Source organism: Canis lupus, chromosome 3 (assembly GCF_048164855.1).
Source record: "Canis lupus baileyi chromosome 3, mCanLup2.hap1, whole genome shotgun sequence".
Lineage (NCBI taxonomy): Eukaryota > Metazoa > Chordata > Mammalia > Carnivora > Canidae > Canis > Canis lupus.
The window spans coordinates 37,856,881-37,977,830 of NC_132840.1; the positions used below are offsets into that span (position 1 = coordinate 37,856,881).

At 40.7% G+C, this 120,950-nt stretch overlaps 2 protein-coding genes and 3 long non-coding RNA genes across 16 annotated transcripts; 2 read left to right on the forward strand and 3 right to left on the reverse strand.

Moving 5' to 3' along the window:
• Nucleotides 1–11,596: 11,596 nt before the first annotated feature.
• TACSTD2 (tumor associated calcium signal transducer 2) lies at nt 11,597–13,445 on the reverse strand. The gene has a single exon (XM_072811627.1). The coding sequence runs from the start codon at nt 13,442–13,444 to the stop codon at nt 12,452–12,454; it is 993 nt and encodes a 330-aa protein (XP_072667728.1). The 5' UTR covers nt 13,445; the 3' UTR covers nt 11,597–12,451.
• An 81-nt stretch (nt 13,446–13,526) lies between these two features.
• Nucleotides 13,527–43,583, forward strand: LOC140630382 (uncharacterized). The gene is made up of 5 exons (XR_012028149.1): nt 13,527–14,031; nt 15,997–16,073; nt 26,835–27,109; nt 39,533–39,775; nt 41,547–43,583. It is a non-coding gene; the product is annotated as an uncharacterized lncRNA (long non-coding RNA).
• A 5,595-nt stretch (nt 43,584–49,178) lies between these two features.
• Nucleotides 49,179–55,640, reverse strand: LOC140630383 (uncharacterized). Of its 2 annotated transcripts, none has more exons than XR_012028150.1 (2): nt 51,617–55,640; nt 49,179–49,488 (listed from the first exon to the last, which is right to left on the reverse strand). It is a non-coding gene; the product is annotated as an uncharacterized lncRNA (long non-coding RNA). The 2 variants fall into 2 exon arrangements; XR_012028151.1 differs by having other exon boundaries at nt 50,952–55,640.
• A 1,104-nt stretch (nt 55,641–56,744) lies between these two features.
• MYSM1 (Myb like, SWIRM and MPN domains 1) lies at nt 56,745–99,489 on the reverse strand. Of its 7 annotated transcripts, XM_072820432.1 has the most exons (22): nt 99,362–99,442; nt 98,513–98,591; nt 94,336–94,411; nt 92,632–92,702; nt 90,762–90,839; nt 90,647–90,670; nt 89,437–89,515; nt 86,613–86,711; nt 83,436–84,208; nt 78,982–79,112; nt 77,776–77,879; nt 76,291–76,368; nt 74,135–74,220; nt 72,926–72,961; nt 71,445–71,499; nt 71,050–71,100; nt 70,266–70,340; nt 69,451–69,639; nt 68,381–68,513; nt 63,321–63,426; nt 63,085–63,142; nt 56,745–62,063 (listed from the first exon to the last, which is right to left on the reverse strand). In XM_072820432.1, exons 1-22 carry the CDS (start codon nt 99,405–99,407, stop codon nt 61,896–61,898), a joined length of 2,595 nt encoding a protein of 864 aa, XP_072676533.1. In that variant the 5' UTR covers nt 99,408–99,442; the 3' UTR covers nt 56,745–61,895. The 7 variants fall into 7 exon arrangements, with proteins under 7 accessions (XP_072676533.1, XP_072676536.1, XP_072676530.1 ...); XM_072820435.1 differs by lacking the exon at nt 98,513–98,591 and having other exon boundaries at nt 68,381–68,429; nt 99,362–99,489; XM_072820429.1 differs by lacking the exon at nt 98,513–98,591 and having other exon boundaries at nt 63,085–63,139; nt 99,362–99,489.
• LOC140630385 (uncharacterized) lies at nt 98,714–105,475 on the forward strand. 5 transcript variants are annotated; one of them, XR_012028153.1, is made up of 5 exons: nt 98,714–98,970; nt 99,951–100,151; nt 101,877–101,990; nt 102,171–102,364; nt 105,260–105,475. It is a non-coding gene; the product is annotated as an uncharacterized lncRNA (long non-coding RNA). The 5 variants fall into 5 exon arrangements; XR_012028152.1 differs by having other exon boundaries at nt 98,715–98,970; nt 102,174–102,364; XR_012028155.1 differs by lacking the exon at nt 98,714–98,970 and adding an exon at nt 99,038–99,133 and having other exon boundaries at nt 102,174–102,364.
• The last annotated feature ends 15,475 nt before the right edge of the window (nt 105,476–120,950 follow it).

Genomic DNA, 120,950 nt, shown 5'->3' on the forward strand with positions numbered 1-120,950 from the left:
GGTCACTTAACTGTTTCAAAGACTTGTCAATAGGCTGTAGGCAGGAAGGAAATTTAATTTTTTCTGTTGCCTTTGTTTCCCATATCAGTAACACTTGCCTCATGTTATTGGAATTACCTGTTTAATTGATCCTCCTATACTAATACCACTACTACACTGACATGTCAAATCTCTGAGGGGAGAAATTGTTTATTGCTCTATTCCTGTTTCCAGCATAGTGATGCAATGTAGTAAATGGCTAATGTCTACTCATTCCCAACTTTGAATCTTCATTTGTTCTTCAAACATATAGTAAAATAGAGGCAGCCCCGATGGCCCAGCAGTTTGGCGCTGCCTTCAGCCCAGGGTATGATCCTGGAGTCCCGGGATAGAGTCCCACGTCAGGCTCCCTGCATGGAGCCTGCTTCTCCCTCTGCCTGTGTCTCTGCCTCTCTCTCTCTGTATCTGTCATGAATAAATAAGTAAAATCTTAAAAAAAAAAAAAAAGTATAGTAAAATAAACGATGACCAAGTGTAAGTGTTTTTGTATGGCTACTAGACAGTTGTAAATATGTGCTGATTAATTTTTAGTATAAAAGCTAGTAATTGCTTTTGCTTAGGATTTCTTAATTAAATAATTTTTTGAAACTCCCCATGCTGATCAAAGAAAATAATTTGAAGAGGATAATTATACTCATGAAGGATGAAAATTATTGCTTTAATAGTATTTAGTGGTCTAATTAGACTAAATAAAGGAAGAACCCAGTTTGCCAGATCTTTAAGCATTTTCTGAAGATCTGGATTAAAATCTAAATAATACATCACCATGAACTGCTCTTCTTTTAAATAATTTTTGGGACTTTTTTCCTGATTATTAAAACAAATTATAATCATTGTGAAAAATTTAGGAAATCCATAAAAGTGTAGTTGGAGATAACAGAAAGCCCCATTCTTCCCATCAATGAATCTTTGCATTTTATTTCTGTGTGCATTCATAACCAGACACCAGCTAAGATCCTGGCTCTTACCCCCAGGAATGCTCCTGCTCTTACCTTATGCTTGTATGGGGTTCCTGATTTCACTTCTCATGGTTGTTCCGTTTTTATCTCAGTTGGGCTCTGAGCTGGGCATGGAGCCTGCTTAAAATCTCTTCCTTCTGCCTCTCACCCCCTTCTTCTTCTCTTAAAAAGAAAAAAAAAAAAAAAAGGAAAATGAGAATTCCTTTTCTCAGTCCATTTGCACACTAGGGGGTCTGTACTGGGTTGAAGAGTACCACCCCTTCAAAACCCATGTCCACCTGGAACCTGTAAATGTGACCTTATTTGGAAATAAGGTCTTTGCAGATGTAATCAAGTTAAGGTGAGGTTTTCCTATTAATGTGGGTCCTAATTTAATGGACTCTTGTCTTATAAGAAGAGGAAAATGTGGACACAGACACACACTGGGAAAGGACCACCTATGGAAGGAGGCAGAGATTGAAATTACACTGCCACAGGCCAGGGAACTCCAAGGACTGCTTTGCAAACCACCACAAGTTAGAGGATGCAAAAGATGCTTCCCCAGAGCTTTCTGGGAGAACATGGCCCAGCTGCCACCTTGATCCTGAACTTCTAACCTCCAGAACTGTGAGAAATTGTTTTTTGTTTTCTTAAGCCACCAAATTTGTTGTGCTGAATAATGGCGGTTCCAGGAAACTAAGAGGCTCCAACCACCTGCTAAGTGATCTTTCCTTTCCCCATCCCCCAGCTTCCACCCAACGCCAAAAAATCCCCTCTCACTTCCTTATGAAAAGCAATTTGGGTTCTTTCACTCCTCCCCCAAGCAAAGTGCCCTCCCTCTGCAGATGCAAAGGCTATTCTCCGCTTCACCAAGGGCAAGGCAGCCCAGGAGGGCTTTCCTTCCTCCTGCCTCAGCCCACCTGTTGTTCAAAGAAGGCTGAGTGGGGCAAAGATTGATCCCTACTCTGATAAAAATTGTACCATTCTGCTTGAAGATTTTTTTTTAAAAGGAAGAGAAAAAGAGGAAAAGGAAAGCAGTTATGGTCAGCTTGGATGTAAAATAACAAATGGTACATTTAAAGTAACAGATGTGTTCCCATTTTTCTTTTTTAAAATGGAGTGGGATCCTTATATAATCTTGTTACTCTTCCCCCGCCCCATATTAGAAAGTCCTCAAGGATTATACTAAAATTTATACAGATCCACAATCTCTTATTTACAAGTCCAAATTGTTCCAAAAACCAAAAGCTGTTTTGAAAGTTTGGTGCCAGCTCATTTGGCAGCAAAGCTAACCTGAAGTGGCCTAGGGCTATTTATGGTCTATTTATACCAATTAGTGTGACTATAAATAAGTTTCATGGCAGAAACCTGGATGTGTGGATCATGCTGCCACAGACCCTACTGACAGAGCTAAATAACAGGCACCAAATTATCCTTCTAAAATTCTAAAATTCTGCGGACACCTGGGTGGCACAGTCACTTAAGCGTCTGCCTTCGGCTCAGATCATGATCCCCGGGGTCCTGAGATGGAGCCCTGCATGGTACTCCCTGCTAGGCAAGGAGCCTGCTTCTCCTTCTCTCTCTCTGCCTGCCACTCCCACTACTTGTGCTCTCTTTGTCAAATAAATAAATCTAAAAAAAAAAAAAAAAAAAAAAAAAAAAAATATATATATATATATATATATATATATATATATATATATAAAATAAAATTCCAAAATTCTGAATTCTAAAACTCTCTCAAGGAGTTGTGGACCTGTAAAACCATCCCCCTGATGTTGGATATTAAGGTTCCTTTCGGCGTTTTGCTCTTAAAAATTTGCTGCAGGGAACACGTCTTATATATGAACCTTTGTGTGCACCACTGTTTTATTTCCTTAACATAAATTCGTTGACATGGAATTAGGAAATCAAAGAAAATAAACACTTCTAAAGTCCTTGGTGGATATCGTCAACTTGTTTTCCAGAAAGGTTATATCAATGAACCCCTCCCTCACCAGCACTGGATAATACCAGTTGTATTAATTTCACGGAGGAGAATTTTTATTCCCCTTTGCTTTGTACTGCTGTAAGGACTGGTGATGTTAGATATATATTTTTTGAAATGTTTATTATCAGGGCACCTGGCTGACCCAGTTGGAGGAGCATAAGACTCTTCATCACAAGGTCATGAGTTCAAACTCCCTGTTGGGTGTGGAGATTACTTGAATAAATAAAACTTAAAAGAAAAGATATTTATTATCATTTCTAGTTCCTTTTCTGGTATTGTCTATCTGTGACCTTTGTCTATTTTCTACCGATGTCAGGACCATCTCATAAGGCTGTTCTGTATATGAGCTATACCAAGGCCAAGGGCCAAAATCAAATCTGATTCCAGTCATCTACCAAAATCAAGTCTGATTCCAGTCATCTACCTGTGCCCACACAACTGAGGAAGGGCACCCTTTTCTTCTTTCAAAGCAACCTGCATACCTGTGGACTTGGCAAGCCTGCACTGCAAGACTGGGTCCGACTATATGGGGTAACTTTTTCTGATTTATCTGCCCAGAGTTGGGGGGAAGCCCTTTCTAATTTGCCCCAAGGTAGCTAGCTAAGGCCTTGGTTAGATCTTTGTTTTTCTAATCAATTTGTCTCGGTTCTTTATATAGTAAAGCTATTAATTTTCTGTGTATCCTTTCATGCTGTATTTTCCTTGCTTATTGTTTTGCGTTTGTTCCACTCATAAATTATTCAAATGCATTCCACATTACTTTTTTTTTTTTAAAGATTTTATTTATTTATTCATGAGAGACACAGAGAGAGAGAGGCAGAGACACAGGCAAAGGGAGAAGCAGGCTTCATGCAAGGAGCCTGATGCGGGACTCCATCCCTGATCACACCCTGAGCCAAAAGGCAAACGCTCTACAGCTGAGCCACCCACGCATCCCTCCACATTGCTTTTCATTAACAAAACCTTCATGGAGTTCTAAATGGTTTTCTTTCTCTTCCTTTTGCTTCCAAATATTATTTTGAGTGGTGAGCGAGAGGTGGAAGCATATGAAATTTACCTCTTTAAATGGTTAACTACAGTTGTCAAAGGGACACATTTGGTTCTGTTGAAACTCCCAGGACACAGCTAGCCATTTAGGGAGACATCGATATTTACCTCATCTATCCAGCCATTTCATCAGCATTAATTATTGAGCACCTGCTATGGTTTAAGAACTGTGCTAGACTTTGAAAATACAGAGGTGAATAAAAAGAAATAGCCCCTTCCTTCATGAGCTTGCACTGGACAATGTGTATTCAAGTTTAACATAACTATTAACAACAGCTAACATTTATGAGCACTTGTGGTATGCCAGGCCCTGGTCGAAGCACACATGGGTACTAGTTTATTTACTTATCTTACCAACCCTTTGAGGAGGTAGGTATACTATTGTCCCCATTTTATAAGTAAGGAAAAACTGAGGCATGAAAAAGTTAAATAACTGGATCCAAGTTCACACACTGACAAGTAGCTCTGCCAGAAGTTGCACCCAGTCTCAGCCACCTGCCTCCCCCCAGCACTCACAAATTGGTCACTTGAGCTGCACATGCCAACCCTCTCCTTGTTCCCAAACAGTCACCTCCAGATAGCAGGCAGTGGGTGGAGAGTAATCATGAATGGCAGATACTCAAGTCTCTCTTGGTCTGGGGCTTTGTTCCTTCCAAAACTCCCTCTCGATCTGATCAGTAGCCCCCAACTTCTGACTTGGTCTTGTCTCCTGGTACCAATGTAGGCTTGTCCTTCTGTCTTCATCCCCTAGTTCTGACCCTTCCTGGTTTTCTTCTGCAATTCATTCTCCTCTTTCTACCCTTGAATTGCTAGAGCCTTTTTAGGCACAGTGTTAGTTCTCTTCCCTTCTCAGTCTCTTACCTTTCCCTAGACAATCCCATCCCTACTTGTGGTTTTGAAGCACTGCCTATATTCCAGTGCATTTCAAAGCCCATATTCCTATGCCTCCCAAATTCCCAGCTCCAGCCCATAAAACACCAGACATATATATCCAACTCCTAGCTGAATCCTACGTGTCTGAAAACCATACTCATCATTTCACTTTCACCAAAGATGTTCCCACTCCTGTGTTCTCTGCCACAGAGAATGAAGGGTACCACCAACCAGTCATGAAAGCCAGGAACCTGGGATCCATTCTTGACATCTCCTTCCCCCTTACCACCCTCATATTGAATCCATCCCCAAGTCCTATTGATTTTATATCCCAAGTATTCCTCCAATCCACCCACTTTGCTCCATCACCACCACTATCCTATATACCTGCTCCCAGTTCAAACTACCTGTATCCCTCACCTGAGATTCCTCTTCTACTGGTCTTCTACTATTTCCTTTCCTCTACTCTCACTCTTTTTTAGTCTGTTCTCCATATTCCATCCGGCCAGTGATATTTTTAGAACACAATATGATTATGTTATCCCCTAAAAAATATGATACTCTTTCAATGATTTCCCTATGCTCTTGTCTGGTGTGGGGATGAGGCTGTGTCATTGGAGGAGGGTGCCCCTTTTTCATCACACAAAGGTTCTCACCAGTCCAGATGCCAATCCCTGCACATCAGGGTTAAGTCCAACTAAAAGTATGTCTTTTTATCCTTCTGCACAGAAGGCATGCCCTTTACAAATTTACACAAAGCTCAAAATATTTAATAAGCTTGAAAGGTCTTCCATAGTCTGTCCTCAGCCCACTCCTCCGGCCTCATGTAGTACTACCTTCCCCTTGTTATCTATATTCTAGTTATACTGGTCTACTCTCAAGTCCTCACATAAACCATACTCCCTGAGCTTCAGTACCTTTGCACATGCCCTTCTCCCTTACCAAAAATGCTTCTCTTCATCCACAAATAACATCTACTCATACCTTGCATCTCAAATTAAGTGTCAATTCCTTAAGGATGTGACTCCTGCTAAGACTCGGTCAGAATTCTATATATGCTCGTTTTCTTTACAACACTTACCTCATTTTTAAATTGTGCCCTTACTTAAGTGATTATATAATTAATAAGTATCTCTGCCTCTGGGCTTTAAATTCTAGAGAGGCAAGGAGTCTAACAGTCAGATTGTTGGTTGTAAGCAACAGAAACTGAGTTTAGCTAAACTTAAGCATAAAAAAATTTATCGGAGAATATGGGGTAAGTTCACAGAATCAATGGCAAGGCTGGAGAGCCAGATTCAGAAAATGCTAAGCAATTAAGGCTCACTTGGCAGTGGAAATATGGCAAAGGTCAAATAATGGGACAGTCTGATTGAGATGCTCCACTGCTGCTGCTGCCACTGGATACGTGTGGACCTGTGAAACTGACATTGCTGTAATTTATCAAGTGGCCTGATGCATACCTTCATGTCCTCTATCAGTGTCCAAGGCAGGAAAGTTCAGTGGCTGAGCCAGATCACATGCCATTTCCCACCAACCAGGGAACAGGAGCATCTGGCATCCCACCAAGACTCACATAATGGAGGTGTTTCCCCCAGTGAGAAGGTTGTGGGGATGCAGGTAAGCAGGGAAAAAGTGACGAATGAACACCAGAAAAACCATATCTGTACAATTCATGAAATATTCCCCAAATTAGCATAATACCTGACTTAAAATAAGATGAAAAATATTTGAAGGAATGAATGAGTGACCTATCCTTGAGTCCCTTGAAGACACTGGTTTTCCAACTTGAGGATAACTACAACTGTAGTTAACCATTTAAAGAGGTAAATTTCATATGCTTCCACCTCTCGCTCACCACTCAAAATAATATTTGGAAGCAAAAGGAAGAGAAAGAAAACCACTTAGAACTCCATGAAGGTTTTGTTAATGAAAAGCAATGTGGAGGGATGCGTGGGTGGCTCAGCTGTAGAGCGTTTGCCTTTTGGCTCAGGGTGTGATCAGGGATGGAGTCCCGCATCAGGCTCCTCACATGGAGCCTGCTTCTCCCTCTGCCTGTGTCTCTGCTTTCTTACTGGCTGTACACTAAAGGCTGTTCAGGTTTGTAGCAGTTTCCTTAGCTCATAGTTCTGCCCTTCATCTTTGCAGCCAGCGATGGCCAGCCAAGTCCTCACAAGGCACCCTTGTGTGTTTCCACCATCTCATCTCTTTCTGGCTATAGTGGGGCAAGGTTTTACACTGATGAGGACTCATGATTAGGCTGACTCTACCCACAGAATGCCCATTAAGATTATCCCATCTCTAGGTCTCTAACCTTAATCATATTTGCAAAGTCCTTTTAGCCATATAATGTAACCTATTCACAAATTCTAGAGATTAGGAGTGGGTATCTTAGGGATCATTACTCTATCCACTACATGGAGGATGGCCCCCAAATCCATGCTCTTAACCAGCATACTATCCTGCCTCTGTCGAAGAGATTTGTGTTGGACTTCTGACCTAGGGAAATTGTAAGATAATGGATGTGAGTCAACACATAGTAAATTAGTAGAAACTAATATAGTTGAAACTAATATACAATTTGCAAATTTATAAATTATAGGAGACAGTACAGCACATTGGTTGTGAGCATGCATTTGAAGGCCAATTTGCCTGGGTTCTAGTCCCAGATGTGCCACATATTAGATCTGTGGCCATAGGCAAGTAATTTAACCTTTAGGGTCTTAATTTTTTCATCAGTTACAGGAATAATACTATAGACACTCAAACTAGTAAAAGAAAAAGCGTATGCCACAATAAAATAAAAGACTATTACACAGGGATCCCTGGGTGGCGCAGCGGTTTGGCGCCTGCCTTTGGCCCAGGGCGCGATCCTGGAGACCCGGGATCGAATCCCACATCGGGCTCCCTGCATGGAGCCCGCTTCTCCCTCTGCCTGTGTCTCTGCCTCTCTCTCTCTCTCTCTCTCTCTCTGTGACTATCATGAATAAATAAATAAAATCTTAAAAAAAAAAGACTATTACACAAACCTAATAATAATGTATTTTCAAAACAAAGATATTTATTTCTTTCTCATACTATAATGTAGGTATCCTACTGGGTGTGGGCAGCCATCTTATACAAACCAGGTGGGCCATGCCCCTGCCTTTGTAAATAGGTGGCTTCCAAGGTTACCCTAATTCCCTAGGGAAGGGACAGAGATATCCCCTTAAGAATGCTAGTCGCATTGCTGGAGAGAGTTTAACCATTACGTTATTTTTTCCCCAGATTCTTGGGGATTTTGCTTTCATTCTAACAAGAGTGATGATTTATAAAATACTCAGTATTTTCATATCTTCTAGTTAATATTTTTTTTAAGTAAGCCCTACCCCCACCCTGGGGCTTAAATATATGACCTCAAGATCAAGAGTCATGTTCCAGTGACTGAGCCAGGTAGGCACCCCTCTTCTATGTAATCTTTAAAATCAAGCATATTAGATAAGACTCTACCTATTTTACAAATAACAAGAGTCTGAAAGACCAGCTAACTTCAAAGTCCATACATTTTACATGTAATCAAAGTATCTCTCCTATTTAAGCAATATTAAAAAGCTAAAGAACAACACAATTTAAGAATAGAAATGATCAAGGAAAAAATAAAAATAACCAGGAGACTAACTAGGGAGACAAGTGGAACAAACGTTAGACACGATAGAAATCAGGGTATTGGTGCTCTAGGGTAATGCTGCCAATCTGCCTGACTTGGGTAAATCTATTCTCCTCTCTGGGCCTCCATTTCTTCATCAACAAAACGGAGTCACATACTCGATGGTCCTTTTTTCCAGCTCTGACATTCTGTGATTCTATTAGGAAAATACTGAAGCCAAAATTACGTGAGCAGGGAAAAAAGATGTGATTTTTTTTTTTAAATTGCTCCATTTAAGGAAATAGCAAGACTGGAGAAAGCCCCCATGACCGAAACAAGGAAATCAGATGAGCCTCCCATAGGGCCCAGAAGACAAGCTATGACCTGCTTGGTGAGCCACACCTGCTCCTCACATTCCTTCCAAGGGCAGTCCCAGGCCTGTGCACAAAGCAGTGAGTGAACGAGTGTTCTAGGGGAAATCCTGGAGGTAGAGGCTTAACCCCTGGAGAGAGACTAGGTCTGGATAATCCTGCCCTCAGCAGATGCAAGCTGAGTTTCAAAACGCAATTGTATATATGTATATGTATATATGTATATGTGTGTGTATATATATGTGATATATATATGTATATATATCATGGACCACTACTCAGCCATCAAAAAAAAATCTTGCCATTGGCAATGATGGATGGAGCTAAAAGACATTATGCTAAGCGAATAAGTCAATCAGAGAAAGGTAATTATCATAGGATCTCACTCTTACGTAGAATTTAAGAAACAAAACAGAGGAAAAAATAAAACAGGACGAACAGAGGGTGAGATAAACCATAAGAAATTCTTAATCATAGGGAACAAACTGAGAGTTCTGGAGGGGAGAGGGATGGGGGAGAGGGGTAACTGGGTGATGGGCATAAAGGAGGGCACATGATACGATGAGCACTGGGTCTTATATATGACTGCTGAATCACTGACCTCTACCTCTGAAACCAATAATACATTATATGGTAATTAATTGAATTTAAATGAAATTTTAAAAATAAAATAAAAATATACATTAAACAAACAAAACAAAACACAAGTGTGAGGGGTGAAAAGTGATTAAGAAAAGTATTTCAACCTGCTTGGTGCATGGGATAGTGACCTGGGCTAGGAAGCCAAAGACAAAGGTTCTAAACTCTGGCTTTGGCACATGGAGGTCGTGTGATCCTGAGTAACCCAATCTCTTTGGACCTCAGTTTTCTGACTGGGAAAATGGATAAGATCTGTAAGAGAGGAGGAAATTTAAGATACCCTGAACTCTAAGTGCCCAGATCCTTCCAGGCACTTTGATCAGTTACTTCATTTAAGCTTTGCATTGATGAAAGAGATCTGTAAGTTCCGTTCAGCAAATGGGGAAACTGCACAGAGGTAAGGGACTTACTTGCTTTGTGGAGCAGGATTTGAACTCAGATTTGTCATCACTTGGGTTGTTTCCAGTAAGCCAATGTCTCAAAGATGATAGGTGTAAAAAGTGCTTTTGGGAAGTATTAAGCGTAATAAAGTGCCAAGACTTAGTCCTGAATTACTGCTGGAATTTAGAATGATACTCTACGAAGAAACAGGCTTTTTCAGGGCTCTCCCCATTGCTCAGCTGCCCACTCAATCCTTACTCTGTTTATTTTGTAGGCAGTCAAGTGACAGTTTTTTGAAGTGACTCAAAACAATGGCAGCCCGGTGTCGTGAGAAGAATAGCAGACTAGGGGACAGGAGGCTGTCTCCTTCCAGCTGTGCCACAGCAACATTGGTCTCGAGAAATCCCTTACCTGTTCCTTCCGTGAAATGAGAGGCTGGGTTAGAAGTGATGGCCAAGGTCCCTATAGCTAAGGCACTTCAGTGATTCAGGGGAGCTGAGGGAGAGTAGAGTCTCACACTATTACAGCTCCCATTCTAGCCTCAGGCACTTGTATTTTGGAGAAGCCAGCCTACATTCCCCCTCTTCCCTCCTTAAGAGAGGAGAGAACTGACCCAGAGACAACTTTGGGCGTGGGGTGAAGGGAGTGTCACCCTAGCAGGAGTGCTTACAGACTTAGGGATCCGCCCCAAGCTGGGAAGGCTGAAGCCGAAAGTCTCCTCCCCGATTCTTAACTGGTGTTTCAGCCTTTGAGAGGTAGGCATAAACCACAGAGTGGGAGTGGGAGTGGGAGTGGGAGTGGGAGGAGGAACAAGCAATGGATTTCAGGGGAAGAAACTCAAGTCCTGGATTTAGCTACTTACTGTCAGGTGTACCAGCCACTCCCTCCTTTGTGCACACCCACTGTTGCACCAATTTCCTGGTAACTGCTGAAACTTGTTTACCTGTAGGCCACCAAACAGTGACCTTCTAACATACTCCACATTACACAAAGGAGTGACAATGAGGAAAGAAGCATGAAGGAGAGAGGCTGCCAGTTTTACGCTTGATCTTAGCCAAAAGGCTGAGAAGCGATAGGTCGCCAGTTTTGACAGCTAATAGGAAGTAAAAGTTTTTAAAGCATATGACCACTGAAATTTTAGGAAAACAACCTGTGTGTGTGCCATCCACCCCCCCACCCCTGCCAAACCAGAGGTAGGGCCCACTGCAGACTAGCTGTAACTACATGGTTACAGTCCTTTAACCTGTCTGGGAGCCAAGAGATTTTGATAGGAAGTACATCGCCAGGGGCTAAATGGGAATAATACCACTACTTCCAAGTAGGGCTGGGATTCAGAGGAGATACAGCTCCTGACACAAAGGTAGTGTTCTCCACTCTCCACTAGAGACTCTTTAGAGAACCTAAAGCTGGTCCCCTTTCCCTACAACAGGCAGCTAGTTCTAGCCTCCTGCCTCGGACCCACCCTCCTGCACTCTGAGGGAGGTTTCCAAGCCATGTTAATTCAGAAAGACCAGTATTTATGCCAGCCTGTTAATGCATCTCAGGAAACACCAGAGTGGTAAAATGAAATGCCTGTTCTTGAAAGGGAAGGGAAAAAAAAATAAGTGTTATAATTTGAAATAAGATCCCCGAGTGGTGGGAAATGAGAGGATACCCAAGTGATACGAATCCGGAGTGCGTTTTCACAAACTCCATCTTTTGGTCTGTGCCTTTTCCGTATTTTATTAAATTCATGTTGTTGTTTTTAAAAAAAAAAAAATCACAGCAGCATTATCAAAGACAAAATATGTACAAACATTTTACAAAAGAAACATTACTAACATCTGCTTTAATAATAAGGGCAGGCTGAAGAACAGACGCTGAGTTTGTAGGGGAGAGTCCACCCTCAAACAGAGACATCCCAAATGTGTTGAGGCAGCTGAAACAGGCTTCTTTCCCGGTGACCAAGCATGCGTGGTTGGTGACCCAAACGACAGCAAATGGGCATACGCTGCACGGGCTCGGCTGGCGAACTCCTTTCTCACCAGCAAGGCCATGCACGCTAGGAGTGGAGCTAGTCAAAAATAACTTAAGCCAAGACAGTGCAAGCGCTGTTCCCACCCCATCCCCACCCCCACCCCCACCCCGCCCTCCTCCTCCTCCTCCTCCCTGATAGAAGCGCCTGGAAGCTTTCGACATCGACGTCGTCTATGGCAGACGATGCTGGACTGTCACACAGACACGTGATTCTTATACCTAGGCCTGCGCCGAACTTGCCTGAACTCTTCCAGTCGGGTTTCTGGTCGGGGACCGAAAGGCAAGGAATTCTAGAAACGCTTCCCCTGAAGCCCCACGTGGGAAAGACAGGTGACCTGAGCCCAGGATGGATTAAAGTGGGTGGGGGTGGGGCGCGGCGGGAATTTGGGAAGAGCCACGTGTCCTTTGGGCCAAGAGTCCGCGCGCGCGGGCGGGCGGGCGGGGGCGGGTCCCCTCGGGGAGCGGGGGCTGGGCCCCCCCCCCCCGCGGCTGAAACCCTCCACCCCTTGCCTCCACCTGCCCCTCCCCCCGGGCCCTACAAGCTCGGTTCCTTTCTCAGCTCCCCCAGTTCTTTGACCTCCACCTTGCGGTACTTCCCCGCCTTCCTCCGATTGGTGACGACCAGGACCGCCACGCCCGCGACGAGGGCCACGACGACCACCACGATGACGGCGACGAGGCCGGCCGTGAGGCGCTTCATGGAGAACTGGGGGGGCTTCTCGTCCAGGTAGTAGATGAGCGTGCGCTCCACCTGCAGGGGCTCGCCGCGCACGCGCAGGTCCAGGCCGCCGCGGCCCGGGAACAGCGACTCGCCCTTGACGTCCCGCTCGAAGTAGTAGGCGGCGTCCGCGATGTCCACGTCGCCGGGGGCCTTGTCGGACGCGTTCTGGCGCAGCTCGATCTGGATGGTCGGCCGCTCGTAGTGCACGGCCGCCACGAACCTGGGGCGCAGCAGGTAGCGCTCGCGGAAGAGCCGGCGCAGCTCGGCGTCCAGCTCGGAGCGGTTGAAGGCGCGCGCGGCCGGGCGGTGGCGCAGGTCCAGGAGGATGTGGTGGGTGCGCACCAGCTCGTCGCAGCGCAGGCTGCGGTCGCCCTTGTCGGTGCGGCGCACGCCCACCGAGTTCACGCACCAGCACACCGACGTCTGGTTGCACTGGCGCGCCTTGAAGCGGCCGTCGCGGTCGCAGTCGGGGTCGTACAGCCCGTCGTTGTCCAGCAGCGCGTGCTCGCCGGGCCGCACGAGCGCGCGGCCGCTCTTGGCTCTCGCGCGCGCCTTGAGCAGCAGGCACTTGGAGGTGAGCGTGGAGCAGTCCAGCGGGGCGTCCGAGCCCGGCAGGTGGCACCGGCAGCGGCCGCCGGGGCCGTCGGCGCGGCACAGCGTCATCTTGTTGGTGGCGCACGTGCAGTTGCCCTGCGCGGCCGCGGGGCGGGTCGCCGCCGCCAGGAGCAGGAGCAGCGGCGGCAGCAGCAGCAGCAGCGGCGGCGGCGGCGGCGGCGAGGGCAGCGCGAGGCCCCGACCCCGGGCCATGGCGGGGACGCGGGGCGCGGGCGGGACGCGGGGGGGCGCTGCGGCTCGGCGCTGGGACGGGCTCGGGAGTGTGCGGCCCGCCGCTGCCCTGCGCTCTTATACTCCGCCGGACCTGCCCGGCTGGTTGGGCGGACTCGCCCTCTGGTATTTGGGTGACACATCCCCCCTCCCCCCGCCCCGTCACCGTCCCACGGAAGGCGCAGCCCCCGCCCCGCGATACGATCGGGGCAGCGGAGGCAGCTCCCGCCTCCTCCAGACCGAAAGCCCCGGAGAAGAAGACCGATACTCACCTGCGGGGCTGCGGGGGGGCCCGCCGGGCCTCACCTGGGGAGGAGCGGCCGCCAGCCCGCTGACCCTGGCCGCCTGGCTGCTCTCCCCTCCTCCACTGGAATCCTGGAGAATTTCATTGAAATAGAAGGCCCGGGAGATCGTCAGGCTTTTGACCCCTCCCTCCCCTCCCTTTCTTATTCCCTTTCTCAACCTCTCACCCTTACCCTTACCCTGCCCTCCCCCCAGCTCGGCTAGCAGCAAGGAGTCCTAGTTCACAGCTGGCGAGCAGGATCTCATCCCCACCTCAGTCCTGACAGGTATGGACCGCCTTTCAGACCCATTTTATGGCGATGCAGTTGAGGCTGACACTTAAGGTCACCCAGCCCATCAACATCCTCCCCTTCTTCCTCCGAGGGGCCCTCTTTCTTCTTTCTTTCTTTCTTTCTTTCTTTCTTTCTTTCTTTCTTTCTTTCTTTCTTTCTTTCTTTTTTCTTGCTTTCTTTCTTTTTTTAAATTTTTTTTTTATTTATTTATCTATTCACAATAGACAGAGAGAGAGAGGCAGAGACACAGGCAGAGGGAGGAGCAGGCCTCATGGCGGGAGCCCGACGCGGGATTTGATCCCAGGTCTCCAGGATCGCGCCCTGGGCCAAAGGCAGGCGCTAAACCGCTGAACCCAAGGATCCCCTCGATGGGCCTTTCTCTTCGGCCTGGCCATTGTGAAACTTTGAATCAGTGTTTACGGAAAGACGGTGGGGCACAATCCGAAGAAAGGGAGCAGTGTTTGTTACTCACCATGAGTAAAACCCAGGTGCCCCGGTGCCCGGTGTGTCAGATGTTCTGTAAACACCTGTTTTTCCTCTACACACACAAACACACACACACAGAAACACGTAATATTTATACCTGTCTTCAGTGTAGGGAGACCAAAAGGAACTAGTTCTTAAAAAGAACGGCCAGGATTATAAGGTATGACTGGGTTCTAAAAGAGTAAATCATTGCTTTTCTTTTTCCGTGTCCCATAGAAGTAGCTGAACCACTGCAAATAAGGAAAGAATGGAGCCTGTGGGAAATTGCTTGCCTGCCTCTGTGTGGCTACTTTAATGGGATGGAGGGGTTGCAATCTCTTTTTTAAATCATTGAGAAAGTCCAGGGTTTCAAAGCTGTGGTAAAATTAACAATAATTAGCAAGCTATAATTATTCCCAGCTCCTCCGTTCAAAGCACATTTTATATGTTCAGCATTTAATGAACACCAGCCGTAGTACAAGGGTGTTGTTTAAAAGCCAGCGAGGCTTCTACCCCATTAATTTTCAAGCAATTTCTGAGGCGGGTAGGTGGAAATACATCATTCTGCATTTACAGGCAGAGAAAGCAGAGTCATGTGAGGGCAATTTCTAACCCACAAGCACTGGGCATTGTGGGAATGCTCCTCTGCTCTCTATTCCCACTGTCTCTGTTCAGCTTCTTGAACCAAAAGCCTAGTCGGATCCAGTTTCTTTTCTCCGCTCCCACACCCGGTCCATCCTAGGTCAGAGAAGGATTGCTAAATCACAAATCTGTGTCCATCTCTGCTGAGAGCAGAGTGGGAAGTGCTCTTGGCTCTTGGTATAGAATTCACACTTTGTAAGTTAGCAAACAGGATCATATATGGCCTTGAGCGAGGGACTTCTCTGTGCCTTAATTTCCTCATCTGTGAAATGGGGATGAGAAAAGTACCTGCTCACAAGGTTGGTGTGGGAATTGATGTGGTTAAATGGCTTAGAACAGTATCTGTTCTAACAGTATCTGCACTTGGTAGGCATGGATGGGTGTTAGCCACTGTCGTGGTCCCCACCACAACCATCATCATCTTCATCTTGCTCCTGCCAGTGTCTCCAGTCTTTGTCACATTTCCAAGCCTTTGCAAAATCATATACCAGGAGTCTTCCCCTCATTTATTTACTGCATAATTGTGTTTTTCTACTGAGCTCTTGGATGGCCTCCAGGAAGCCTTCCCTGATAGGCCCTGTCTATTGCACTCAGGGGAGTGCTCCTTCTCTGTGCTTTCCTAAATCCTGTTAACATACCAGAACAGCAACACTAACATTTCTGGGCTTCTGGCCGCTCATCTGTAAAATGGAGATGATAACATCTCTCTGTTTTATAAGGCATTCTGACAATCATATCTAAAATAGATGAGACAGTAGATACCAAAGTTTTATGGACTTTAAGACACTGTAAAAATGTTAGGTTGCATTTTTATCTTTTAAATACCTATCCCATCTTTTTTTGCTTTTCCAGCTACTAAGTAGCCACTGTCCTCTATAAATGGCAGAGCTACCTGTTTGACATTTCAATGCATCCCAGGACGGCAGGAGGTAAGCTGATGGGGAAGGGTTTTCAGGGCTGGGGAATGTGTACAGTGGTGTCTGACTGCTTAGCTAATCAGGCTAGTGCCCTGAGGTCTCCAAACCTTGGCCTTTTTCATCCATGGTAAGTGTTTGGAGGATGGAGATAAAGGGAGCCCATTTTCAATGTCCTCTGTGGAAGATGGAGGGACCCCCCCCTCCCCTTTCTTAATTTCTTTGGTCTGCCAGGCTTTCCTCAACAGGCACACAAACACTATGATGAGTTTATTTGTTTTGATTTTTTAATAAATTCTTTTGGGAATTAGTTGGGAGATCCTTAATTGTTTAAGTAAGCTGTATGCCCAATGTGGGGCTTGAACTCACAACCCCAAGATTAGGAGTCACATGCTCTACTGACTGAGCCAGCCAGACGCCCTTATGATGAATTTACAAACTAAACACAGGCTCTATTCTGATTCTCCCTTCTTCTTTCCTCCCTTTCCTGCCTAGGTCTGCAAAACATCACATGTTAGCTCTAGCTCTTTGTACTTTTTTTAATTTTAATTTTCAAGTATTTTTTTAAGATTTTATTTATTTATTGAGAGACACAGAGAGAGAGAGAGAGAGAAAGAGAGAGAGGCAGAGGGAGAAGCAGGCTCCGTGCAGGAAGCCCGATGTGGGACTCGATCCCGGGACTCCAGGATCACGCCCTGGGCCGAAGGCAGGCACTAAACTGCTGAGCCATCCAGGGATCCCCAATTTTCAAGTATTTAACCAAAGTATTCTATGAACTCAGACTTGTCAAATGTCTATGAGAGACAGGAACCATATCTAAGCACTGTTGTCCGAGCACCAACATATATTAGGGGCTCAGTAGAGTTTATTGGGTTAATTAACAGTGAGTTGTCTGGAATGTTCTAGATATCAGTATTACATTCCCAGGAGTATTCATGGTGACCATTTCAATTCTTCTTTGCTAGTCCAATTCTCATCACCGACCCCAGCCATGAACCTCTATCCTTACTTACTCCAACCCAACCTCCAAATATCCAGTTTCAAGGAAGACTGAGTAATGATGAACTGTTACTTTTGCTTTTATGTGTGATCCCAAACTTTTATCACCCTGTGGCAATAGGGAATAGGGATACAATCTGCTTAGTCTGTAAGCAGACAGGATTCTGGAGGCATGCGATCTAGTGCAGCTGAAGGAAGACAGACTTTGGATCTAGTGAAACTTCAGCTCACATCCTGGCTTCACATCACCCACAGGCTGTATGATTTTGAACAAGTTACTTCACTCCTCAATTTCATTAATTATAAAATGGGGGTAATAATGCCTTCATTTCTCCAAAGTCTGTGAAAAGGATGACTTCCCACTTGTTATTATGAACATGCTTTTCCCCAACTGAACCTCATACTTGATCTATTCTTGTGCTCTGTTTTCTAATCTGGTGCTGATGATCTGACTTCCCTAGGTGTAAGACCAATACCAACTCATCAGTTTTATATTGAAGGGTGTGATTTATAAAAACAAAACACAGAAACAAAACTGTATTTGATTAATAAAAAAAATACTTACCATCTATAATTATTTTAATGATTCAAGATAAAGAATAGAAAATACCCAGCATGGTGTTTGGCATACACTAAGGAAAATTCATCTCAGCTGTTATTATCAGCCATCTCAGGATGCTTTGAGTTCATTATAGGTTCCTGCACAAAGCTGGTGGGGATTGCTGAAGACCAGGCCTGAGGAGCTGTGTGTGAGTGCGGGGAGCTGCCCCCAAACCCTTGTCATCCTGACCTATAGGATGCAGGAATATGGAGACTATCTAGATGCAGATAGTGCTTTAGCATTTCTACACTCATCATCTGCTGAAAGCCCTACAGCAGCTCTGGGGCATACGTAGGCAGAGAAGATGTTACCCCTATTTTACAGATGTGGAAACAGAGGCCTTGGGAGGACAAGAGAAGGACTTGCTTATGGTCACATGCTTGTAAGTGGAAAGGCCGGGCCTGGAATCCAGGCCTCCTGACACCACATATACATACAAATTAACAGAGACAGAAGAGGATCAAAGGGGTCAAGAGGTCAGAGTCTCAACTTAGGGTCTTCTGATGTTCTTTTATTTTTCTTTCTTTCTCTTAGTTATAGAAATATTTTTTAGAAAGTTCTGGTTTTCCAAAAAGCAAAAACTAGCTACTTTATGTAGGGCACAACAGTGATCCCATACCTAAAACCCTAGAGCCCATGCCATTAACCACCAGTTCCTCCCACATTGGAGTGGAAGTGTTTCTTGCTGTCTGCTTTGCTGTGATGAAGCAGCCTGACTTTGAATTCTGCATGGCCAGGCCCTGGGCAGCTCCTTCTGGTTGGTTTGTTTTTTTGTAGAAAAGAGGCAATGTTGCCTGTTAGTGACCTGGTGGGGGTTCCATGGTTGTATCGTCTGTGAAGCTGCGTTGGCCAAGTTGGGAAGACCCCTCACTCCTCTTTTTGCCTGACCATGGTCAACTTTGGCCTCTGTCAGGAGCACCACTGAGACATGGACAATGCTGGAAGACCATTTGGGGTTTCCCCTCCTCCTCAGAGACAGCTCAGAGCACTAGAGGAAGCAGGTGATCCTTCAGCCAGAATGCAGAAAATGCAGACAGAGAAGTGGGCTGTGGTGACTGTTAGCTCAGGATGGAGGAAGGAGGCCCCAAGAAACCATAAAAAGAATGGGAAGTCAGCCCAGGGCCTGGGGAGCAGGAGTGCAGACAATAGAATGAGTAAGGGGTATATGATTCTAACTGTAATGTTTTATTTCTCTAAAAATGTAAAAAAAAAAAAAAAGCATTGCAAAGTATTAGAATTCAAAAGAGCCAGGGGATAGGTACACCCTCTATATTTTCTTGTTTATTATTATTAAAATATGTATAATAAAATCTTTTTAAATAAGTTGATCCCTCAAATTAAGTTTTAGAAAAAGTATTTGGAGTAAAATTTCTGTTTTTGCTTTTCTAATTGTCTTTTCTTTTCCATTTCCATAGTTTCTGTTATTAATGTGAACTGCCATTTATTGATCACCAATCTTGTACCAGGCCCTTTATAAATAAATTCCCTATAATCCTCCCAGCATCTCTACCAAATAATTACTCTTGTCCCTGTTTACCTGATGAGGAAGCTGCGTTGTAAGGTCATACTGCTAGGACTCAGTGGAGGAGGGCCTTGAACCCAGGTCTGGTGATAGGGACATCTACACTCCTCCATGACACAGTTTAGTGTCTTACTGAAGAGTCTTGAATGAGCAAGAGTGGAAGGAAACTGTAAGAATGATAAACTGGGTGTAGTTTGGGTGTGGTTTGGGTCTGGGATGCCTAGGGAATGGAATGTATGATCTTTTCACTTTTCTAGAAAGATAATAGTTTCTCTGTTGTGTGCTCCTTTGGGTAGGGCCTTACTCCATTTATTAGGAGAGGTTTGCTATGACATCCATGATGTTGCTTAGCTTTTTGTACTCCATCAGGTTTTGAAAGTAACTGCAACCTCACCGGAAAAGTGTGTGTCATGGTTTCATTTCGGTATCTCCTACCTATGATCTTCCAGTCATGGTCTCCCTGTCAGGAATTGCAACCCACCACTGACTCCCTCCCCTCACATCTGGTCTCTCCCTAGGAGTAGTTGACTTCTTTTCCAGAGGTTTTATACTCAGGGCAAAAGCCAATAAAATACCCAATAACTTTTTTTTTAAAGATTTTATTTATTTATTTGTTTGCTTATTTATTTATTTATTAGAAAGAGGGGGAGAACAAGGCAGAGGGAGGGAGGGAGAGGGAAAGAGAGAGAGAGAGAGAGAGAGAGAGAAGCAGACTCCCTGACAAGGAGGGAGCCCAACATGGGGCTCAATTCCAAGACCTGGAGATCTCAACCTGAGCAGAAGACAGACGCTTAACCCACTGAGCCACCCAGATGCCCCTACCCAATAACTTTGTAGTTACTTTGTAGCTAATCTCATTGGCTCTTGGGTCCATTGTTTCAGGAGAGATTTGGCAGCAAATGAGGAGAGATTGGGAAATCTTGTCACAACATTCCCGAGGCAGCCACGTTTCTCCAACCCCACATTTATGAGTCACGGTGCTTTCTTTCCCAGAGCTAGCCAGCTGAGGTGTGAGGCGCCCGTGGGGCGCTGTGGAGGTGTTGCTGTTTCTGAGCACTTCCAGTCCTTCCAAGGGGAAAGCAGTAGTGACAGGTCTCAAATGTGCTGCTGCCTCTTCCAAACTAGGCTGCCTGTCTGGGCAGTCTTACTCATCCAGTGGATGCTCCTCAGGATTACTGAGAAGGACATCAGAGGTCGTTTATCTCAGTCTCTCACCTGAAGTGTGGAGTCCTGTCTCCAAGTCCTCAACAGGTGCTTACGGGGCACGCTAATGTGGTGTCAAGACAACCGTCCTCCCCACAAGACAGCCTGGCCTAATCCCAACCAGCTCCATGAGAAGGTTCATCATAACATTCAGGGAAACTCTAGGCCTCTGTAATCTTCACAAACTCTCTGAATTTCCATTCTTGGAGCAACACAAAATAAGTGATTTTCATCTTCCACTCAGTGGCTCCTGAGGTATTGATTTGAAGGCAGCTCTCCCGTCCACGAGCTCCCCTTCTCAACCTTTCCTTCCTTCCTCTTTCTTTGCCTTTCTCTAGTGAAACCTCCCTATGTCCTCATCCTTCCTCCTCTGCCAATCTCACCCTCTGCGTTGTGGTGTTGTTTCCACTGGCGGCCCCATTCAACACACCATGTTGTGGAATGAGGCCCTCTCGGGAGATCCCAGCTGAGGATCCTCCGGAAGCTGTGAAGGAGGGTTTGCTTCTATTGTTCCATCCCTGTCCTCTGCCTGGGAGGGTAGGTATAACCCAAAGTGTCCCCTGCCTGTCTACTAATTCCCTCTTTTCTTGGAACAGATGGTGTCTGAGCAGTATTTCTAATACCTACAATTTACTGAGAGCCTGTTATGGGCCAGCTGCTCAACAGGCTGTGTTATCTTTAACCTCACATCATCTAAATGAGGTAGGCTCTGTTATTCTTGCTTTACAAATAAGAAACTCACTCAAGAGGACACTTGCCCAAGAATATACAGATAGTAAATGGCAGAGCTGGAATTCACATTCATTTCTTTCTGGTTCTGAGATTGTGCTTCTTTGTGACACCATACTGCCACAAACTGTGTTTTTGTTCCCAATCCGAACGTTTCAACCTCCACCACACCTTTGTACGAGTTCACTTCTCTCCACGTTCAAACTACATTGCAACTTCTTTTCCTTCTACAGCTGCTGAATTAGAGCATCAAAATCATCTCTCACCTGAATCCAAATAATGATAGAACTTCGATTTTATAGGACAACTTGCAGTTTTGCTCCCTGACAGCATAGTTGAAATCATGCTTTCAGGGAAGTGGATAAAGGATTATGTACACCGTGCAGATGAAGAAAGTCCAGCTCAGTGCAGGTTAGCAGCTTGTCCAGCTTAAGAGAATGTCAGAACTTTTCAGACTTACCAGTGGCAGAAGCTTTCCTTAGCCTTGTGTTCCATGGGCATGAGCACCCCAGCCCTCTCCTGGGCTGTGGTTTGCCCTCCGCTCTTCCCTGCCTCTGCGGCTATTTCTCTCTAGACCCATCAGCCCAAGGAGCTGGCTGTGTGGAGGGTCTTGCCCTCCTACCCTCAGCAGCTAGCTGAGTCACCAGATGGAAGTAGAGGCGAGGAGGAGTGGGAGAGAAGAAAAGTTCGGAAGTCTGGGGAGAATGAGAAGGGGGGAGAGGAGACTTCATTGTTCTCCAACGTCTGGGTCTGAGACAAAGGGTGGGGAAGTCCGCATTGTTCCTCTAGCCTGTGTGGAATGCAAGAGATTGGACTCATTTCTTTGGATTCATGTGGGAAGTCCTGGCTCTGTCAGCTAAACGTCAGCTGTAACCTTTCAAACCATGGCTGATGGGAAAACGGAGACTGCCCTCCCAAACTTCTCCAAGAACTCGGAGAGGCCGCAATTGGAAAGCAATGGGGAGCCAACAGAACTGATCTGCCCAGCACCAAGCACCTCCCTTCCCTGCCCACCCAACTGGTTTCTCTTACACCCGTTCACCATCTACTTATCCAGCCAGCCAGGCATCATTAGTTCATTTCAAATGCTTATGGGGGGGGGGGCTGACACGTGTCAAGCCTGTCCTAGGCTATGGGGCTAAAGGACAAATAACACTGAACCCCGGACTCTGAGCAGCACACAGGCCACACAGTAACAACCGTCTAGTCGGGTTCAGTGCATATTTGTTGAACAGATAACATAGAAACATGAATAATTATAATAAAGGGTCATAAAGTACAGTTCCTGCCCTCCCCACTGACATGGGTTATTCCCCTCGTTACAGAATACATCCGTAGAAAAACCTCACTCGCTCTTAATTGTGCCTGTTTTTTATCATTTTTCCCAGTGAGGAGTATGAAGAGCTTTGAGGGTGAGGGGAGGGGGAAAAACACAACCCAAAGGTAACAGGTCTGGAAAAGACAACTGAAATAAATAACATTTGGGCTGGAAAAGACAGCCTACAAAGTCAACCCTTGAGGGAAAAAAAACTAACAACCCAAATGGATGACGTCAACGTATGTTAAAGCCGGAAACAACTTTCCAAGAAAGCTAGTCCAGTAGTTCTACTCTGTTTGGAGTCATGGGATCCTTTTCTGAGGGGAGTGACATGGATTCTCTCCTCAAGTAAATGCAGCTGTGCACAGACAGTAACCTCTACACGAAACTCTTGAACCTTGTTGAGATTTCCAGCAGAGGGACCTGGGATTCCCTGGAGTTGATTTACTCAAAGTCCCTCCCACCCCCAATTTAAAATATCTGATGGAGTTAGATGCCTTCACCTCATTGAGCAGGGACTACAATGACTTCTTCTTCTTTTTTTTTTTTAAAGATTTATGTATCTATTCATGAGAGACACACAGAAAGATGCAGCGACATAGGCAGAGGGAGAAGCAGGCTCCCTGTGGGGAGCCCAATGTGGGGACCCGATCCCAGGACCCCAGGATCATGACCTGAGCCAAAAGCCTCTACACTCAACCCAGACTACAGTGACTTCTTTGAGGTCACACAGTCAGTAAAAAAAAAATCTATTTAGTCATAAGAAGGAACTCAGACTTGGGTTCAAATCCTGATCTTAATATTTGCCAGCTATAGATTTTCAGTAAACCACTTACCTTTACTAGGCCTCTTGCTTTCTCATCTGTAAAATGGAGGTAATGGTAACCAACTTCATAAGGTTACTGTGTGTAAGCAAGGCAGGAGGTTTAGGAGTCCATCTATGTGAAAAACTTTGAGCAGAGGTCAGCAAACTTTTGGTAAAACACAAAGATATTTTAAGCTTTGTTGGCTAAGGAGCAAAATTCATGACTATTCTGGGTGTCCTTACAGAATTTGTTTAAAAATGTAAAATACATTCTTAGCTTATAGACCGTATACAAAATAGGTGGTCATACAAAAACAGGATATGTAGTTTGCTGACCATTAGTTTAGAGCAGCACATAACCCACCACAAGCTTTTCATAGGTGCTAGTTTCTGCCTTCCCAAACCAGGACTTTTTCAAACACCAGGGTCACCTCCATGTGGCATAAGTCCCAACAGGAAACAAGGTGCTGGCCACCCAACTCAGCCAACCTGTTTGTTACGAATAAGTCGACGTTGCCAAGGTGTACGGAGCCTCCCTGCTCCTCCCTGTTGCAGAGGCCTTCCCGTCCACGTCTGGCTTGAGTGGGTGAAGTGGCACAAGCTCTAATTATTTTCAGGGAAGACTCAAGTCCGATGCCAGCACCATAGGGCAGAGAGCTCTGGGAGGGGCTAGAATGGGGACCGCAGGCCTTGGTTTCTGGGTAGGGGCAGAGGCACAGGAAGAAGACAGGCAGGGCCTACCCCAGAGCTACCCCTGTTCTGGGCTCTGGGCACCCTGCCATCTTCCAGCTCTGAGGGCTTGGGAAAGCCCTGTCTCTTGGACCTATAGTAGGCCAGTTATCCCAGCTCAGGCACCTTCTGCCCATATACCTACTCTACTTGAGAGCATCCCTGTGAGGGAAACATCAGACACAAATGCAACCACATTTGTGAGTTAGAGGGGACCCCATCATCTATTCACCACAGCTTTATTTTACCATTGGGCAAACAAAGGCCCAGGTTGGGGAAGTGACTTGCTGGAGATCAGATAGTAAGTAGAGCTGCATGGAGTTTAGAAACCTGGACTCCTGCCTTCAGGGTCAGTGCTTTTGTCCTGCCTGCATTGCTGCAGGTTTCTATATTTGGCATATAATGGAAACTAGAAGAGGAATTGTTCAGCCTTTTTTTTTTTTTTTTTTTTTTTTTGTGATGCTCATTGAGGTGCGGCTGGATTCAACCTAGAAACAGCTCTTTGCAGAGTGCATTCACTTGTTCAGCTCACTCAGAGTGCCTTCTATGGTCAGGCTCTGTGCTGGGTGTGAAAGATGAAAAAAGCTCCAATTTTTGCTTTTGGGGACCTTAACTTGCAATTTGGTGTGATTATTGTTACTCATTAGTAAATGCAAGGTCAGGGATGCAGGTAGCCAGCCATCAGAGTCTTTATGGCAGCCCATTCCTCTGGGGAGTAAGGGTATCCCCTCCAGAATCCTGATGCCTTGGGGTACCTCTCGTTGGCATCTCCCTCTCTATATTCAAACCTTGTTCCCAACCAGAGGTCCCCTTGGGAATGAGGAAAGTCACATATACTGAGAGCATCATTTGGCTAAGCATTTTTACCTACCTCTAACTCATTCAATCTACACAGCAAACCCAGGAGATAGAAATTGCTGCAACTGATGGAGAGAGAGCTGAGGCCCAGAGAGGGGAAGGGGCTTACCCAGACTCACATGGCAAGTGCATTTTAGAACCTGCATTCCAACTGTTGGCCTACTCTACAATCCGCATGCCTTCCACTGGAAAATGGGACTAATGCTAGACACAGCAACAGGGTTATTGTGTGGTGTGGGGAAGATGACCCTTGCAGACATGTCAGCCCAGTACCCGGTACATTGTAAGTGCTTAATATATGCTACTTCCCCCTCCCCATCTTTCCCTTTACCCCTGCTCCATCCCAGAGAAATTCATGACTTGAGTAGTCCTGAGTAGAAAAATAATAATCAACATTTATGGAGCACTCTGTGTTTTAGGCTTATGGAGAATCTAATTTAATCACTACAAATATACTATGAAATAGGCACTGTTATTAGCTCCATTTTACAGATGTTGAAGCCAAGGCAGCAACTTGCTCAAGACCCCACAGCTAGTAAGTGATGGGTACAGGATACAAAATCTGGTCTATTTGAGGCTGAAGCCCATGCTCTTAAATAGTGAAGACTCCCTTGGTCCCTGAATTGGCACTCTTATGCCAAATGCATGCCTGGCAGGCTGCCTGATGGAGCAGGACTGGGCAGGCTGCTTAATGAGATGACTGACCTGGGGGAGGAATGAGGTCACATTCCAGGAGGCTGAGGCAAGGCAGTCCACGCATCACTTCAAAAGACTCGTTCTCTTGGAAAAAAACTAGCAGGGTTGGATACCTGTGCCAAATAAGAAAACTGGGTGCATAAAGGGATATCAGGACCAAGCAAAGGACTCAAACTTCCAGAGCCATAGGCCTAAAGGGGACCAGTCACTTGGCCTCCCATGAGCTTGGGCCCCCAAGCAGAAGCCATTGGCATCACTCTCCAAGGATTCATTCCTGTCCTGTCTCCTTCCCATTTCCACTCCCAAACTCCAAAGAATCAACTGACATTTTTTTTCAGGCTTTCACCCCTCTGTGTATGTGCCTTAAGCACTTACCACATTATTAAATAATTCACTTATTTTAGGAATGTTTTCGAGCACCTACTTTGTTCCAGGCACTGTGCTAGATGTAGCATGTAAGGTGTGTCTGTTACCCCATGGACCCTACCATTCACGAGGAAGCCAGGCATTAAACTAAAAGTGAGTATTATGGGTCAGGTAGAGGGTGCTACAGAAGCTAACTTCCTGCTTCTCTTCCTTTCTTCCACTGTCCTTCTTGTCCTCCCTTTTTCCCTTCCACCCATAAATATTTATGAAGTGCGTGCTAGATGCCAGGCCTGGTCTTGGTGCCGTGGATAAAGCAATGAGTATGAAAGATATAATGCCCGCCCTCTTGGAGCTTACATTCCACTGCTAATTGGAAGATTTGACCCAGGAGAGGAAATGCTTATGAGTCATGCTGAAGAGTTTGAAATTTACCTGGGTGTTGAATAAAAATCCAGTATTGATGTGAGGCAAGAGAATGGTCGGAGCAGATTTGTGTTTCAGAGAAACCACACTGGGCTGGCCAGTGATGCTGTCACCCTGGGCAGTATGACAAAGCATATTTTTCTTCTTTTTTATTTTAGGATTTTATTTTTATTTATTTATTTTAGGATTTTATTTATTTGTCAGAGAAGGAGAGAGAGAACACAAGCAGGGGAAGCAGAGGGCAGAGGAAAAAGCAGACTTCCCACTAAGCAGGCACTCCGATGCAGGACTTAATCCCAGGACCTCGGGATCATGACCTGAGCTTAAGGCAGATGCTTAACCGACTGAGCCACTCAGGGGGCCCTCCTCAAACTGATTTTTTAAATCTCCATTTCGTGGGTGTGAAGGGAGACAAAGTGTCTACTATTAGAAGTTGCATGCCTTCTTTATGTTTTTTATGTGTACTGAAGACAGTATTTCAAATTATTTGGAATTCTCTTCTACGTCACAATTTCTGTCTCTTACAGCTCGGTAGCAAACTGAGCTGTGAGAAGTCCAGCCTGTCTGCTAGAGAGAGACCATATGGAAAGGTCCTGAGACTACCCAGTAAGGGAGGGGCATCCAGCTGAGCCCAGCCTCTAGCTGTTCCTAGGGTGCCAGTCACTCAAGTGAAGCCATCTTAGGACCCTCAGACCAGCCTGGCTACTAGCTGATACCAATGAGTGACCCCACTCAAAGCCACATGAAGCTGAAGTATCTCCCAGCTGCACCCTGCCTGAATTCAGAATCCATAAATTATGAGGTATAATAAAATGATTATATTTTCAAATCACTAAGTTTGGGGTCATTTTCCATATAGCAACAGATAAACAGAATATCCTCATTTGTTGACATTCAAAAAATATAAAAGGAGGTAAGCCCTGGCACCATCTGAAAGCCTTTTAATGTGATCCTGCCAAGGTCATGGTGACTGAACTCCAATATTCATGCCACCAGTTGAAGGGTCTAGAGAAACCATGATAACACCATCCTTTTCAGATAGATGTGGGGAGGCCCCTGAGTCATGAGGAGAGCCTCCTGGAGACATCAGTCAAGAATCTTTCAGGGGCATCTAGCCTTTTTTTGCTCCCTCACTGGATGGCAAAGAAGACACATGTGTCATAGTTGCCATTGGTAGCCACCATATGAACACAAGGAGAGCCAGACTTAGGATGAGGCCAGTACCACAGAGGACACAGGGGAGAGATGATAAGAACAAGAACTGAGGGCCAAAACGGCATCATCAAATCTCTGAATCAACCAACTCGAAGTCCCCTCTACTGTTGGATATCTCCTATGTGAACTAATGTGTCTGCTTCTAGCTTAAGCCAGTTTGTGCAGGGTCTGTTGCTTGCTGCCCAAGGCAATGTAATTAACGCTATAGTTCCTTTCTCTGAAATTTGCACATTTGGTCAGGAGGTTTAATTTCTTCAGTACCAGCTCATCCTGAGCTCAACCTATACTCACTTGCTGTATTTAAAGCCCCAGAATGGAGAATGGGAAGGAAACAAATTTGATCCAGCTGTCACTTAAACCATAAATTTGACTTACAACATAAAATCTACAAAAGTTATGCCTCCTAAGAGTAAAACAATGCTGCACATAAATATTAATAACAGTAATCATAAGAAGTATAACAAATATCATTGAGGAGTTACGATATGCCAAGCATTCCTTTAAATGCTGTATAGATTACTTCATTGAATTCCCACAACAATTCCATGTGGTTAGAGATATTTTCATCTCCATTTTACAGAGGAGGAGCTGAAGAAGGGAAATATTAGGTCACTTGTCCTAGGTCACATAGCAGCAGGGGGTTGAATTGGAATTTAAACTGAGAAAGTCTGACTCCAGAGCTCTACCTCTCAATGACTATTCTAAACCAAGAAAGAAACAAGAGCACTGAAAGAAAAAAAGATTAAATGTTTCATAGATTTGTAAGCAAGGCAGGAGGATTCATGGGTGGGAGGGATTGGGGATAAGTAGATTAATAATGATACCAAGTGAGAATGAGGCACAAATGGGTCCCCAACATCTTACATGACCCTGACCACTGTCTACTGATGTTTCATAAATAGCTATATTCCACATTTACATACATATGTATACATATGCATATACACATATTATACAGTTCTAATTAATACTTTTTTCTGTGTGACCTTGATCTTGCAAACCTTAGTTTTGTTGAGCATATTAGTGTATCTTGGTGGAAGTGTGACCCTATATAACAGGGGTCAAAACCAAGCCCCAAAGCGGTGGCTCCCCCTTGAGCAGCCCCAGTTTGTCCCCTGGGCTTTGCTGCCTCTGGGCTGTGACTAAACTCACTCTGCTAACAATTTCAGGGTTTTTTGGAGCAAGAGAAAAAGGGACTGGGAATCTAAAAATGGGGCTCTGCATTGATTTGACACGAGACCTTGGTCCATCCAATGTCTATTTAGAGGAAAAGAGCTTCTGATGACCTGATTTTGTGCCAGAGCCTAAGCATTACTGTGCCAAACACAGTAGCTACCATTCAGGCTCTTTCTTCAGAGAAATGAACTTTTCAATATTATGGCAAGGCATCCACACATGAGAACAAGTTGTCAGGCCCAATCCTTCAAGAAATGGGTCTCTATTCAAACATTCCTGTCCCAGAACTATAGAAGAAATATTCCTTCTCTGTGATTGTCTGTTCTGAGGACCAGGCTGTTGGCAACCTCTGAACAAAGACCATTCCTGCATCTTTTAGGCTCCTGAGCATCTCATTCATCTTCAGGTCCCCAACATTGGGGACCAATGTTTCTTATTGGAGACAGATACCCGTGAATGGGAAATAAGTGCCCTTCTCCTAGGCAAATCTGGTTTCATTCAAGGCTGCTGATGAAAATTACGTAGAGTGTGATGGGTATTTCCAGAGGATATCCAGGTCTGCCATACTTTATACTTAGAGGGTATCCACTTCTGCAAAACAAATTGCCGAGATGGAAACCCCTCCCATGTCAAAAGAACTTTCCTCCAACTGATGTCTGTCTATATTTGCCTCACGACACGCCGTTCCACAGTGCTCACCTCCATGCTCTCTTTTGTGCCTCCATGTATTTACTCGTGCAAGACATTGACCTGTTCCATACAGAAAGACTATAATGCACTGTGTCCTGGGCACACTACTTACTGTGAACACAGAGGTGAGCAAGACAGAAACAGTCTCTGCTATCATGGAGCTTAGCAAGGAAGACAAGCTCTTAGAGTCAGAGAATGGTGAATATGTAATTTGTAATAGACAATTGCAGAAGGATATGGGGATTTTCAGCAAGGAGGTGAGATGGGCAGTCTAAATAGGTTGAGGGTCGGGGAATGCCTTCTTAAGCAAGTGAAATCTAATGCAAAACCTGGAAGACAAGCTGTACTTGGTCAGGGGAAGAAGGAGAATGACTCTGTTCCAGGCTATGGCAGATGTCATCTATGGCATTCAATCCCTACTCCAGCCTCCTGGCGTGTGGAGACTGGGAGGCTAAAAAAAAAAAAAAAAAAAATTCACATTTCCCAGGTTCCTTTGTGGCACACATTCTGAATATGAATTAGTCCAATCAGTCAGATGTTCTTATGCAGGGTTTGGAAGATGGAGTGACAAGGTGGCCTCTTCACCTGCTGGCATCTGTGGCTGTGCTGGCAAGTTCACAGGAGGTTGGCTTTCCTGAGACACCACTTGATTGCAGTGGCCTTCTGGTCATTTTAGCTTCTAGACTGTGGCTTTTGGTGATTTGGGTGGTTTCCTGATCCTGGCAGAGAACAGCTGCAGAGGCAACTTCCCCATTTGGCTGTCAGTTCCCTGAAGCAGAGGAGACAGAAGTTCTTCTGCAGGCCAGAGCTGCCCATGGCTCTTGAGGTTGTACTTAGTCTTGTTTTCCAGTCTTGCCATTGCGTTTATAACCACTGACTGTCATATCAGCTAAGACTCATATTAAATGCAGATTACAAAAAAAAAAAATCTCAGGCAACTTTTAGAGTTAGGAATTACACACGCACATGCACATGCACACACACACATACACACACACACACAGAGAAGTCTAGAGTTGCTAAATCAGTGGCTCAAAAATGTCAGGAGCAATGACTCCATAATTTTGAAAGGTTGCAAGATGGCTACTGTTGCTCCAGCCACTACATCTACATTCCACAGGAGAAGTAGAAGAAAGAAAACAAAGAGGAGGTAGCAATACCCACTTTGGGAATGTGAACCTTCCCCAGAAATCACCATTCATCTTTTGCCTACATCTCATCGGCTACAACTGTTATGTGGCCTGAACAAACTGTTATGTGGATCTGAACAAAGGGTTAGGAAATGTATGTATATTTCTTAGTTGTGTGCTTTGCTGCATTAAACAGAACTGCAGTTCTGGGAGGGGAACATTGACTCCGGGGTGGCCACCAGCACAGTTTACCCTGTCTTGCTGTTCCCCCCAGCCTGGGATGCCCTTCCCTCTGCTCCACCCATTGAAATCTCATTCATCTTGTAAGAGTCCAATGAAATGTCACCAAGAGTCCAATGAAATGTCACCTTTCCCAAGTTTTTTTCCAAATATCTTAGAAGAAATTTCCTTTTAATTTTTCAGTTTAGTAAGCAATATCCTACATGCCTAGTAAACTCCAGGTCCTACTGGGAACTGCGGATAGAGATGAGTGAGACATAATTGCTGTCCTAATGAACCTTAGTTTATTTTGGAGTCTAAAAAAGCAGATTTGGGTTATCGTTTAAGGAGCACAAAGCTTCCGTTTGGGATGAGGAACAAGTTTTGGAAACAGCATGGGGATGGTTGCACAGCAGCGTGGACGTAATTAAAGCCATAGAACCGCACACTGCAAAATGGTTAAAACAGCAAATTTTACATTATACATGTATTGGGGCACACACACCCCAGACTCAGACACCAAAAATCTCAATGCAGTGCAGTAAATGCAAAGACAGACAGAGGGACAGGATAGTGGGGGCACACAGAGTCATGCTCTTCCCCGGCATCCAGTCCTGGCTCTGCCTCCATGTCCATTGGGCATACTGGGGAACAGAGGCTGAGCCACAGATAGGACCAAGAGGTTTATGGAGGAGTAGCATTGGGAGGGAAGTGAGCAGACTGAGCAGAGGAAACTGCTAGAACCAGGAAGCCCTCGGGGACGCACGGGTGGCTTAATGGTTGAAAGTCCACCTCTGGCTCAGGGCATGATCATAGGGTCCTGGGATTGAGTCCCGCATTGGACTCCCACAGGGAGTCTGCTTCTCCCTCTGCCTGTGTCTCTGCCTCTCTCTCTCTCTCTGTGTCTCTCATGATTAATTTAAAAAAAAAAAAATCTTTAAAGAACTAGGAAGCCTTCCAATAAAATGTATGCTTGCCAGAGGAGAGTGCTGGAGGGGGAGCCCCTTAGAGGAATTCCACTTTGAGTGGAGAGGCCGAGACCCAGGTACCGTCGCCTTGCTCAGGCATAGGCTAGGGCTACACTGGGAACAGATGAGGGTACCAAGGAAAATGAACTACTGGAGGCTGTCTGCTTATCAGCATTTCTTTTATTTTTCTTTCTTTCTTTGTATTCTTTTTTTTTGGAGAGTGCATGTGAGTGGGGTAAGGGCAGAGGAAGAGGATCTCAAGCAGACTCCCTGCTGAGCTCTGAGCTGGTTGTCACCACCCTGACATCATGACCTGAGCCAAAATCAAGAAGTCCTACACTTTACTTACTGACCCACCCCAGCCCTCCTCATCACATCCTTTCAAGGGGCATAAATACAGCCCATCTCTAGGTCCACCACAGGCACCATTCGCTGTGTGATCTTGCGGTATTTATAACTTCTGTGCCTCCATTTTTCCATCTGCAAAATCAGTTTTATAATAATAATAGGAACCTCATCCACTCATTGGGACGATTATATGAGCTGTTGAATGCATAGTGCTTAGACAAGGGCCCAGTTTCTAGTAGGTCTCATTAAGTGTTGACTATTATTATCAGTATTGTCACACTAAAGTAGAATGCGTATTGTGAAACAAATACAAAAACAACAGTTACAAAGGATATGCTACAATAAACAGAAGTAGAAGTTCTGGTATCTCCTGGAGCCAAATTGATTGTCTTCTGCATTGCCTTTTTGAACTCACAATTTGAGCCACAGATGATAGTGACGGTGGCTAAGGTGGTGGCAGTGGATCTACTAAGTGTGAACAGATTCAAAATGCACTTAGAAATGTTAGGACTTGCAATGGAGTGGTCATGGGGGGTGGGGAGGAGCCAAGGCCCACCCTTATGTGCAGGAGCTGGCTTGAGCAGATTTGTGGATAGTGTTGTCACCAAGGTGAGAAAGCCTGGATGGTGGGGGCGAGAGGGGCCCATCAGGGCTGTCGTTGGAACACACAGGTATCTGTGAGGCAACAGAGAAGCCAAGGAGGCAGCTGGGGATGAGAGCTCAGACGTGAGATTTGAGCTGGGAACATAATTTGGGGAGTCACTCTCTGGAGGATGGTATTTCCATCCATGGGAATGGACAAGACTCCTCAGAGGGAGAAGAAAACCAGTCTCCTCCTTCTCCCTTACCTCTCAAACTCAATCACATGCGGTTCTATCTCAGTCCTCCATTTCACAGCACCTGCCTGGTCATCAACTCTCATCTGGATGACTACACCAGCCTTCTTGGTTGTTTTTTTGGCGCCCTTATTTTGCCTTCTCTCTCCTACATCACTCTCCTGTTCTATTAATCCAACCTCCAAAATGCCTCCTACTTGTTTTTCCAAAACTTGAATTGGATTGTGTCAATTCAGTGTCTCCATTACACATAAGATAAGTCCCAGATCTTCTGGTTGTTTGTGTCTGGTCTCCAGTTTATCCTCTGGTTCATTCTTTTATGATCCCTCATGTGAATGTGACGGTTCAATTCCACTGGAGTATTTGTAGGTTCCCCAGTGCTCCTTACAATCTCACGCCTTGAAACCTCAATGGCTTTTCCTCACATTCAGAACAAAATCCAGATTCCTAATCATAGCCTGCAAGGCTCTGTCTGAAGTGGTGCTGGATACCTTTCCACTTAACTCCCTTCCTCTCTTCCCCTCCTTTTCTGCTCCAGCCTCTCTGACCTCCAGGCTGTTCCTTGAAGTTGTCAAGGAAAATCTAGCCTCAGGGCTTTTGCACTTGCTGTTTCCTCCCTCAAGTGCTATTCCTCCGGGTGGTCACACATGTGTTGGACATGGTGCCAAGCTGAACCCAAGACTTAGAATTTCCTAGAGCTAGACTCTGAGACTCTAGGAGCAAGCTATTCTTCACTATTATTCCCTTACCTCCTTCACAACAGACACAACAGCTCTCACTTCACAGAGTGTAGCTTTCCGGTTGGGTTTTCTCTCTGCCTATTGCTCCAAACCCTGATGCCAGACTAGTTTTTGATTACGCATTGCTATCTGGACAGATATCCCTATATTTCTTATCATCTTTTCTTGTACGGTATAGCTTTCTATTTTCCAGGAGGTTTCCTCTCTCGTGTTACTTGGACAAGAAGCAGCATAGCCTGGCCACATGGTGTAAGGATGTGGGAGATTCAAGAGAAAGGAAATGACACTGGAGGTATTCTATTCAGATGATCGATGGACGCATGGATAGCTAGACCCATGGGTGGATGGATGCATGGATGGATATTAGCTAACTTGGCTCATATCATCAGGCCATTATATAGACTGTCCAAGGACTCCAAGTCTGACCTTGTGAACATCCAGTTCCCCAACCTCCTAACTTTCCCAAATGTCATTCACCCTAGAAAGCTTTCTCAGAGGGTAGGTATGTGCCTCAGGAACCCTGAGCAGTTCAGATGTGAGGGTACACTTTCCACGGTGCAGACACAGAGCAGTTATTTGTCCTATGGGTTCCCCAGTGCCCAGTGGTCTGCAGAGCTAGTTAATTAAAAGCCATCTTGCAATTATAGAAAATGACAAACCAGCAGCTTGATCAGATATTCTCTGTGGAATTCTATTTCGTTCCCTACATTTTTGCCCAAAACGTCGGTTTTTGTACTCAAGCCCATTCTCTCTCCCCTGAAATCCTGATGCCTGAATCCAAAGGCTCAATCAGCACTTGGATGTCTACCATACATTTCAAAGTTAATGTGTCCAAAATGAACTCCTGATTTTCAACCCCATCCAAGCTCCTTTCCTATTCTTCTCCATCTAGCAACACATTATTTCAGATCTCCAAATCATCTGTGACTATTTTTCTTATACCTCTCATCCATGCCACCAGTAAATCTCATCATCTGTATCTCTGCATCTCCAGAACCACCTGAGGTTCTCATCATCTTCAAAGTGACTACCTTTTCCCAAATACCATCATCTTTGCCTGGACTGCTTCAAAAGCTTCTAACTGATCTCTCTGCTCCCACTCCTGTCCACATATATTAATTAGTATGTGTGTGTATATGTGTGTGTGTGTATATATATATATATATGTACACACACACACACATATATATGAAATTGTATATCTATGTGTGTATACACACACGCACACACACACACACATATGTTTGGTTACTCCGACTGAGACCCAAATAAACAGTGGCTTAAACAAGACAGGAGTTTCTCACTCATGTAGCAATCTAGGTGGAAGCAGTCGAGGACTGTGTGGCAGCCCCACAGCGTCAGGCTCTTTGTTTTTGTGGCCTCACCTTCTGTAGGGTATTTCCTTTGCTCATGTAACCCAACATTGCTCACTACCCCGTCACTACCCTGTACCCTCACTACTGCTCAGTTGGGAGGAAGAAATGGAGAAGAGCAAGGCACACTCACCCCTTTTCTAACTGCAAGGACCACAAATTATGCCCACTTCCGTTTATACACATTGTTCAGAATATAGTCAAATAGCCACGCCAGCTACCTGGGCAGTAGAGACCAGAGACTGTTTTTGCTCAGCTAAAAATCAGGCTCTGTTGCTACAGAAAGAAGCTTGATGGATCTTGGCATGTCTGTCATACACATACCCTTATGGTCTGCTTTCCCTACAGCAGCCAAAGTGAACACCATAAAGCAGCCATCAGGGCATGTCACTCAGTAAATGACATGATGCTACTCAATAAATATTTGTAGTGCCTCACTTATTAAATCCCAATAAGGCCTGGGATCATAGTTGGTACTAGCTAGAAGGAATCTCAGATAAATTTCAGGACAATGGTTTTCAGAATTATTTTAGGCAAAACAAGGAAATTATATAATATATATATATATATACATAGTCTCCTAAGAAAGCTTGTATGTAAAATGGATAAATGTCAGCTGCCCTGATTGTAATCAGGGGCAGCCAGGGATCCCTTCACTTTCTCTTTCGTATCTCAGCCCAAACCAGGGCCAGATCCAGACTGACATCCCCAAAGCTCTGTGGACCACAGTTCGAAAGCTGATTCTAGCAGAGCGCCTTCATTCCCCAGGTGGGAAAACTGAGGCCCAGAGAACAGCAGGACTGCCTCTTACTGAGTGTCTTCTTCCTGTGTAGCCCTGGGGTAAGGGTCTCACACACCAGAGCCGACTTTCCCAAGGCCTCACTGCGAGTGAGTGACAGCCGAGGCTGGCCCCAGGGCTGCTGGTTTCCAGAGTGATGAGATCCGGCCTGCAGAGGAAAGCCTGCCTCAGGACTGGCTGCTGCTGTCCCTGTGGCGAGGGGCACTTGTGCCGGCCAGAGAACATTCCAGAAGATTGATTCCTGGAGTAACCGAATGCCCTCACTTAAAACACCGCGTACTGTGCCCATGTTTCAGTACCTCCAAATTGGCAATGAGGTTTTCTTTCTTTCCGTGGGGAGAGGTAGATAGATAGAAAGGAGCACTGAGGAGCCCTTCATTTGAACTAAACTAGCTCCGACAAGTCTTTTATCGACTTGGGTGATAATATCTACTCTGGACAGCTGCTGCAAAGATCAGGAGGAGATGAGGTCTGCAGACAGCAGTGGAGACGAGCAAGGAGCTGTTTCTGCAGTGTGGACAACACGCTATGCCGCACTTCTGTCCCCCGAGGGGCTCACCAGCTGGGCCGGAGACGGGTGAGAAAGGGAGCCAAGAATCCCAGGTGTATGGTGTGTGTGCTGCGGGGGGTTCAGAGCTAAGGCAGCCAGAGAGGTGACAGGGACAGGCCCACCAGCGACAGAAGAGTGAGAACCTGGGGGTTCGAAGGAACCTCAGGAAAACCTGCACATGGTGTAGGACTGGACTTCTTAAGTGTGAACAGATGTTGGGATCACTTGGGGATCTTGCGAAGAAGTAAATTTTGTCTGGGAGGCTTGGAGCTGGGCCTGAGATTCCCTCTTTTTAAAAAGATGTCCAGGTGAGACTGAAGCTGCTGGTCCTGGCAACACTTTAACACAGGTATGGATGGTTAAAAGAGACCCCGTTAGTGCAAGAGTCAGACCAGCTCAAATCCCAGGCTCTCCTCCACCATCTACCACCCGTGGACCTCGGACAGGGCCTCCAGCTTTTTACCTTATACGTGGGCACAATATTACCAACTTTGTGCCCAGACCTCCCACATCCAGAATTCACTACTCCTCCCCAAGTGGGACAGGAGACTGGGCACTCCTGGTGTGGAACAGACCCCCTGAGAGGGGGGAAGTGATCCTCTCACCCTCTCTCTGCTCCTTCTCCACCTGCCCCCGATGCCACTCTTTTCCTCCTACTGCTCGTTTCTTCTCTTTCATCACCCTCGGTTGACTTTTCTGAGAAACAGAGATAATACTTGCCTCTTGGGTTTGTTGAGAGGATTTAGTGAGCTATCCCGTCTTCTTAGGAGCAATTAATTAGACCCTGCCTCCAGCCGCCCAACCGCCCTGCCCCTCTCCCAGCCTAGGGTTTGTCCTGTGCTATCACAGGATCCCAGAGTCACCCCCTAAAAGAGGGACCTTCTCATTCCTTCCTGTCTTAGAAGTGGGCAGCCTCATGGGATCCAAACAAACACCCGGAGAGGAGCCAATCCTCTGTAGGAGCAAGATACAGCCAGAGCCCGCTTCCTGCCTGAGAAGTGAGTGCTCATATGACTCAGATCCTTATCTCTGTGCCAGCTGGGTAGCACACTCACCTCTCCAGTGTCTGTCCATCTCTGTGATGGGTGTCATCACTTCCCCTTGGCAGGTGCAGAAGAGGCTGACAAGTGATGAGATTTAAACCCAGACCCTGGAGATCTTATCTGTTTTAAAGATGAACTTTTTGTCTCAGAGGATGCATTATGTCCTGTGATTTGGGGCTACTTACTGATGTGCTTACATGTTTTGCCCAAGACAGGAACAATGTAAAAGTCTGGAGACAAACCGGGGCTTCGGAGGACAGATTGTGCTTTGAATCTCAGTCCTGAACTGGGAACCTTGGTCTAAATGACCTCATCTACAAAAGAGAAAAACACAATCCCTACCTCCTAGGATTTCTGGGAGTATTAAATGTGTCCCTGTACGTATTCCACAGGCTAGCAGATAATAAGCACCTAAACAAATCTCAACCATTATTAATAATACAATTGACTCCACGGTCACTCTACTACTTCCTTGGTTTGTCATCTTGGATAAGTCACTTAGCCATTATGAACCTTGGCTTCCTCTCCTATAAAATGGGCATGATACCTACCTCTGTCTCCCTTTGTGAGGATTGAATTATCTAACCTGGGTGACAGGATCCAGCATGATGTTTGATGCAACGTAGCCGATCCGGGGAAACTTCCTTGCTGATGCCTGGTGCTTCCTTCCTGTGAAGGAAACAAGTGAATGTAGCCTCTAGACTCTGGGTCTCTCTCCCTTTTTTCATTCCATCTGCATCTGGGGAGATGGGTGATTTCTCTCCTGATAAATTTGGGAGAGTAGCAGGGAATGCTCAGTTCAGCTCTGCCGGTCGTGGGGGCAAGTCTGCCCACAGAGAGTACACACTCCGCTGTGACTCTCCTTCCCCACTCCCGACTGCCCCGATTGCCCCCTCACCTTGGTGGGCATCTGCCTACAGCCACGGTTCCCTGGCTGATTCATTTGGCACTCAAACCGAGCTACATCTTTCAACAGAGCATCTACTACTACTAAAGGTGATATTTCATCTTAAGACAAAAAGCAAATGTCCCCCAGCAGGTATCTTGCAGGCAGTTGGGTTCATTCATTCATTCATTCATTCATTTATACATTCATCTGGTCCAACCACCTGCTCCACATATAAGGTACCTGAAAGCCAAGTTGATGAGAGAATTTTCCTGGATTCATACACCAAGTTGCTTAAATTTGAGAGTTCTTTTTTTTTTTTTTTTTCCATTTACCTCTGATAGTGGACTCAGTTTTCTGTATTTTGCCGTCACCCCAAATAGTTAAGTTTTCAAAAGATTGAGCATGTGAATGCCAGTTAAGAAACTGCCCAGAAGTCCCCCAATTCCTGGTTGTGGCCTTTCTCTGTGACTTCCCAGAGACTCCACCCTTGTCACGCCTGTGGAAGTCAGGCCAAGCATTCTTGTCTTGGCTTTGCTGCTGCTGCCAGAGCTCAGTCTCTTTCCCCACAGCAAATGGGCTAGTGCGATTGTGGGTGTGTTACGATGTGTATCTAAATAATGACGGCCCAGAACTTTGGAAAAGCAAAAGGCTCGGTGAATTATTGTTATTAGCCCTTCTTCAGAAGTCCAAGGAAAGGGATGCTATCTCAATGGAGAAGTGTGGGCTGGGCCAGGAAGATGGTCAGAGATGGGGAGGCAAACCCTGAGGAAGAGTTCTTCAACAAGTGCCAACTCTGACCTTTCTCTACTGTGTAGCTTGTGAAGTGATGTAACATCCGCTGGGCACTGGACCCCCACAGCTATGCTTTGAAGCACATGAGCACGTGTTTTTATTCCTCAACTTTACAGAGCAAGATCCTGAAAATCAGAGATATTAATGACATCCCCAAATGCCATACCCAACAATTTACAGAGCAGAATTCAAACCTACATCTTCTGATTTTTAATCTTGGGCACTTTTCTCTAGGGCAGTGGGTTCCAAACATCAGACCAAGGCTGTCTCAATAGGAATGTCTCGGGGAGTTTTAGAAATAGTGATTTCTGGAGTCCACCCTGAAAAGGTTCTGAATCAATAGATTTTTGAAGCCCCTGAATCAGTATATTTATCAAATACCTGTCTTAGTCGGATTGAGTCACTGTAACAAAATACCATTGAATGCTTGGCTTAAACAGACATGTGTTTCTTACAGTTCTTGAAGCTGAAAATCCAGGATCAAGGTGCCAGCAGATTCAGTTCCTGGAGTGGGCCTGCTTCCTGGCTTGCAGATATGGCCTTTCCTTGTGCATGGAGGGAGAGGGAGAGAGAGAGAGAGAGCTCTGTTTTCCTCCTTGTAAAGGGCACTAATCCCATCATGATGATCCCATCCTCATGACTTCATCTAAACCAGATTACCTCCCAAAGGCCTGACCTCCGTAGACCACCACATTGCAGGGTATGGTTTTAATATGAATTTGGGATTTGGAGCACAAATAACCCAGTACAGTGCTCTATAAAGTCTCCTGTACCATGAGGGTGTTAAGTAAGCCCTCACTGAGAGTACATATGCATATATGCTGCACTTGATCTGAGAACTCTGCAAGGGGCAAAATTATAATGAGCAATTGTCTTGTCTATGTGTGGGGAGGTACCCACCTGTGCCCTTTCCAGAGAAGGTTTGTTGATACCATTTGTAAAAGGCTTTTCCCATCAGCCACCATGGTTTTGCCTTCCCTTTGTGAGAAGGCAGTTGTTTTCTGGTTCTGGTACCCTGGGCAGCAGCACATTTGGTCTGCTGCTCCTGCAACACGTGTGTGATACTGAAGGTGCAGTCCTTGTGCAGGTCTGTGTCCAGCTGTGGGGAGCAGGAGAGGGTAAGGGGAGCCAGGTCTGGGTGTGGAAGCTAAGCAAGAACCCTGGCTGGCCAAAGAGATGTGTGGGCACAGTGAGCAAGCCTGTGTGCACTCCAGCTCCTGTGCCCACTGGCGTGGCTAAAGCTTGGGGTTGGGATGGTACAATCAGAGACCCAGAGAGAGAAACCTTTAAGCCAAAGAAGTGCATGGAGGAGCAGGCAAGGGCAGGAGCCCAGGGTTTATTTCAGAGAAGGCAGTGTGTGTGTATACAGGGTCCAGGGTCGAGGATGCAATGTGCAGGGGGCCTTTGGTAAGTGTGTGGCTATGTCTTCCTCCCTTTGGGGATCAGCTCACCTGAGTCCCTGTTCTCTTGAATCTGAGGGAACACACCGGGGATGGTGATCCATAGTGGGGGGAAATTGGGAAGGAGACTCAGCTGGAAGCGGTTTAGGCCTCAGGCCTTCTATGGGAGAAGCTGTCAAGGGGCCAGGCTGTCTGTCACCATCCTCAGAGCTGCTAGAGTGACAGTCCTTTTTTTTTTTTTTAAGATTTTATTTATTTATTCATGAGATACACACAGAGAGAGGCAGAGACACAGGCAGAGGAAGAAGCAGGCTCCCTGTGGGGAGGCCAATGTAGGACTCAATCCTGGGACTCCAGGATCACGCCCTGAACTGAAGGCAGACGCTTCACCGCTGAGCCACCCAGGCATCTCATAGAGTGACAGTCCTTTAGGGGCAGAAACAGTTGAGTCCTCCAGGAGAGAGGGTGGCCTGCAGGCCCAGAGGTGGGATCAGTCCTGCCAGATGCAGGATCAGGAAGCCCTGACTGAGTGCCACCCCCAAGCCTGCCATCCTCCTCCATCAGTACAGTAGGGAACAAAATTGCCAATTTCTACACTTTTAGTCTTTTAGGTAAGATAAACACATAATAATCATAAAAATAAATAAGATACTTTAAAATTTGATAAACGTAAGAAGGAATAAAAAATAGATTATTAGAAATTTAAGCTACTTGATCTAGATAAGGTCAACAGGGAAATTTCCCACAATAAATGACACTTAAGGAGAGACCCAAAAGAATGAAATGGGTTAGCCAGGTCTAGAGGGAGGTGAGGCTGATCAAGGCAGAGAGAAGAGCACATGCCCATAGCCTGAGGTAGAAAGAATTTAATGTGTTACAGAAATTGAAAGAAGACCAGTGTGGCTGAAGGCTGATGAGCAAAGGGAATGAGATGGAGGTAATCACAGTGGATGAAGGTGGGGTAATCCAAGGGACTTGTGGACCGTTGGAAGAGATTTATAGTTTTAAGTACAATAGAAAGCTGACTGAGGATTTCATGCAGGAAAACAATAAAATTTGCATTTTCAACAGATTTGAGTCAAGAATGAGGAAGAGGAGAAGGCCTGTTTATGTCACTGCCTGTTTACTTATTTCCCCCAACAAAAATCATCTTGAGAGCAGAACCCCTGTTTTATTGAGTCAAATGCTTGGACAGGGCCTTGCTTCTGGTCCATGTTTGTTAGATAAATGGATTAATATCTAGCACCTTGGATATACCTGTTTAAATTCAGGGCTATGAAGTACTTTACCAGGAAGAAAGCCATCCGGCTATTGGCCAATCAATATGGACTTCAGGTGATATGAAGAGAAAACTTACACCCCTCTCTGCCAAGTTCCCTTTTTAAGGATGTGCCCCAGCAAAACTGGGGAGAGAGAAAGACATAAAATCCAGGCAATAGAGGATTCTATCCAGAAAAGCAACAAAGAGCATTCGCCTGAAGGCAGCTATGCAACAAGCCCAGAGAGCAGTCTAGTCTGGAGCTGGAGGACAGAAGCTTCTGGAAAGAGATCTCCAACTTGGAACAAAGAAAGGAGGTAATGAGATCAATGGACTACCCAGTATGAGAATGTTTGAAAACAGTAATCAAAGGGTAGGTAGATGGACGTTCTGATGAGGAGTTTGGAAAAAAAAAATTAAAGAACTGTATTACATAGTCATTATAGTGTAGACTCTGATTTTTTTATTTAACTATGGGACAGGTGGGGCATGGGAGGCTGGTATAAGGAATGCCAGATGTTTAGATCATAATTGACAATACATAATGTTTAAATTTGGTAGAATAGGAGATAGTAAAATAAACATATTATTTAGAAATATAGAGGTAAGTGTCTGGTGAGACAGCTCCATGGGACAAATGATGTTGCCTTTGGAATATGGAACCAAGGTATGGTGAAGGGCTTGCTGTATTTCATTAGAAGCCTACTAAAAAAAAAAAAAAAAAAAAAAACTATGTGCCTGTATTAGTTTGATGAAATATTTTAAAAACCAAGTGAACCACTGATTTACGAGAAGACTTTCAGGTGAATCAACTTCTCATCTAGCTACCTGGAAGCATACTTGTTCATTTGGAGACCTGGCTTATCTTGCCGTGTTTATTTTGGCCCAGGGAAGTCATTCCTCTGACTCCTTGCTTCTTGTTTAGAAGTGAAGGGAATGTCAAGTGACCACTTTTGGCTAATGACAGCAGCCCCTGTGAATGAGTGTCTGATTTACTTGTGTCTAATCTTGACAATAGCTACCCTTTGCTATTTTTTCTCATATGTCTTGTCTCTCCACATCAGTTCAGGTTGGTCCAGATCATTTCTTTTCACAACCTATACTATTCCACAGTATAGATAACCTTCATTCATTTAATCTCCCTTTACATTTCACTCGCCACCATTTTATTGTTTTGATCCTTATAGCAACCTTTTGGCAGAGATACTACTATCCTGGCTTGTAAAGATGAAGAACACAGGCTTAGGCAGTTAATTCTTTGGCATCAGCCTCTGACATGACAAGAGAAGCTTGACAGGAAATACCACTATCCAGAAACAAACCCAACTCCAAAAAGTGCCCCTCACTGGGCATTGCCCTTGGCCACTGGGAGCTGCTTTACTCCTTCCCAGCAGTAGCCAAGGGCCAATGCCTGGCTGAGGCAGGGGACAAGGGTCCAGTCCTCTTTGCCTCCATTTGGACAACCCTGAAGAGTTGGCTCGAGTGCAAGCTCACTGTAGTATCTGCTGAGGGCTCAGATGTAATCACCCTCTGGTTCTGCCTCCTCTCTGCCCAATCCCACTGTCCTCATTTTCTTACAGTTGTATTTCCTGAGAGCACCTCCCAATCAACCTTGTGCATACAAACTCCTGCACGGAGGGTCTCTCCAGGGCTCTGAGACTAAGACACTACTGTTTTGGGAGTTAGGTGTCTCCTTTATTTCTTTTTTTTTTTTTCCTCCTTTCTTTAAATAGTCCTTCCTATACACTCTCTTTACATTTGTTCATATCATTTACCAATATCTTATATAGTAGTCTGTATTTATTCATTATTTGCTTTTTTCTGTCCCCAGAGCATATGCTCCACGCAGGCAGAGGCTTTGTTTTGTTTTCGGTTGTATTTCTGGCACCTAAAACAGTCCTGGCACTCCTTAACAATAAAGGACTTCTGGGACACCTGGGTGGCTCAGTTGGTTAAGCAACCAACTCTTGATTTCAGCTCAGGTCAGGATCTCAGGGTCATAAGATGGAGCCCCATGCTGGGCTTCACACCAAGCATGGAACTTGCTTGAGATTCTCTTCACTCCCTTTCTCTCTCTGTGCCTTGCCCAGCTCACGTGTGTGCGTGCCCCCCTAAAAAATTAAGATAAAAAAATAAAGGATTTCTAAATTCACTGAATAATTGATTCCTTTGGGAGTTTTTGAGACATCATAGAGAAGTGGGTGAGATCATGCTCTTCAGTATTAGACAGACTGCTCTATTTCAACCCTGTTACCAAAGGTAACTTTGGGCAGGATTCTTAACCCATCTTAGGCTCAGTTTCCTCATCTATAAAATATGGTAAATAGGACCTACATCCCAGTGTTTTTGAGATAACCAAAGGAGATAATGTACACAAAGCCGATGGTGTCTAACTCGAAGAGTTTCTGCTCTGAAACATGTGAAGTGATAATTATAATTCTGAACAGATTTCTGAAGAAAAAGGGTAATTATAAAAAAAATCACAATTCTAAATTATTTTTCTAGACCATTGTGTTAAAATACTGGGAGAAAATACAATTAGGCAGTAATTATCTCTCCAACCTGCTGCAGGAATATTTTCCCTAATTACAATGTAGATTTCATTAGCTGGTTCTGCAACATTCAGTCCAGGACACAAAAAGCTCATTGGACAAATTACCACCTTGTGCTCACTGGGCACAGGGCCCTTCATCTGAGCAACAAGAGCTCTCCAGCCGTATCATCATCATTTGTAGCAGCCTGCAATGATAGATGTAATTTGGGAAATCTGGAAGTTGGAGAACTGGTTTCAAAGCTGGGTAATACAGAATTAAGAACATAGAAGGAAGGTTTGACTTTGAGTCCTTGTTACTTCATCTGCTGGCCATGCCAACTTGAACAGGAGACCTATCCACCCATCCATCATCCACCCTCCCATCCATCCATCCGTTCAACCTTTTCTCAGCACTTCTATGTAACAATCACTGTACTAGACCCAGGAGATAGGAATGAACAATTCCAGCCCCCAAGGAGCACACCCTCTAGTGGGAAAGAGAGAAAACAACTTCATGTCCAAGTAGGAAGCATTGGAGTTGTGTGGAAATGTGCCTAGATGGGGCCTAGTCCTGTGTTGGGACCAGCGAAATCAGGTGAGGCTTGCTGGAGAAATTGATTAAGTCAGTCAAAATTCCAGGCAGAGAGAATGACGCATGAGTAGGGATGGAGAAATGAGGCACATTAGCGAACTCTGAATAGTTGAGTAAGACCAGGATAGGGATGCCAGGCAGAGAATGAGGGCCATTAAATGCCTTCTTAACCTATGCTAGGTATTATATACTAGGCACTGGGGATACACAGCTTAAAAAAGGCAGGATCCATACTATTCAGAAGCTCACAGTCCACTGAAGGCAGCAGAAAAGTAAAGAGGCAAGGAAAAACCAGTTCTACTGGGGCTTTGACAGAGGGCTCAGCTGAAGGGCTTTAATCCAGTCTAGAGTAGAGAGTCAAGGCAGGCTTCTAGGTAGAAGGGATGTTTAAATTTTGAAAGTCACACAGAAGACATGGTTGGAACCAGGGGACGTGTTCCATATGAAAGTAGAGGAGTATATAGGCCTGCTGGGTGGAGCTCTGTGTGTTAGGATTCACCAAATAGTTCAATATGATTAGAACGAAGAGTACACGTGTGTGCATGTGCATGTGTGTCTGTGTGTTGGAGGTGGAGGAGAACTGGCAAGACATGAGACTAGAGAAGGGATAGGGGCACATCCTAAGAGTCTTCTAAGCATCTGTGTTGGACCTGGTGCAGAAAGCTTGGTGAGCCTTTGGAAAATCTTAAGCAAAGTACTTACATGCTCAGATTTGTGCTCCATCAAAACAAAACAAAAACAGAACAAAATGCATCTGGCTGTAGTGTAGAGGGTGGACGGATACCTACGGGAAGCAGAGAGATTACTTTTGAAAATGTTCTTCTTATGAATTCACTTCTCCCAGGTTCGGCCATAATGGGGAAGACAGAGAACCATGTTGAAGCAAAATTTTTAACTGTAAGGTCCATTTCTTCTGTCGAGGTAATAGACTAATAATCCCATGGCTTTATCTACTGCTTCGGGGTGTATGATGGTGCAGGATCTATGAGCATGGGATTTTCTTAGTTTCCCAGAGAAGGCAGGGTTTCCCATGAGGTGTGATCCAGGAGCACTGGCAATGGGAAGCCCATCATTTCCCATCCTGGCCTTGACTGAGTCTGTGACTTGAACAAGTCACTTGTCATCTCTGGGTATCAGTTCTCTCACCCAAACATGAGGATATGGAACTAAATTGCTCCTTAGGTTCCTTCCAGGTCTGAAACCAATACCATGATAGCTTGGCGAGCTGATTTTAGAATCCTATGGATCTTGGTATGAATTCTGTTTCTGCCACTTCTGGCTGGATGACCTCGGATAAGCTGCTCCTTGAGCACTCGAAGGCTAAGTTTAAAGTGGGGATAATAGAACTTCCTGCACGGCTATGGTGGGGATTTAATGTGACATTGTACAAAAAGTGTTTAGCCCTACATCTATAAATGGATGGATGCTATTATTATAAAATGCCTTGATGAATGAAAATGGCTGACCTGGAGAGACCTTAAAAAACAATGAAATTCACCCCTAGATCACACAATGTCAAGGAACTGGACAACGAAATGTGTCACAGTGTTTGTAAATGCATTGATCTGGGCAGTGTTTTCTGAAGATTGGGCTGGTGAACCTTACAGGGCTGGGATCATGGTGCTCATCCACCGTGACAGAGCGCCCTCTGGCGGTCTTGGAGTCAACGTTTTCATTAAGATGATTGAAGAGCAGATGTGGCTTTGTGGATTTATAAAGCAAACAGCAAGGATTTGTGTGTTCGTTAATCTTAGATCAAGCTAATATAGCTAATCTTAGATAAAGCTAGTAAAGTGTCATTAATTATATCACCTCTAATAGTAATTCTTTAGTCAACTTTTCCATAAAAGTCATGTTCCAGGCATTTATTAGATCTTGCAGTTCTAAAAGACAAAATTACATTTTAAATTAAAACATAAATTATATCGAACGTTTGAATTGCACATAAAATCTTCACAGTAGTTCTTTGTGCTATGAAATTGAAAATAATTTGGCATCACTCAAAAGGATGGTGCAGTAGCAGAACTGGGGTTTTCTCAAGGTGGCCTGGCTGCAGCAATGGGCTGTGTGACTTTAGGCAAGGTGTTTCATTTCTGGGGACCTGTTTCTTCATCTTAGGATAGAGGACTCTAGGCCCGAACGTTTCCAATGTCTTTTCCAGCTCTCAGAGTCTTTGATTTGAGGGAGAAATGTTTTCCATTATCTTTTATCTTTTTATCTATTAGGACTCTGGCTTCAAAGAAATTTGATGTCCACTTTTCTTTATAAACCGGGGGTCTCAAGCACAGTATGTAAGGCCCATCTGAAGATGAATTTATAACATTCCAGCTATCTGTAGCAGAAATCACTGGTTATTAACAAAGATTCATGTTCTCCTTCCATCGGGTAAAATTTTGTGCAGAAGCAACACCCCAAAAGGACTCCGCTTAGAGTTCCTCTTTGCATCCAGGGGGGACCATATGATTAGTTCTTGACCAAAAAGTTATTAGCCATAAGTAATGTGTGTCCTCCAAGCCAAGGTAGGTAAGTATCAAGTGTGTTCCCCCATTCCTTCTCATTCCCCTTGTCCTCAAGTAGATGACACTTGGGATATGTGGAGTCACAAGATGACAGAGCCACACGGAAAAGTACGTGGGTGCCTGAATTACCTACTGGAGATGTGCTGCCCAGGAGAGCCACCCAATCAGAACACCTGCAATGGACTCTGTGTGAGTGAGAAATAACCTTTCACTATGTTGAGGTGCTGATAGTTAAGGGTGGTTTGGCATAGGAGCTAACTTTAATTATCTCAACATATTCTCCAACTGCATGATGCTGAGATCTAACTTGAGGCATTGTATCAAAGCAAACTGATCTCATAAAAGCATGTTCTCGCACTCTCTCTAGGGAGAGAGGTGGAACTAGCTTACTCAGTGTCTGTTTTCTGGTTAGGAGAGCAGTACTGCTCTGAAAAACGTCTTACCAAGATTTCCTTTGAACTATTCAATTTTGTTACACAAAATGAGTCTGATGTAGACAATCTTCTGGTTATGGGTGGGCACAGGCGTTGCAATTACTGCTGAGTCATATCTGTCAGGTGTTTGGGAAAAAAACAAAGTTCAATCACCGCTGATCTAGAAAAAAATGACTAAGCAGTTAAACGGCATTCTGAAACTTTCCAGTTCTTCTGTATTTTGAAGTGACCTTGTTAATGGGGGATTCGTGGGGAAGGTGGGAAAGGAATCACTGATTACGCCTAGTAACAGGTATTGGAGTTATTCATTGATAAGTCTTGTTTTTGATAACAGGAAAAATATGGGAAGACAAAAGCAAGGGTCTTTCTAAAAAAAATTGTGTGATTTTTAAGTAGGCTCCATGCTCGAAACTACAACTGTGAGATCAGAACTGATCAAGAGTCAGATGTTCAACCGACTGAGCCACCCTGGAGCCTGAAAAGCAAGTTTTTTACTTAGCTATATCTCTGCAAACACTGACAATATTTTATTTAAGCTAGCCTTCTAAAAAAAAAAAAAAAAGCTAGCCTTCTATGGGAAGATAATTGAGACTCAGTGATGTAGAAACACATCAGCGACACTAAGAAAAACCATTACAGTACAAATAGGATTGCAGGATGATGTTGATGTAGAGTTATTGGCTGAGTATGATGCGGGTCACAATCAGAAAATTACAGCAAATGTTTAATAAGCAAGCATCCACACAAGCTGCACAAAGGAATGAACTTCTAATGAAGTAAATGTCTTGTAGAACTAAAACTCTTAGGATTTTATTGTACTTTGCCACCTAAATTATATCATTTAGGAGCCTTGAGTTCAAATTGGTTCTGTAAACGAGATGATAAATGTGGCTGTACTACTCTGAGGAAAATTAGCTTATAGAAATGGAAGATTTTTCTGCAGATACTAACAACATTTAAAGGGTACATAGATCTTGATCTGGCATCTAAACTTCTAGGAATCTCTTCAGAGAAATACGAAGTGTGCAAGAAAAAAGGAATAATTTTTCATAGAAAAATGGAAACCTCTAAATAAGGTTCATCAATAAAAAACTGATTGGATCAATGATGGCAAATCTGTACTGTAGAATGCTGTGTACCTCTTGCCAAGAATGAATAGATATTTATGTGCTGTTGTAGGAAGAAGTCCTCAATGAGAGGACAGAAACTGAAGATGTATAGTATGACCCAGTAGGTCCTTGTTATGTTTTAAATTGATAGTGAAACAGGGGCCCAAGGGTGCAAGAACACCTGACTCCAGGTTCCTCAAATAGATCAGGTTTGATTGGCCACTCGCCACTGAAAAAATCCAAAGGCAGAGAAGTGGGTGGTGGTGAAACAAGAGAGGAATTTATTTCTGTGAGGCCAATACCAGAAAGGTAGGCAGTGGACGAAAGTTACAAAGACTGTCTCCAAAGTGCTGGAAAGACTTCTAGATTTCTTTCAGGAAAATATGAGACAAAGGTAGATGGGTACATGCAGCCCGGGGAAGTAAAGGTCAGGTTGATCTCTTCCCTAGGGTCAATCACATGAGGTCTTGCTGGTGTCAGGGCAGTCCCCGTTAGTTGAGGGGGTCGTTTTGGTCCCCATCAGGGGACACTTTGCCCACAGGGTCCTTTGCCTGAGTTAGGAAATGAGCTGGAAAAAAAAGAACTTCATTAATTAGGAAGTGCAGACTGAGGTCAGAATGGAGGTAGTTGATATCTTCTTTTTCAAATCCCTACCGTGAAATCTCCATTCCATTTCTACGGAAGGAGATGGGATGACAACCATATCTTCTCTAGCTACTTTCTGCTGCCTGGGATGACGTAGGGGTTTAGGAATGGAACACTTTGACAGGTAGAGGAACTTCATTTTAGGAATTTCTCCAAAATAAGCACTAAGGGCATCTCTAGGCTTGTGTGAATAGCACAGGCTCCCACCTGACAAATACTAAAAGTCAAACAATCATCACAAGAAAAAAGCACAAGAAATATAGCAATGCTTAACAGCATATTTCCATTAGGAAAGAATCTAATTTAGCCAACTGCAAAAAGGATCTAGAGCTAGGGCATCTATAGTAGTGATGTGTTTGTTTAAATCTTTCAAGGCTTCAGTTACATTTTTTGAGTAATTTGGAATATATATACAACATTCTGTTTTAATGAGAGCACAGCTTCCTCTCTGGGCCACAGTCAAGATATCGAGGGCCATTTGGTGGGGAAGAACTATGGTTTTCGAATTTGTGTGGTTTCATCATTTAGAAGGGTGACTGTGTGCTGGGTTTGGTTAAAGGCGGCTGCTGTATGCTTGGGTAAAGTCTCTACTTGTAATTCTACACCAGTAGAGGTGGCTCCTCCAACAAATATGGTTAAGGGATAAGACCATCAAGAAGCCTTCTTTGCCTGTGTCTAGCTAGCTTTTAACAGTATCCCAGTTACAAGGAATCAGTGGCAAGTGGGAGATGACTCATCTCAGGAGACATGTGCATCCCCAAGTACACCGTCCAATCCAATCTTCCATCCATTATTTTCATGAGTCCATAGTGAACCCCATAAAGTAGGGGTATGCACTGGCTTTTAAGGAGTGATTTTGCCATCCGAGCCACATAGGATTGGTCAAAGTTATAGCTGAGTTACACAGTCAGTTGTTGGGGGAATCCATCCATCGTCCAGCTGTTGAAATAATCATATGCCTGTGGGGTCCTTATATTATCCCCACAGAATAAGGGAGATTGTCTATACATGGGCTATTGTGGCAATTTCTCTGAGGTTTATTTACCTCAAGTTATCTAGCTTAAGCAAACAATAAACATTCAAAGACCATCAGAACTAGAATCTAACTTCCACAAGGGTGTGTGTTACTGAGACATCATTTTTCTAAAATCACCCTTATTTCATCAAAGATAGCCAAATTACGACTAATTCGTTTGTAAAACAAGTCCAGTTTTACCAAACTTGGCCTAATTTTTTACATAAGCAGAGCAAGAATGATGATTTATGATACAAGTTCTTTTTAAATCTGCTTTGCTGGAAATATAAAGAATTTCTGATTGAACTTTTAACAGCCTCTCAAAGCCAGAAGCCACACCAAATACTTGTCATCTGATTTGCCTGGAATACCTATAGATTTGGGTGAATTCCTCTTCTCAAGGTCCCCCACAATATCCTTAGGTTCCTGCACCTGCCGGGAAGGGACATTCTTTACTCAGCAGGTAAGGCTGCTGGGAACTCTGTAAGCAAGGTATCAGGCCAACATTTCAAGAGGGCTCTATTGGCTCCATAAAGTCAACCTTCATTCCTTAAAGCTATCTGGTCATGTCTGCCTATGCACATCTCTGTCAAATATGACTTTCCAGTCAAAGCCTCAGTAATACAAGCAGTGTTTTCAGTGGTGTCCTACTACCAGGAGAACAGATTCTTTTTTATTTTTTTCACCTCATTAATTTTTATTTGTGTGTGTCTTACATAATTAGATGGGTTTTTAAAAATTTTTTGCACTTTTTTTTATTGGAGTTTGATTTGCCAACATACAGCATATCACCCAGTGCTCATCCCGTCAAGTGCCCCCCTCACTGCCCGTCACCTAGTCACCCTAACCCCCTGCCCACCTCCCTTTCCACTACCCCTTGTTGGTTTCCCAGAGTTAGGAGTCTCTCATGGTCTGTCTCCCTTTCTGATATTTCCCACTCATTTTCTCTCCTTTCCCCTTTATTCCCTTTCACTGTTATTTATATTCCCCAAATGAATGAGACCATATAATGTTTGTCCTTCTCTGATTTACTTACTTCATTCAGCATAATACCCTTCAGTTCCATCCACATTGAAGCAAATGGTGGGTATTTGTCGTTTCTAATGGCTGAGTACTATTCCATTGTATACATAGACCACATCTTCTTTATCCACTCATCTTTTGATGGGCACCGAGGCTCCTTCCACAGTTGGCTATTGTGGACTTTGCTGCTAGAAACATCGGGGTGCAGGTGTCCCAGCGTTTCACTGCATCTGGATCTTTGGGGTAAATCCCCAGCAGTGCAATTGCTGGGTCATAGGGTAGCTCTATTTCTAACTCTTTGAGGAACCTCCACACAGTTTTCTTTTTTTTCTTTTTTTTTTTTTTTCCACACAGTTTTCCAGAGAGGCTGTACCAGTTTACATTTCCACCAACAGTGCAAGAGGGTTCCCCTTTCTCCACATCCTCCAAGGAGAACAGATTCTTTTTTTTTTTTTTTTTTTGGAGAACAGATTCTTATTGAACTTAGCAAATAATTATAATTGCCATGAAAGAAAGCATACTCGCTGAGAGTTTCTAAATTCTGAGGGTTGAGGTAGGGGGAAAAGTTAAATGTTTAAATTTGTTTACGAAGGAACATTTTCTCATATTTCTGTAAATCATAGATATCTTTAGAGAAAAAGTTTCCTTAAATCTGGAATCTGGGAGAGCAAACATTAGAGAATCAGCAATGTTTCAAGAGTCACAAAAACTATAATCATTTCCTCAATTCATTCAACCCATGTTACTAATTCCTGTTCTGTTTGAATGCAGCTTTCCCTCTAGTTCTCGAAATTCTTACTCAAAGGCAGTTCTCTTAGTTTAAAAGTATCAGAAAACTGTATTTGTCCAAAGTCATTTTTATGCATCTCCTTGATGAAACGCAGTTTTCAAGAGCATCAGAACAAGAACTATAAAGGACAAGACTCAACAATGGGCTTGGTTAGAGATCTGATGAGACTTCATTATAATGCAGTTGACAAGGTAATCCTCTTATCTCTATGACACACATTTCAATAATCAGAATGTCAAGTGACCTTATATCAGAACATATTAAAACTTTAGGGATTTCATATAATTTCTAGAACAGTTACAGCATTTACTCATACAATATAACCCAGGAAGGTTTATCAACATTGGTTTAACATGCTTCCATGTAACTTAACATACCAAATAAACTAGCCTAATTAGTCAAAAAGACTACATTTATAATTTGAATCTTGGGAAGTTTATTAAAAACCTCAGAAGGTTTTTAAGGACATGCTTAAATAGGATTCAGATAATTATAAAACTCAATATTTAATTATTTATTCAAGGTGGCATTAAGAGAGATTGTAAAGGCAGATACAGAAGGTCACACAGTTGTTCGCAAAACTTAGCTCTTTCAATGTGGAGAAGTTTTAACTTTAAAGGAATCAACAACGTGGTTTGATAAAGACAATGTGGTTTTCTGGGCAGATAAAGAAAAAAATTTGTTTACAATTTCTTAACAAGTGCAGACCTACAATCTAAGAGGGAACTTTGTCTTTTTAATAGAGAGAAAAACCAAATCCCAATCTTATACTAGAGTGTTTTTTAAAAAAAAATCACTCATTTCAAATCTTGGTTCTGGCAATACATACAATTCTTTTCCAATGATTCCCCTTCACAAACCTTCTACAAATTTTTCATTCATGAATTTTTCATGCATTTTGTCCTTAGCTTTCTCTCTCTAAATAATCAGTCTTTTTCTAGGACAAAATTACTTTCTTTTCAACAAAAATATATTCCTGTTCTTCATGCCTTTCTTATCAAAAACATAGCTTATTTTCCTTGCATACAAGGTTGCTTTCTTTATCATTTTCTGGCAGTCCTGATTACATTTATCAGAATTTTTACTTAGAAACTTAGTTTCCAGTGCAAACTAGCTAGTGAGTGAGTGTATACTATTACACCAGAATTCTTTAACTCAGTTTATGAATACATTTCCTAATTTCTGGAAACATGTGCTTCTCCACAATAGAATCTTTCAATTACGCATAAGGCCTACTGCAGCGTCTGGGTTCTCTGTAACAAGAAGCCAAAGCCGATACAGCGATGTTTAGTAATTAATATTTCAGTATTTTATCTTTTTTTAAAATAGAAGATAGTATTTTTTTTTTTTTTTATTTTATTTATTCATGAGAGACACCGAGAGAGAGGCAGAGACACAGGCAGAGGGAGAAGCAGGCTCCATGCAGGGAGCCTGATGCGGGACTCGATTCTGGGTCTCCAGGATCACACTCTGGGCCAAAGGCAGACACTTAACCGCTGAGCAACCCAGGTGTCCCTATTTTGTCTTATTTGGAAATTATTTAAATAATTACTGAGTTCAAACCCATTTGTTATTTAACCTAGCAAAACTTCAGTTCTTGGTTACCAAAGATGTTGAAAGCTATACACCTTTTTAGTCAACATACTTGCTCTTAACAATTACCCATGAAAGCTTTATGAGAGAGACAAAATTATTCATCATTTTACATCAAATTGCAACAGATTAAATATGAGTTTAATTCAGGTAGAAATTGATAACTGTATTATATTTGATGTTTGATAGCTCTGAAAGGCACGCCTATTTTAGTTAAACCAGCAAACTTAAATTAGCTTTAATGATGATATGTCACACCTGTGTCCAGTGTGGGTCAGTCCCTCTACTCCCCACTGTCAGTTTTACCTGGGGCTCCTGTGGGGAAATCTCATGTGGGCAGTTTGAGCCCATGGGCCCCTTCATGCTGACTTGGGAGGTGCTTCAGTTTGAACCTCAAAAGGAGATGGCCTGACAGCTTGGGGTGCTTTCACTCAACAGTGATGGTAGGAGGAGCAGGAGGATGGTGTAGGAGGCCACTAAGAAGCACCGGGGGGTGGTGCACACACAGAAGGAGAGGCCAGGGTGCCACTGTCGAGGCTGGAGGTGGACTCAAAGTCTGGACTAACACCCCTTCATCTATCTAACACCCCTTCATCTATCTCTGTCTTCCATCTCTCTCGCCTTCAGAGTAGGCTTTTACTCCAGTTGATTTTCAGGTCTTTGCACCAAATTATTCAAATTATTGCACCAAATTATTCAAAAATATATCCTAGTGCACTTTCTTGGGAAAACAAAAAGATTCCGTCTTCCTAGGCAAAAGCTCAGAAAGAACACAGAAGAAACACAATTATGGCTAAATGAAGCTCAGAGTACTGATGTTAGCATTCATTCTGCCCCAAAAGTCAGAGCTTCACTGACTGAACCAAACGGCTTTCCAGAACAAATTGGGAGAGCCAAACAACCCTCCCTGCCAGCCCTCACACCACCACCATCATTTGGAGACAACCAGATGAGAGGAAGGAATACCAGAGAGCCATTCGGTGGCCGTCTTTCCTCTGAGCTTCGCATCCATGGGCCAGGCAGTGTTAGAATAAAAAGTCCTCTTCTTAGTCGTAGGGTTATAACTAAAGGTACACCAGCCAATATTCTCCCCAGAGGCCTTCGGGAGGGGTTAGCATCCCCTATCTTGTACACACACACACGCACACACACACACACACAAATTCCAACAGAGATCTCCCCAAGTGCATACCCTGGCTTCCCGTTTATCTCCCTCCTACCCATTCCTTCCAAGGGCACCTTCACAAATTAGAACAGCCCCTGCCACAACTCAAGGAACACGAGCCTGAATAAATGGGTTATGAAAACCTGAAATAAATGGTTCCAAAGAACCCAAGAGCAGGGAACCATGGAAGGATGGGTTCCAATGTACACCTGTGGAGGGAACTTACCAGGAGCCAAATTCCTAGGACCTGCTTATTCTTCAACCTGTTTCTCTGCTTCACCAAATGCAGGTAAGGCAGTTGATGCAGTTCAGGGCAAAGTTGCAAGAGAATCTTTGCAACAAAATAAGTTTCAGCAGCTGCCCAGGACTTCCTGTCCTCTGCATTCGGGGGAGGGGAGACATTCACCACAGGAGCTGACTCTGACGACCACAGCCACCTGCTGGGTCAACAGCTGTGCCCTGGTGCACCGCCCACACCAACCGCTCCGTTGGTGGGGGGACCCCAAGGAGGCTGGGCAAACTGAAAAGATAGTTCCACGCTGGCTTGCCAAGAATTGCCAGGTCCCAAACGGGCCTGGTTCAGCCACTTGCCGACAAAACTCAAAGGCAGAGAGGAGTGGAGGTGAAACAAGAAAGGAGTTTATTTCAGCGAGGCCACCACCGGGAAGAGAGCCAACTAGTGGCTCAAAGTCTGTCTCCAAAGTGAGAAGAGACTTCTACTCCCAGGTGTATCAGGAAAACGTGGGGCTAAGTGGACGGGTACAAGCAGGTGGGCAGTGAAGGTCAGGTGGATCACTGCGTCGGGGCCAGTCACGCAGGCTCTTGCTGGCTCAAGGCAGGCCCTGTTAACCAAGGGGTAGTTTTGGTCCCTATCGAAGGATGCTTTGCTCACAGCATCTTTTTGCCCGAGTTGATAAGCTGGGAAGAACTTGGTCAATTAGAAAGTACAGACTGAGGTCAGAATGGAAGTAGGTAAAGTCCTCTTTCAAGAGGTTTTGTATATGATAGGAAAAAAGACTGGGGAGTTAAAGACCGGTGAGTTAATTCTGATCTTAAGATGAGATTTTCTTTCACTTTATAGCTTCTGTATCCTTAGTTGCCTCAATGTGAATTACCTAATGAACACCTCCATATACCCTACCCTCTGGCCAAAGACTCACCATTCTCGATTTCCCACTTCTTATCTCCGAACCTGTGCTAAGGTCACCTCTCTGAAACATCTTTCCCCAAATGTCACTTACCAAACCCTGCCAGGATATCTAAAGATGAGGTCTTCCAAGAAATCGATCTCACTGCTCACATTCTAGAGAATTATTTGTCTAAACACTTATTGCCCTTGAAGTCTTTACAGGCATTTATAATCCATTTCAGTTTGTATCTTAGTGTCTTACCTGTCCATGTTGGGTTTTATGTGTTTCCCACTTACTAGGTAATAGGCTTCTTGTGGGACAAAAATCAAGATTTACTCATCTTTGTGTCCCCTACAAAGCTCAACATAATAAGACATTCAACCAATGTTTGAATTAATGGGGCATATTTGCAATTCAATGTGTATGCTGCTAAAACTTAGAAAGACATCAAATGATTCACCACTTTTTCTCAGAATTTTATTTATATAGAATCTTCAGAATGTTTCCCTTTAATTTTTATCACAAGCTAAAAATCTCAAAGCTTAAAATCAGATATTTTATAACATGTCATTGTTTAGTACAGGGAGAAGAGTCCAACCATTTTGAGGAGAAGCTTTCATAACTGTATAAACAATATTTACAATATTATTTAATATAGATTTAGACAACGTGGCATCGTATTTAAATGTACAAAATAGTTTATGTCATATATTTTAATTATAGAACATTCCAAAATTCAAAGTAATAAAAGAAATCCATCAACACTAATAACAATAGCAATAGGTTCATCGATAATCACAGTAAACTTATATGATACATATACATAATACACAATTTACAATTTACACATCAAATACACAAATTCAAAGATCTATGACCAGTCTATTTAAATCATGCTGGATTCTAAATACTATTTTATAATTCATAGCTTGAAACAAATGTTCTGTGGTAACCTATGAAACAGGAGTACAAACTATGAAATCCTAGTTAACATTCTTCTTAAATCCTAAGAGACTACTCTAGGAAACCTCAAAGACAGCACATAAGGCATTTTTCCCTGAAATTAAAATTCTTATGAATATATTCATAAATATATTCAAAGGAAGAAAATACAAACAACCCAGATATCATGAGTTAATTTTACCTTCTCAAATTTAGTTCAGTACAGAGCATCTGGTATAATCACAGCTTCTCTGGGAAGTTTTGATTTTCTCCTGATTTAGGGGGCTAACATATTTATTCTCTGCCTTTTTCCACAAAAAATTTAAGGTGGCTAAAAAGATTCAGAAAATGCCAGAAAGCACAAATTACAGGGCAAATGAAAAAAACAGAGAAAACAGAGTTTTGAGGAATAGAATACATAAAACCATTTAAGAAAAGGTCAGAAATTTAATTAAAGTATGTGACATTATTCTCCATAGTGATTTCCTGGAAATATTCCAAATTTTATATTGATTTGTAAGAAAACTATTTAAAATTGCTGGTAAACTGAGAATACTGATCAAATTTTGTATTAATCATGATAGAGATGATGATAAAAATGTGCTTTTTCCTTTGTGCTTGGATGAAGTAAGTTTTCCTAAATGCCATGATGTAGGACTCTAGACTTAAGTCTCTTACTCTTGGTAAAGGAGAGTGTCGATAAAAAAAATATAAAGTTTGGGTGCCCTTATTTAATTTCTACTGAGAAATCCATCCACTGAATGCCTGTTGATGACCTGAGGATTGACAGCTGTATGTCAGGTGGTCAGATGTCCATAAGTCTCTTTATCCACAGGTAAAGCATCAATCCTGAAGCATCCTGCCATTACATCACTTCCTGCAAGTCTTCCAGCTCACCTCGTTAGGACCCAGCAAGAAAAACATGACCAACTGAAGAGCAGGAGGCCTGCACAGATTGGCCTGTTGACACTGCAATCACCCTGTTGCCCAGACAGCTGCAGAGGCTCTGACCCTGCTTACTTAACAGTCTGCACATCACAGACCTCACCTCTACTCCTGTGGGGGAGGAGAGTTTTGGAGAGAAGGCATGGAAGCATTAATCAGCTTCCATGAAATATGAATGGGTCTGTTCAACTCTATCCTTCTAGGTCCCGCTTTCAACAAATGTTATATGAACCATCTTGTACCTATGTGCCAAGAGGTAAGAAGTAGAGGGAGCGAGTATAAAGTGGGAGTGTGTTTGAAGGAAATGAAGAAATAAAAGGTGGTAGGATATGTGGCAAGAGCTTCACAACTACAGATTAAGGATCAGACAAAAATATCCACTTGAAAGCTAAAACTAATCACTGTGTATCTTTTTTTTTTTTTTTTTTTTAGGAGGATGATTTTTCCCAAGCAACACTCTTGGTTCAAGTCTATAGATTTAAAGCCCCAGGAACTGCAATATTCTTGGTGGTGATGGCAAAGCTACCCCAGGGTTTGTGAGATAAGTTTTACAGGCGACAGAATCATGACTGCTATTTCTCCAGTGATACCCTTGAGAATATAGGAAGGGCCACCTTATCTTTCAGGCACCATGCCTCCAGCCCACAATACTTTTAAGGCCCATAAAAAATGTTTTCATCTTTTAAATTCAGAAGGAAAAAAAAACAATCTTTTAGATTGAGGACATGTTTATATATAGTATTAGACTCATTTTATATAAATAAAATTGTAGTGAATTAATTTTTAATTTTTTATGGAAGACAACATCTAAGAAGGCAAAAGTGTCTAAGTCCTACATAATGTGGGTTTGAAGACCGTTCAAAGATAAAATAATGGAGGGATGAGGAGAGTCTGATCTTGTTGATCTTATTCCACTGATTTTTCTTTTTTGCATGTTACTTTGGGATTAGATTTTTAATAGAGCTCAGTGTAATACTGCGAAGTACTAGTGTCCATTTCTACTAGTCAAGCAAGAAAAGAAAAAAATTAAGTTCATTATTTTATTGTCATTGTGCAGTCTTAAGAATCAAATCAGGATGAAAAGATCTGGATGTTTTCAGGTCCTGTCTCCACTCCTGTAAGCATCACCTGAGGTAAGTTTCCCTTTGAGTCTCTGCCCCCTGAACTTCCTATGTTAGTTACACTGCCCTCAGTAGACTTCCTCTGTGCTTCTCCAGCACCCTGGCTCTGACTACCCTAAGCAGCCTAAGTTGGCAGTGACAGGAATGTGGGTGGGCACTTGCAATTTCAAAAGTGTTTCAAGAATATGATAAGAGAAAAAAAGAAACAGGGAGAATGAACAATGAAGGAGAGAAGGAAAATATCACAGATTATAATGTTCTAAAATTATATGGTCCAGGAAAAAAAAAGGGGGTAAGAACTTATACTAAAATGTTAACCTGTGGTTTTTTAGATAATAGGATTTATATATTTTTATTTATGTTTCTGTTTTTTAAAAAATATTTTGAGATAAATGTACTCTATCATCAAGAAAAAAAAAACACTCTATATATTATTTTAAAAATTGTGCTCTCCACACTCTAAACTCCAAGGATTACTGTCTTCAAGTTCTTCACAGTATGGCTTAGGTTAGAAAATATGGTTAGTTACTGGCACATAAGGGATCCAGATTTGAGAACAGAATTTTAAACAATTTCCATTATTTTCTATCACCCAAATTAATCGATATTATAGGGAAATGTCAATCAAGAGAGTTAATTCATACCAATTTCTAGGATATGTTCCCAATGTACAATGAGAAAAACACATTAAAAGGAAGAAATACAAACGAATCAATTACTACGTATCATAGAATCAGACTTTCTGTGCTCGGAAGGAAAAACAAAGTCATAAAACTCAGACCCAAACAAAACAAAACAAAAACTCAGACCCATGGATTACAGGTGAAGGGCATGAGGTCCAGACAGATTATGTGATGTTATCACTTCCAGAGAGTGAAACCAGTAACAGAATTAGGAGGAGGACTCAGGTCTCCTGACGTTGGTCTACAGCTCTTAACACCTCTACTCCCAAAGGTAATTGCTTTATAAATTATGTTTCATTGTTTATCCTAACTACATATAGAGAAATGCATTTTAGACCTGGAAGGATGTTAAGAAGATAAGTTAGTTCTCAGTTATACAAGAACTTAGGCTTAGAGAAGGTCAACTTATATCCACCCCTCCCTTTCACCCAAGTCACAAGGTTGAGCCAAGACCTAGACCATCTAGATCTAGCTCACTACTCCCTCAGACACTGTCATATTCTTCCATGGCTAATGATTACTACCAAAAAAGGTAAAAATACAGAATCATATCCAGGTAAGATGTAATAAAACTATTATTAATAAGAGTGCTTGAAGAACGGGTATAAATCAGTTCTATGGCTAACAGAATAAACTGAAATCCATTTGAGTAAATCAGGCAGCATGATTGCTAATTTTACTTGAAAATGTACTTAAATGTAAATCACAATCTTAAGTTTTGTTGTTTGAAGATGATGTAAACAAGGCCTTTCAGTGTCTCAGGTTCGTATATCTGAAAGTAAATTACAAGTGTTATAATTCTCTAGAGCAGAGTTGGAAGATAATGGCCAGCAATCCATTTTTTGTGAGGCTCACGAGGTAATAAGAATGGTTTTTACATTTTTAAAGGATTATAAAAAAAGTATAAAGCAGAATATCTGATAGACACGGTATTTGACCTGCAAAGCCTAAGTTTTTGACTAACTGTCCCTTTACATAAAAAGTTTGCTCACTTCTGTTCTAGATTTAGAAAGTATTTGAAACTGGGCTAGATACGTAGTATGTCCTGGAAGGCTTTTTTGTTTTTAAAATTAAATATCTGATTTAATATTTAAGTGTTATTATAATTTGCCACTTTCTCCTGATAACAGGTAGTAGGGGAAAAAAAATCCAATACGAGAGTTATGATTATCCGTGTCCTAATTAAATGAGGTTTCATCACACATACGAATATAAGTGGACATATAGTTGAAGCTAATTATTTTATGTATCTGAAATCCATATAAAATGTTTCAGCTAGCTGAAAAAATGGCATATCCTGTAGTATTACTGCTATAAAATAAAATGGAAACAAATAGCTATTAACTGAAAAACTGGCAATTTGATTTTCTCCTTTGGGTTTCTTCTCTATGTTTAAGATTTTCTCCTTATGCCTCCCCTGGCCTCCTACAGCTTGTTGTTAGATTTATTATATCGATAGTTCTCAACCATGTTAATTATCTCGGTGCCATCCATCCATAGCTCATTTGCAACCATAAGCAAATCTCACCAAAGCAGATGGAAAAAAATGGAAGTACTCCTAATGAGACAGAGACATGAGGTACCAAAATTTGGGGAGAAATAAATATTAGAGATACATTCCATTTATCAACCTGAATACAACAGTAAAGCAGACAGCCCTTTGGTCTCCTGCACTGCTTACTGGCCATGGCTGGTCTGCAGCACTGCAGCAGACCCTGCTTCACACAACACTCTGATAATCACTGTATGAAAGCCAGTCCGTATCTCTTTGTCACATCATTTATGTGGCAAAGTTTCGATTTTGTGAGCTAGAGAAAAAATATTAAAGTTGTGCCACTATTAGCAAAATTACAGTAATTTCAAGGATATTACTTTGAAAGCATGATCACTGTATCAAGATTAGAATGTCTTACTTTAAAATAATTACATTAACAGTTCCTTTGTACCCACAGCACAGTTCTCTTCAGCCACTCCATTCTCCTGCTTGCTTTTATAATTGGAAAGGAATAAATTTTCTATTTGAGTTAAGAATTCTTCAGCAATGAAGCAATTAGTCACTTTGCTCAGAGTTTTCCTCAGACACTCCAAAAGCTAGTTGGAAAGAAAAGTTTTATATTTAAAATACGCAAAAAGTATAAGAGGGTTTGCATTACTATCATTATTGTATCCCTTTCCAAATCTCAAATTTTCTAATGTGCAAGTAAGAAACAGTCTCCTTAACCGTGGCTGGAGATGTATTTGTGATGAATAATCAGACAGCCAGATGCAGCAAGTCACTGTTGAGAAATGCTTAGGTTAGTTCCTTTATGATCTTATGTGAGGAGACAAACCTAAGATTTTAAGTGTGATGTTTTCTACTTTGGACAAGTTTGTGACTTTCCTTCTTTTTTCTAAAGTTACATTTACACAGCAAAATAATCCTGTAGAATAAAAATCTGTGTACATATACAGGACTTGACAACTTCAAAATTAGGATGCTAGAGTTTGATTCCTGAAAAATATGCGTATTAATCTTCCAACAGAACAAGGAGAAAGCAGCTTTAACAGAGGGAGTAAAAAAATCTAAAAAGAAACTTAGTATGTTTAAATTTTCTATTCTCAAACTGTTACCAAAAAAATAAAAAATAAAAAAGATGTTGCCAGTCTCATGGTCTTTAACTCTTTATACTCATAGAAACAAAACAAGAAGTGAAATAGAAGAATTCAGAACTCTTACTTCCTACCAGAAAGTTAAATAAAATGACCACTTACATGTAATTATTAGATTTATTCTACCATTCTTAAAAATGATCAATTGTTATGCCTAAATGGAAACATGGCCTTGAATTTAACAAAATGAGAAAAGTGTTCTCCACTACATACAATAATCTGCTAAGAAATTTATTGGCCAACACAAATTTATTCTAAAATAATATTATTTCTATAAGCAAGTATGGGCAACAAAACATATTACTAATTATCTCTTAGAAATTAAATTTTTGAAAGGAAAAAGCAATAAAAAAATACACAGAAAATGTATCTACAAAGCATTTGGCATCCTGGGAAAACACATCAAGATGAATAGCTTTAGAATTCATGAACAATAGAACCAATTAAAATGAAGGCAGCTTACTTTCTGCAAACAAGTCAGGTCAGAATCCCGGTGAAAGATTTTATCCATAGGGACACTGCTGTTGGAAGAAATATGAAGACAAACTGATGAAACAAATACCTTAAACTAATCAGTTTTGTAATAAACTGTCACTGATGTCATATATCATAGTTTTATATTTAACTTGGGTTTTCTCTAAAACATAATTTAATGAGAAACACTGCAGATGTGCAACCATCTCCAACCACAGTACATACCTATGGGAGAGCCGGTATTTTTCTATTATCCATCTTGTCTTTTCAAACACTAATCCCCACTGAGGTTCTTCCAGCATCTGTTGTACTTCAAATTTATAAGGTAAACCTAGAAGAGCATAAAGAGGCAGACAGACTATCACCAACTATTTCTTAAGTCTGCAATCTCCTTTCAATTACCTAAAATCCTCACCCTCTCGACTTGGCAGACCAGCTGAACAGCACTTTAAACATAGTGGGCATTCATTAAATATTTACTGCCTGGCTGAACCAGGTCCATCAAGCACATTAATGCCAAGCAATTAATAATAATAAAGAAAAGTAAAAGTACCATTTGCATGACAATTAAATGTAAGGAACTGAGAGGCAGGATGATCACATAATTTATATCCAAACCAAGAGACTTTTGAGTGAAAGGGGGCACTGTTAAAAATTGTCAGAAACACGGGCTTAAACTGACACTGAGCTAGGCAAAACAAGACATTCCATTCCAGTGATTTTTATTTTTAAATAGGTTAAGCTTACAGCAATGCTATAAGGTAGGCAGCATTATTCCTATTTTACAAAGAAACAGGCTGAGACCAGTGAAACAACTTGTTTAGGCTGGGGAAATTGAAGAGCCTGGATTTTAAACCCCAGCAAGTCTGCCTGGCTTCTGAGCCCACACTCACTTTACCTCCTTATAGGAGTTAACACCAGTCAGGAAATAGGATTAACTCTGGAGAAGCAGCAACTGCACTAGAGTCAAAACTGTCAGGCTAAACTCTGGAGGAAAGGAGCCCAAGGGGTAGATACCATGCACACAGCTAGAAAGGAAAAATACCAAGGATGAGCCTATTGGAAATTTCTCATATATCTTTCAAAATCTCCCTATAATTGTATTTGCAGTGTATTAAAAAGAAAAGCTCAGGTGATTCATTACCAAAGGTCAATACCATAAAAATAATAGTAAAATTTACATAATGCTTACTATATGGCAGGCTTACGGTGCTTTATATATGTAAGGCCACTTTAAACTAGCTACCAGTATTATCCTCTATCCCTGCTTTTTCTGGGGGGGGGGGAGATTAGGACACTGAGTCACAGAGAGGTTAAATAACCTGTTCATCAGCATATATATATATAATTATGAAGAGGCAGAGCCAAAATCTGAACCCAGGCAGTCTGGCTTAAGTTTGTTATTAACTTTACAATATACTGCCTCTCAACTGGGTTTTTGTCAATATAAGGCTTTTTAAGTAAATACAATGCCAGCAAATCAGAAGGCATGAAGAAAATGAAATGAAAAACACCATGACTAACTTCCTTGAAAAACAAGCTTATTTTGTCAATGTGTTCTAAAAAGCACCCCTATTTTTTTCATGTGGATCTTTTTTTTATTTCTCAATTCTCCTCCATTTCACTTTTTCCCTCCAAAAACTTGAGAAGAGTGACACATTACAGCACACAAGCTATTAAGCAAACTCCTTTTGGTGATATTGATAATTTACTTGAAATGCTCTGATTACTTACTAAGCTCAGACAACAGTATAATCACAACTTCCTATTGAAGATCTATTATTTGCTAAGCACTTGATATACTAACAACAATTTTTACAACTTCCCTGAAAGCAAGGAAATAGTTTTTTTAAAGATTTTATTTTATGTATTTGAGAGAGAGAGAGCTCACACAAAGGTGGGGGGAGGCAGAGGGAGAGGGAGAAGCTGAGTCCCTGCGGAGTGTGGTGTGGTGATGATGAACACAGGGCTTGATCCCAGGACCCTGAGATCATGACCTTAACCAAAGTCAGATGCCTGCCTGAGCCACCCAGGCGCCTCAGCAAGGTAATAATTTTTTCTCATTTTACAGATGTGGCAAAAGGGAATGAGAGGCTAAGTAATCTGCCCAAGGTAAAATAACCAATAAATGTCAGAACTGGGATCTGAATAATCTAGGCAAGCAACTCCTACTCTTAATGAGAACCAAAAATAAGAATAAAGAATGCATTTTCAGTCTGTGCTGGTGAAAAACTGTAAAAACACACACACAAACTATTCAGCTTTGTTTGGTATTAAGAGTATTTTTCTAAGTTAAAAAAAAAAGCACTAAAATCAGTACAAATTTCTTTTTGTGCTGAATATTTTTAATCCATTAAAATATCAGAAGAAAACTAATCACTAAGTATATTTTTTGCCTATTCCAAGTACAGAAAATGCTTATCCATTAGAAACATTTAAAAGAGAACATGGCTATATACCTAACAGGAAAAAAGAGAGTAGGACAGGAAAGGCAAGGAAAAGAGAACCTAAGTTAAAAGTACTGTAACACAAGGTATCCCATGGCTTCTTGAAAATTCTTGAACCAGAATGTTTCCAAATAAGAGCACAGTGAAGAACCTAGGATTAAGACCTAGTAAGCAGTGTTAAGAGGCATTTAAGAGACAACTCTGCCCAATAGAACTTTCTGCAATGATGAAAATATTGAATACTGTGTGCTGTCTAGTGGTACCTTATGAGAACATCCAGTACAGTTCCCTCTCATCCTTTCAAGTGATTCCTGCCCCTGCCTCGGTACTTTCTTCCATGCATACACTGCTCTATATTTTGCTTAATACTAAATCTGTCCCTTCCCACAAATCTCTAGAGTTTGGCTCCCCATGAAGCTTTCTGCTCTCGGGTACTCTGTCCTACAAATTTAGTTGACTTTGTCTTCCCTCTGTCACCTCAATTCAGTCTGCCATTCCATAGGTAGGTTTCTCCTCCTTGTGTCATACTGGGAAACTCTTGTTAGGTTGGTAAGCTAGGATAATTTGGGGCTCCCCTCATTTGTTTCCCATCTCTCAGCAATATCCCTTCACTGCCTGATGTTGTGACCTAAACACCACTGTCTTATACATTTGTCCAGTTTTATGGTTGTTTCAGATAGGTCTTTGTTACTTTCTTTGGGCCAGAAGCAGAATTCTAGGAACTGAATTTTAAATTTCATTTAATTCTTAGACTATTTAGTAAATAGTCTTATGTAGCTGGTAGCTACTGTATTCTCTGTATACTCTGATAGCATCAGAGTACAGGCTCATTTCCTAAATTTAGCAGACTGTAAGATTTAAAAAGTGACTTAAATTGAGAATAAGTTAATTGTGATTACTCCTTTTGTAACTTTTTATAAAATTATATTGGGTTAAAGAATGTTATATACATGAGCTATGTTCAAACTGGGCATTTTGGACTAAAGCTAGTGTCAATACTCTTTGTTCAATAAAAACCAGTAGAGTGCTGACCACTCCCTAGGTGCAAGGCAACTATTAATTAGGTGCTGGTGGGGATACACAGACAAAGAACACAGTTTGGGCTCTCTGAGGTTCAGATTTTAGTGTGAAATGTCAAATGGATAGATTAAACTTAAAGGATAAAAGCACCCTGAGGGCAGGAAACAAGTGTTGCAGATGCACAAAGAACAGAGCAACTAATTGCAATGACATGGGGGTAAGCACTACTCTGCCAAAGAGATGGCATCATTAAAGTGACATCATTAAAAACAACGAAGTTAATTTGTTAAACAAACTTTCACTCAATACCTACTTTATGCCAGGCCTTGTGCTAGAGACTGAGGACAGAGAGATGAGTCCAATATAACATCTACCTTCAAGGAGCTCATGAGCTAATGGGGAGCAGTATAATGTTCAGTGACAATATCAAAAAAGGACAGTGAAGGAGAGCAGCTGTGGTAAGGATAGAGAGGAGAAAATAAATATTCCAGAAATGTCATTGTTTCTTCAAGTCTTTTCCTTTCTACACACTTGCCTCTTACATTCCCCTCTTTTCCCTAGTCTGCTACACTAATTCCCTGTCCAGCCAGAGTTGACTGGACTACAAGTAACGTAATTCCCAAAGGAATCAAATCATATGACTGGGCTAAGCCCAGCACATACTTTCTTGGGATAGAATGGAAACAAAGACTAGGAAACCAGTCAGGCACTATAAAGCCTAAACTGAGAGGCCACAGAGAACTGGTAACAGGGTGGTAATTTTTCCTTATTATTATTATTTTTTCCCATTTGAATGCCACTGTAGAGAAAGCCAGTCTATATTCATACAAGATTTCCTGAGAATAGAGACTTTGTCTATTTCACTTACAGCAGTAACTCTAATAACTCTAGGACAGGCATACCTTGGGTTATTATGCTTCATTTTACTGCGCTTCATTTCACAGTTATTGTGTTTTTCACAAATTGAAGGTCTGTGGCAACCCTATAGTCAAGCAAGTCTATCAGCAACATTTTTCCAATAGTATTTGCTGACTTTGTGTCTGTGTCACGTTTTGGCAATTCTTGGAATATTTAAAAATTTTCATTATTATTATATTTGCTATGGTGATATGTAATAAGTGATTATGACTCACTGAAAGCTTAGATGATGGTTAGCATTTTTTAGCAAAAGTACTTTTTAACTAAAATATGTATGCCAGGTAGCCCGGATGGCTCAGCGGTTTAGCGCCACCTTCAGCCCAGTATCCTGGAGACCCGGGATCGAGTCCCACGTCAGGTTCCCTGCATGGAGCCTGCTTCTCCCTCTGCCTGTGTCTCTGCTTCTCTCTCTCTGTGTCTCTCATGAATAAATAAATAAAATCTTTACTTAAAAAAAAATAAAGTATGTGTGTCATTTTTTAGATATGATGTTACTGCACACATAATAAACCACAGTAGATTGTAAACATAACTTTTATATGCACTAGGAAACCAAAAAATTCATTATTGTGGCATTTAATTTATCATGGTGGTCTGGAACCAAACCTGCAGTATCTCTGAGGTATGCCTGTACCTAACATGGACACTGCTTGGCCCAAACTTTTCCCCACATTGTAATCCTCCTGCCCAGTGGCCATGATTAACACCGTAGGGACTTGAATCTACAAGGGGATCACCAAAGGGAAGAGGATGGCTGCACTACATGGTATGCAAACAATTATTCCCTAGTTGATGGGACAAACTTCTCAGTCACACAGCCTCACATATGTGAGATTTGAAGAAAGGAAGGCTGAGATAGGGTGAAGTTGTTGGGTGAAGCTGTTTTTGTTGAAAACTTACGATAAGAGCCATCTGAGCTAATTTCATCACTTATAACCAGGCAGGTAATCTGGGAATAAGGTAAAGGATTGTTTTGATTATAAGGACTAACAATCATTCCAATGAACTTTGCACCGCCTCTGGAGAAGTAACTCTACAGTGAAAAGAAAAGTATAATTAGTCTTGACTGCATAAATTTAAAAATCAGTATTTACCCATACCAACATCTTAAACACCTAATGGAAGAAAAAGGAATACAAAGGTGTGTTAAAAACTTTATAGCCAAACAGCAACTAATTGAAATATGTATCATTCCGCACTATTATTTTTCAGGCCAAAATGTGCTCAACCCAACCAGAAATGACCCTTAAAAATTAGATCATGTGGCCTCCAAAATCTGTATTTGCCATGAATATGTTTACAGATTATTTTCACTATAGGTATAATCTTTATCAATACGGTAATAATTTATTAACAGCTACCTATAACAAAAACATTCACCTATCCAACATAAACTATCAGAATAAAACAAAACTTTGTTTTTACCAGAGATGTAAAATAGACTGGTACTGATTACTTCATTCATACCTAGACCCTGTCCTAGTTGTTCCCATCAATTATTTTTTAAAGATTTTATTTTTATTTACAGAGAGGGAACGGTAAGGGGGGAGTAATAGGGGAGGAGGGGGGGGGGAGGAAGAGGGAAAGAATCCCAAGCAGACTCCACACTGAGTGTGCAACTTGATGCAGGACTTGATCTCACGACCCTGAGATCATAACCTCAGCTGAAATCAAGAGCCAGATGCTTAACCAAATGAGCCACCCAAGTGCCCCATTCCCATCAATTTTTAAAGGCTCTAGAAGTACTTATCACTGTTAGATGGTTTGTCTGTACTAAATAAAATAGCTAAGTGTTTAAACACATATTACTCTTGTGATCAGAAAAAATGCAGTTATTTCAAAGCTCCAGATGTAAATAGTATTAGAAATGCAATACTTGGCTAGGAATGCTATAAATACATTTATTTCATAGAAAACAACAAAGGAGGAGAAAAGGTGCAATTATTTACACATAAAACCTACAAGCCCACCTGGTATTTGGCTTGAGTGTCAATATCTCGTAAGGAAGGATTTGGATCAAAGGCAGGATGAGAATGATACCATCCAATAACACTATAGCCTCTCACAGCCAAGGTCTCTGAGGCCTGTGTTTGTGAGACAGGATCCATCTCACACTGCAGTCCTGTACTCAGACTATTACATGGCTCTGCTGCACAGACCTATAAAAGATTAATCCTTATATGGTTACACTGAAATCCTGTTAATTCTATTACTTTAATGTTTTAGTTCTTTCATACATAGATACAGAAACTTTTTTAAGCCAGTGAAAGTATTTGGCAGTATCACAGGCAGCCTTTAACTGGCAAATAAATAACACTCCAAAAGTGTGATTGTATGTAGGAACTCAGAATCCATTTTTCTACTCAAACAAGGCCGTAATAATAATTATTTTTCTAAGTCAGCCCTTATCATATCTGTACATAGTCTTTCAATGACTCCTATTATTTATGATAATGATTACAACAGAGTGACGCATGCCAAGTTTCAATTTGGTGCATGCTTCCTGGCCTCTTAAAGTAGTTGTAGCTTTTTATTGGTGAAGGAAATGAGAAGGCAAGGCCTGGCTGGCAGCACTCTCTCTTTCTTGATGGCAAAAGGAACAGGTGCTCAATATGTGGAATGTTAGTTTGCTCCTGGGAATATCTAACACATTTGCATAGTCTCATTTATATCACAGGTAAAAGTCTGTATTTTAATTATATCCACTGAAATCTGTAAAAATATTTGGTATGGCAGCAGGACTAAATAATTTTTAAAAATTATTTTAAAACAATAGAGAACTTACTTCAACTACTTTATCAACTTCTGAGTATCTTCCTCCTAATAGACCAATCACTTCTGCCATAGAGACATGAGCATGCTAAAAAGAAATATAAAATAGACTTAGCTCAAACATACAAATCCATCTGACAAAAAATCAGAATAAAACTCACTTATCACAGAAGAGTCATCTATAAGTATGTTAACTATGCTTTTCTAAAATAAAGTAGCATAGTAGAGGAATTAGATGCTAGGCTCAGTGCAAAGAAATTTAGGATTTCAGATTTATCTTCACTGCCAGCTGGGAAGCTTTGAACCAAATATTTAAATACTCCAAGATACCATTTTTAAATTTAAAAAAAGGAAGATACCATTTGTTTTCCTTACTCAGGAAAGGTATCAGAAGGATACAAAGTAAACTGCTCTGGGTCCTCCTACAGAAAAACACCCTGAACAAACACAACTATTGGAGGTCTTGGTAATTTAGTGCCAACAAGGAGCCTCCCAAATGTAGGAGTTGTGCTTTGTTACAATTATCTAAAAGGCAGCAGACAAAGGATACCAGAAAATGAATATGGGGTTAATGATGATAAACAGTCTGCAAAACTCACATTAATTTATTTTCTCTAAAATATGGAAACATGCAATTGTTTGGCTTTTCTCCAAAAGAAAAGACTTATTTTTAGATTCCTTGTAAAAGAGGATAGTTAAGATCCAAAATACACGTCTTCCATACTCCCTCTTAAGCCTGCAATAAAAATACACAAGAATAGAAATCAGAGTAAGTAAACACAATAGATTATCCTTACCAAATCCATTATTAAAAGTGCTTCTGAAGCCACTTTCACCTGAAATGGCTCCTGAAATATAAAAAAAAAAAAAAAAAATGGGGGAGCATAAAAATAGAGATTTTGTTCTTCCTCACTGGAACGTCCACCCTTTTCTCCTTCACCTGTCACACCAAGTTCTCATCACCAACCAAGGCTCAGCACAAGCCAGAGAATTTTTAATAAACTATCATTCAAAATCCTAGCATGGAAAAATTCTTTAATTTCCCAACTGTATCACTCATTTGACCCTTAATGTACTTTGCCTTGTCCAATCTTTCACATATATATATGCCTCGCACACACAGAAAAAGAAGAAATACTTCATGCCTGACGGGGGCATTATTTATGGCCATTCACTAATGCATAAATAGTACCTGCTTTTCTTCACTGAAAAAATTACAAGGTATCAGCTGGAAGGGATCAAACGAGCTGGAAAAGAAAAAAAAATCATTTCTAATAAAATTCAGTAAGAAGATCAAGAAAATAACATTCATTTAAATTAGAAAATATGTATCAATAATCTAAACCCAAATTTTCAGAAAAATACTAAACTAGGAGAATTTCTTAGGACATTCTATACAACCCTTTGAGAGACGCACTGGTTTTTTGGACTCAATAAAAATATGGGAAATAATAAGACCTTTGGGAGAAAGCAATTCTGTTGTCTTAATTTAATACCCAAAGAAAAGAACATTATAATACACACAAGTGTATTTCAAAAAACTGGAAGAAAATGTAAACAACTCTCTAATATGACATGGGAAAGAAAGTTCAAGAAGGATGTAAGTTTCTCAAAAATACTTGTAAGTACGGTTAACAGCACAGAGTAGGGACTCAATAAATCTTTGCTGAATGAATAAACAACAAGCAGTTCTGATAAAGAAATTAATATATATATATAAAATTCTATGATAAACTCTAATTTTACAATGAAAGAGTAAAAAAAAGACAAAAAGAGGAGAACACAAGTAAGGGTAGATACAAAAGCATGTGTAAATCTAAGAGAAATGTTACAAAAGCTTTAACTGGTAAAGAGCTGAGGTTTGAGAAAGGTATTAGGAACGATTAATAAGGCTTTCTTTAGGCTATGTTCAGAGAAGAAAAAACACACACAAACAAGGAATATGTTTATGTTAACAGGACTGGAAAGAGCAGGACTATTTAGTTCCCATTCTACCAGAGATTGTTAGTGCTAGGAAATCACACACTTTGTAATCCAAGTTCCTAGAACAGTGCCTGATACATAGCAAGCACTCACAAATATTTGTTGAATGAAGGGAAAAGATCCCAATAAAAAAATGCTTCATCAACATAAATAAAAAGAATAGACAGTATATACATCCCAGAGAACTGAAGAAGCATGATGTGAAACTCCACTGATCTTGTTGGAGGAACTTTAAGGAATGGAAAAATTATTGGAGGGCTACAAATAGGCAATTACCGGGCTTGTTTTTATTTTATTATTTTTTTTTAGAGAGAGAATGCATGTGTGTGTGAACTGGGAGGGGGAAGGGGGATAAAAATCTCAACCAGGCTCCAAGCCCAACAGTGAGCCCAACGTGAGGTTCCAACATGGGGCTCTCTCTCACAACCTTGAGATCATGACCTGCTATTGGTGCCCCCGGACTTGTTTTCAAAACATGGGAAAAACAGACTTTAGAAGCAGAGGGTTAAATATTGAGAAATTCTGGAAAAGATTATTAAACAGTTGATTTTGAGCCTTTACCAAATGAAGAGGTGACTACTAAGAATAATAATAATGATCTATGAAAATAGAAGTAAATCTAAATTTTATTTTTGATAGGACTGATCTGCTAGAAACTAGCAGACTCATAAAGATTCAAATATATTTTACCTGAATATAAGCAAGACATCTGCTAAAATTTTTCTTCTGCATAAGATGAAAAGACACGGGTTAACCATGGCAACGTACAGCTGATTGAACAATGAAGTCTGAGCCTTACATTTATCTCAGTTAAACATTTTATTTAATCAGTGGCCAATGACAGAAGAGGTAACTTACTGAAATGCTGATGATTCAAAGTTATGAAGGCAAATATGAGAAAAGTGGATCTGGATTCAGAAAGATCCTGACAAATTGGAACGGGGACTTGGGAGTCACAATAAATCTCACATTTAGATTCAGAGAATCAAATGTCTAGATACTAGATGAGGAGTCTAGTATTTCATAAATTTATTTTTTATTGGTGTTCAATTCAACTTTAAGTTTTAATTTTTATTTTAGAGAGGTGATATATAAATAATATGATGGTCAGCAATAGGATTCCTTAAACTAACTGCCTAGATGTAAATCACAGCCTCATCACTGACAAGCACGGGCAAGTCACTCAACCTTTTTTGGGTCTCAGTTTCCTCATCTATAATGTGGGAATGATATTAACTACTGCATAGGGTACTTATGAGTATTTAAAGAGTTCATATACATGAAGTGCTTAAAGCATAGATAACAGAGTTAGCTATTATAGCTACTATTTTATAAATGAGGACTGAAGGCTTAAGGCTTTATGTAACTTACACCTAGGGACACACTCCTGGTTAAGCATTAGGGCTCTTTCCATTGAAAATGACTTAGTAGCATTCCTAGATAATCTTGTTTTAAAAGGGACACTGACAAAACTATACCCTATTCAATGGGGCATCTGCAAAAAGTGAGTGTCTAGAAAATCAAGACATTTAACTTATTTGGTGACCTTTACTCTTACACGTTACAAATATAAGATTATTTAAGAAACAAAAAACCTTGCTAACAATCAGCACCAATCAAAGAAAGAACCATTTCATGAGGTTACCTGTTTAAAATATCTAAGGAGTTGAATGACTTGTCATAATTAAAGCCCCTTTACAACATATGTTGGATCCTACAGTCACTAAACCCACATAAATTTAAAACTTTTGCTCGAGGTCTTCCAAATTGATAATCAGTGAAATAAAAAATTTCAAAATGTTAGTATTTTTCAACTTAATATAATGTTATATGAGATATTTTTTCCCATGCATTTCCTAATCATTTGTGAGAAGTTAAAAAAATTATATAATGGTATACCTTTTTGTTGGTCTTGGTACTTTTGAGGATTTGACAGGTTTACATTTTTCCTCTTTTCTTCTTGCCAATTCCTCAGCAGAAAGATGCTAAAATACAAAACACCAGTTGATCAGAGTCCATCAGCCACTGAGAGAATTAATAAAAAACAAAAACAACTCTTAGACCATATTTAAGGGCATGTGAGAACGAGATTGACCATGTTCATGTAGATGTTATGTCCTTCTTTCTACTATCAAATTGAAATGCTAGGAAACAGATAAAAAAATTGTTCCCCAATCTACAACCATACCAAACTTAAAACTTATTCCTTCTCTTGTTTTGCTCATTTCAATTAATGGCACCACCCAGGTTCAAAAACCTCAGAAATCACCTGAGTCCCTCCACTTACTTAATCACCAAGTCCTACTGTGTTGAGTTTTCTTCCCCAAGCAGGAGACATTGTAACATAATGGTAAAGAGCACAGATTCTGGAGATAAAAAGCCTGGCTCTGCTACCCACTGGGTGGCCCTGGCCAAGTTACCTTAGTTTTCTGTGCTTTAATTTCCTTACCTTTCACACAGGAACACAAGTAGTAATAACAACAATGTTCTGGTGTTATAGAGATGATTTAATTAATGTTTATAAAATCCTGATAATAATGTGAAGTACAGAACACATCTTTCATCCCACTTCTACTACCACTCTTTACACTCCAGCCCAAATGAACTAGGCATTTTTTCCAGAATATGTCTGATATTTTTTCCCCATCTGTACCTTTATTTAGGCTGCTCCCTTAGCCTGGAATGCCTTCATGCACTAATCCTCCTGCTTATCCTTCATGTCACAGATGAAATATCACATTTTCTGTGACACCACCTCTGATCACACTCTTTGGGGGAGACCTGATACTTCCCTTATTTTTTTCAAGATCTTATTTATTTATTCAGGAGACACAGAGAGAGAGGCAGAGACACAGACAGAGGGAGAAGCTGGCTCTTCGAGGGGAGCCCGATGTGGGACTTGACCCCAAGACCCTGAGCTGAAGGCAGATGCTCAACAACTAAGCTACCCAGGCATCCCAAGACCTCACCTTTCTTAAGACCAATCTTATGGAACTTATCACAGATCATCTTTCCTACCAGAAATATAAGTTCCTTTTAGACAGGAACCACGAATTACTAATGTGCCGATATTGGTGCTTAGGCGTGAGGTTGGGGGCAGGGAATAGGAAAGAGAGAAAGAGAACAATTTTTTTTTTTTTTGGCACTGAAACCCAGGAGAAGTAACATTTACTGAGTAACTGGTATATGCAAGGCTTATTAAGTGCCTAGTACTAGGACCTCCACACATTTTATCCTACTTCCTTCACTTAATTTTCACAACAGTTCTTTGAGAGATATTATCCACACTTTATAGATAAACCTGAACTTTAGTGGTTAAGAAACTGCTCAAGGTAACAAAGTCAGTTAAGTACCCATTCACAAATTCTTTCCATTCTACTGCACTAGATGTTCACAAATAAATTATATAGATTTAGAATACACACACACACATTCATTGCCTGTGTTTCTCTTTCGGATCAGTTTTTATAAGAAATACTTTAATATTTGTAATTTAAATTATGTCTAATGTGTAGGACAAGATTTTAAATGCCGTATTAAAACAGGGATCCCTGGGTGGCGCAGCGGTTTGGCGCCTGCCTTTGACCCAGGGCGCGATCCTGGAGACCCGGGATCGAATCCCACGTCGGGCTCCCGGTGCATGGAGCCTGCTTCTCCCTCTACCTGAGTCTCTGCCTCTTTCTCTCTCTCTCTGTGACTATCATAAATTAAAAAAAAAAAAAAAAAAAAAAATTAAAACATTATCCTACAAATGTTTACTAAAATGAATTAGGCATACTAACTTCCTGGCACCTTGGCAGGTATTTTTGAGCTAGAACTAGAATGCAGAGGTAGATAATTAAAATTCAGGAAATGAATCAAACGCCTAGTTAACTGTACCAATGCCTTCTATTTTGTTGTTTATTGGTGATTTTTACACAAGCAAATTAACATGGGTAACATGGGAAGGATACATACACATACAAATGAGTGTAATATATGTGGCATTAAGATATACAAATGTTAATTGGCAGGTTAACTTTTACTGATGAGCTATTTGCAAAGGTCAAAGTTACCTCAAAGGTTTGTCCTTCTAAGTCTTTTGCATCACACCAATTTCCCCATGGGTCTCGGACCCTACGTCTCCTTGTGCGCTGTGGTAAGATTAAAATAATGCAAAAGGTAACAAGATTAACTTGGAGAAATCACAGCACAGTAATATACAATACCAAAATGACATTTTTCTAAAAATCAGTTAATTTTTTTCTTAAAATATTATAATCTCTGATTAGCAATGCATAACCAAATTTTTATTGACTTATTTTTAATAGCACTATCCTCAGAAATAAATCAGTAATGATCCTCTCAAGTTTACTTAGATTTCTTCTTGAATTTTCATTTTTCTTTACCTTTAGGAGCTAAAATACTAGGACAAAAGATATTTTTAAGACCAAAAGAACCATCAAGAAAATGACTTCCCTCTCAACCACTTGTGGTAGAAAGCTTCCAAGAACCCACAGCAAGAAGTAGAATACTGAAAACTAGAAGCAAAATAATTATTTCTCAGGCTTACAAAGGGAAAGATTGCCTAATGGATACAAATAATAAAAAAGCACAAAGTTAACTGACTGGATTACTAATACCCAGTTTTGTAGACCTCAACACTGAAGCCTTTAAAATGCACTGGCTCACAAGCCAACGTACAAATAGCACTCCTTCCAGCAACTATATCTAAAAACATCCTTTCTCACTACAGTAAATCTAAGTAGAAATGGTTTATGGCCTAAATACTCTGAGAAAAATACCCACTTTATTATGGACACTTTTCTTCATTTGCCTCACTTTTTATCAATTCAACCTATTTTATTAGTAAAACCAATGAGGTTTTTTAGAGGACTTGTAGGATCATTTATTTTAAAAATTAGATTCATGAATTTTAAGATATTTAAAACTCAATAACCTCAGGAATTAAAAAAGAAAGACTACAATAGTTTGGATAGCTATTCCAAAAAGCTGAAACCTAAAGTTCAAACTTTAAAACAAAGTAACTAGGCAGCTCCCGTGGCTCAGTGGTTTAGCACTGCCTTCAGCCCAGGGCCTGATCCCGGAGACGCGGGATCGAGTCTCACGTCAGGCTCCCTGCATGGAGCCTTCTTCTCCCTCTGCTTCTCTGCCTCTGTGTGTGTGTCTATCTCTCATGAATAAATAAATAAAATCTTAAAAAAAAAAAAAAAGGAACTGAAAGAGAAAAAAAGAGCTTAACTGTATAGATGTAAAGACATGCTAGATAAAGAAACTAGAACCAAGCAGTCTAAGACCATGTCGCCAGCAAAGCACAAGGGTCTGTCAGTGAACTGAGGGCTTTTTTTTTTTGTTTTTTGCCTTTTAACATGAAACTGAATGGGAACCAAGAAAGTGAATGGCTATGGTGAAATACTTGAGAAAACATGTTCTTCCACTAAATGTCTATTTGTTAAATCACTGGTGAGAAGGAAGCACACCTTACTCAACAGGGCAAGGAGCAATTTGAAGAGGTCTCTTACCAAAGGGTGGCTGCTTACCATAGATTGCAGCCGCTGCGCAAGCTGGTATGCTTCGACTGTATCTTTTCGGTCTCTGACTCGTACTTTGTCAACTGGTTGTGGCCTGTTGTATACAGCCTGTTCTATTGGAATTCAGGAAAAACAATCAATTATTTTCTGAAACTCATTGGTTAACTAGGAAGACACATCTACACAGATGTTAAGTTGTAAGCCAATTTCTAAGTTTTGTTATACCTGATCTTCTAAACCTACTCTACAACCACTTGGAAGTCCTCATGTAAAAGTAATGCTCTTAAGGAAATCTCAATAAAACGGGGTTTTTGTGAGATGGGTAATTTAATTTCTAATTAAATGAGTGCTAAGCCCACTCTTCTGAATTCAGAGGTCTAATGCAGAAAACACGATTTTTCTTGTGTGACTGAGGAAGCTAGGAGATCTTAGTTCTCTTGACCAGCCAGTCCCATGTACAGTGCTTGGGGAAACAAAGACACTGAAATGAAGGACAGACCACAGGGTAGACTCTTAATTTTCTCTCTTTCTCTCTATGAAATAAAATAATCTCTGATAAGAAACTTTCTGGTTAATGGCTTCTCATAGATATATCATAGAATATACTCTTCTGAAACCATGGGTTACAAAGTTCTAATTACTTTATTACTTTGCAACTATGGTTATTATTTTTCTTCAAAATGTTCTGTGTCACATTAATTCAATAAAAGTGAAGAATACATTTAAAATCATGCATATTCATTGACTTTAAATTTGAGAAAAACCTAGTTTTTAGTAAAAGAAACTTTCTTCCATGAAAAATATTTTAGCACTTTTATTACATTTAAGTGTAGAGGCTCATAAGTCGTTTTCTTTAAACACTGCTAGACAGTATTTCTAGCATTAATATAGATTACACAAATTAAATGGGCTATTACTAGAATTTCTTAAAATTACTTTTACTTGACAAAAAGCTGCATTGTTATATTACTTCTACTACTTAAGTAGACTATTTTTCCTTATATACCAATTTCACTGTAGGTTATAGGAAAATATAGTTTAATCAACAGAAATATCTTTAAAAAACTCAATACATTTACTCCATAATGTTATAGCATCTTTCTGAATTCTCTATCTATACTAAATCTGCTTGAATTCTAATCATGAAAGAAGTTAATGGGTGCTCTAACGATAAAAAATGTTGAGTAAAAGATGTTGTTGGGTTTTTATTTTTACCACATCCAAAATTGATTGCTCCTATCAACTCGAGGTATGTATGAATCCGTCCAATACAATTAACATCCCCACAGTTCTTCAGGCCAGGACGTACTGAGGTCTTATTTAAGTATTTCGGTTTGCATATCTCCCTAATTAAGAGATGGAAGTACAGTTATTTTGGATAAATAAAAACATGAAAAAAAGATTTCTGGGGATTACTTTTAATATTTGAAATATCTTAAAAATTTACCCCTTCTCAATTGGTAAATGTGTAGGAAGAACAATGCTAATACATAACACCCAAGTGTACTTTTTCCTGAAATATCTTTAAATGATAAAATAACATACGAGTATAATGTGACTTTTATTATACGAGTATAATGTAATTTTTATTATTACTTTTTTTCCATATGAAATGTAACAGACTCCAGGTATCCCAGGATTTTAAAATTAGAAGCTTTGTCTATAGATCCAAATTCAAGCCTCAATCTTTGAATAAAAAGAGCACTCTGATGATATATCTAAAGTATTTAACATCAGGCTTTTCTAATTTTATATATTACTTAGGTTCATCTACTTTTACATTGCCGGGCAGTATCTTTTAATTATAAGCTACCTTATGATGCTTAAAAGTTTTATATTGGTTTTTAAACATTAGGCAAATATCAAGTGCTTACTCTCTGTGGAAAATAGAAATACATTTACAGGATTTCCAAGGAATCAAGAAATGCCCAAAGACTATGAAAAACTTAAACTTTACATAATAAAAACAGAGATTTACTGAATATACTTATTGTACCATGGTATATAGAGTTTAAGAGTAACGAAGAACTTACTAACAGTAGCAATTACTGAATGCTGTGTCAGTACTAATAATTATACAACTTTAATCCTCATAACTCTACAAAGTACATTTTACTATTCTTACTTTAGAGATGAGGAAACAAAAAAGCAGAGGGATTAAAGTATTCACTTACAAAAATAAAGTCAAGATTTACGTACAGACATTATAAACCAAGTATTCTGATACATTATATAACAGGCATTTCTTATTTATTATATTCTACAAAAAATTTTTTGCATCCTACACGCCAGCCACTGTTGCAGGCAGTAAAGATACAAATATGAATATAAAGTTCCTAATTTTACATGCTAATAGGACAATACGTATAATGAATAATATGTACTATATATTATATATTACTATATATTAATTATATTAACTATATATATTACTATATATTACTATATAAATTATATATAACATATTACTATATTATTATATATAAATAAAACAATGTCAGGTAGCAGTAAATGCTAGGAAGGAAAAAAAAAGGATAGGGGATAGTCAGAGACAACTAGGGACCGACTATCTTAGACAGGATATTCAGTAAGGCCTGTCGAAGCAGAAGCCAAACTTAAAAATCATAAATTCTGGGGATCCCTGGGTGGCTTAGCAGTTTAGCGCCTGCCTTCGGCCCAGGGCGTAATCCTGGAGTCCCAGGATCCAGTCCCACGTCGGGCTCCCTGCATGAAGCCTGCTTTTCCCTCTGTGTCTTTGCCTTTCTTCTCTCTCTCTCTTTCTGTCTTCATGAATAAATAAATAAAATCTTAAAAAAAAACATAAATTCTACAGACATTCAGGGAAGGCAAAGTAATTTATGATGTGGGAGGGTATCAGAAATTTGAGGGGCACTTGGGTGACTCAGTTGGCTAAGCACCTAACTATTGGTTTCCACTCAGGTCAACCATGATCTCAGGATTGTGAGATTGAGTCTCGTGCATTGCCCTGATTCAGTAGGCAGTCTGCTTGGGATCCTCTCCCTCTGCCTTTGCTCCTTCCCTCACTTACATGCTCGCTGTAAAATAAATAAAATCTTAGGGGGGAAAAAAGAAATTCTACTGAGAAGCTGAGATTTCAGTGTGTTTTCACTTCACTTCAGTGTGAAAGAAAAGGAAACAAACTGCACAAATAAAGGTAAGAAAGCAGGAATGAACATGGTATAACTGGCTACCAAAAGTCTATAGGAATCTAAAAACTATTAATTTAATTAAAGATCACCCAACTCAAAAGTCTTTAAACCGAGCTCAGCACTAGTACAGTGCTGAACAAATGGTAGGGCCTCTAAAGATACCTGTTCATGATTCATTTGGGTCATCTTTTCCCATTTAGTAAATAGAGTGCCTCTGTATTTGCTTAGACAAGCATTGCCCTAAGCACTAGGGGTGTTAACAATGAAAAAACAAAAATCTGCTCCTGTGAAGCCTGTATTATTATGAGGAGGAAAGGGGGAGAAAGGGGAGACAATGTACAAATAAAAACATAATATTTTCAGTAGTAATAAGTCCTACGAAGATCAATAAAATACGGAGTAAGAGAGTGAGAGGCAGACATGTGAACTATTTTATTTTACATAGGGTGGGGGTAGTGAAGTTCTTTCATTTCCATGGAGCAGATCTGAAGGAGACAATGAAGCACAATTCATCAAGATCTTGGGGGCCAGGTTGGGGGAGCATCCAAGGGAGAGTGAAAAGTCTGGGTCAAAGACCTGGATGAAGTGTGAAAATACAGAGTCAAGACTGCAGACCCTGAAATCAACTCCACCTAATGTGACCTTGAACAAGTTCCTTTTCCTCTTTGAACCTCACTTTTCTCATCTGTAAAATGAGGACAAGGTTGTCAAGAGGACTGGGGATGATTTAAATACATTTACATGCATTCCATAGGCATTCAATAATAATGGTATTGGTTACCTTAATAAAACATACTTCTAAACAGGGAGTCAGTTGCATGTGATTTTATGGAAAGGATCTTTTAGCCACAAACAAATCTAGCAGGCCTTTTTATTTTAAAACTTTAACTCTTCTACTTTTTTTTTTTTTAACACCACCTCCAGTCCCCTCTTCTATTTCTGAAAAGAATAGCTTTGAGTTCCTATTCGAAACATTTTTCTTTCACTGTTCTGCTAAATCACCATACTGAAACAACATTTAACTGGTTTTATGAACTAAGGCCAGATTAGGAAACTATTAGATTAGATTAGGAAACTACTGCCATATCATTTATACTATCTATGTAAATTATTCTGCCTTATTGGGAATCCAAAATTCAAATAAATCAAATTGATTAAAGTACTATTAAGTCACTCATTGATGATACATGTAGATAAAAAATTTTTGAGTTATTATTTTGAAGTTCTTCAACTTTGGCCATTCATCCTTCTATTTACAAAAACAAAATTAGATACCCATAGAGATCTAATTTGACTGATCTTCTTCAACAGTGTGAACGGATCAGGCAATGTGAAATAATGGAGAGAGTGATAGAGCTGACCTGCACACAGGTCCTTCTGTCAGTAACTGGTTGTATGATCAAAGGCCCCTAAACTTTGCGAGACCACAAAATCGATCAGACACAAAAAAACACCACCTGCCTATTTTATAGGATTGTTCTGAGGAATCAAACATGGAAAAGCTTTCTGTAAACTGTAAAGCACTATGCAAATATCAGTTGTTCCTTGTAATTATTCTTTCATTTGATACCCCCTGTACCCAGAAATTTTACTTTAGCCATCCCAAGCATCAGCAAGACAATCACATGTCAAGAACAAGAACAAAAATCTTTCATTTAGAATAGAACTATCTTTAAAAGCCAAATTAATATTGTGGGAGTAATGAAGGGTACTGATGTAACAAGCCTGGTTACATGTTTTCCTTTGGCAAATCTTCCTAGGTTACAGCACAAGTCCTCTGTAAAAATGGCCCTATGCAACTCAGTATCTCCTAAAGCAATAACAATTATGAATGTTTGATAACATCTTAATTAAACTATGGAAAATTCAAATTATTTGCAGAGCACTTAGGCTGAGAAGGTGGGAAATTCTTTGGTTTATGCCCTATCCAATGCTAAATAATTCAAATTTTGACAATTTAGAAGATAAATGTCACATATCAGAAAAAGTCTTGTATACTGATGAAGCTGGATGAAGGGATTATTAACACATCATGTTACAAGTTCAAAGCTGAAAGCACCTATGGAGAATGGTTTCTGTAATCTAGCCACATTTAATGACAGAAATATATCTGTCAACAAAATTTTCTTTTTGTACTTACAAATACGTGATAAACTAGGAAAGATGTTCTCCCCCTTTTTCTGGTATAGTAGTGTTTTCTGTTTCTTCCGAATACTGTCCTAAGAAACTGCTTCTCAAAGCAAATTATCCCTGTTATCCAGGACCAAATACTCTTAATGAACAGACAGATGGGTTGAGATAGCTAGAGATAACAATATTTACCAAAGCTTTCAAAGAAAATTTCACTATGAGAAATTTTAAGTCTTGCCTATTAAAATATATTCACATGTTCAAGCTCTCTGTATCACTAGCAATGTAAAATTCTGCATAGGCCTAATTAAAATATTCTAGAGCATGGTTAAGTTTTAAAACAGTATCTAAAATATAGTTCTTCCTTACCACTGATCCAAAATGTAATTCCTAATTTTCAAATAGCGTTCTGGTGTTTTAGCATGGCGTCCCTCAAAAAACTCAGGAATTGCTTGTTTTTCTTCTTCTTGAATGGTATTTCTATCTATTTCTACTTCTTGTTCTGGTGGCTTAAGCTCTTCTTCCTCATGGCTCTCGTCCTCCATTTGATAGGAAGAATGAAAAAGCAATTCATTATCACTCAAGTGTTTCTGAACTTCACAAGGCTCTGGAGAAGACAATGGCCTGGCATCATCCATTATTCCACTTCCATCATGTTTTTCAGAGTTTTTCATCATTTTATTACATTTCTGATCATTTAATTCAAGGGACTTTTTGTCACTAGTGTTCTGTGTTTCAGTCCAAAATTTACTTCCTGAGCTTGAAAGTGCTTCCATTTCTCCCTGCTTTATATTCTGAAAATATTCCTTGGAAGATTTAGATACAGAATCTTCTTGGTTGTAAGAAGCAATAAATTCCCCTTGGCTGGATTCATGACTTATACTACTAGGAATGTTTAATAAGACATCATTGCTAGAATTCTTTTGGGGAGCTTGAGAAGTCAACTCATCTGCCTCATCTGTGATGTCTATTTCTTCATCATCAGATAACTGCTCAATTTTTATAGCATTCAAGTTGGGATCAGCACGTCCCCTTAGATCTGATGGCGTCCATGCCTTTGTGCCTTCACCTTCAGTTTTAATCTGAAGATCACTGCTGCTCTTCTGATTTGGTGTTTCCTTCTCTGGACCATCTAATTTTACCTTATTAAAAAATCAAGATAAAAGCCCCATAATATTAATATTTTAAAATTTAACTACTGCCATATATATAATAAATACAGTATTATTAAACTGAGTACATGTCAATGGTATAATTATACCTTTATTGTGCTTTTCTTCTAAGGATTTACAACTGCATTTTGAATGTAAAATATCATTCCAATTTTCCATCAATATATTTTTGACTCATTCATGGCTGGGTGATTTTATTAATTAAATAATCATGACCTATTTACAACTACTATCTTGTTTTTCAATATTAAGTTTAAAACAGGAATCTGGCTCAGAACAACCACAGAGAATGAACAACTGTCATACTAAAGTATTCTTTAAGGTATTAAAATATTTTTAATGGCTAATTTCTTAGAGTATCAGATACCTCAGCTGATTATTTTTTATAATGCTAAACAGCATTATAACATATTAAAGGAATCTGTCACATATCTTTAATTTAGTAAATTAAATTCATCTTTCATTTAAATTCAGATATACAAGAAACAAATATTTTCAAAGGTTCATTTAATGTAGCTGCAGTATTACACAACTAACAATTTAAGGCATGAAATTATCTTCTTTATGTACTTTTATAACATAAATATCTAGTCATGGAAAAGAAAATGATTGTCAATGAATAAAAATGATTTAGAATAAAATCTTTACATACAGTTTTTGAAAAATCTTGTATATGTCTGGCATACCCAAGGGAGGATAGCTCCTAAAAAGAGCTTACCTGCAGATCCTGTATCACAACAGAATCCCAGAATCTAGTATTTGAGGTTAACTGGCTTACTATTTAGAAAACAAAAAGGTAGCAGGAAAGAAAAGGAGTTTTGGACACATGGCCTTGGAACACCCTTTAATGACCTTGCTATTTACTTGAAGTCTCCTGTTTTAACCTTAAAAATTCAGGTAAGATTTGTATTATATTTTGTATGAATGTCTCCTTTAGCATCATGATGTCTCCTTTCCCCAAGTTTTTAAGTAAAACTGACACCCCAATATGTTCTGCATGTTCCAATCTGAGTAGGAATAGGAGTAATAGGAATACGGAATAGGATTAACCAAGTTAAGCTTTATTCTCTTCCAGAATACCTTAACTTTGCCTGACTGCCTTGAAAATGCTTTTGCTTGGTTAAAGAGGGAGTAGATGATTGATATTACTTACTTCCTATGCTCAAATGACACTAAATTATCTAAATCTTGTATTCAGAGAAAAACTCATTATTTGCATTAAAAGAAAACAGCAAATTTCACTTAAGACCCTTTCAAATTCTATATAATTCTGTTTCCAGAACTCAAGCAGGGAATATACTAAAAATTTCTAAATATCACAACTACGTGGTTAAACACAGCACAGATTACTTGAAAGATTAAAGAACCAGACCAAATATAATTATCCTTTTCTGAATCCTGCAACTTACTGAAGTTTTCAGATAATTCCTCATAAAAATTATAAAAGTTTCATCACCGCTATTAAATAGATTTTAGCATCATGTTAGCATTTATGGCTCTAAGCTCTAATCATTCCTAAAAACTACAATGCAAATCTTTGGACAGAAGTTCTGAGGCTACTAGGATGGCCCGGGTGCCTAGAGATCATGGCCCAGCAGAGAAGTGAGCTGAAGCCACAGATCGTGGAGTCCTGAGAATGTAATGGAAGCTGCCGTCATGAAGATGGAGCAGGAACAAAATGTTCAGAGTAGGAGCCAGTCCAAGCTTTTGGAACATTCAGCATCAATTTTGTTTTGGAGCCGTTAACCTCCAAGTAAAGTCCAGGAATTTCCCCAGCCTGTCTTGAAGCCAGAACAGAGGTAAGCTCTGTGCCAACGTGGGGCTTGGACTCATGACTTCGAGAGCAGGAGTAGCACACTCTGCAGACTGAGCCAGCCAGGTGCCCCTAACAACTTGCATTTTCAAACATCATTCTGCAGCTTGTGGGCTTGTTTTTCTGGACTGGGTCTTGCACTCACATATTGAAAAGACTGGTTTTTAAGTCAGACTCTTCAGAATTTACAATATGTATCTTGCTAATAAAAGGAACAATAATAAAAACAAAAAAGCTACAAAGTAAATCTTTAAAATGAAAAGATATTTTTCTAGGAAACAATGCCTTCTAATAGCAGTCTATACTCAAAACACTGAAGATATACTTTGAGATTTTTAAAGATAAACATGCATTGAGTACTTTATGAATATAAAATTCTTTCACTACAAAAACTCTGAACATTGACTTTAATGCTTGAATTAAAGAACTACTTTTGCTTACTAATTTTATTGCAAATATTATTAATATTATTAAAATTATTATAAAATATAAATATAAAATATTATTATTAATATTATTAATATTAATAATTATTAACTAGGACATTTATATCCTGCTTACCTTATTTTTAAAGTACTGCCTGGCATAACTCTTAACTTGTAAAACAGTGCGACTTCCAATTAGTTTTGCAATTTTGGTCCACCTTCGGCCAAATTTAGCCTATGTTATCAAAATGGAAAAGAAATTGATCTTGATTAATGTATTTATTAATATTCCAAGCAACTGCACATTTTTAAAAAGCTAAAAAAAGAAAACCAAACCCATCTTTATTTTCTAAAGCACACAATGAAGCCTTATAGATAAGCTAAGACTCTTAAATCAAAGTCCATACTCTTTTGGAATCTCAACATCTGAAAAGTGACCACAATGATTTAGAAATTAGTTTTCTTTTTCCAGCTATCTAAATGAAGATCCACCACTTTTATGTATTCCTAACAGTATATACTCATATTGCACATTACAATGCTCCAAATCTGGAAAACTGTCTGAAAAAGAGGCAGGTTATATTTTCTACTTCTAGAATCAACTGATTATATACCTGACACTAATTTCAAAATATCTTTTTTTACCCATATTCCACCTGGTACAATATTCAATACCTGTCCCATAGCAGATACTTTTACTCCACACAGGTATCACAGAAAACAGACTTAGAAGAATGAAGGAATCACAAATGAAGCAACCTGCAACCGACACCTCCCTATACACCTGTACTGTTAAAGGCTGTGTGCCTGCTAACAACGAAGCTGTGGTAGGGAAAAAACTGAGATCCTAAGGGAGCTCTGGTGCTTTCTGAAGCAAAGAAAGGAATGCAATATAATTTTAAAGCTAAAGGGAATTTTTAGGTATCAAGTCTAATATTTGATACCTAAATCTTCACAGTATCTCCACAACTCAGGGAAGCTGATCCCAACGGCCAAATTTACAGAATAGGTTATGATATCTACAGGTCATGACTTATGGTGGCAAATCATCTTCAAAACCTGACCCAAATGATAAACAAATATATATTTATTTCTGATATTCATGAGAAAATCTGACATGCAATTTCTTAAAATTAAAAGTACTTACAGGAAAATTCTCAGTAAGTATAAATTAATTACTTAAGATGGTTATTAATAAATACGTAGCTAAGATCAACTTACTGAAGAATTAGTTATACATATTGTGGGATAAAGGCAAATCAATCACTTCCTAGGATGGAGCACTTTGAGACATGCCAAAGATCTATAACCAGTTGAGATTGTGGGGGCTTGGGCATTATGGAAATTGGAGAGGATACACCAACAAGAGGAACAAAGCAAACATTCACCAATTTTAAAAGAGAGCAAAGAAAGAGATCTATGCCCAAAAGGGAAGGAAAAAATCTTCCTTCACCATCTGGTACTACGTAATTCCCTTCTCTAAAGCCTGAGAGAGCTCACTGTATAAGCAAACTGTATCAAAAGGTTAAAAAGGGTGGGGATACAACCAACGATTCCACGTATTTCTGTGGGAAAACATTCTAGGTTTAAAATATCCATTTATCTATCTATCTATCTATCTATCTATCTATCTATCTATATAAATAAATGCCTATTGGCATAAATAGGGACAAAATATCTCTAGAAGGACACGCAAAGAACAGGTGACAATTGTTACCTAAGGCAAAGAGAACTAACGGCACAGGCAGGAGTGACTGGGAAACTTAACACCTCTAACTTCAAATACTCTTTGAAGTTTGATCCATGAAGATGTAGCCCCTATTGTTACCACCAGTGTCAACAATAACCAAAAATTCACAATTCATTTTTGTGTGTGTGTATACAAACACATACACATATATATAATAGCCTTCGGTATGGGGCAAAACACCAAAGTAAGCAGCAATCTTAAATAAGTGATTGTTTAATTAAAGTTAGGTTATAAAAATGATAATCATGCAAAAAAAATGAAATACCAATATAAAAAATATCAACAGTACAGGAGAAAAACCTCAGGAGAGAAAACCTTAAGATAGTTTATTTATTCATATAAAGACATCACAGAATATATAGATGTCATGGCAAGGTCTATATAAATACAAATACATCTTATTTCCCATAATCTATAGAAATGTTAACAATGATATTTCAATTTGCATTCATAAATCTCACATATTACATAAATATCTTATAAATAATATATAAATATACATAATTTCAAAATTGATTGGTATAATACTGGTAACATGTATCTTAAAGGAAAAGCTATAGCCTACTCTTAATACCATAAAAAATTTTTCTATTTTATTAAAAGTTTCTTCACATTAATAGAATTTTCAGAATTAGAAACCAGTGTACATTTTTTTTCTATTATGTAACTTATGGATATTTAAATACATGTCAGTGAAACATTCATGCAACAGAAATGTTTCTGGTCTTTAACTACGTCCACTAAAAAAATATCCAGACTGTGTGCAGAATGCCAAATATCTGAATAAAAAAGGATTCAGCTGATTATGCAGACAGTTCCAAATATACAAGGTTTTTTGCCTTTGTTATTTGTTTTTTTTTTCTAAGAGAAAACATTAGATAACTAAGTAATTTTGCCTTTTAATCCAGGTAGTTGATGTATACACACAGAGCTCAGTATCTTGTGTTTTATTATTACCAAAAAACGTGGGGGGGGGGGGTGGGTGTGTGTGTGTGAAAACTATCTAAAATACTGATCCAAATCTATTTTAATAACTTAGGTCTGAGTTAAAGGGAATTCTCTCATACTATACTACAAATATCATCACAATAGAAAAACTAAAGATGTGATCATTAAAAGAAATTTCTAGTCTTCACAAATTAACCTTATAATTCTATCAATATTGGCTTCTAAAATTATTTTACTATAAATTAAAAATTGCTCTATTTACCAGCCCTTGTTCAAACAGCTCTTTTTCTTCTATCGTCCACTTTACTGAGTAACTGGCTGATTTTGTAGGAGAGTGTGCCCTGAGGGGAAAAAAAAAGGAAATGCAAAAAAAAAGTCTGAAATGGAACATTCCATATTTATGCAGCTAAAGGTTATAGACAGCCATAGGCTAAATTCAATACTGTGAATCTAAGAGTTAAAAAAGAAGAAAAGGCTGCAGCCTCTACCTGGGGGATGGATTTACCCTGTCTTGTATACTTCTCTAGCTTAGGATGTTAGGAGCCCCAAAAGAATAATCCTTGGGTCTGAGTGAAGATAACACTAAAAGACATCAAAGGAAGTCAAAGTGATAACAAACAAATAGGCTTCCTTAGACTGGACACAAATCAGCAGACATTATGACATTTCCAAATCCTAAAAGGCCTGTTAAGTGTTTAAGTTGGCTCCAGAAATATTATCTCTTTGATTCTTCAGTGTAAATCTATGTAAATATCAAGCCAAAAAAGAAGAAACTATATTTATTATTTTTGAAATGTAGTCCTTAAGAAATTAAAATTAAAAACAGAGATGAAGCTCATCAATTTAATTCAAACCATTAATCTCATTAACTTTGCTGTTATTTATTCAGCAAAATGCAAAATCCAAAGTCTGCTCACTGCTCAAACCCTTTGCAATGGTAAATCTATAAGTCTACCCTTTGAGGGATCATAAACATGAAAGCTTATAAACACTAAATAACATCAAATTTTCTTCAATTATAAGGAAAGGATATTTATAAAATAGTTAATACTTAATTTCTCTAGATAATTTTTGAAAACCACAAATTCAAATTAAATTTTTATTTGAAATGAGTGAAAATTAACTGAATAGAATAATAGAAATCAAGCCAATTCCTAATATATAGTATATGTGCTGCCGAAGTGAGCACAAGCCAATTCCTAATATATTAGATAGCAGTTTTTAAAAATTTCCCCACAAATCCCTAGGAAACCATCTTCCATAATCTAATGGAATTGCTTACATAGACAGGACCTTATATTCTGACATAGGAATAACACCATAAAATTATCTCATGGCATTCCAACATCGGTCTAAGAAATTTTGATTTTATAGTTTTGTACAACCCAAGGTCAAGAGTTTTTCTACAGGCCAACTATAATTTTTGTTTAATTCTCCTATAACTTTACAATATAAAACATAGAAGTACATACATGATTTTTGCTGTTTTCTGCAGGCTGCACCACATGAAAAAGAAAATAAGGAAGCTTTTCAATATGTTTTTAAAAATATAGTTCAGACTTCTAAAAATATTAAAAATTGATTTACCTCTTCATGTATTTTTTATCATCTTCCTTTTGATCAAGCCAGAATTTTTCTGGAAGTGAGTTTTTAGATAAGTAATACCTGTGTAATTATTAAAGAAACTTAAAAAATAATAATAAAATCATATCGTTTTTGTGTGACTTCTATTAAATAGGCACTTATTCAAGAAAATCATACTTGAATCCTAGCTAAACTAATTTTTCTTAAAACCTTTTCCAGATAGGCAAAAACTATGATAAAAATATTTATACCTCACAAGGCTGTTATATGGATTAAATACTACATGTGAAACCACACAAACATAGGACCTGCACAAAATGTGCTACATAAATGTTAGCTTCTCCTATATTCCTTACTAGAAGTGTCTAAGAGAAGAAATAGTCACAGTGTTTCACTTAAATTTTTCCTAAAATATGGAGAATGTAATAGATGAATTTGATTGGTTATCCAGAATTAACTAGGGAGTATATTTTCATAGTTCTAAAGGTAACAGAGTTTAGGGTATTCTCTACGTTAATAAAAATAATTCAAGTCAAATCTACCATGGACATTCCCCCTTGAACTTCTTAAAACTGGCCTACTGTAATACTCCTCAATTAGTCTGACATATGCTTCCCTTAATAAATATTGACTATATATCTTGTATGTCAGGCAATATGCTAAGTACAAGGAGCTGAGGATGAAGATCTAAGAAAAGATCCCTGTACTGCAAGAGCTCACTTAGTTCTTACTCTCATTTTTTCTGTTTCTAAATCTGGAAGTGAACCTGTGACTACTTAAGTGTTCATTCGTAACAGACTTACACTGTTCAATGTATCAGCCAATAGCTACATATAAACAAAGAATGTAAAAACTTCAATAAATTTTTTCTGTTAAATGTTTAAATATTATTTTAAATATACTGGGTTAAATAAAGTATCTTATTAAAATGGATTTCACCTGTTTTAAATGTGGCTATGAGAAAATTTTAAATGATATATGAGTCTTGCACTATTTTTCTACTGAAAAGCAATGATCTAGGCTGTGATGTTTGGGGAAAGAAAGAGAATAAAGTCTAAAAAGTGTAACCTATGATAATTAAAGGTGTAGACACTCTGAAATCAATAATAGCAATAACTGGGAATAAAGGGAACAGAGAAATTCTGGCTTAAAAAGGAGGATATCCATAAAATACAGATGAGAGTTAAAAATAAACCAGTATTTATTAGACTATTATTAATAGTTAAAAATCAAAATCAGAAATCAGCTCATTCAATCCTTTCATTTTGCATATAAGAAAATGGAGTCCCAAAGAAGTTAAGTTTCCATTACCAAATAGATGAGAGAAACAAGGACAAGAAGCTAGTGGCTAAACTGTGGATAAAGATCTACAACTTCTGAAGGGAAAATCTTCCTGCAGTATTTGTTTTGTGCTTTTTACTTAGATTCCTCCCACATAACACCTGTAAACTGGTAGAGTAAGAAGTGAGAACTTTTACATATTCTAATTGTGTCCCTGGATAAATTAACATCTCTGCGTTTTAGCTTCTAAAACTGAAGATGGAAGCTTGGACTAAATGATCTTGGACATGGACTAAAGGTTCTAGCTGATTTTAAAATATTCTATAATCTCTACTCAACATTCAGATAGTACAGAGTTAGGTGACAACAGAAACTCAAACATATTGGGTTACATCTCAGATTCTGTAGTAAAACAGAGAAATAAACAGAGGAATAAAATGCTTTTTGCATAGGTAGGTACCACACGATGTAATTATAACCTGGGGCCAAATAAGGTTCATCTAGTAACAACAGTAGTCTCTTTTGTTAAGTCTTGCATTTATAAACTTTTAATCCTGCAACCTTTATTTTCCTTATAATCATTAAAGGATACTCTTCTTCCAACAACATCTTCTCAATGACAGCTCTGTTCTCTTCACTGATGGTGCTATCCAGAGTCCAAGGCTATTAAAAAAAAAAAGAATGTATTTTTCTTTTTACTTAACTGGTTTTTGAAATTATCTTCTATGTTTAAAACAATAAAGTTACCATTTACTATGCAGACATATCTGACTCCCAGGATAACATTGTGAGATAGGAATTATTACTTCACTGATGCATCCATAGCAAGGCAAGTGTTTCAAGTGAAGGAGTAGAGATATGACACAGGACTGCTGGATTCCAAGGCTCAGGCTCCTACTCATGGTAAAGTTGTAACAGCTATCAATCAAGTATGAGAAGTATCAGGTAGTGAGCATGTTGCTAGAAATTTCACCCTATCTTCAAAACTCACAATTCTTTTTTTTTTCCCGTAAGCCACAATCTCTCCGTAAGTGGTCATACATGTTTTCAGCCCTCAAAACTTAAAAATTTGCAGCTCAGGTCTCTTCAAGCTCTTCTATCTAGAAAATTTTCAGCTCAGGTCTCTTCAAGCTCTTCTATCTAGAAAATTCTCAGCTCAGGTCTCTTCAAGCTCTATCTAGGGCTTGAAACTCTTCAAGCTCTTCAAGCACTTCAAGCTCTTCTTTCTATCTAGACTGTTATGTCCAATTGACCATTCACAATGTCCACCTGGATATTTAGTAGGCTTCTCAAAGTTAACATATTCAAATCTCGCTAACACCTACCTTTAACAGTTTCTCCCTATGTCTCCAACTTTGTAAATAGCAGTATTAGTCACCTAGTTATTTCACCTAGAAACCTAGGAATCATCCTGGATTCTTCCCTTTTTTTCTCAATCTTATATCCAATCTACCAAGCAGTTCTACCTCCAAAATAGAATTAAAATCTATCCATCTTTACAACAATCTCAGCCAAGCTACCACCAACTCTTGCTTAGATTACCACAGATGTTTCCTAACTGGTCTTTTGATTCTATTCTTGCTTCATACAAGCATGACAGAACTCTGGTCTGCCTCTCCAACCCTGTCACAGCTGCCACTCCCCCCTTTCCTACCATATTCTAGACACTGGCTTTCAAACAGAGCCTTTGTGCTGTATTCCTTCTGCCTAGAATGTTTTTCCTCAACTCTTCACACATCTACTCCTATTATTTTTCAACTTAACTGTCACCTTCTGTTTCCCTCAATGACAACTTTATCTAAAATAGGTTCCCCACCTTGTTACTCTCAGCCAGCATCTCAGGTTTCTTTATGGTCTATAATTACTATGTCTACCTGTTTATTGCCTAATTCCCTTTTAATGCATAAGCAACTTGAGAGCAAGACTATGTCTGTCTCGATTATAGCTGTATCCCCCAAACCCAGTGTAGTGTCTGGCATATAGTAAGTATTCAATAAATAACTGCTATATGAAAGAAATGAACCCTGCAATGATCGCCATCTTTTAAATGAAGAAAAGGAGGTTCACAAATCTAGTAAGTCGTAGAACGAGGATTTGTACCTAAATCTAGGTGGCTCCAAAGTTGTTTCCCAACAGGTCATTTCAAAGTCAAAAGAAATAAGAATAAGTTTATTTTTAAAGTAAGAAAAATGTTTTTGGCATATTACCCCTGGAACTGCTGAGAACTAGCACTAAGGAAAAAAGAGGTATTCTTTTTAAAAGCTTAGTGCACCTATTATTTTCATAAAATACTTACAATAAGACCATTCTCAGTTCTCCACGATGAATCAAGATAGTGATCTTGTAAAACAGATGCTGTATTTCCATCACTTCTGTAATAATTAAGAAAATGGGTAAAAAAGTGCTATTATACCGATTAATAAGTACCATTTAAACAGCACGGTGACTGGCAGGGTACAGATGTTAAACAAATATTTCATTCCCTTCTTCTCCTAAGAGACTTAACATTGCAGAAATGCCTCCTCTATTTCTTTAATTTGTGGAATATAAACTGTCTTTAAGCCACCCTATCTCAACTGCTAACCAGCAAAGTCTGTTCTCTTCTCTTGTTTCCTAAGAAATAACTTCATGAAAAAAAATACCCCAAAGCAGCAACCACAACATGCTCTATGGCCATGAACCAACACTTCAGAGTTCTTTTGAGGAGCATCCATATGTATATAGGAATTCAAATTTACAATCAATTCTTTTAGTGATAGCTAAAGCATAAAAGTCATCAATAACAGCGCTGCCCTCAAAAATGCCAAAAAAAAAAAAAAAAAGATGATCAAAGATCCAAAATAAAAAAAAACAGGACAGCAAAAAGAAAATTTGATATTAATAAAAAAAATTAACTTGGGTTATTTGGGGCCTTTTCTATGTTCATGGGGGATTAAACTTTGTTAATTCTCACTCCTTTCACTGAATTAATAAAAATTCTCTAAAGTCACCTTGTTCACTTCTTACAAAAAAGATGAAAAGTTTTAGAAGACCAAACTATGATATAATTAAATTCAATATTTGTTTTTTTATATCTTGAAGTTATAAAGTTTCCCAGAAAATTACTGACTTTTCCCAGACCTAGTCTGTGATAAGAATTTTTGTACCTCTCAGACTGCAAAAAGCTTTATCTTTTTGAATCTTCAATTAATTCTAAAGTGGTTACAATAAGTTGTGGAACTAATGGGCTTTCTACAATAAACTAAAAGCAGTAACTTCCCTCAGTTGATGGCAAAAGGTTTTAATTCAGGTGTTAGCTCTGATTTGGTAGAGGCTGCCAGGAATGCTAAAGAAAGGATTCTGAGACATGGATCAGCAGAAGGAAACCTTTGCTTAATGAGGTCTGCCAAGGATAAGGATGCAGAAAGTGGGACTAGTATCACTTCCGGTCTTTCTTTTTTTAAAGATTTTATTTATTTGAGATAGAGAGCAAGCGAGATTAGAACACAGGAGAGGAAGAAGCAGACTACCTGCTGAGCAGAGAGCCTGATGTGGGGGGCTTGATCCCAGGACCTCAAGATCATGATCTGAGCCAAAGGCAGATGCTTAAATGATGGAGCCACCCAGGCGCCCCTCATTTCAGGAGTGGCGCCCCTCACTTAATGCAGACATCTCTTTACACAGAGCTCCTCAATAAGGATTAGCAACTTCCATACCTCTGGTGTATACATCTGGACACCTACCTGAATCCCCATAGATAGCACAAATTAACAAGTTTAAACCTTCCCTGAGAAATTCCTGTCAAATCTGCTACTCTTCCATTGTTCCCTGTTTCAGACAAAGGCATATCCATTCTGCTAGTTGCCCAAGCCAGAAATCTGAGCCTGCCCATATTTTCCTCACAATGTACATTCAATTGGTTGCTAATTCTATGGCTTCTTCCCTTTTCAAATTCAGCCTACCACTACATCCATGCTGACCTCTGAAGTCCTATAGTTCCAGGGCCACTTTTCCAGGGTAAGTATACATGATAAAGCTAACACAACAACCACTTTCTCTTCTCTATCTTTTTCCAGTTATCCCCATCTGGCCCACATGTAAGTTTTACTGTTTCTTACCCAATAAAAATGTTAGTTCTATAAGAGCAAGGAGTTAGTTTTGGAACTGCTAGAGACGCAAGCCTTGGCATAGAAAAGGTGCTCAGTCAACATCTGTTGAATGACTAAATGAACAAGGTAGGTGGGACATGGATCATCCACATCTGTAGGAGTTAAGGAAGGAAGGAAGATTTTCTCATAAAGCAAATCGAAGTTTGAAGGGAATAATATGATGAGATTTGGATGTAACAAAGACTGCTCTAATTTCAGGCAAGAATAGAAGGGGGTGGGACGCCTGGGTGGCTCAGCAGTTGGGCTCCTGCCTTCAGCTCAGGGAGTGATCCTGGAGTCCTGGGATCGGGATTGAGTTCCGCATCAGGCTCCCTGCATGGAGCCTGCTTCTCCCTCTGCCTGTGTCTCTGCCTCTCTCATGAGTAAATAAATAAAATCTTAAAAAAAAAAAAAAAAAAAAAAGAATAGAAGGGAGCTAAAGAGACAAGGAGCAGTTAAAAGGAAGTGATTATATAAATACTAAAGAAGTGACAGTAACTTAGACCTACAGAATAAGCAGTGTGAACAGCAAAGTGAATACATTTGAGAGGACACTTGAAATTAACAGACCTTTAGCAACTAATAGAAGGGTGGAAGGAAAGAGGTACAGAAAAGGGATAAAGTGTAGGTCCGTGCCTTGAGTTACTGGGTGAATGGTGCCATTTATTGAACTAGAGAACTTGGAGAAGCAGATGGCAGGTATAGTGGGAAACGTTTATAAGCGGAGATTGAGATGCTTGTGGAACATCCAAGAACAGACAGATTCAGAGAATTAGATAAATGGATCTAAAGCTCAAGAGAGAGCTTTGGGTTGGTGACAGATTTGGGAAACATCAGTATGTAATAGGTAGAACTTTAGGAAATCACCATTTTTTTTAATGGTCAAAAATGGTTGAACAGTGACAAAACTTTATATGATCCAACCTAACGAAATTAAAGTCCTGAGAGATGATATAACCAGGGACTGTGTGGTGAGTGAGAAGTCTTATGACAAAACCCCTTGGAACACTGATTTAAAGGACAAATAGGAGAAAAGGAAGATGAGGAGGAAAGGTAGAAGTGAAAGGGAAATCAAGGTTTCAGTGCCACCTCTTAACTTTGGTACCTAGAATTTCACAAGTACTTAAAAGCGTGTTTTCAATTAATCCTCAAGGGTTCCACAGATATTATCATTAGCTGTACCAACACATTTCAGAGGGCACCATTCACCAAAATATAATGTTAATGATGTTCCTTGGAGTTGGGTAAGGCAATGGCTCTCACCGTCAGGGACCAATACCCTTTGTAATCTGGCTTGCGTGAGTCTAAGATGATCATAAGCGTCACCAGAAGATTTAAGGCTCGAGCATAATAGAAAGAGAAAGGAAAGAAAAAAGGAAGGCAGAAAAATTAAACATGATCAGAAAAATAAAGAAGAACCCATGGAAAAGGGGCAGAGCCACGGCTCTCAGATGACCTTTTGTGATTCCAAGGCCAATTCACTTTTCTCTGGACTGCAGGTAAGTATCCCTGCCTACTTGTCAGACTTACTGTGAAAAGTAAATTAAATCATGCAAGCAAGAGCACTAAAACTAACCTGATAACTTGATCTACACAAATGTGAAAAATGATTGTTTTTTTTTTTGTATATTTTTTATTGGAGTTCGATTTGCCAACATACAGCATAACACCCAGTGCTCATCCCCTCAAGTGCCCCCCTCAGTGCCTGTCACCCAATCACCCCATCCCCCGCCCACTTTCCCTTCCACCACCCCTCGTTCATTTCCCAGAGTTAGGTGTCTCTCATGTTCTGTCATCTTCACTGGTATTTTCACTCATTTTCTTTCCTTTCCCCTTTATTCCCTTTCACTATTTGAAAAATGACTGTTAATAAAAGTTCCCTATTTACCAGTATAGCTTTGGACTGCTTTGCCTAAAGGTTTGGGAGAGAATGACCATATGAATTTAATTACTCCTCACATTTTTATACCGTTTCAGGGTTCAGCAGAACTTTACACCCGCTACTTTAGTCCCCCAGGGGCAGAGCGGGTACTGCTCTCCATAATTTATAGAGGCCCTACTATGAGGTTGGAATGAATGAAATTTTACCATTTATTTTAAAGCTAAAAATGGTCTAAGACTGGCGATTCCCCATGGTTCAGTCAACCTAACAGACTTCTAACGAGGTTGTTTTTTATTTTATTATTTTATTTATTTTATTTTATTTTTTTGGTTGTTGATATTTTATAAGCAACATAAACTGGCTCAGTTTAGAACTTGTGATTCCTGACCAGTCCAGGCCTCTTTCCAATCCTAAACGGTGGCTGGGCAAGCACATTTTGAAGATAGTATGCATCGATTTCTTACTTGGAAAGCAAGCAAAGGGCTGGATCTCTCAAGCTGGAGGATGCTGCTTGGAACCACACTGGCCTGTTCGGCAGGAAATCTGCATTAAATAAACCGTGGGCCCTCACTAGGTTCTCACGATACCCTTCACGCGAGGGTAAGGAGGTGGGGAAGAAGGGAAAACATTTACCGATAGGTCACAATGACCCTGGGAGGCACACACCAGGCCTGTCAGCTTCCCCAGGAGCTAGCTGTCTGAAGCCCCGGCAAGTTACCTGTCTGGCCCAAGGTCACGGGGCTAAGGGACGGGCAAGGCCGGCCCACGCTGGAGACCCCAGAGCTGTGCGGCCCTGCCTCCCTGGAAGTTCTTCACAACTAACCCCAGGTCGGGGAGGAAACCTGTCGTCGGGAGGCAAAGAAACGGCACGGCCAAGGTCACCGGGCTTACAAGCGCTGGGAACAGGGATCCCGCGGCTCAGGTGCGGTGCAGAGGCTCCGCCCTGGGTCAGGTCGCCGTCCACGGGGGGGGGGGGGGGGGCGGGGTGGATTCCGGCGTGGACACCACGGAAGTAGCAATCTAATCGCTGGTCAGAGTGCAGTGTGCTAGGCGGGGTCGGCGCGCTCCGAATACCGCGGCCAGAGGTGGGAATGGCCGTCCGACACGAGCCCCGGGTCCCCGCCCGCCCGGCTCAGCGGCAGCTTACAGGCCAGGCCGTGTGGGCGCGGCGCCGGTCCGGCCGCCGGGACACCCTGGCCCGGCGGATGGGCTTCCGCTCCCCGGGTCCCTGCCGGACCCCAAGCCTCTCTGGGGTACTCTCCTCGCGCCCGCGCTCCTCCCCGTCCCTGCGAGACCCGGTCTCTACGCCTCACCCTGGCTGTGCCGCGGCTGGCACCACGTCCCCTTCGATATCCACATCCGCCTCTTCAGCCGCCATGATGGGACCTAACCCCATCCGTCCTCCCGAGAGATCCCGCGAGAGGTGGAGGCCTGGGGGCGGGGCCGCGTGCGTCATGGGGCGGGGCTTAAGCCTCGTCCAGCCCCCTCCAGGGCGGGGGGCGGGGCCTCCAGGGAAAAGAGCGCGGCCTTCTCTGAGGCTTGGTCCTTTGGACGTTTGTTGGTGTGTATACGATACACACCCTGGGCTTGGAAGCGGCTGTGCTCCGGGGCAAATTCTTGGCTCCTCACTTCTCTCATTGGTAAAATGGGGATAATAGTAAATGGCTACCTGGATTGCTAAAAAGATGAAGCTGGACCTGCTTGGGGTCCAATGAAGGACCCTTACCTGTTGGTTTTCTTTCTTTCTTTTTTGTTTTCTTTAAGGAAAAGGATGATTCAGCGATTATGTGAAGTACTAAACAACTTCCATTTTAAAATACAAAAAAAAAAAAAAACATTTAAGAATGTGACTTAGTTTATAGAGGTCTTTACAATTAATTAAAAATTCTCTCTCATGACCAGTGATGTTTACAATAACCCAGGGAGGACTGGTATCAACTGGTATCAACACTTTACAGATGAGGGAACTGAGGCTCAGAAAACTGCAATGACTATCAAAGAATGCATAGCTAGTCAAAGACGGAGCTGGGACCAGAATATGGGTCTTTTGATCCTGTACTGAGTGCTCACCCTCTACAAATCATGTGGCAGGAACTGCAAAAGGTAAACCATTTCTCTCAGAGAATTTATGACTTCTCAAGAAATTAGATACTGGCCTTGAGTATGCACCTACTAGCATTTATCGCTCGCATTATTGTAACTGTTCATTCACTTGTCTGGCTCCAGCACGAGACTGTGAATCCTTAAAGTACAAAAGCTATAGCTGCTATTCCTTGTACTGGCAACATTCAGTATGGTGTCTGACATGTCATAGGTGCTCAATAAATGTTGAACTGATGAATGAATGAATGAAACAATTTAAGTGTGCTCAAGACAGCCTTCTGTCTCAGCCAGCCTTTCTACTGTTATACCTCCTCACATCACTTTTTGCTAACTTTGCACAGAGAACAGAGGACAAAATGATCAGATTTAACTGAGATATCTCTAGGTTTCATAGCATGTTTTCATAGTATGTTTCATAGTATGTTCGAAGGAGTTTTCAAGTGATCGTATAAACATATGACTCTTCCCTTCACAATGAACTTTTATGATTATTCTTGGCCCTTTAAATTTAGTTATTTATAATACCTAACACAAACATTTTCATTCACTATGATGCCCTGCTTTCTGTAAACTGAAACTGAATGAATGTCAGATTAATTTTAGAGCAGAAAGGAAGGAAGATTAATTACAAATAGAGAGGGTGGGTCAGGGCTAATATGATCACTTGTCATATCCCCGATATTGTGTAAGGTGTTATCACTTTTGGACCTCCCAAGAATCATGCAAAGTAAGTATTATCACCCTACCCCAGCCTCCGTTTTAGAAGTGAGGAAACCAAAATTCAGAAAAATTACAGTTCTATAGCTGAGTACTAGAGGTGGGATCCCAACCCAAGTCTTTATCCTTCTATACTTAATCTATTGTATTTTAATTCACAACAGAAAGAATAAGGTCTTTTGCAATACTACGTAAACTGGTATTTTCTCATCTGGCTTAAGAGTAAATCATAATCATAATTTTCAGACTTCTTTGAGGTGCTTAAATCTAGAAATGAGTGGAAACTGTATTTTGAAGGTTGGAAACTTACCTTGAGTTTACAAATTCCTTTTCTGTCCCACATTATTTTCTGTCCCTCTATTTCCCTCATTGATGCTGAAACAGAATTTGCGAGAGGTGCCGTACCTGTAAGTCTTCACAAATGTTTTTAGAGGAACATTTAGTCAAAGTATCTGACTCACATTTTAACTGCGTAGTGTTTGAATCCATTGAAGAGACAGTTTATTCATTTCATTTCTCCCTATTTCTGGAGAAAAGGGATCACTGCATTTTTATTGAAAAAGCAAAGTATAATTGCAATATTAATCCATGAAAAGCTGGCATGTTAGCGTTCATGCTAATTAGCCCAGATTTGTAAAGTGCTTTAAAAGCAGGAACTGTCACACAACTGCTCACTAATGTTATTGTTACATTATGATCCAAACTGTCAGCTAAATGATTGCCAGGGATTTAAGAGTTCCCATTTTAAAAAGAAAATGGCCAGTGAGCGGGTAGGAAAACCACTTTATCTACACAGAGGTGAAATAATAGATGAATGCAGACGTAGACTTAGGAGCTACACTTGGCAGGCATTGGATATGGCTTGAATTGTTCCAGGAAAACAAGCTGCATTTTATTTTATTTTCCCTCCCCAGTTCCCTGAAATCGCATAAGGTAGCTACTGAAAAAGCTGTTCTCAATATGTTGTAAGGAACGTCTGCCAATGCACTTCTTACATTTTAATTACAGTAATGCTACATCCATCTGACATTATTCGGAAGGGAAAGTGAAGATGCCAACATTAATGAGCTCCTACTGTGTGCCAGGCATTTTACAGACATTATTTCTTTGCAGCCCTTTGAGGTAAGGAATTATTTTCACTTACAGATGTGGTAACTGAGGTTCAGAATAGTTAAGCAATTTACCCAAGAATCTGGGCTTACCGTGTTTTATTTTTTTTATTTTTTATTTTTTTTCCTTACATCATGGTGTCTTAGGTTAGGTTCTAATAGCATCATTCAGAATTGCGTTGTTTCTTTCCAGCAGCTGCCATTGGTAGGATGATGCCTCTTTCTCAGTAGCTCCAGGAGGATGCGTGTGGTTGGCTGGGCTTGGGTCACATGCCATCTAAGAAGCCAGGTGGACTCAGTTCCACCAGCAGCACATGGAATGAGGAGTGGTGGCTCCTGGAGCAAAATAAGGGTACTGTTTCCAGAGGGAGGAAGAATGGATGCTGGGTAAGTAAAACAACAGATGCCCACTATACTGTTCTATGTTGCAATTCCCCTCTGTTCCCTCAGGCCTTTAGTACAATCTGTTAACAGCTATAGGCTCATGTCGGCACTGCATCGGGCAAATTACTCAACCCCTCTAGACTGCTGCTTCTTCATTTATAAAATGACTTATGAAATAATCTCCAGAGGTAAAATTCTTTGGTTGTGTTCATTTCACAGACATTTATGAATGCTGTCATGGGCAAGACGGGGATGGAATTGTCAAAGTCTGTGTGGGTTTGTATATGGTTGGATGCTTAGTTAAATATGGACCATAACCAAAATATTCTCTCTGCCTGGAATCTGCCACACTTCCCCAGTTCCCAGCCCATCCACATTCAGGGGCACTCTGCCTTCTGCCCTTAGCTCCCCATCTCTCTCCCTCTGAATGGGCTGGTTCTGACTCAGCTTTAGTTAACTGTTGCCATTTTGGAACTCTGGCTCAGAGTTGCCAAGCCTTCTGATTCGTCTTTTAAGTCAAGCCAGAAATCAAAATTAATTTGTGAAAAACAGTTCAAATTTTTAAAATACACTATTGGACCAAATGAACACGTATGTGGGCTACATCTGACCTGCACATTGTAACTATTGCCCTAAATCGTTCTCTCCTACTAAATGTAGGACTTCAGTGTTCTGATTTTTCCACTAGTCTGCCTGTTGCACTACTAACGTCTTAAGGGTAGGGGTCTTAAGGGTAGGGAACATGTTTCTGTTCCTCTTTGTATCCATAGCACCCAGCACAATGCCTGATACATAATAACCACTTAACAATTCTTTCATTGAGGAGCACCTGGGTAGCTCAGTGGGTTAAGTGGTTGCCTTTGGCTCAGGTCATGATGGAGCCAGGTCCTGGGATCAAGCCCCGTGTAGGGCTCCCTGGTCAGCAGGGAATCTGCTTCTCCCCCTGTCCTTCTCTCTGATATCTCTTTCTCTCTCTCTCAAATGAATAAAATCTTTTAAACAATGTAATAATAATAATAGTTTGTTGAATGAATGAGTGAAACAAGTAGAAAAAAATAAAGCCAGAGGTTTCTTTTAATAGTTGAATACAGAAAACTTCCTTTATAAACACATAATCAATGGATATTTTAAATGAGAACTATATAAATTCATGATACATATATATGTATAAAACAATTGCATTATGATCCTGACAAGAAATACATAACGCAATAGACAAAGGAACAATTATAAACCTACATAGATTCTCAAAGTCTCTCCTCATTAGTGAAGGAGAGATGTATGAAGTTTTATTGCCTGTATATTTATTTTATACACTGCCTATACTTTTGGAGGGGAGAGAGGGGAGGCAGAAAGCAAGTAACCAACTCAAGGGGAAAAGTTCATTCTGTAATGATTCTGAAGGGGTGTTTAAGATGAAATGTAAAACTGTTATGACTCTCATTTTTATAACTCGCACATGAGCAAGTATGTGTGCACAAAATCCAGTCCAATGTCCTTCCTTTTACTAAATAGTTCCCTTTCTATAGGAAGAGTCAGCTTCAGTGTGGTGCTCTTGCATAACATCTTCCTGCCCGACCATACAAACCCCCGTCTCTGTGACCCAAAAGCCACAGCAAGGCTTGTGTCAGAGGGCCTGTCACTCTGGCCAGTAATTGTCTGGCCCTGCCTGTGTCCACACTAGCCTGAGACTTCCTTGACGACAGGAACCATGTCTATGTTATCCACACCTAGCACACAGTAGGTGCCCTACCGGCGTTTGGATGGACAGCATGTCCTCTATATTGTGAAGCATATTGTTATCTCAAAGCTTCAAGATATTTCATTCAATTAAGTGTTTATTTTTTTTTAAAGATTTTATTTATTTATTCATGAGAGACACAGAGAGGCAGAGACAGAGGCAGAGGGAGAAGTAGGCTCCCTGCAAGGAGCCTGATGTGGGACTTGATCCCAGATCCTGGGATCACGCCCTGAGCTGAAGGCAGACGCTCAACTGCTGAGCCACTCAGGCATCCCTTCAGTAAGTGTTTATTGAACACCTATGTGTCAAAAACTATTCTGCACATTTGGGATACACCAATAAATAAAAAGGGCAAAGTTTCCTACCCTGATAGAAGTCACATCCTAGCAAAGGGGAAGAGAAACAATAGACATAATAAATTAATTACATATTTGTTGAGGATGATTAAGTGCTATGGAAAAAGAGAAAAAAAGTAGGGCAGGACATGGACCTCAAGAGTTCAGAGCGGTGTAGGGGTGCAGGTTTTAAAAAGGAGGTTCAGGGATCCCTGGGTGGCGCAGTGGTTTGGCGCCTGCCTTTGGCCCAGGGCGCGATCCTGGAGACCCGGGATCGAATCCCACGTCGGGCTCCCGGTGCATGGAGCCTGCTTCTCCCTCTGCCTATGTCTCTGCCTTTCTCTCTCTCTCTGACTATCATAAATAAATAAAATAAAAATAAATAAATAAAATAAAAAAAAATTTAAAAAAAGGAGGTTCAGCATAGACCTTGTTGGGAAGGAGGCATTTGAGCAGAGTCTTGCCATGCTGAGGGAGTTGCCAAGCTGATGTCAGGAGAAAATGATCAGATGGAAGAAAGAGCTGGTACATACACTCTGGGTGGGAGTGTCCCTGGTGGAGGCCCGCAAGGTGGAGGAAAGTGAACACACAGAAGAGCAGGAGGAGAGGAGGCCAGAAAGGTAACAGGACCACATTTCGTAGAGCTGTAGGTGTCATTGTAAGGACAATAGTTTTCATTCTGAGTGAACTGGGGAGTCACTGTAGGGCTCCAGTGAGATTAAAGATAGATATTAGCAATATAAGTTACATACTGAAATGTATTTAGGATTATAAACGGAGTGGTTGGTAACATGACCCACGTAATGTTTCTTTTTTTGTCAGGTTTCCTGAAGAAAAAAATTCCACGAACTGTAACTGATACTTTTGTTAAAATAATTCCTTTTTCCCGGGATCATGGATGAGTACATCTTTGTCTATGCTGTTTTTTGTTTTGAGCCCACCCGACCTATTTCTCCTTTTTTAAAACTGCATCCTGAGTTCTCATTTGAATGGTCATATTGGCTACTTGAGAAATAAACTGGCTGCCATAACACTTCCCATTAATTTAAAATGTGTGTTTTTTTTTTTACCACATTGAGGGGTCCTAAGTCCATATGCTGCTTGCTGTTTACTCTGCTGAGTTCAGTAGGCTCTGAAATGAACAAGATCTTGTCACCACTGATTAGAAATTCATACTCAATATATGAATGGATCATCACAAAGCGACAGAACAAAGGCCATGAAGCAGAGGTCTGTGACTGGCACCATGGAGGTGTGATGGGGCAAGGCTAATTCTGTGCAAGTTAGGAAAATGACCTCTTGTGCACTGCCTGTCATCCTCTTTAGATCACTTTTACTTCAATGATTGCCATGGCAACCAGCTTCACACAGGTGTACCCTGACAGCACCACACATCTCCTACTTTCTGCACCAGAAAGTACACTCACGTACAATGCAGGAAAGCAAGGGTGTTAACACTGATGTGTGTGTGTGTGTGGTGGGGGGAGTTGACCAATGGGGAGCAAATCCAATAGGATGGAGCCCCTTTATTTACAGAATAGAGCAAAGCAGTAACTTACTCTTGAATTGACCTTCCCTCCTTTACTGTTATGCTCTTTCCTGTCCTTCATAATCCTTGGGACTACTTCCCAAACAAATGAGTGTCTGAAGCCCGGGTCCCAGACCCTTCTTTTCTGGGAAAGCTAAGAGAAGACAGTGATATTAGACTTGGTTTTTGAAAGCTGAGCAACAGCTTTCCAAGTGTAGAAAGAGGGTAAGTGCATTCCAGGCAAAAAAGATAAAAAAAAAAAAAAAAAAAAAAAAGGCAGGAGCAAAGACAATGAGGCATGGACAGTACAAGGCAGGGCTAGGGATTTGCAGCAACCTGCTGTGGCTGCAGCATAGGGTATATAGAGGATATGAAGAGGAGAAAACTAGTGAGAAGATTTGTTCATTGAGAAATACCTATCAGAAATACACTAAGCTGAAAATATTGAAAAAAAATGTTCCCCCAAAGTTTTCTTTGTTATTTGTTTCTCATCATAAATATTCACATTGTTCTAGGGGCGCCCAGATAGGTCAGCCTGTAGGGCGAACGACTCTTGGCCTCAGGGTCATGAGCTGAAACCCTACATTGAGCATGGAGCCTACTTAAAAAACAATATAAAATGCTATTAAAAAATAAGCATTCACATTGTTTTTCATTTCTGGGAAGTCAATGACCCATGGACTGAGTAATAACTGTAAGCCATGCACTCAAGAGAAAATTGAATATTTGGGTGAAAGGCCCAATTCTGGAAAATAAAACCTCTCCTAGTGTGCATATTACCAGCAGGTATGTAAAACAAATTTTATTCCGACCAGAAGAGAAGTCCTGAAATCCTGAAAATTTTCAAAGAAGCAAAATAAATAGAAATGAATTTTATAATATCCATTACTGTTGCTTAAAGTTGTGTGAAATACCAGTGCACTTTCATTGTTTTATTATTATGAACAAAACAATTTATAAGTGCTTTTGTGTAATCATTCCTACTTATTTACCTTGAATTACCCATTAAGGGCTTAAGTTCTTCAACTACAAAAACTCTTCCAGGGAGGGACAATACATTTCAGTTTGAAAGGAAATTTTGGATCTCTTTGTTTTAGCACTGTCTCTGTTCTGCCTTATGCAATAATTATCATATTTCATTGAATCTAAACTTTATTGTCATGGATGGTAAGTTATTCTGTTATTTTATGTGCCATTAAGAAAGAAAAAGCTCTGCCAATTACATTCTGACATGTTGTTGATTGTAAGATGCATCCTGTTTTCAGAGATTTGAGAAAATACGTTACTTGAAATTGATGCCTGCAATTTCATCTCACCCACATTGTGAGCTTCGAGGGGCTGGAAGTGGGATAGGGGGTGCGGTGTGGGGATATGGATTTGACTTGTTCAACTTTCACTCTTTCTAATACTTGATAGAATTCCTGGTACATGTATGTGCTCAGTAAATGTTTGTTGAATTATACTAAATGGATTTCTATGTATCTTCACCCGCTCTGACATAGGGCATTTCATGGGATAAGAGTTTCATCGTCCATCACAGAACCCTGCGAAGTATCATGAAATAGACCCAGTTACAATTCAACATTGATGAAAATATCACATTACCGTCTTTTCTTCATACTGACTTGAGAACTTATCACGTGCGATTTTCCACAATGTGTTTCATATATGTTTGTTTCCATGCCATGGATTATATTCTTTCACATTCATAAGAAAACCAAAGACCTTTTTAAAATAATGGTTTAGTGAAATGTGGTAGTTAAAACAATCCTGACAGTACAGATATTGTGTTAATTATTTACATGTGAGGGTGTGTTTGAAAGGCCACATGCTGTCCCTAACTCTTCTAACCCTTTGAAAGGATTTACTTTGATAGAAAAAATTGGACATCAAGGAATTACTCATATACATTTTCTGTGGCTTTCATTTAAGACAGGAAGGGGTTTTTCAAGGTTTTCCACGCTTTTATTTGATTTAATTTCATGCTCACTAGAGCCCATTTCCATCACAGTCACCGACACCTTGAACTTGCTGTGATTTTTCCTCTGTTAAGCAGCCCAGATGATACTCAGTAAGATTCTTGGACTCTAAGCCCCATGTCTTGGAAACAGACCTCACTGAATTAGTGAAGATTCCAGAGCATTCTTCTTACTGAGCTGGTTAAACCTTTGAAAATATACTATGGCCACTAGGATTTGCAACTTTAGTGGACCTGCCATAAAAGATTCCAGAGGCCTTGGATGGCTCTGGTGCCTGGAGTGCGGTGGTTACGCCTCATTAGCCCCAGAGCAGGGGCTGCCCCCCATCCCCCAATGCACCCTGTGGTCTGTGTCATCCCATTCTGGCTTGGGGCCTTGGAAAGCCAGCAGAGTCCCTGAGGCTCTTCCCAGGAGACTACAGACAGAGGCACACCCACCCTATCCTCCCCTCTACAGGGATTTTGTCTTTATTTCTCCTTTGTCTGCTCACTTAGGAGTGTAGGCAGATTCTCTGAATGGCAAAGGTGATGTTTGCTGGAGTAGACGGTGAATAGTGGAGTGGAAAGTGAACAGGAGGGAATTGCAGATTTGCATTTACTAGCAGGGTGCATTTGGAGGGTACATGTCACTGAGTCCCACTTTCACTGTCTGTAATGGTGGGTCAGGATCCCTACCTCAGAGGGCTGCTGGGAAGATGAAATGATCTGAAACAAAATGAAATAAAGATAAAGGAAGTGGACAGGCCTCACCAGGGACTGGCGAGTGGTAAGTGCTTAACAGATCCTGCAGCCTTGGGCTACAGCCAGTCTAGGTTACCACTGCACTCCCTACACACCAGGGCTGGTTTGGCCCCTCACATCTGCTGTAAGTCTGTGTTCAAAACAGCCCCTCCTTCAAACGGGCACTAGCCTGCCTGGGAGCTGTGGCTAAGACCACCAGGGACCAGCCTTTGCCACCTGCCCTGGAGGAGGGCTCTGTGATTTCTGGTCATCCTGGCTCTGTGCTGTCAGTTACAGGCTGAGATGAATGTCATGGTTTTGTTGCTTACTTGACATCATGTGGCCCTACCCACATCCTCCCCACTAGATGAGTAAGGCAGGCAAACTTTAAAGCTGCAGTACAATTTTTTTTTTTTAAATCTGGGGTTTAATAATTCTCTTTCAGGTTGTGCAAGCAGGAAGGTTTAAAAGCACACAAAAAGGATTTAAGGGAAAAGACACACTCGTTTCTGTTCCCGGCAAACATAAGCAGCTAGTGGGTCTGGTTTTCTTAAACGATCTTTATTTACAGAAAGATCCATTACCCGGAGAGAGTATCTGTGTCCCGAATCTGCCAGCGGGAAAGTGACTCAGAACAGCTCTGAGGTTCAGAGAGCTGAGAGCACCCAGCGTGCTCTAAGGCGTGCTAGCCTCCAGCGAGAGGCAGGATTTTGACGTGCCTGTTCCCTATCGCTGGGCTGGGCACCACCCCAGGATTCCAAGTGAGGATATCCCTAGTTTATTTGTTTCCTTCCCTTTAAGCAGAATGTCCCAGTCAAGGAGTAAGTTCTCTACTTATACCCTGTCTTCTCCCTTTCTCTATTTTCCCCGCAGCTCACTCCTCTTTCTCTTTCTCCTTCCTCCTGTCTCCTTTGGGTAAAATCTGAAGCCAAGTGTCAACTCAGAGGGCATAGCTTTCTGACTTTATCTCTTATGAACTGTGTGACTTGGAGCAAGTCACTTAACATCTTGGTAAGTTCTTGAATATCTTGAAAATGGGGGAACCATATTTTTCATGTATCCAAGCATTTGCAAATGCTTTTATTAATCAGATATCTACTAAACACATTTGCATGCTAGACCATACTCCTGCATACAGGAGATGTGGGTAGAAAGATGATTAAAATACAGTCCCTATCCACTGGGTGATAACGATAGAGTGGAGACCAATACTCTACTCACAGTGTTGTTTCAAGAAGTAAAGAAAGTAATGTAGTTAAAAGTATTTTGTGAAGCTATAGAATTGTCACACCACTATGTTGTAATCCTGAAATGAATATAACACTGTATGTCAATTATTATTCAATTAAAAAAACATTTTGTGAATAAAATAGTTCATTATGAAAAGTCAAGTATTTGTACTTTCAACTTCCTTTCAGTGACTTCTAAAAGGTGTAATTTCTGCCATCAAATGTTTCCCTTGGGTTGACCTAGACTTTCACATGCAAGATAAAGTCCTATTGGCACATGTGAGATAAAGATCACAAGGCCATTATCTTCAGTATAGTAGACATTTGACCTCTTGTGCAGAGATTTAAAGTAAAAGGAGTCAGGTACTTGGTGTCTTCCTTTCTCATGTAACAATAAGCCATGCATTGGCAGACCAGCACTGCTGTGACAGCTCCTCTGTGGTTCACCCCGTGGCTCCCTTGGGAGGATCCAAAATGGCAACGTGCAAGAGGGCTACCAATGTTATGGCTGAATGTCAGCCAGCAAGGCAGAGGTAAGAGGCAAAGTAGAGGGCATGCCCCTTCCCTTTGAGAAGTTGTCCACCTCCTTCCGCTTATGTCTCAAGAGCTAAAACTTAGAATTAGGTGATTCCACCTATCATCAGGAGAGGCTAGGAAATGAAGACTTTATCCTGGGCATCTGTCGCACCTCACATCCAATCTGTCAAATGTGTCCAGATTCTAGCCCCTTCTCACCATTTCACTGCTTTCACTATGGTCCAAATCACCATTAATCTTTGGAGGACTGTGGTAGCTGCCAAACTGATCCCTCCTTCTACTCTTGCTTTCCCTTGAAATCTTCACTCAACACAGAATGATTCTTTTAAGAGTTAGATTTTTAACTCCTCTACTCAAAACTCTCCAATGGCCCATGAAGCTCTCTAAGATGGGATTCCTGCTACCTGTGACCTCTTTTCCTATCCCTCCTCACTCCAGTCACTCTTGCTTCCCTGTGGTCCTGAGGATGACAGACACACTCTTGTGTGAGTGGCTTTTTTACTAGCCATTCCCTCCGCCTGGATGGCCCACCAGCTCAGATATTCACATGGTTTGCTTCCTCACCTCCAAATCTTTGCTCAAACAGTGCCTTCTCATCTAAGTCTACCCTGTGTAAAATTGCAAACCCCTTCCCTCTCTCTGCTGTACCAATCTGCCTTATCTCACCCTAAATTTTCTATTATAGAGTATATTTTCCTTGATTACTATCTTCCTTTGCTAGAATGACAACTCTATGAAGGCAGGAATTTTTATCTTTTTTTTCTTATCTAATACAACCCAACACCTAGAACAGTGCCTGGTATCTACTAGATACTCAATAAATATTTTTTGGATGTAAAATTGAATGAAAAGATGGAGTTGAACTTAGTTCTGATGATATCATTTGCGTGCTGGATCTATGGTGTCTGAGGCAAGACCAATCCTAAACTTCTCAGTTCCATAGGTCAAAAATTCATTTTTGTTTATTGATCCAAAAAGCACTGCTTATTTAATCAAATTGGTTAAAGTTCAGTTTTTGTTATTTGCAAGAGAATAGCCCTTGGCTTCCACAGAGAGCTATATAGGTTGGGAAATCATGGAAGACCTCTCTGAGGAAGGGACACTTAAGCTGACATTTGAAGAACGAATAGGAACCAGCCAAACAAAGATCAGGGAAGGAGATGGGCAGTGCAGGGGAAATATTCCAGGATGGTGGGTGATGAGAGCCCCAAGGAAGGCAGGAATTGAAAGCTATCTGTTGACATGGAAATATGACGAATGAGATGGAAAATGATGTGAGATGAGGCCAAGAGATGGCTGGGGCCATCATAGGAACCCTGGAAGTATCAGGGAGGATTTTTAATGATACCATGTCATGAGGGCAATGGAAAGCCATTTATGGATTTTAAGCAGGAAAGTGATATGACCTAGCATATTTTTTCTGAAAGATCACTTTGGGTATTGGTTGGTTAATGGATTGTGGTGTGTGTGTGTGTGTGTGTGTGTGTGCACTTGGGGGGAGTATTCTGAAAGTGGGGAATATCAGGGTTCCAGATGGGAAATGATAGTTGTTTGGACATGAGTGGATGATAGAATTAGATGAAATTGAGATATATTTTGGAGGTATAATCAACAGGATTTGGTAACAGATTGTCTGTGGGGGTGAGGAAGAAGGAGGCAACAAGAATAACTCCTAGGTTTTTGGCTTGAGCAGTGCTAGGATGCAGGTGTCGTTTGCTGAGATGTGGAAGACTAGAGCAGGAGCTGACTGAAGAAAGAAGCCTGCGGACAGAGGCAGCCAGGCCTGATGCTAGATGCATCTTGGCTGAGTATCAGCAATGTTCTCTGCCATAGTTAGACACTAGTATGTCTTGAATATGCTGGACAAGCAGTTTATTGCAGCACATTAAAATTGTTTATCCATGAGAGAAAAGTAAGGACAGCATTGTATTTGCTTTATTTTTCTTTGCAGATAATGAGGTTGTTGTAAATTCCCTCAAAGCAAAAACACAGTCCCTGCAAAGAGCTGGATCACAGTGTCAAAGGCAGCAATTGCCCTGGAGATGTATTCAAGGTACAATTAGAGGTTAACTTCTTTAACCTGGGGAGGTTGAAGAAGGCCTCCAGCCTCACATGGGGCATTTGACCAGATGGTCTCTGTGGTCCTTCCAACTGAGGGGGGGGGGGGGTGTTCTGTGACCCTCAGCCAATGAAAAGGCTAACAGAAAGCAAGAGCTGGAAAGGATGAAGGAGGCCCCAGGGATGAAACAAGTTACTAAGTGGTCTTTAAGAATTCATTCATGTTCTCAAAGTAAGGAATTTACTTCCTCAGGGCTTATTGTCTTCCCTGCATCAAAATGGGAATACACAAATGAAGGTTAAAGTTTTGCAGTAACATAATATTTTTAGAGTCTAAATATAGGATGAAGCCAAGGAAGACTATAAAGTTTATTGCTTTTGGAACTTCAAAGTGAAAATTAGTTGTAGAGCCATACAGAGTGAAGCTTGAATACCTACTCTGTCATCCACCAGATGTGTGATCTGTAACAAATGATTTAACGTCTCTTGGCCTCACTTTTCCCTTATGTAAAATAGAGGAATTTATAGATCTTGCCCCCTCTGATCGTTGTGAGGACCAACTGAAATTATGGATCTTGGCACGGACTTAAGTGCTCAATAAACATCAGCCTATGAGCAATTGGAGCTCTTATGAGCCATTTTATAAGCATTTTAGAAAATATAGAAAAGTTTGGAAAAAGTATTTTTATCACTTAGAACAGTTAACATTCTAAGGCTTTTTTTCTATTTTTTTCTGTACATTTGTGCTACATAGTTATGATTGTATTGAATTTCATATTCTGCTGTCATGGTCTGCTTGGGCTGTTGTAACAAAATACCATACACTAGTGGCTGAAACAACAGACATTTATTTCTCACAGTTCTAGAGGTGGGAAAGTCTAAGATCAAGGTGCAACAGATTTAGTGACTGAGAGAGCCACTTCCAGGCTTGTAGACCATCACCTTCTCCATGTGTTCTCATATAGCCCTACTTTGGTGCATATTCCTGGAGAGATGGATCTCTCTCTCTCCCTTATCTCACAAAGATATTAATCCCATTACAAGGGTCCCATCCTCCTGACCTCATATAAACCTAATTGCTCTCTAAAGGCTCCACCTCAAATACCATCATATTGGGGGCTAGGACTTCAACTTGAGAATTTGGGGGGAGACACAAACATTCAGCCCATAACACCTGCTTTATATCTCTTAATATTATTGGACCACTAACATCCTTCCTACTGCTCTTTGTCGTTGTTTCCCCAATAAGAGTTTTATTATTTTTTAATGATACAGTGTGAGGGGTGGAGTTGCTCTTTCTGTAGATATTTTTCTATCGCACAATACGATAGATGATGGAATTGGACTCATACAAACCTCTTTTCATGGCTTGTTTCTGCCATTCACTGGCTGTGTCAGCTTAGGCATGTTCCTTAAGCTCTAGAGGTCTCTATGCAACAGAGATGCTAGGCCTCTTCACAGGGTTGTGGTGAGGCTTCACTAAGATAATATATATTGTAGTCACTATGCTAATAATAATCAGTTATTAGAGACCGATTTTCCACCTCTAGCAATTCTGTTGCCTAAGATTTTGTAAATAAGATCCACGAAGGACACAAAATGCAATGGTGAAATTCATCCATGGGCAGAGTCACAAAAAGTGTTCAAATTTTGTGCTTAAACTTGAATATTAAGAGGACACGGGTATCAGAGGCTGGTGTCCTCAATGCCTCTGCCTTCTTCCCTCAGAAGAATGTGTATGTGTACATGTATTTCCTTGTTGGGACACTCATTAGGCAGCATTGCAATGATCTGCTGAAATGCTCTGTCACTGGAGGTACTCCCTTTGAGGAAAGGGCCTGCAAGTATCTCACTTACACTTAAATGTCCAGGGTTCAGCACAGGCCTCAGTTCAGAGAAGGCTCCCAATAAAGACATGCTGAATGAATGACTGGGTGCTTAGATGAGTGGATGGATTAGCATTGTCGTGGAGAGGGGGCAGAAAAACACCTATATTTGTTACCTTAACAGAATCTTCATTCTCCTTCTATGTCCTGAATAAGAAGAAATGATTGGAAGCAATACAACAATAACTAAAAGAAAAAACAATGAAGGCCCAACAGAATTTAATATAGCAGATGCACACTGTCGTCTTCCCAGGGACTAAGGAAATTAGAAGTCATGTTTGAGTCATGTACAGGATATGATGGCAGTCTCCAGGGCTCTGTTTATCAGCTTGGCTTTGGTAGAAAGTTTTTGTCGTGATCTTTGTGAGAAGTAATGTAAGCAAACCATCAAAAGTGTCAAGAGAAAACCAGAAACTGACTAACCAAAAGTATAATTGCTTTAGCTTGTTTGTTATTTTGAGGAAATTAAACACATTATTAGCAATGTGTGCAAGAGTTCCATATCAGCAAGGCAGGTTAGGAACCTGCCTAATATCTAACCATTTGCTTTACACAATGTCAGAATTAGAAGGGACATTGGGGTCTCTCTGAGGTGCCAGTCCCAACATTCCCCACTATTGGTTTTTAACCAGTTCGGTCAAAGAGAAGGAGTTCAAAATATCAGATCTAGACTGGGGAAAGTCACCTCAACATGAAGTAGGCTTTCTCTTACTTACCTACCCAGTTGCAGGCAAGATCATTGAGGCAAGTAGCCTCCTCCCCACCTACCCCCAGAAGAGCCACACGTGTCACAGAGGAGAAGGAGGAGAATGTTCACAGATCACGAAATGGGAAACAAAGGCAGGCCATGTGGAAACAGCAACCTTGAATACCTTACTCCTGGCCCATACAGGATTGTGAGCTAATGGAGTTTAAACTATTGGCAAACCATCAATCACTCATAAGTTAGTACGGGGTGGAAAGACTAGAAATTTTACTCTAGCAGAATGTTCTGGCTGTCTACTGTGGCTTATAAACCACTCCACACTGCAGTGTTTTTTTCTTACAGTTTTGTCTATTGACAGTCTCAGTCAGGTGGTTCTGGCTTAGGGTCCTTCACATGGCTATTTTTGGAGGCTGGCATTGGAGTAATCTAAAGGCTTCTTCAGGGGGATCTCTGGATGGCTCTGCGGTTTAGCACCTGCCTTCAGCCCAGGGCATGATCCTGGAGTCCTGGGATCGAATCCCACATCAGGATCCCTGCGTGGATGCCTGCTTCTCCCTCTGCCTGTGTCTCTGCCTCTCTCTCTCTCTCTCTCTCTCTCTCTCTCTCAATCTCTGTGTGTGTGTGTGTGTGTCTCTCATGAATAAATAAATAAAATCTTAAAAAAAAAAAAAAGGCTTCTTCATTCATGTCTGGCACCTGGGCTGGATGACTGGCCAGCTGGAATATCTCTCCCCCACTGCCCTCTCTACTTTTGTAGCTTGGGCTTCCTCAAAGCATAGAGGACAGAGTAATCAGATCCTTACATGGCAGGTAGCTTCCCCCATGACAAATTTTCAAAGAACCCTAGGTGAAAACTGCAAGGTTTCCCATGACCTAGCTTTGCAGGTCCTAGAACATGACTTCTGGTACATTTTATGGTTAAACAAGTAACCCAGCCTAGCTCAGATTCAAGGGGTGAGGAACTAGACTCCACCTCTCAGTGAGAATGGCAAGATATTTGTGATCATCTTTAATTTTTATTTGTCAGAAGTTCCTTCATGGAAACATGAAAGTAGGGAGATGGCAGCTAACAATGATTGAAATACTCTATGTCAGGGGCACACCAGCAAGTATCTGCTCATTTTCACAAAGATCCTACAAGGCAAGTTTTACTATCTCCATTTTACTAGTGAGGAAACTGAGGCCCAGAGAGATTAAGTGATCTGTTGATCTATAGGCAGCAGAGTGAAAGATCAAACCTAGTTATGCCTGATTCCAAAGTTGTTGCTCCTTCTGCTACACTACACTATCATACACCTATTTTGAACCTCTCATTTTATGGGGGTGAAAATTGAGGGCACCTTAAATGCCCATGAGCTGGTAGATTTTCTCTCTCTCTCTCTCTCTCTCTCTCTCTTATGATTTATGTATTTATTTTGAGAGAGACAGAAAGAGAGTGTGAGCATGGGGGGGGGGTGCAGAGGGAGAAGGAGAGGATCCTCAAGCAGACTCCCTGCTGAGCGAAGAGCCCAACACAAGGCTCCATCTTATAACTCTGAGATCATGACCTGAGCAAAATCAAGAGTCAGCTGCACAATTGACTGGGCCACCCAGGTGCTCCACATTGGTAGGTTTTAAAATAATCACTTTAATGACAGTTTCCCTGGCCTAGTATTTGCTCTTGTCTAAAATTAATGAGTTGATATTGAGCAAAGCCCATATTCTATCTTACGAAATGTATTATAGAGTGGGAAAGACTACTTTCAACCCAGGCTCATCAAGAGGGCTTTTCCAACAGCAGAGCCAAGGAGGAGGGCCTACCATGGTATTACATTGCTGAAGGGTGAGATTTCATAGAAGGCCCTTCCTCACCATGTTGCCAGGGTTCCCACTTAGAACCCTAAGTCTCTCACTCTGTCTTGAAATCAAATCCAAAGTCCTTGTGTTTACTAAAATTTTATATCAGTGGTTCTTAACACTAGGACGCCCACTTTTGATAATAAACATTTTAAATAACTTTTTAAAAATCCTGAAATGGAAATCATACTACCGACCCATAAAACTCAATGATAAGCAGAGAGGAGAAGTCAAAGGAAGATATTCATAACAAAATGATATGGATACTGCAACACACCTACATTTTAAGATAGACACCATTAGTAGTTCTCAAACTGTGATGAAGAGACAGTTAAAAAATGTTTCATCTACTACAAACTGATACTTCTGTAAAATATAATAAACTGTTGCTATAATGAGCAATTGGGATAAAATTTCTCAAAAGGTTATTCTTACTTTCCTAACTGGCAAAGGACTGGTAAGTTTGTAGATGAGCTCTGGAGGGTGGATCCCACTTTGAGCAGCACTGCTTTAGGTTGATTAATGTTTACAACCCTTTCAGGTAGGTTCCCATATTACAGGTCAGGGAACTGAGGCACTGAGAGGTTCCACAGCTGCCCAGAGCTCTGATTCATCCAAGCATTCTGGCACTGCCAATGCAGTCCTCTTGGCTGTGATAGATACAGAATAAGATTCATAGTACCCCTAGAACATGCACAGTCCTTTGGAAGAAACAAATAATAGGCTAATTGTTTTTTTTTAATCTTGATAAAATTTTTATCATTGAGTAAAATTTAGGGACAAGACTCTCACCCCACTGGAATTATGCTCAGCTCCAAAATCTCTCTCCAGTCAGCTTTTCAGGAATTCTCTCATTTTACCGCCAAGTGAATAGCACGAGTCTTGAAACCATCCAAACCTCCAGTTCCCCATTCTGTCTTCACTGGCCTTCATTTGGGAGAGGCCTGGGGGATGCAGGCAAGAACACTTCTCATGCACAAGTTAAGCATCTTTTCGAGCAACATGTGCCCCCCTCCTGAAGGAGTGTGGAGAGGACACAACGAGAACTTAATTGGCTCATCTGTTCCCATATCTGCTCGTGAGCAGCCTGTGATCACAAACAACTCATTTAGGGGCATGTCAGTCTCTCCCCAAGAGGTACCACCCCCACACCATTTGTGGACCACACACTCTGGTGTGTGAATCACCTCCTAGGATGAGTGACTATTGCCTCACTGCTTCAGAGAGCTTCCTATTGAAGCAGCAGTTGCCCTAAAGCCTTGGAAAGAGAGCAAAACAACTTTTGAAGGAAATGAACACTGTCCCTTTGTTAGCTGTGAGGCCATTGCAGCTGGAAATGGGCCTCACTTCCCCTCAGCAACAGCATCCAAGTTTCTGCAGGCTCCTGAGGCCCTGGCCTACCACAGCTCATGGGGTAGCTTCCTGAGTGTCTCCAACAGTGCCACTCAGGGGCTCTGAGACTGATTATTTAAGAGAGACATTTATAGAGCACTTACTCTATGCCAGGCACTGTATGAAACAATCTACATATACTATTTTGTTTCATCCTCAAAACAAACAATAAGAAGAGATAGATACTATTATGATTTCTACTTTGCAATTGTTTTAAACTAAGGCACAGAGTGGTTAAAAACCTGTCAAAAGTCAGAAAGCTGGAAAGTGGAAGAACCAAGGCAATTTGGCCCAAGTACTTGCTCTTAAGTGCTGAGCCTTAGTGAACATTCAACCTTGGTTCAGGGGCCTCATCATTCACAGGAACATTATTCCGCATTTATTGAATGCCTGCTTTGGTCTCAGTCAGGCTACAGAGAGATGTGAAGAGCATGGCATCACACCTGGTCTTAGGGGCTTGACCTTCATAACATCAGTATTCTCACCTAGTGGTGGGATCCAACATCTCCTTACAGAGACTGAGGAAAGAACCAAGGAGACAGTGTATCAAAAACACCCCATATAGGCCTGGCCTGTGGTAGATACCCAACACGTATTATTCACCCATCCTCCTCCAAGACACACATGAGAAACTCAAAGAATGTGTAGCTGTGTGAACAACATAGACATGTAATGAACACTTACAAAGCGATTAGAATGCTAATGGAAGCACATTAGATTTTAGGATAATGCAAATGGGAATCATGATGAGATTGTAATTTTATGTGTCTTATCTAATTTAGCCCTAATAATTCTATGAATTTGGTATCAATTTGTCCACTTTATAGGTGAGGACATTCTGTATACGTGGTACCAAAAAAGAAAGCATACTCTGCAAAAGGTAGAATTTTGGGATGCTAATTATAGACATTGTTTATTGAGCATCTATTGTGTGCCAAGTGTGTTAATATACCCCACTGAGGTCTCACAGTAGGAATTATTACTCACAATTTATAATGAGCAAACTGAAGCTAAGGAAGATTAGGAGGCTTGCCTAAGGACCGAAATCTAGTGTATCTCAAAAGTTGTTTTGTAGTACAAGATGATCTTATTGATGCTAAGTTTGCAATGTGAAAGTCAAATTGTATATAAGCAGGTTTAGTATCATTTTGAAGTTTGCTTCAAGGTGCCCATAGCTTTCTGCCCGTTAAGCACATTTTATTTTATTTAATCCTTTAGATGTGCCATGACAAAAAAAAAAATTCAGCTATTTCAGGGTTTCTTCTGGAAAACAGGCTTGAGAGTAAAGATGGCAGCTCAACACATCTGTGAACTCAAAGGCCAAGAGATTGACAATGAGTGAAATGCACCATGAGCCATATTTGGTGCATCAACCAGATTGACTCTCGCACAAGGAGAAGGTGTGGGTTTGGTGGAATGATGGGAAGTTCCACCCTTTCAACTGGTTTGCCAGTCTTGGTATGAACTCCTCACTGATCTCTGAATAACAGAATGTGAATAATGAGAGTTTTCAAATTTTCTGAGTCTTGCTACTCAGCTTTGGTCTACTCTAAATACGGACTCCTCCAGCACAGTGATGCACAAGCTTGGTGAACATGTTTGACGTAGACAAAATCCAGAAATTGGATGGAGTTAAAGTTCTGGTAAATCCTGCATATAGCTGAGATTTTTTTGTGCCATCAAATGTATTTGCTATCCAACCTATGACATGTTTCCATGTGGGTGGCAGTTTGAGACATTCAGCAAAGCTAAACATGAAACTTGGTGCTATTACCAGCTTGGACTGCCTGCAGAAAAATGGTTCATAGCCATGGAAAACGATGGCTAGATTTGGTGAAATAATTTTTCTTTTTTGTTTTACTTATCATCTACTAGACCAAATGTTTATGAGAAAAGACTCTTGATATACCCTCCCACTCTATGTAGGAGAGTCTGGATTTGAACCCAGTTCCGTATGACTCTGAATGCCTGTGTTCATCTTATGTAGCTATGCTCTTCTCTGGCAATTAAGCTGAGTAGTGACAAATGAAAAGACATTTTTCCAGATGGATTAAGAGGCAAGGGGCATATAAGCAGAGGGAACAGCACATGTATGAACAAGGCCCTGGACTGTGGGCTGAACTGCCAAGACAATGTAAGGTTACACAAATCATGTAAGGGAATACTTGCTATCAGAAGTGTTTGAATGCACTGACATGTGTCACTTGCCATATATTCATTCATTTGGTAATTCAACAGATGTGTATTGAGTGCCTCCTATATGACAGGTAACAATTAGACTTAGAATCGAATTAGAATTAGAAATTACTAGAAACCTTTGTCAAAATATCACTGTTCCTTATATCTAGAATTTCTTCTTCTTTAAAACAAATAAGTGTACAGAATTTTGTCTCATTGGCAACCTAGCAGCAAAAGTCTTTTTTGAATGAAGCTGGCCTTTGAGTGAAATAAACCATGAATATTTATGATAGATTAAAGGCAAGCACATAATATAAAGATAAAAGGAAATAAATCACAATACTAGCCCAAAGTATAGGCTCTGCCTCCCCTGGCCCTGGCCAGCCCCCTCTCAGCAGCCCCCAAGGGGTAGAGTCAAGGTGTCGGGTAGGTGGTACCACCCAAGAGATTTCCCTGTGAGCCTTT

Bases quoted from the DNA above. Each gene is read 5' to 3' on its own strand.
- TACSTD2 (XM_072811627.1), bottom strand. From the start codon at position 13,444: ATGGCCCGGGGTCGGGGCCTCGCGCTGCCCTCGCCGCCGCCGCCGCCG.
- MYSM1 (XM_072820432.1), bottom strand. From the start codon at position 99,407: ATGTGGATATCGAAGGGGACGTGGTGCCAGCCGCGGCACAGCCAGG. The intron at 94,412-98,512 runs GTAAGAAATCGA...TAATTATTACAG, and splicing joins GCCCTTTGCTTGCTTTCCAA to AAGTGATGGAAATACAGCAT. The intron at 68,514-69,450 runs GTGGGCTTGTAG...TTTTCACTGTAG, and splicing joins ACACTCAAGCCAAATACCAG to AGTTACTTCTCCAGAGGCGG.